At 35.1% G+C, this 126,106-nt stretch overlaps 3 protein-coding genes across 7 annotated transcripts; 2 read left to right on the top strand and 1 right to left on the bottom strand.

Moving 5' to 3' along the window:
* Window positions 1-11,209: 11,209 nt before the first annotated feature.
* On the bottom strand, window positions 11,210-36,548 carry LOC149782716 (transmembrane protein 143-like). Its single transcript, XM_089934221.1, has 6 exons — window positions 36,476-36,548; window positions 34,474-34,658; window positions 30,878-31,037; window positions 25,663-25,857; window positions 21,121-21,745; window positions 11,210-11,919 (listed from the first exon to the last, which is right to left on the bottom strand). The coding sequence occupies exons 1-6, from the start codon at window positions 36,539-36,541 to the stop codon at window positions 11,603-11,605; spliced, it is 1,548 nt and encodes a 515-aa protein (XP_089790347.1). The 5' UTR covers window positions 36,542-36,548; the 3' UTR covers window positions 11,210-11,602.
* Window positions 36,549-45,543: 8,995 nt separating this feature from the next.
* On the top strand, window positions 45,544-60,675 carry LOC149782715 (DNA replication complex GINS protein PSF2-like). 4 transcript variants are annotated; one of them, XM_089934218.1, is made up of 5 exons: window positions 45,544-45,656; window positions 48,369-48,483; window positions 50,428-50,527; window positions 55,474-55,600; window positions 57,997-60,675. In XM_089934218.1, exons 1-5 carry the CDS (start codon window positions 45,567-45,569, stop codon window positions 58,114-58,116), a joined length of 552 nt encoding a protein of 183 aa, XP_089790344.1. In that variant the 5' UTR covers window positions 45,544-45,566; the 3' UTR covers window positions 58,117-60,675. The 4 variants fall into 4 exon arrangements, with proteins under 4 accessions (XP_089790344.1, XP_089790343.1, XP_089790346.1 ...); XM_089934217.1 differs by having other exon boundaries at window positions 45,544-45,755; XM_089934220.1 differs by having other exon boundaries at window positions 45,547-45,614.
* Window positions 60,676-66,711: 6,036 nt separating this feature from the next.
* On the top strand, window positions 66,712-125,866 carry LOC149782714 (ankyrin repeat and SAM domain-containing protein 6-like). 2 transcript variants are annotated; one of them, XM_089934215.1, is made up of 17 exons: window positions 66,712-68,390; window positions 77,312-77,356; window positions 79,991-80,198; window positions 84,733-84,830; window positions 85,613-85,748; window positions 86,289-86,319; window positions 89,032-89,184; window positions 90,314-90,427; window positions 90,824-90,985; window positions 93,540-93,669; window positions 94,212-94,350; window positions 99,754-99,934; window positions 103,578-103,638; window positions 105,208-105,275; window positions 105,837-105,953; window positions 107,633-107,711; window positions 108,617-108,667. In XM_089934215.1, the coding sequence occupies exons 1-17, from the start codon at window positions 67,694-67,696 to the stop codon at window positions 108,655-108,657; spliced, it is 2,460 nt and encodes an 819-aa protein (XP_089790341.1). In that variant the 5' UTR covers window positions 66,712-67,693; the 3' UTR covers window positions 108,658-108,667. The 2 variants fall into 2 exon arrangements, with proteins under 2 accessions (XP_089790341.1, XP_089790340.1); XM_089934214.1 differs by lacking the exon at window positions 108,617-108,667 and adding an exon at window positions 110,665-125,866 and having other exon boundaries at window positions 66,716-68,390.
* Window positions 125,867-126,106: the final 240 nt, after the last annotated feature.

Raw genomic sequence — 126,106 nt, 5'->3', positions numbered from 1 at the left:
GGAATATTAATTGGGCGATTGTCAGTTTACAATCGTGTAATGGTGGTGGGGATCAAAGCGGCGAGAGGGGCCGAATTTTTTTACTCATGAATGAGGCGTCGGCTGAAAATTTGTGATTCGTAGATTTTCAGTTCAGAGCTCATGGCTTGAAAGTTGAGTTCGAAACCTGTGATCGGAAGGTTGTGACTTTGGATTTCTAGATCGGAACTTCGAGTCGGTTTGGTTCTTGTGAATGGGTGGTTGCGAACTTTGGAGGTCGTTATTTAAATGTCGTGTTCGGAGCTCATGCCGTGGAGATCGTGTGTGCAAAACTCGTAATCGGAACGTTGCGAGTTTAAGAGCTCTTGATTGATACAGATTCAAGCTTGTGGCTGGGCGGTTACGAGTCTGGTTTTCAATGGAGTGCCGTTAGTACAGCACAAATTGATGGAGGCTTAATTTGTATTTTTTTTTAAAGAAGGTTTTCCTGTAACAACCATGTGTTAAGTTCATAAGTTGTCTTGCTTTTAGGCATGAAGACCTCGACCAACTCTAACTTTTATAGTAACTAGGCATTAACATGTGCTAAAAACGCCTTGGCAAACATAATATTTGATTGTAAATACTTTGTCAAATTTGGTAAAACTTCTTTTTGGCGGTTTTTGAGAAGTCGGTTAAAGGTTTCTCTGTTTTCAGTAACGGATCCCATATTTGACGGCGGATCGGCATCATTTGTATAAAATTCAATGAACTTTATGCCAGGATACTTTCTTTCAAATTTAGTCAAATTCTGTATGGATTTTTTAAAGAGGAAAATATAAGAAAAGTTGTTTCAGGGTTTATATGTTTTTAGGAAAGGCGACCATATTTGTGGATTGGCATCGTTTGTGCAGTCTTTATACGACGGCTATATATGACAGTCGATTAGCAGTATTTGTACAGATTCAAAAGCCTTCATACATGCGTATTTTGTCAAACGCAGCTACGTTTCATTTAACAATTTTGGGGAAGTGGTTCAAAAGGTATTTGCTCATTTATAAATTCATCATCCTTCCGTCCACAATTTCATGTTACCACACCAGAAGCCACGTTTTTGACCTAATATAGACCAAACTTGTAATGTAATCTGATGTCATATGGGACAATATCCACGCTTATTAATGAGGTGGTCATGCATTTGATTGGCTGAGCACATTACTAACCTGTAGGCTATACTTCTGATCTGATAATCATCCAAAATAAATAAATAAATAAATAAATAAATAAATAAATAATCATCAAGTTCTCAGACAAATTCGAATGTGATCAATGTCCGTTCATATTAGCGAGATGACCTTGTATTTGGTTTGATGAGTGTGTTAACACTTAGGAGGCCATATCTTTGGTTCAATTTTACAAAACTGGAATGTAGGCTGATATCATTAAGATCTCGGACGAGTTTCATAATGAGCGAGATCCATGCATATTAATGAGTGAACTTGCGTCTAATGTACGACCTTGCTACCATTCGGGAGGTCATACATTGTATCAAGTTCTGATCAAACATTGAATATAAGCTTATCAAGATTGGCTCTGAGTTCAAGATCCATGCATGTCAATAAGGTGGCTAAACTTACTACCACCGTGGAAACTATATGGTAAAACATTTGATCAAACTTGTAAGGAAAATATCTCTCATCAATATCTGGTTGATCCACGATTTAAACTGGTGATCATGCACTTAATTGGTTGAGCTTGTTATCACCTAAGACTGTAGTTTTGAAAAAAATTTGATCAAACTTGGTAAATGGGCTTCCATCAGGAAGATCTGAGATTACTGAATTTGATCCATGAATATTATTAAGGCAATCTTGCATCCGATTAACTGAATTGTTTCATTATCTGAATGAAATTGATTATTCTTATGTTAGTTGTTTAGGCTCAAAAATACAGTAACAAAAGAAAGAGTGAAAACAAAAAGCTTTGAAAAATTTAACAAATAATTTATTTCCCTGGAAAATGTCTGTAAAAATGAAGAAAAAAAGAGCTTACGGTTTTAAGAATCAAATCCAAAAATAATCCAAGAATAATCCACGAATTAAATATTAGAAGTCCTAATAATGAAATGTTCTAATTAATTCAAGATCGAGTCCCGACGAAAAATCCAAGATGAAAGGCGATGACGTACACTGTATCCTTTGTGGTGTTGTAAAGTCTACAGTTGTGTTATTCAAAAACAATAATCCGGTGTTTAGTTTAATGAAATGTCTTTGTCCAAGAATTCTGTATGAGCACTCATATACTTCCAGGAAAAAAGAATTATCCTTTAGAATCCAAATATTTTGCATAAAAATTAAATTATAACTCCAACTGACGCAACAGACACTTTCCAGTGTAAAGTAAAGCCCCGACTTAGAAAAATCTCTATAAACATTGATTATACAGTAACTCAAAACGCAAAACAAATTCCCCGATGAGGGTCAACTTTCCAGAACCTTTGAGAAGTATTTACGTATAAAAGCACGTAGTTCCAGTATGACCTTGACAAAAACCAATCATTTTACTCTAAGAATAGGATAAAAATAAAAAGTTGTTTACTTCTGTCGCTGATTTCTGAATTAAGGTCGGGAACTGGGTCAGCTTTAGATGTTTACAACTAAAGAGTCATGGTCAAACTATTTTCTGGAAAATATCAAATTCCTAGTACACAAAATTACATTATTTTGACATATAATGAAATTAAAAATAAAGAGATTTGAAACCTTACAAACAATAAAATTAAATAAAATATAAATTAAATCAAATATACATAACATTATGACACAGTGATCCCATTCAAGAGTGCTCTCAAAACTCACTTATTTCGACTGCAAGAACAAACTTAAAGACATAATAATGTTTCCTACCTTAAATATTCTCGGCATGTTTTTTATGTTTTCTAATTTCATGGTGTTTGTTTTTGTAATCATATCATTATATGTTTTTTATCTTATAGGTGTTGTCTGATGTTGTAAAGCACTTAGAGCTTCTAAAGACTAGGCGCTATACAAAGTCCTCATTATTATTATTATTATTATAAGCAAGACATCTAGGCACATCTATGAGGTATTTTTTGATGTGATGGGCTGAGAAAGGCTGCCATTCTCGAGACCGAATTTCAGTTGGACTCAAACCTGGCAAATAAGTTTATATCATCATTGTCTAGTTTCTATAATAATGAACAAGGTAATGAAGAATATAATTGGTATTGTTTGTTACTTGTCCATCGACTATATTTCTATTTCGACACTATTTGGTAAACAGGTCAGGTCAAATTCATCAATATCTAAGACTAGTTTAATAAGGAGTGATCTACACATTAATTATTCGTTAAGCTTTGAAAAGAACGTCTATCAAACTATACACAAATAGGTGAAATTTGCAAGAAAAAAGTTGGGGCCCTGAGTGGCCGAGTGGTCCAAAGCGCTCTTAGTTACGGATCACTGCCATCTCACCTCTGTGGGTTCGAGTCTAGGATTCGGCCAATGTCGGTATGTGAGAAAGCTTGCCAGTAGCTTCTCGTGGGCCGGTGGTTCTTCCCGGGGTTCTTCCTCCACCATTAGTACTGGCCGCCATGCATAGCATATCATGTGCTGAAAAATGGCGTTAAACCCCACAACAGCAACAACAAGAAAAAAGTTTGCCAGATCACACATGGTTGTGTTTTACAGTACTTCATAAGCTTGCACAGTGATATGGTAAACATCAAATTGTATTATTACCAGTAGTATACAAGATTAAGCCTGTTAAGCAAAATGGTTAACTATCAGGTAATGCCAAAAAAGGTGAGCAATATAATGCCCACTTGGGCCTCCTGTTGTATTTTAAGTGTATTTAGCCATATCTGATGCAGAGCAGCATCATTTCAAGGATCTTCATTCAAGAATGCTTTGTCAAATTTGTTAGATTCTGTTTGGCAGATTTTTAAGAAGAAATGGTTGATAGGTTTTTCTGGTTTTAGTAATGGTAGACACATTTGATTATAATAGTATCATCTGTACATTTCAGTGAACTATAAATTCGTGATACTTTGTCAAATTTACTCAGACTTAGCGAAGCCGTTTTTAAAAAGTAATGTGGTGTTTCCAATTTTAGTAAAAGCAGTAATGGCAGATCGGCATCATATATAGGTATGACATGTACAAGGCTTTCATGCCAGATATTTTCAGTCGTATTCTGCTTGTTTTTTTCAAACATGTGGTTTAAGGGTTTCTCTTTTTAATATGAACAGTGGCTATATTCAATGACAGATGGGCATCGTTGGTACAATATTTAAAGGTCTTGTGTCTGGATGCCATTGTCCCCAAATTTGGTCATATTTTATTAAGTGCTTTTGAAAAGAAGTCTTAAACTGTTTCCTATTTATAACAACAGTGTCAGTACATGATGGTGTATCAGCATTATTTGTACAATTTGAAAGACCTTTATTTTAAGATGCTTTCTTTCAAATATAATCAAATTCTATTCGACAGTTTTTGATTTTATTTTTCTCTAGTTTTAGTAAATGGTGACCAATTTTGATGGTACATCAGATTCATCTGTGTTATCTTGAATACTTTCATTCCAGAATGTGCATGCATGGGGAGCATATACCATTGCATTCATATTTAACTGTGTCGCATGTACTACATAACTCTAGTCATTATATTTTAGCTGATTTTGCATGGGGAGTCATAGAACTCTGTGGGGTAACCCATATGCAGCTGTTGATGGTGATGTTCACTCAGAGGTTGTTATTAGCGAGGGACCAAATCTTCTGGACAAATGGGTCTGCAGGAAATAGGGTGTCTCTTGAAGAATCCTTTGGCTGACTGGGAGAGGTGGGTCATGTGTGGTGGCTACATTTGACGAGTGCTGTGGAACTGGAAATGCTTTGTAATTGTCAACTGGATGCTACAAATTATATATGTTCCATTGTTAGAAAAATATTTGATACCACTATACAAGTGAAATCAATAATCTAGTATTACTATACGAGTGAAAATTAGTAATATGCAAATATACTACTGAAACATTATTCATATTTTTGATTCTATAATCTGATCATCCTTGGTGAATTGTACCCGATTCATAGTTATGTAAATCCTATAATTTGATACCCTTGCTGAAAAATTGTTCAATTTTGTATTTAAATTCCAAATACTGACCATCCGTGCTGATAGATCCATATATATCAATCATTTGTTTACAAGTTCCATAAATTGATTCCTGTCTGATTTCTCATTTAGGTTACATGTTCTGTTCTGATTAGTTCCAGTTAACAACATCAATTCCTTACATCAGTTGTTTAACTTGGTCTGCATCATTTGTTAAATCAATTGCTGGATTTAATGAGCATGAGTATGGTTACCTTTTCAATCATCATTCAAACAGATTATAAATAAACATCACATTAATGAAATTGCTTTCAGTGTCTTCACTAATTCCAATCCTCACCCGGCTTCATCCAGTCACAGAGTTGTTCCTTTCCCCAAAGATACACCAGGACAGCTGATCCAGACTGGCCTGGGGAAGTATTGAACCCCAAACCCCCAAAGATACACCAAGACAGCTGATCCAGACTGGCCTGGGGGAGTACTGAACCCCAAACCCTTGGACTACAAGTCCAAATGCTCCACCAACTGAGCTACCATGGCTCACTGGCTTAAAGATGCCTGGTCAGAAGTAAATATGCTGAAAATCAGGTCAACTAGTATATTAGATGAGAGAGGAAGAGTTTTCAATAATTTCATGAAAAAGATGCCATTGGTTGTCCTTACAGTTTGTTTCCTACATAGTTTGCAGTAACTTGTGGACAATTATATAGCAAAAGTATAAAATTATCAATGTTTGAATTTTTGTTTTCTTCTGAAAATGTTACCATTGTATCTCATGGCAGTAGTAAATGTAATCATATACAATGTTGTTGGATAGGGAAACCCCATCACAGGGTCTGAACCAGAAGACACGAATGAGGCTGAGCCAAGTTCTTGCCACAAATTATGATCCCAGGGCAGGAATTTCCCCATCTGATGCCGATGCACATAATGGATTAATATTTTTTTCATTTCTCACAAGGAAAGTTTTTTTAAAAAGACAGAAAGCTGTTAAAATCATATAGGTTAACTTCAGACATATAATAGTTTAATTTGTTTGCATCCATGGGTCCTGCTTTTTTTCAATTAATTTATTATTAATATGATGTCTTAGAAATAATAAAAAAAATATATGTCTGCTTTGTGGAGTCATGAAATCTCAATCTTATGTAATAATAATCCAACCTATGAAGTAAGATGGCCAAACAGCAGTCCCTAATATGTTGCACCAAGCAGTAAGAAGAGCACAGTGTAATAAGAATCACAAAAGTACCCACAATTTACAAAATGAGCTACTCACAAACATAAAATCCCTTTTCTTTTCGAACTGTGCTTCTAAACAATAATCCAGTCACCATGTATTGCACAACATATTCAGGTCATGATGAGGAGGAAGAAAACAAGAGACTGACTTGTAGATACATTGACTGCATGGTGTTGCAAATACTTTCAAGTAAATGTGAAGAATTTAATGGTTCCAAATGGGTTTTTATTCCACACAGGTGGAATGTAGCTTTGAAACAAAATCACTTGTGTTGACTGAAATACCACTTGCCCCAAGGGCCTTACTTTTTATTATTACTTTGAAATGATGTAATTAATTTCTATAATTTAAGAAATATTTTTTTTACAAATTCTTATTGACTGATAATCTCTTAGATTATTGGTCTTTCAGAATTGTTTATATACGTACAGTTTATTTCAACAAAAATTATATGACTATATTTACTGTAAGATTTGATTACATTTCATGGAAAGCAATCTTTCTCTAGTTCTAATATCAATCGTTACTCAGTCCCAAAATAGGTCAATGACTTACAGTGTGTTTCAGTAACAGTTGCGTGTGACTTTGTCCACTTTAGTTGCCATCCATTTTAAAGCAATGTATTTAAAAAATTTAATATTTTTAAATCAATCTGTATTATTTTGTTTATCAAACAGAATAAACAATACCTTCATAAAGCCTTACAAACATGTAATTGGCCCAATTTTTAATATTACTGCAGTTAGTTCTAATACCTCCTTTAGAGATAGATGGGTTGACAAGAAAACTGAGCAACATTTGTTTGTTTTGTGTTATGCATTCAATATGCTTTTGAATCAAAACTATGAAATGATGATGTAATAGTAACTGATTACTTCAAGGGAGAGCACCCAAACTTCAAAACTGAAAAAGATAATTGACCCAATGACAAAGGTAATTTGCCATGCCATAATTCGGTTAATGTCACAGTACACAATGGATGCACCATAAATCAGTAGAAACAGCATTCAGCTATGCAGAAACAGATTCAAATAATGACTTCTATTCATTCATGGTAAAGAATATTATCATGGGTGTTTTGATACTTAATTCACTAATTCCCAGCCTTAGTTTAGTTGTCAACAACTGTTTGGGTACTTGTCAATATATTTAACTGATGCAATACATTGATGCAATACACTAAGCATTTGCAAGGCCATAAAACAGCAGCTTATTTTCACTGATGAAGGACAAATGTATGCTAATGATACATAGCCAATGAAATAGAAAAAGTATTGTTCCCGACTGAGATGTCACATGCTTCACTCTGGTCACAAAATGTATAGTTTAATGAATAAATTTAGAGACAATCTCCTTTAAGCTGAAGGACATACAAACAGAGCTGAATATTTATCAGTGTTCTTCACACAGTTCATAATAAACATGTCATATTTGGTTGTTCAAGGTTTTATTGGTAAAATAGTTGAATATGGAAGTGTGATAATTTGCTGGTCTGTTGGACAACTCATTTAAAATATTGTAAACCAGATCTTGAATTTAAGGGACCTGGGTATTCAGCCATCTAGCTTCTGTAGCACTGAATTTACTGATAAAGTCTTGCAAAACTTAAAACTGTAACATACAACAATTTCATCTGAATTGTTAAGCATCAACATTCCAAAGTCCTCCAATCTATACTGACTCATTCTTCAGTTATGACAACATCAGTGTCATGCTGTGTATGGCACCCAATTTACATACATAAAGCAATTTTACATATTTTTGTTGAAACTAATCAAAGCTTAATTAAAATGAAATAAGCAGATTAAGAGGTTTAACATTTCAAACCTTGTGGCATATTTTATTGGTATATCTAACAATTCAACAAGTCCAAATGGAAGCATGATTATAGCGACTTTCGTGTAAAATTGCTGGATATGCTGAAAAGATTAGCTTCAGTTTCAATAAGATATTGATACAGATGTGTGCCATGTTTTGTGTTAATTTTGATTTAGCATTTTTTTCAACAGTAATAATTTGTTACATATTATGTGAAAGGGTAACCAAATACAATTTATCTTGTAAATTCATGTGGTTATACACTTTAAACAAGAGTTCCAAGTAGGTCTGAGACTGCTCATCTAAAGAAATTGGCCTTGTTGCCAAATGCAAGAGTAGTTAGCCAATAAATGTCAGCAGAAAGCTTTCTGTTAAAATTTCTTCCAATGCTGTTGAATTCATGTTATGAAAACAACTGTTGTAACATTCCTCTAGTTTTTTGGTTTTTGTTGTAGTCTTCATCCATATCTGAAGGTATAGAGGCATCATTTGTAGAATACTGAAAAGTCCCTATGCCAGGACAAGTTTCATCAACTTTTCATCCATACCTTTTTCCACTTTTAGTAACGGCAGTCAATATTTGATGATGGAACATTGTCACTTGAATAACTCGGATTGGACTAGTGTTTTTTTTCAAGCTAGAATACTTTGACCAAATTTGACCAGTCTTTTAACTGATTTTGGGTTTTTTAAATAAAAAGCTAATAATACTTTTCTGTTTTTAGTAACTGGTAGCATATCTGATGGCAGATTGGTAACAACTTTTGTCCAATTCTGTTCAGTGTTTGTGAGAAGTCTAAGTTTTTTTATTCTATTTTTAGTAACAGTGGCCATATTTTATGGCAGATCAGCTTCATTCGTATAAATGTGAGAGGTCTTCATGTTATGATGCTTTCTGTTTGATTCAATTTTAGAGGAGTTTTTATGCGCAATCAATTACCGAAACAGCTGCATAATACTGAGACAGGAATTATAAATCTTGATGATAATTCAGGGCCTGGTACTCATTGGGTTGCATACGCATTTGATCCACATGGTTCTATTTAGTTTGATTCAATTTCATCTAACAGTTTTGGAGACTAGATTGCTTAAAGGTTTTTACATTTTTAGTATTGGCAGAGATATCTGATATTGGACCATCACCTGTTGTAGAAATGTGAATCCCCATCCAGGATACTTTCTATCAAATTGAGTCAAATTCTACTCTACGGTTTATAACAAAAAGTAATTTGAAGTCTTTACGTATTTACAGCAAGAGCATACCTGATGATGGATCAGCATCACCTGTATAGATCTGAAAAGCCTTCATGGCAGGATGCTTGATAAAATTATATTTAGTGGTTGGAGAAGAAATCATTGAAAGGTTTTTCTCTTTTCAGTAAACAGTGGCCATAAATTTGAAATGTCTCTCTATCAGGCTGCTATCTGTTAAGTTTGGTCAAATTCTGTTCAGTGGTTTTGAAAAAGTCATTCAAAGGTTTTTGTTTTTAGTCATTGTGGCCAAATTGGATGGCAAATCAGCATTTGTAGAAAACTGAAAAGTCTTTGAGCCTCAGTTCTTTCTGTCAGCATAATCAAATTCTGCTCAGCAGTTCTGAAGATGTAATTTCAAGCTTTACTAATGGTGGCCACATCTGATGGTGGATCAGCATGATTTATAAAACTTAAAAGGCCTTTCTCATGTAAAACAACAATATCAATGAAACTGCTATATTTATATCCTTGACAGTTGGGGTGGATCATAACCAACTGTTGTCCAATTCTTTTCAGTGGTTGTGAGAAGTCTTTCAAAGATTTTTCTTTCATTTTTAGTAACAGTATTAGCATTAGCCTAATTAAACACTCATCTTAATTACTTTTGTTGTGGATTACTCCTAAATGGCAAAATTCGACTTTTTTGAAATTGCATGTCAAAGGTACATATTCATGGTGTGTGTGCGTGATTTGGATTTTTAACGTAGCTTTAACAAATTTTCAATCATACCGCTATGCTGTCTGCAGCGTATCAGTTTATAGTGATGTTTAGCACTGGGGCATCATGCTGTAGACATGTAGCATGATGTCCCACCCCGTCACATTATCCTGACACCAGGCCAACCAGTCCTAACACTAACCTCTGCTGAGCACCTAATGAGGCAGCTGGTAGTAACATTTTTATAAGTCTTTTGTATGACTCGGCTGGGGTTTGAACCTGCAACCTCCCACATCTGAGGTGGATGCTCTAACCACTATGCCACTGGAGCATACATATTCATGGCTAAAGTCAGGAATTTTTAGTCAAAGGGTTATAGATGAACAAAGAAACAGCAACAGTTCATAAATAATGCAATAACAATTACTAAGTAACAACAATAATACCAGGCATGTACCAAATATTCACTTTGTAGTTGCTTTGGTCCTGAATAGTTTATTAAATAAGGTATTCATATTTGGCCAAGTAGTATGATGCAGCCAAGTATAAATAGTACAATTAGGTCACATTCGTGAACAGCAGACTCATTATGATGAGAAAAGTACCTCAATTTGTATGGACAACCAATTTTACTGAATGAGCCCAACATTATCTAGCACTGCCTCCAAAAAGCATCCCAAGTGATCGTCTCTTCAGTGCTACCAGCAACATCTTGTCAAACAAAAGATGTTGTCTACTGAGAGACAGTGTTGTGAGACTCATTTTTCTTTTTAAAAAGCTAATGTGTTCTTCGTGCAGCAGTAATTGCTGGACTGCTTTTGAAACTTTTAATGTTGTAGTTCATTAGTTAATGTATAAAGTATTATCAAGACATTAACCATAGCACTTGAACCTTTACGAGTTCGTTGTTAGTTACTTTATAATTAATTAAAACGTCATTAGACCTGCTGAAAAAATTATTTTATTTTGGAGCACTTTGTCACTGTTTGTATTCATACTGGCTCAGTTGTTATGGGTCTCTATTCGTATTTGGCCAAATACTTAAAATCATTACTTGGTACAGCCCTAAATAATATGGAATACTTGAGATTTCATTTTTCAGTGAAATCTGTCTACAATGACCTTTAGAAAACAAGGTATAAATAGGCAAATTCATACTGATTTATTGATAATAGGGCATACATGTATTAAGCTTCAAAATTATACCAAAACTGAATTTATATGAAGGTTATCATTATATGAAGGTCATCTTTAATGTATGCTTGACTTTATAATGTCCTCTTCACCATCTTAAACTACAACTCTTTTAACGTAAAGTCTTGACATAGATGCCACAGCGGCAAGATTGTCTCATTTAATTAGCTTACAATGATCTTGCCTAAAATGTTCCCTGAAAAAAATGCAGCAAAACTTAATGCTGCCTGAATTAATTTTTTTGCACTAAGCATCACAGAATGCAGAAAAATAATATAATAAATATAATTTTATATCATGCTGACAACACCAAAAATTGGTACTCTAACAATATTATCTCCATTAAAACCATCCATATCTCTTTGCTTTCTCATCCTCTTTCTTATATTGCTCTTCTGTTTCCAAGAAGGAGTCCCTGTCATAACCTTCAGCAAGGTCAGCATCAGTTGCCCGTGCAATCAGGGACTGCGGCTGTGGAGGAAGATTTCTTATGGCTGCCTCAAGTGATATCACTAGGTACCGATTTTCATCTTTGCGTAATATTCCAAAGTCCTGGAGAAGTTTGACAGCCTCTGATGTGTCCACCTTCACTTTTGTTCCTGTTTTTTGAACAATCCATTCTTCCATCATTTTATGCAATCTAGCCTCTGTCAACCCACCTAAAAAAAATAAGCAACTTTAAACTTATTGTGAAATTTGATTCTCTTGCCAACAACACACAAACACTTTGAATATATTACTCTCTCTCTCTGTCTCTGTTTACCACAGACTATTGAGTGAGGGGAACTTTTCATACTTTTAAACATTTTGGGGTTTCACTATAAGAAAATATGTGCTTTGGTCTTTTAAATTTAAGTGTTTTCTTTTATTACACCAAAAATATATACAGACATTATGAAGGAACTACAGATGACATAATTATGATTTTGGAAAATAAACAAGAGTATGCTGAATGGCACATTACATGCCCGACATATGTTTAATAGCTTTCAAATTTCTGTGTAAAAATCATTTTTCTTTTTTTTTTATTCAGAGTGACATTGATCACCAAACTCAAAATCAACAGACTTCTTCCTTCCTTCATGTGAAAGTCATCCACAAATTCTGGGCAAGGTCTGTGAGGTAACTAATGTTACTGTGCAGAAACCATTTTTCTGGTTTCAGTCAGTGACCTGGATCTCTGACTTTTTTTTATAAATAGCCTTATTCCTTACCCCAAGTTCACACCATCCACAATGTTTGGTTGAGGTGTGTCATGTAGGACTAATATTGTGTGTAAACCACTTTTCTTCTTCTGTGACATTGACCTATGACCCTATTATTGAAATTAATAGGATTCTTCCTTACACCATGTGCAAGCCATCTATAAAGTTTGCTGACACATTTATCAAGAAATTTGTTATTGTGCACCAATCATTTGTCTTCTTTCAATGACCTTGACATCTGACCCCGAAATTGATAGTTATTTACCTCAAATGCAAGCTACTGGTCCTGGGTGGACGAGTGGACAAAATCACACTGTGACTCAACCAGAAATATATGTACATGCACCTCATAGCTTGTTGTTCTACTTGGCCATGTTTATGTTAAAACGGCAATGTAATACACTAAAACAAATATGATTATCATAACCCATACATGTTCAACATTCAATAACTATTGATCTGAACAAAATGTTTTCATTTGTCAATATCTTTATTCATTACTGAATTGAAAAATATAACATTTAGAATTCAAGCAGTTATAATGTTCTCATTGTAGCTATGGTTTGTTTGTTATTGTAACACTGACACATATCATAAAACAAAATAATAAGTTAATATGCAGAATTAGCAAATACTTTTTTCCTTTGGAAAACAAATTTGTTTTTATAAGTTTCATTTCTCATCATAAATCATATTATTTGATACTTCTTTGTGAATATATGGCGATCAATGGTTTCTTGACTGTGGTCTTTATTCGAGGTGTGTGTGTGTGTGATTTGGATTTTTAATGTCGTTTAAAAAAAAAAATCAGTTATATTGCTACAATGTCTGCAGTGTGGCAGTTTATAGTGATGTCCAGCAGACATTTAGCATCATGTCCCACCCAGTCATATTATCCTGACACCAGGCTGACCAGTTCTAACATGAACCTATGAATGCTGACCACCTATTGAGGCTTCTGTTAGTACCATTTTTATGTCTTTGGTATGACTCAGCTTTAGCCACTAGGCCATCAGAACGGGCTCTTTTCAAGGTAATCAGGAACAACATTGGTATGCACTGAATATGAATACATTCTTGGCCTGGGTAAATTTGCAATTTATTAAAATTGTTCACAAAAATAAAACTTGGTTTTTTGTTTATTCTTCATTTTCAACCACATCTGAAACTTATATATTACTATACTGTGAATAATGTTTAATTGACTCAGTGTGGTGTTTTCAAAAGTAATCAGTGCTGGCAACAGCTCGAGATGTCAAACATAAATTATAGCTTGGACACTGAGATATATTTCAGAGTTGTCTTCATGGTACAATTAAGCATATATACTTGATTTTAAATTTCACACATGCATTCACTTTCAGGCAGTACTTACTGCAAAACAAGAAAACAGGCTACAATGGCCAACAACATCAGCATAACCATAAATAGATATGAAATAAAAATCATTTTACAATATTCTACTGCTGATGATGGAAATCTTTCTCATTTTAACTATTTTCCAGAGGAATTTGCTTCCAATGCAATGGTGTCCCTAAAAAATGATGGTGGCTACTGTACATGGGCCAGTGATGTTGGAAACAAGATTGAGACTGTATTTTTTTTGGTTTTGATCTTCTAGAACTTTGCATATCATGGGAGGATGAATTTTTTTTTAAAGAATGAAGGTACATTCTGTTCCAGAAGGAAAAGCTACACTATATCAACAGGTAATGTATTACTGACATTAATATGGCCCCTGTAATTAACAACCAAAATATCCGCAAAAGTATTAACAATATTGCCACTTTCTTCTCTTTCTTTCTTTCTTTCTTTTATAATACCTTGATCAACGTTGGTTGTAGTGGGCTTAATGCCATTATTCAGCACATTGTGGCCAGTATATCTGGTAAAGGAAGAAGCTGGGAAAACCCAGGTAAGAATCAATGACCTATGGGTGGCTACTGGCAAGATTTCTCAGACACCCACAATGGCCAAGACTAATACTTGACCAATGCAGAAAGAGATGAGATTTCAGTGATCTGTAAAGGCAAGTGCCTTAGACCACTCTGCTGCCCAGGGTCCCAATATCTTGAACAAATTGTTTGTCATGATTTAGTGTTATGTATGGAGAGAAACGACCAGACAAACACTGGTTCACTGTAACCCAATCAAATGTCATGCAACAAATGATGATCAATAGACACTCCAAAATTTTAACCCAATCAAATGTCATGTAACAAATGATGATCAGTACACAATCCGAAATTGTAACCCAATCAAATGTCATGTAACAAATGATGATCAGTACACAATCCGAAATTGTAACCCAATCAAATGTCATGTAACAAATGATGATCAGTACACAATCCAAAATTGTAACCCAATCAAAAGTCATGTAACAAATGATGAAAGTACACAATCCAAAACTGTAACCCAATCAAATGTCATGTAACAAATGATGAATGTACACAATCTGAAATGACAGAAACAAAACCAGAGTAACATGATCAAGATACTTTTATGTATTACATCACATCCATGTTACATAGCAGAACTAAGTTTTAACAAAGATCATTCTGGGCTGAAAATTGAGGGGCAGCAGGTATTGTACACACTTGTATATGGACATGTTACAGCAGAGACATTACCACCAAATACTGAACACTGCACATCAAAAACTGCACAGGCTTGCCATCTGCAGTTGGTAAAACATTTGCAATAACTAGATAATCAATGAAAGTGTATCACCGCTCAGTTGCAAAAAGTCACCTAGTAAATGCTTGATTAGCTTGATTATAATAGTTGATCTAGAAGGATGAGTACATGATCAGACTGAGCTTTATATATATTAATGAATGTTACAGGTTTCATTATGTTTATAACAAAATCTGATGTGCAAGATTTTTACATGCTTGCTCATTTATTCTGGAAAGGGGATTCATGTAATCATGTATCCTGGAGAAAAGACTGCAATATACTGCTTATGTAAGGACTCCTATTCTATGGTCTATCACTGTAAATTTTATATTACTTATGGACCATCGCTTTCACTTTATACACTGCTTATGTAAGGACTCTTATCCTAAGGTCTTTTCCTGTAAATTTTATATTATTATGGACCATCACTTTCAGTTTATACACTGCTTATGTAAAGACTCCTATCCTATGGTCTATCACTGTAAATTTTATATTACTTATGGACAATCGCTTTCATTTTATACACTGTTTATGTAAGGACTCTTATCCTAAGGTCTTTTCCTGTAAATTTTATATTATTATGGACCATCGCTCTCAGTTTATACACTGCTTATGTAAGGACTCTTATCCTAAGGTCTTTTCCTGTAAATTTTATATTATTATGGACCATCGCTCTCAGTTTATACACTGCTTATGTAAAGACTCCTATCCTATGGTCTATCACTATAAATTTGATTACTACTTATGGACCATCGCTCTCAGTTTATACACTGGTTATGTAAAGACTCCTATCCTATGGTCTATCACTGTAAATTTTATATTATTATGGACCATCGCTCTCAGTTTATACACTGCTTATGTAAAGCCTCCTATCCTATGGTCTATCACTGTAAATTTGATTACTCCTTATGGACCATTGCTCTCAGTTTATACACAGGTTATGTAAAGACTCCTATCCTATGGTCTATCACTGTAAATTTGATTACTACTTATGGACCATCGCTCTCAGGTTATACACTGCTTACGTAAAGACTCCTATCCTATGGTCTATCACTGTAAATTTAATTACTACTTATGGACCATCACTCTCAGTTTATACACTACTTATGCTAGACTTTGTACCATCGAAACATACAAAATATTCCATGTGAAAAATTCTAAGAATCAAAAGACTCCTCTGTGTAATCTGCTTGATGCCGGTATATGTTCCAAACTTGCTTGAAACACCTTGGAGGGTTTTCAATTTGTTACACAAATGAAAATGTTTACAGAAAGAAAGTGATAGGAACATGCTCCTATACTGCATACTGGAGGTGGATGGTGGGTAACAAAGCACTCTTATTACTACTTACTGATGACTCATCAGATGAGTGATGACAATGACAACATCTACGATGACAGCAAACCCATAACAAAAGCTGAGTGTCACAAACTGTTTAGCAATTAAGATAACGAGCCCGATTTTAGGATTCTATGTAAAAGAATTTTTATAATTAAGAATTTTAGTATGAGGATTTTATTATTTAAATTAAGACTTAACATTTATGACTAAAATTGTTAGTATTGTTTTGTATGCATTTAGAACTTACCGCATGCATACTGTGATGTGGTCTCAGACTTATGGGTAAGCTTATCTGTGGGTCACGCAGATTTTAATGTTTTGTACCCATTCAGTTTGGAGGTCAGCTTATACATTAAGCTTAAACATGAGTATATACAGTCATAACAGCAGACATAACTGACAGCAGACTGGCATCCTTTGTATAAACTTGCCAAGATGCTTTTTGCCAAATTTGGTCAAATTCTGTTCAGCAATTTTTCAGAAGCTGCTTAACGTCAGTTTAATTTTAGTAATGATGCTCAGATTAGGTGGCAGATCAGAATCAACCATATAAACTTGAAAGGCTTCATGCCAGAAAGGTCTCTGCCAAATCTGGTTGAAATTTGTACAGCTGATGCATGCTTGGAGCTTTCTCTAGGCCTTTGACACTCAGAATCACAGAACCTCAGTCTTAAGACAGTGAGAGTCCTGGTAGAAGATGTGAACATCCAGGTGAGAGAAAAAACCCAGAATCTATCAATGTCAGACTGGCACCATTTACATTTAGGATGAACTAATAAGATCATATGAAGTCTTTCAGTGAAAACCTCTTGTCAATACAATCACCTAGGAGAAGTTGTGAAAATAAGATTTTCAAGATGGTCATCTTGGCAGCTATTTTGGACACTAGACTGGCACCATTTTCTTTCAGGACCAAGTGGACACATGGCATTTAGTGAAAGCATCATGTCAATATGACCATCTGTTGAGAAGTAGCGATAACAAGATTTTTGATACAGTGGTCAAAATGTACAACAGAGGAGCATCATGACTGTCATAATATAGAACCCACTAAACATCATAAAAGTCCTTCAGTGAAAATTCCAATTCAATAAGACTCTCCATTCAGGAGGAGTCTTACAGAAAGCTCTGAATCTGGGTGCAGGACAATTGGATAAGCTCACCTGGCCATATAGCCTGTTATACACCTTGCCTTATAGCCAGATACACATACATGCCAACCCCTGACGAGGAAAAAGTGTAATCCAAGTGGACAAAAAGAGGAATCCAAGCAGAAAAAGAGGAATCCACATATAACATGCTAAAAATTCAATAAACAATGATTTATTTGCCCCTCTCGTCTTTTAACATCCTTTACTGCTTAAAGTTTTCATATGTAGCACTTTTAGCTTTCGAAAGCAACAGATTTTCATGTTGTATTTTAAAACACTTTGTACCAGTTGAGACCATGAACGTTTTGCACACCATCTTCAATTGGGAATTTCTGGAGCATGTAATCACAGGCTGTAGCATAATAATCTCTAACATTATTATAAAACACCTTCACAGGTACAGTAGAATTGTGTTCTATGAATTCTCTTGCTTCTGTACCAATAGCAAAATCTTCATTATCTTTCTGTTAAGAACTCGGTAAATAACACCTCTGCATTTATAACATTCATGTCCGCACTTTAGTTCTGCTGTAGATAAGAAGTTACCTTAGTATTGGAGTTCGTAAGAGGAGCTAATTCGATGTGTTTCTTTGTTTTCAAGTGTTTCTCCACATAAAATTTACCACCATGCCCAATATTAAAATCATTTCCACACAGACTGCAATGAGCATGATGCTGCCATAGAATACAGGGACTCGTATCGTTGCTTAAAACTGACATCACCTGTCATACATGTACTATATAGTACATGTATGACAGGTCAATTTTAAGCAATGATACGAGGCCCTGTGCCCGAGAATGGAATGCTGTATTATGCCATTTATGTATTCATCTTTGAAAGATTCATTTTTTTGTCTTTTTCTGATCCAACTGTGAAATTCTTTGAAAAAATATAAGTGCTCTAACACAGACATCGACTAGAATACATCTGAAGACTTTTAGCACCAAATAGTAAAATTATTTCCATACGGCCTGCAATAGACATTTCATGATGCTGCCCTTGTGTCCTCATCTTTGGAGGATTATGTTATTTTATGTTTCGTTTATTTTTGGCCTTTTTCTAATCCATCTGTGAAATTATTTGAAAGGAGATATTTTTGTTCTCATACACACATCAAATAAAATAAATTATACTTTTTAGCGCCAAATACGTATAGACTGGTTCTGTACAAAATATAAATTAGGAAAAAGAATCTGCGAGTAAAGATTAAAAATTAGAAAACCAGTCTGTTCTCTCCTCACTAAGCCATACAGCTGCTGTAAATAGAATACAAGGTCGAAAGTTTGAAAGAAGAACCAGCATGTTTCTGGGTAACAGAATAGTTGCTATAAATAGAACATAATACCATTAGGAAAGGGCACGGACAAGCGTACTCTTATACTGCAGTTACGTAGAAGCCGTCTTTTCTAAAATACGGTCTGTGGGGTTAATGAGATGTTAATAAAAATGAGAAAACAAACAATTGATTTTTTTTGGAAGGTGGATATACCGAAAAAGCGTAGTCCATATACGTTTATGCGTATGGCATAAATTTAGTGAAAAAAAGCGTAATGGTTGGCATGTATGGATACACCCAATATTTATTATCTGCTGTACAGAAGGTTATATTGAAATAAGTGAGAAAGATGTTCTGGATTTATTTTTTGCACATATGGTGCATAAACTTATCAAGCTATAACGAATCGAATAAATTAACTTCACATATTTTAACATATCTAAAACATGAACCAAGTCATACAACTTGTCTCTTTGGTGTTAATGTGCAGGTTAATTAGTTGGATTCTAGCCAATCAGAAAATCTGATAAAAACGTGATCCTTTTTACAAGCATAAACAGTGTGGTTGTAACAAGCTTGTTTCACATCTCTGTAGTCCTGAAAATGATACCCAATCCAGTAACATGCCAAGATAAATCCAGAGATGCTGCCAGGATTTTATTTAAATGGGGCATCTCCCCTCTTGTCTTCAAAATAAGGGGGCAAGTAGAAAAATAACGAGCAGGAGTAAACAGACATAGTTCAAAAGTCACCTTAAACTATCCACCTTTCTTTCCTTCTTTTCCATTCTGTCAGGGTTCTAATGAGATCAAATTCTCAAACAATGTTGTTTCTGAGCTTAAACTTTCCCTTATCTGTGTGTGAATATTGTTCTGTGCTGAGAAACCTCTTTCATGGTCAGCTGTCTGAAGGGGCATATGCATTTCTAGCCCAGCCAGCTTGCTCCTTATTGTTTTTATGTACAATTTTCCACAGCTGATAGGTCTTGTCTCATAGATATCTCTTAAAGATGATTTTTTTCCAAACATCAACTCCACCCAAGCTTCACTTTCCTGAATCATTGGTTTGCTGACTATTATCTCTATTTATTATCTGATCCTTATCTGATCCATAATGCTGTATTAGTGTTTAAGTCCGTCAATGACATAGTCTGTATGGTCATACAGAAATATTTTGATAAATAAAATACAAGTATCCTCACTTTTTAATTTCTTTTTGGTACCTTATGTATTCAATTTATCTTCAAGTGTTATACAGTTTTCTAGCTGAATTGTTTGAGAAAAGAAATGCATTGCACTCAACATATAAACTGTCTGTATTTTAATTATGTTTGGTATTCTCCACATCTACATTTAATTTCAAAATACCACTGAATATGGGGTTGACCTACATGTCATCTGTTTTTGTCCATCCAACTTGTAATCCAAATCATTTTTGGGCTGAAAATCTGACTGGCATTTGCCATAAAACTTTCTTGGCTAAAATAATTTAAGAAGATTCAAAACTTTCAAAATCATTTTCATCACTATCATTGGCCAGTATTTGCTAAATGAAATAATCACCTGAAGATGAATTATGTTGGGAGTTAGCCATAATGTGTTTTATGTGTAGCCTGTAATTAAAACAAGCATTTGCAAAACATTCTTGATGAATGCAACATTCAAACTGTGACTGAATGCCTTTTCCTGGGCCCAATGTATGAATCAAATTGCCAGTAGCTTCTCGTGGGTCGGTGGTTCTTCCCGGGGTTTTCCCGGGTTCTTCCTCCATCGTTAATACTGGCCGCCATGCATAGCCTATCGTGTGCTGAAAAATGGCGTTAAACCCCACAACAACAACAACAAATGTATGCCTGATTCATTTTAAAGACAATCTCAACCAATGATCATAGCTATTAGAATAAACATCAATTCCATACGCCATCAGACCCTGCATTACAAACTAAATCTTAATACTTGAAACATTAAAAAAATAAAAAAAGACTTAAAATATTTTACCAAAATATTAAAGCAGATATTTTCAGTAAACATTTTGTTATGAAAATGATATAACGTTTAAAATACAGAACCAAATAGGCCATTAGAGCAAATTAAGAAAAGTACAAATTATTAGAAACACAAACTATTCTTAGTAACAAAATCATACACAAACATGCCTTAAGTTTATGAGGATGGAAATCCCTTGAAGCTAAACACTGGTAACTCACCTGTTCCTGGAGTAATGTCTTTCTTGCTGTCTGTGCTGGGTAATGGAGGTGGTCTGTATGTCAGAAGGAATGCATAAACCAGCAGTGCCTCTTTGAAACTCTCATCTTCAGCCCGGTCCACAAGTAATGCTAGCAAACCTTGGTTGTTGGCAATATTCTTGTAGTACAATAATCTATTCAAATCTGCTAAGTATCTATTTCTCTTATTTTTATATTGTGTCCAGGACTGCACAGCAGTCAGACATGTAGCACCTGTTAATATGACAACCCAGTTTGTGTTCATTTCTGCTAAAATTGTGACAATTTTGGTCACAATACTAATGAAGCCTATACCAAGTGAAATCCCTAATAAACTTTTGTCCAGTGAATTAATTTTAATCCTTCCATCTGGCAAAAGTTTCTCCAAGGCATTTACTGGGATCTCCTTGAAACATTTCAGGACCAGCTTGTCATCTTTCTTTAATCGAAGAGCTACTACAACTCTCTTGAAATAATCTGGAGATCTGGGAACTGCTTTTAATGTCTTCCAAAACAGAGTCTGGTACCAAGGTAACTTTTCCTTTGGAGTCTCTTTTCCCAATGCCCAGAAACGCAGGATGTCATATTTATCAGCATCAATGCTGACCTAGAAAAGAAAATAGCACATGTAACATAGTTAGTTAATTTGTTTTTCTTACCTGTTAGACCTTTCTGGTAGAAAGTTATTTTGAATTAACTTCCCCTTTGCCAAAAGATGTCAATACACACACTATTAAAGTACTGATTGCAGACACTGATGTATCATATGCTTGAAATGAGAAAGACCGATTAAAAGATATGACACCAAAACAACTTTTGTATTCCTTTTTTGAATGATCTTTTATTTCTGCAGAAAATTGTGTGAATGTTACAAAGGAATATTAGCAAACAAAATTATGTCAGACACATATATTTACTAAGTTTCATTGTCCATATTTTTAAAAGATATTGTGCACAAAAATTTAGCAATAATCTAAATTCATTTATTTAAATAAAACATGGAAGAAGCTTACAAAACTAACTTGGGGCTCTTGAACATATTGAAACATAATGAAAATTCAGTCATGACAAAAGTGGGCAAATTTATTTATTGCCTAGTGCAATAAAATTATTCTTGCAGTATTGAAAATATAGTAAATGAACTAAAACTTTTGACAAGCAAAATAGTTTGTATCTTTTAAGATTCCAGTTCATTTAAACATTCAATATTCATGTGTGTACTGAAAAAGTACTTAAATTAATTATTAATTATTTGTCTAATTCATTACCTATTTGATTTATCTTGGTGTTGACTTATATATTTACTTACATGAAAACATGTATAATTTCACTAAAGAAAAATATGTGAATCAACGTGACGGTATGAAAATTAAGACTCTCCCTAGCTCATATATAGCAAAAATATTTAATGCTAAAATTTCTTTTCTACATACTCTGATAAAATTAGTTAAATAATTCAAAATACAAGACAATGATTTAAACAAACAAGAAAGAAAAAAAAATCATCATGATTTCCTGTCTCGGGTAATCTTATGAAAGTAAATAGGCAAACGACCCTCACCTCTACCTCTGTATAGCAATGAAACTTTATGGTACCCAGTTTCACACATTTACAATAAATTGCATGTAAAGAATCTGTTGTACTGAGTGATATCAATAACATAATGGTGGAGTGTCATGTGAGATGAAAATAGGCTATGTCCTTTAAAACCATTTCATATTTTTAGAACTGTATTCTAGACCCTAGTGAAAATGAAATACCCTTTTTTACAATTTTTTAAAAGACCTTTCCCCAAAAGTGGCTAAATGAAAAAAGTAAAATCTTATTTGCACAGGTTGGACTCTACAGTTACTTCTGAAAGAGGGATCGGTATAAGGTAAAGTTGTGTGCATTGGCAACAAACACAATGGATAGAATGATGGCATACATTTATCTTATCTTCAAATACCATGAGTGAAATTTCTTAAGATGTTGTTATGGGTCTAAGTCATAAAGTAACAGAAAAGAAGAAAACCAACAAGTTTTGTAAAATTCAAAAAAATAATGTATTCTAAGAGATTACAAAGTGAAAATGTAAAAAAAATATTAACTTATGGTATTCCGATTTAAATTGAAAATAATTCTAGAACTTCTAACAAAAGTCCCAATGATCACAGCTTTGAATAAACTTTAGTGGTATCCAAAATAAATCCAGTGCTGAAGTGTTGATGTGCCTGTGATGGCCTGTGTTGTGGCAGTCTTTTGTTGGATAACAATACAATCCAAGAATATATTCTTATTTTAATTTCACTATAAATCCAAGTCTCTATGTCCAAGAATATTAGTTTCAAGCATTTTGAATTTCCAGAGAAAAATAATTTGAACTGAATAATTTCATCCAAATCAATATACTACATAACAGTAATACAACTTGATTCTGCTCAGATGTTATTGCATATTCAGTAAACAAGACTTATATATAAAAAAACTGACATAAAAAGAAAATCCAAATGACGGTCAAAAGTTCCGTTCTAGAAGAATCAAGTTTTAATAAGATCTGTTATCAAAACCATAACAAAATAGGTGACAATCATCACATAAACCAGGTCTAGGTATGTGAAAATATACCAATGTGCTTGATTCAACTTATGATAATAATCCTAATATTTATCCTTTAGTCAGAAAAATGTTGCTTACAAAAAATGGTCACTGGTTTTTGGAGAAGGTCAGCTACTAGATACTATTTTACACAGCATAAAATAAATTTAAAAAAACAACAAAGAACCATTGATTCAAATTAAATATACATAACAACGTAGTATCAAAGAAACAATGTTAGCCCTAAACAATGTAGCTGACTGAAAAGACTGATCCCATGTGCCCAAGAAATGAGTTTGAAATAGTTCAAAATATGCTAACATTAACAGTTTTTAGACTAGGCAAAATGAGTTTTGTTTGAGAAGAAAATACTAACTTCTGAAAGTGCAACAAATGAATATATACACAATATAAAAAACTGAAATCATTAACGACTAGTTTATTTTCCAATTTACCACTAAAGATTGCTCTTTTCAATACCAAATGGTCTCTAAAAGTAATTTTTTGAGCAAGGCTTTACTGCAAAACTCTGTAGGTGTAAGGACATGAGTGGGAAAAGCTTACTGATTTTAAAAAAGATAACTATTCCTACTAGAATCTGGAAAAAATGAGTAACATCTTGATCTTGAGTATGCCAAATACACAGGATAAACACTAATCCATGCTTGAAGACACTGCTCTTAAATGACAAGTGGTCTTCTAAAACAGTGGTTTTTTAAAGCAAGTTTTCATTACAAATTTCTGGATATTAAACCATATTCTGCAATTGTCATTTTTATCAGAATTCCAATTAAGTACTCTGGATTCACTATTTTTCATGAAGTACCAATTTTTGGCAATTTTGTGGTTCCTACAAATAAAAACTGTTATACTATGTAAGCTTACCACATCTTAGGTAAATTTTTGAAACATAAACATGTCAGGTCTTTATATTATGAGAAATAGTTACCTTGATGTCTAATTTATTTGATACCATTGTCTCTCTTTGACGATTTTATAATGAAAATGCTTGATTCTTTTAAATTCTCCTTCATTACATGCAATGTCATTTCAGTACCACACTCTCCTGTGTGAAGGTATTGTAACTATGTCACAAGCAATAATAGTATATCTATAATTTACCCAGTCTTGGAACATATTCCAGATTACCATCAATCCCCATCTATGGAAGCAATATAACTTCATAACTTCGATAAAAGTTAATTCCAATCTTGAGTAGAAGTCTCAAATCAGCTATATACAACTCTTATGTGTAGGAAAATAAAGTAAGGAAAATTACTAATTCTACAATCTGCCAAAAACCTATGTTTTGAGATGTATATTTTGTGGTGTAAGGTACAGTCATTATGAACCTAGAATACCCTTCTTCAGTATCAGACAGATAAAAAATATACATGTATGGCATGAAGTCATGGATGTTTGTGATTACAACGTTTGTGTAAATAAATCTATCTTAATTTTCTTTTGGTCAAGTGGTACACTGGTATTTACCTTTTTATAAAAATTTGGTTGACCATAAGTGGATAAATTAGAACATAAACAAAAATGAAATTTTTTGCAAAAGTACAAGATCTGATACAGACAAAAAAAGAATTTGCAGTATTTAATGCTTCACTTCAATTTTCAGCTTTTATTTCTTTTGCAATCATGTAAAAAATATGTGAGAAAAACTTTAAAAACATATCACCAATTCTAGTGCCACCACCAACACATCAACACTGCTGTTGTGATCTTTATTATAACTAACAACCCTGGAATCATCAATGTTACCATGGTCATCAACATCATCATTATCATAAATATTCATAGAACAAGAAATCTATTTGTGGAACACAATGCCCCACCTAATTGCAAAGCGTAACCAGAAGTATGAATGGAAGAATATACAAAGTAATATTTCGTAATTAGGCATGAAAACTGAAAACTACTACCAAGAAAATACATACCCTAACCCCTTCATTCACTTCATGTTCTTCAATAGCTTTCTGCACAATATTTTTTGGCAGCTCATGAAAATTTGCTCGTTCTAGAACATCCTCCAATTTCTGCATAAGCCAGAACTCATTGTCCAGTCGCTCTCTCCTGTCCCATTTACGTGTCTGCATTGTATCTTTATCTGGGTTTATTGGATCAAATAGTGTCTAAAAGTAAATTAAGGTTTTACATTACATATACATACCATGTATACTTACTTATAAATCAGATCTGATTGCAAAAAACACAGATCCTGATCTGTCATTTAAGTTTGTTGGCAGATCAGGGTCTATGTTTTTGTTTTGTTTTACTGATTAGTCCTGCACCAGTGTCTTTTCCCAAGTGTTGAAACTCCACCCACATTTTCCTGTTGGATGGCAGTTTCCTATATATATATATATATATATATATATCAATCATATTTGAAATGGAAACACAAATTGTTATTGCAACTGACAGTAATAACAGGGTCAATCAAACTTCCCAAGGGAACTTAGCCCCTGCGTCATAGCTCGAAAACTATTAAGATACCGTATGGCAACATTCTTACTGTGACTAAAGACAAATGCAGTTATTCAAATGACATTTTCCTCTGGGGTAGTCCTTACCCTCAGTGATGTACCCAGAAGCTTCAAACTTTGGGATGGAGATCTTAAGCACAGAAATAAGGTCTTTACAAAAACAGAATCCAACTTTACTGAGTATTTCATTCATATCTGTTTTATTAAAAAAAGAAACTTTTGTAAAAGCATGATGAAAATGCTGAAGATTTGAATCTGTTGATGACAAGAATTAGCAACTGGTGCATCACTGAAAATATCACTCTCAATAATTTGCCTGACAAGGTTTTAAACTGAGGATATTGTGCTGAAATCCAAAGTTGACAGAATAGGCATTCAGGGGCAATAACTCCTACAAACGAGAAATGCCAGAAATCAACTTATTCAAAGTCCCACTAATATAAAGGTGTATGACAAAATTCCTGTGAATGTTGCAGTGTAATTCTGGAAGTAAAACTCATTCAGGGTCTTATCAATATAAAGTTGCATGCTGAATCTGACTGAAACGTAACAAACCATGGCAACGTTATGCTGTACAAACCAAGACAGTTGGACAAATCGGGAATCATGAATCATGTACATGACATAATGAAATACTAGAATTTAAATTATATTATGTATATTTAATTTGTATTGTTTGTTGGCTATCTCTCAATGATTATAGTCTAAAATCAAGTAAATGGTATACCTGACCAGTCACAATTTGTAAACAATATAATAAATGGCTAATATTTCTGAGATTACAGACTACATATTCAGATCATTATTAATGGATTAAACATGTTTATTTGAATCGGAGTCTAGGATATAAGTTTTCCACTTGGAAATTCATAAACTCGTTGCCAACTTTTAATGTTTTAGAGATGAGAATGACCTGAATCCTGGTTCTATTAATGTGTCATAGCTTTTCATATCACTATTGTTTACTTTAGAAATGACTCATTTTTGCATTAACATTCAAAGCAGATTCAGTCTTATTGTTGTGTTAAGTTTTTAACTGGGGTGAATTAATTTGTTCAAATTATTATTCACTGGAATTACAAAGTGCTCAATATTATTCTTAGACTAAACATTAATTTTGAGTTATAGTGAATTCAAACAAGGACATTGTGGATTATATTACTGTGACACAAAGACTGTCAACACATCACCACATTCCAGGTCACTGGCACATTAGCACATTCAAGACTACAGACACATCAATACATTCAATATTGGAATTTATCTAGAACACCACTGGAATTCAATTGAAATGTCATACATCTGGACATGTAACAACCTTTATGACTAATGTAGCATCATTTATTTTTGTTTGGCTCAATATTCGTGGTTTTTGTATATAAAAAAAGGCATTTTCGTGGGTACTTAAATTCATGGCTTTGCCTGTCAAAATTTTCATATTAGTAGGTATTTTATGTCGTGATTTAACCTCTACAAATAACAAAAATAAAGAATACAAAAGAATAAAACTATTACCGATGCAAATGGCAATTGCTTTAATGTTTAAAACAACCACCTGTATGAGCACAAACCAAAGACCTGGCAGCAAAAAGTGTGAATGAACAGACGGATGGAACGACAAGCAAGGTGACTGATAAGGCTCACTCACTCGATCAGGGGCTAGAATTCAACCATGAAAGGTAAATATATATCAGACTATTTTTCAAATTTAATGAAGTCTCCAGAAACTTTCATCCTAAAAAGGTATGAATTTAAACAAGTCTATTAATGGGATTGATGCCCTATTATCTGAATGAATTTCCAGGAATTCAAGATGAGACCATTTCTTGTGTCAAACTAAAGAGTGATGAAACCATCTCTGATATTCATGAACTAACAGATCTTCAAACTTGCTGCTCTGACAGCCAGATCTGATGTAGGATCAAAGTCATTTTATTTAAGAAGGAGCTATAAACCATTAGATTAATGCTGAAAACCCAATGCCAATATGACCATCCTTTCATTAGAATTACTAGCAAGATATTAAATATGTTCATTGTGGCTGCCTTATTGGATACCTGTTGGGCATTATTTTTGTAAAGACCAACTAGATATCATGTCTTTGACAAATATCCTATGATGCTATGACCATCAATTCTGAACAAGTAGCCATAGCAAGAGTTTCAATATGCCTACCACAGTAGCCATACTGGAAATTAAAATGTTTTAGAAGGGGATGCCAAATCTGCTGAACACCGAGAACACCTAGAGGTCAGTGGGGGTAATGGCAGAATACTCATTTTTATAATCCTATTGGGAATAAGTGTCAATACAAAGTTTTCTCTAAGGAAGTTGTTTGCTTTTTTGTATAAATTATCTTTATTTTCAAGATACCCAACCTGTGAAAGATCATTAACAACAAAACTCCATGTAGTTTCAATGACTGTTAATGTATACATGAAAACACAGTGTATTATCACATCACTGCTTTTTGTTGGTGGTGATTGCCAACAAAACAAGATTCCTTTTTTTTCTTCAAAAACTAGGGATATGTATTTCTTGAAACAACCATCAATGTTATTTTATATTTGCTTGCTCTATTAGTAACATATTGATGTGTGATTTTATTGGAAGTAATAGTGAAACTTCTTGTCATCCTTGAGGAAATCCCTAAATGCAAATTCAGGAATGTGAAGTTCACTCCAAACTCTTGGAACCTACATCTCCACAATGATCCATATCTGTGAAACAAAACTTTTTTGTCAGCAAGTACTCATTTTGCTTGGTTGCCTTGCTATCTTTGATCGCATCTGTAAATGAGTAGGCTAATCTAAATAGCTTCAATATATAACTTATATAATATTTACAACAGTGTTCAATTACTAATAGAAATGAGTGAACCTGACATATGACTATGACTGCTAGCTCTTACAATGGTAGCATCTACATGCCTTTAAACTTTTCTTTTATTCCACCCCCATTATCTGATTTGATACAAATGACATAATTAATGTGACAATACAAAGCTGATCTGCTATTAACTGAGTGTAACAATACAACAAATACTTCTGCAAGTCAGAGATCAGAACATGGTTGGCATTTAATTAGGTTCCCTTCGAAATGCTTGCAGACATAGCTGTGATGGTAGATTGACATTTTTCAACTTTGCATGCAAGAGGGCATATTGCATTTATGATGATTACATCAAAATTGATTTAAAAGATAAAACTAAAAACACAAATTTCACTTGACAAAACTTATTTAATTGGTATTTATTTATTTATTACAGTGTTGCCACCAGTAGACATTGGTGTCATTTTAATTGATAGAATTTTTTTTATACTATTGTTATCTACAGTGTACTGAGAAAATTGTTTGGAATGAAAATTTGACAACATATATGTCTTCTTAAAAGGTGAGAATTTCATGATGTTGATTCATATTTCTGGTACCAACCAGTTTTTGATGATAAAACAAGCAATATATCAAGGTTTCATTTACCAATTTTGATTGTGTTCAACAAATACTGCCAGTTTTGGGAGATATTTTCTAGTTTATAAAATGAGATCCATGCCTGAACCCACATTATAAAGCAGGTTCATGGTTATCTGGCACAAACTTTCAAGGAAAAGGTGTAACAAGATTTCCAAGATGGCTGCCATGGTGGCTGTACTGGACACCTGATCAGCATCATTTTCATTTAGTAGTGTAGTCTTTTAGTGAAAACCTCATTATTATGTGATCATTTATTCAGATGGAGTATCAACAAGATTTTCAAGTTGTCCACTGTGGCAGCACAATTTCCAATAAGGACCAACAAGAGCAAGTGGCGAATGTATGTTTCAAATTTCATTAAAATCATCCATGTAATTGAGGAGAAGTAGCAATAGCACTTTTGCTAATGGATGGACAATGGGCAACAAGCCATCCAATAAGCACTTCTGGTCTATGACCAGTAGAGCTAGAAATAATACATGAAGCTTAGACAATGTCGCATAGGAAAGGAAGGCAAAGACTGACATTCACTGTATAAAACTTGGTATAATTGACTGGTTATCAACATGAATATTTACAATAAGAATTAACTAGAGCAATTTCCTCACATAAATAAACCACCACCCTTCTTGCACCTCACCCCACCCCATGATGGATTGTTGTTGTTGTTGTTTTGGGGTTTAACGCCATTTTTCAGCACACCATAGGCTATACATGGCGGCCAGTGTTAATGGTGGAGGAAGAACCCAGGAAAACCCAGGAAAGAACCACCGACCCATGAGAAGCTACTGGCAAGCTTTCTCACATACCCACATTGGCTGAATCCGAGACTTGAACCGGCGCAGACAGAGGTGAGATGGCAGTGATTTGTAACGGAGAGCGCTTTAGACCACTCGGCCACTCAGGGCCCCCCACCCCATGATGGAGATGACTCTTTAATACTATCAGACTGTAATTAATGATTAGAAAGCTCTTAATGATGCTGATTCTATTGCCATTCTAGCCACAGAAAGTAATACCAATTCAGTGCTATCTGCTGGCAAAGGCAAAGACAAAAATATGACTGATGCTGTAAATGTACCAATTACAAAAGTATAAACTTCAATTATGACTCTTACTGACCATATTTTGTATAAAAAGTGGGGAACTAAACTTCTAATTCCTTGTTCTTGCAGGCCCCATAATCCAATACCTTAACTTCCTGTAACACTCCATGATAGCGGTTTACAATTGCTGAATCCAGGGCCACAGCAAAGTCAGTAAAAATTTTCTTTTCATCTTGTGTTAGAAAGTCCTTCTCAGCAATAAGGTGTCTAACTATGGATCTTCTTGTTATAGGAATGTACCTTTCCCTAAAATTATCAAAAGAATGAAATTACTATATTGGGTAATTCAAATATTTATTCCACACTCTCATTTAAATAGGCTGATAAGCATAAAAAAGAGACCAAAATATTTACCAATCATCAAAGTCATTACATTCAAAGATTTGAATCTGAACAAAGGAAGCAACAAAAACAAATTCTTTGGATTTAGAAAATAATCCATTCTGATAATGACTATCATTTTGCATGTGATTTCCAGTAATTATATGGCATCACTTTATCCCACTCTTTGTGTTGATCTCACATTCTCCATGAGGTTCAAGTAAGTATGTAGCATCAGTTTTCATTTTCCTTTCTGCTGATCTCTCACACTTTGTATGAGGTTCAGGTAATAATGTGGCATCATTTTTCCCTTCCCCTTGTGGTACATTCTGCATGAGGTTCAGGTAATATGTGGCACCATTTTCCCCCTCCCTTTGTGCTACAATTTGCATGAGGTTATGGTAATCATTTTTCCTCACTCCCTGTGGTGACTTAAAGTAAATTATCCTCTCAACAAAAAAGACCCAGCTCAAAATGAATAAATATTAGTCAAATTTGAAATCTGCCTCGTCTATCCAGTCTTATAAGGCTATTTCTATCACACTTAAGAGGTGTCTGTTTAAGACAGGTTTTCCTGTAAAATGAAAGAATTACAGCCATGGTATCTACAGCAAGCTGGTCTCTTCATCCGACCTTCAGTGTTCCACCTGTAACTATATAACTAAAAAAGGGTCATTTAGAGATGGCATGTCACTGATATACCTTGCTTATGTTGTTGTTGTTGTAGGGTTTAACGCCATTTTTCAGCGCAAGATAGGCTATACATGGCACCCAGTATTAATGGTGAAGGAAGAACCCGGAAAGAACCACCGACCCACGAGAAGCTACTAGCATAGCTTTCTCACATAACCACATCAGCCGAATCTGAGAATCAAACCGACGCAGACAGAGGTGAGATGGCAGTGATCCGTAACGGTGAGTGCTTTAGACCACTCGGCCACTTGGGGCCCCTCCTTCCTTACGTAAATACTCCATTAGAGCATTTCCTCTGGCCCAGTACTCTCAATCTGTATACTACTTTTACTGGTACTATATAATGCCATACTTTTTATTTATATACTGTTATGACTCTATGGTCTTAAGCTAACTTACAAAAATAAACAAAAACCAACATGTTTTATAAAACTGAACAAATAACTTATTTCCCTAAAACAGAAAGTGAAAAATTAAAAAGAACTTACAGTATGGTGAATGAAATTCTTAATAGTAACAAATTTCTATCAAAAGTCCAAAATTATTCAGTATTCCAAATGAATTCCAGTGGTGTTCCAAATAAAGTGCTGATGTGCCCAAGTCTTGATATATCACAATGATATAATTCAAAATGTCTTAAAATAAATTCACAATTCCAAAACTGCCTCTAAATCCTAATGTCTGAGCACCTAAAATTCTAATAGATAAAATAAATTTAAAAAATCCTTTCAAACAAATCGAACACAACTATTTGTCTCCTCTAAGACTGAGGTTTATGAAAGGAATAACTAGTTTTCAGTACTCAACATGTTTACTTCCATCCTAAAACTATGCAATGTGTTTACTAAAAACGACTGCATCTTAAATTACAAAACCACAACTACAAAGAAAATTAGTATTAAGCATATTATATACTAAATGATGCATACAATCTATAATCATGAAAATTAACACACAAAATATAGATATACATAACAATAATACCAGTACTTAAGTAACACTTTGTTTATATGGCAAAAAAGGATACATCTATGCAACTGGTTGAAAATTCACCTTAACAGTTTGAGAGTTATGCTCCTGAAATGAAAATATCTGAGGACTGACAGGCAAACTAGAAAATAGTCACTGAGATAATTATATTCCAAGGAACAAAAATTCATTAGCCCAAATTAGCCAGGACTAGTAAAACTCCCTCCTGAGCTAGTGAAATTTAGTGTAAGCAGCCCAATTTTTACAAAATAAAAAGAATAAAATTCGAATTTTTAAACTATTTTCATGTAATGTTTCATACAGAGTATACTGGATCAATTCTGAATGGTGGATAACGAACCAGCGATTTAAAATCCAATGCTCTACTATGTAAGCCACTGCAGCTTCCTGAAATGTTACTGGAACTACACTTTATTACTAATTTTCTTTCTTTGATTTGGTTTAGGGCTGTTCCATTAAAACATACATGGGACCCAGGGAAGGCAATTTGAAAGTGGCATAATCACCCATTTTAATATGAACTCTGTGAAATCAAAATACCCTGGCACATATTTTTTAAAAACTGCCTTCCCTGGGTATCATGTATATTTAAATGGAACAGCTTTTGTTAACAGTCTTTATGTTTTAAGTGGTCCTGGTTACAAAGGATTAAATAAAAGTCAGTGGTGTTTTTGTGAGGAAGTCATTCAATAGAGTTTAGAAATGAATATTTTGCCAGGAAATTATGGTTGCTGGTTGTGTTCTGTAGGTGGTCACTTTGGACAGTGCATTTATATAATAAAATCAACCATGATTGTGGACCTAAATGACAGGTGGTCACTCACAGCAGAGTTTGATCAAGACAGGTTTCACTGTACTTGGAATGGTTTTAGGGTTATACTTCAGAACCAAAAGAGTGAATACCAATAATGGATGGATAGATAGAAATATAGACAAAAACCACAAATACTATGAAGAGCTGTGAATAGCACAAGGCACATATGAACCAGAAGACCAATATGTGTACCAAGTGACAGATACATTTAATGGCTAAATATTTTTTGACAGGCAGAAAAGCTTAGCTTTGTCTCACCCTCCCCAATATTTTTATGGGGATATAGGAGGAAATAAAAATCATCTGAACGAGCAAAACACCCACATCATATCTGCAAGTCCCACTTGTGTTTGCTTCATAAAATTTCACCTGACTTAACCCATTTTACCTTTTTAATTGAAGAGAATTTCCTCTCTAAATTTTCAATACCTGAACAGACCTGGGTAATGTCCAAATGTAGTGGTTTAAGAACAGTTTATCAACAATATGTGTGTGATTTGGATTTTTAACGTAGCTTTAACAATGTTTCAGTCATATCGCTACAATGTCTGCAGTGTGACAGTTTATAGTGATGTCTAGAACTGGGGCATCATGCCGCAGACATGCAGCATGATGTCCCACCCAGTCACATTATCCTGACACCAGGCCGACCGGTCTTAACACTAACCTCTTAATGCTGAGCACCAAGCAAGGCAGCTGTTAGTACTATTGTTGTAAGTCTTTGGTATAACTCGGCTGGGATATTGAACCCATGACCTACCGCATCCGAGGCAGATTCTCTAACCACTAGGCCATCAGAGCTGTATCAATCAATGATGTATTGTTATAGATAAATGTTTATTAAATATAATTATCAAGTGTTACCTATATACATCTTCTGTAAGAAGGTCTGATACTGTCTGTTCTACCTTCTTCTCTGGCTTGGATGTGATTGGAGTTACCTTCCCTGATGAACTTTTATCAGTTGCTGTTGCTGCTGTTGCAAATGTTCTCCATATTGTTCTACCATTCAGCACTATTCGGACATCATAAAGTTGGACTGATGTAACCTTTGAAAACAAATATATTGGGTATGCATAACTATACATCTTGTCATCCTTCAAATTTTCAAACCCATTTTACTGTACTAAGGCAAATTTCAATACACAGCAAAGTCACTTGAACTTGAAAAGTAGGTCACAGTGACCTCTGATGAGCAGTATCCTCCAACATGAATTCAAAAATCAAGTTTCATGACTGAGCATATAGTAGTCATAGAAACTCAACTACAAAAACATACCACTAATGCTTATGCAATCATGAATGAAAATGACATTGTTAAGGCTATCCATATCTAAGCTATGCTTCAAAAGTGATATGATATTAACTAATACACCTTAGTAAAACTTCCTGATTGCAACTTTCAGGGTATGGATAAGCAAATCCAAAACCTTTCAAGCTGAATAAATTAGTTAAAGAAAAGTTCCAGTGATTAAGGCAGAGCTGGAACTAACATGCAGAGATATGAAACTTCAAACCTTCCCTACCAAATATTACTGCTTACAGCAGCTACATGAAATTCTGATTAAGTGGGGTATGTCTAAACTTTCAAGGCTGTTCTTAAATTTTATGTCTTTTCATTCTTTTGAGGACAAACTGAAAGTTGTGCATGTAATACCTGAAGAGAGGAAGTTACTACCATTCTAGGAATAATTTATTATTTCTGTATATCAATTATTAGTCTTAAATTTTTATTTTCTGTTTGAAATCTACTTGCACTTTCTTCTCGAGCTTTCAAGGAATGGGACCCTTAGGGGCTCCCCAAGGTCAAATTTATGGGCCCTTCTCACTTTCTGGACATCTGTCTATTATTTCATCTTTTATTAGCAATATTACATTACAGGACCAAAATTATTACGAAAAGAGTACAGGCTACAACATTCTGAAATTATACAATCTGTACTTTTAATCCATGTATGAAAGGCACATCCTCAGAAATAGATGTTCATCAGAAAAATTGTATTGGGCTATATTTTAATCAAGGTTGTAGAAGCATTTCCCACATGCTGAACACCAGTAGTTTGAAAATACAATTTCTAAACTTATTTTTCTCTAGTTAATAAAGATATATTCCAAACATATTGATAAAAAATATATACACATGTTGTACAATAATGCCTCTCTCACTGGTGGACCGAAAATGATGTGCTCCACCTAACGACAAATTCAATCATAATCCAGCACTAAGAGGGCAGTATTCGATTCAGCTTGTTGTACTTGCATATGAAGTGGGAATCATCATGGCCATGTTGTGTAGTAGATTGGGAAAATGATCTGGCATTCCTTAAAGGTGTGACAGCGTTTCTAACTTTGTGTTGAAACTCCCTTCATAAACATTAGTGCGAAAGTTATTATGCAAGGTGAAATGTATCATGTGATATCAGTGTAGTATTCTTAAATATGTGCCAGAAGAAATGGGAAAAGTCTCCTACCTTGTATTACATACAGCACATATACAATTTGAAAGGTCAATTGCGAGTAACGATACGTGCCCTTACGAAACAAATTGTCAGCAATCTTAGGAAAATAATACTCCTTGAATTGAACAACAGCTAATAAATGTTTGAGCCTTATAATATTCGAGCATTTAGACAGGCTCACCAAACTGTTTGAAAATCAAGTGTAGCACTAACTATTCGGATGCTTCCGATTATCGCGAATTTAGGCATAACTCGAAATAAGAAATAGGGAGTATACTACAGTCCTTCCGTTTACCAAAGTGGCATTCAAATTACTGCAGGCGATTCACACAAAAATGTTAAAATAAAATGACGCACAAGCATCATGGCCAATTATTTTCTTTCAAATTTGTTTTCTCGTGATGTACCTTGGCCGCTGAGCAACGAATAACTCTTTGCCCAAGGACACCGGCCCGTCCAAGAAGGGACGCCATATTAGACTGGTCCAAATAAATAAATAAAATGTACTGTTCTTCAAAGCCATAAGAAAATATTTATGCGCCAGACGAAAGCGGAAAGTGATAATATATCCAATTGCCATTCTTTCTTCTCATATGGAAACCTAAGACAAACAGCAATGTTGGGATAATAAACTGCATAGAGATTGTCTTTTATTTCCTTTGAGTTAAATTTATCGAACTTACTAAGTCATGGGGGGGGGGGGGGTCGATACTTACGTAAACATTAAATTCACTTCTAATTATTGCTTTAACAAAATGTTTTGTTTGTCTGATTACATGTTATACGCGTGCTATGTCTCTGTATTATGTTGTGTTTGTATGACTAGACAATCATATTTTATTTAATGTCCTTATCGTTGTTTATGTCATGTCTGTCAAAAGCTTATTAGAGATTATATTGAATTGTTGCTTTAAATCATGCCTTAAATATATAAATCTTATATTTTGAAACTTTAATAGTAATAATTATCACACTAATGAAACTATTGCATAGCATACTGAGAAATGACTCTAACACAGCTGGTGACTTGTAAGCTGGTGGATCGTCGTCGTGCTACTCAAGTCATCCTATTGCAATAAATGATGATAACAAATTGCTACAATTGTAATGAAAAATGTCCAAACGAGATAGCTCATTTAAGAAGGAGCTTCATCCGATATGATTGAGAGCGTATTCGACACACACACACACACACACACACAGACACAGACACACACATTGTATTCAGCGTGTGGAAGTAGTTGATGCTTAGACATTTTTATGTTTAAGTGGCTGGATCATTACATCTAGGTATTTCCAGAGGATCTTAAACACACACACACACACACACACACACACGAAACTGTGCTGGAAAATGCAGATGCATTAAAAAACATGACAGAAAAGATACTATAGAAATATAGAGAAATACTACACCGATGTCAACCAACCGAAGTAAACAAAGGAACCATATACAGAGGGCAAATATAATCGATACTCTGAATGATCAGTACAGATACGTATCGATAATCTGAATGATCAGTACAGTTACGTATCGATAATCTGAATGATTCAGTACAGATACGTATCGATAATCTGGATGATTCAATACAGATACGTCTCGATAATCTGAGTGATTAGTACAGATACGTCTAATATCTTAATTGTTAATCTACTGAGAGCGCAGAAATAAATGAAATTGTCTAAATAGCATAAATAATGGCATAAAAGCTATACTGTGATAAGAGTTTTCAGATAGGTGTTAAAATGATTTCATGAATATAGCAAACAAAGCAACAATCTCCGTATCAATTGATAACGTGTATTTGATTACATGTCTGGACTGTCAATTTCCAGTATGATGAAAGTGCAGTTTGCGCGAACGGAGTTGTTCACTGGTTCTCTCTCTCTCTCTCTCTCACCGGCATTCTATTTTATTACAAAATCCTTTTTTCCCCTTCATTTATTTCTCCTCGCAATTTATGTCTTTTCATGTATGAAATCAGTTTTGACAAATTTAATTTGGATGGTACATATTTTTCTTTGGATGAGAGCTAGATCTAATGATTCTAATAGAAAATAGAATTAATTTAAAAGCACTGGTGTCAGGTAGAAATGGTTACTAGAAAAGTGCTCGGATGCTCATCAGATTCAGGACGTGATCATGGTTCCACCTTTCCGTTGCCATTTTTATTTAGCCGTAGCCATTGGTAATCCATTAAATGCGGGTACGTTTTGACCAACGAGGAAGCGGGGAATATGTTTACTTAACTACGGTCAAACCAAATTAAAACATGACCCAAACTTGCTTTAAATAATGACATAATTTTAGCAAATTGTGTTTCATGTGACAGCCTGATGATCAATGGAAACTGACAAACGCATCGGAACTATCTTGTCTTATGACCAGGCTCCATGAAGTATTGTTTGAATATATTTATGTTGCGTTTTCTTGTGGAGAAAATTCTAAAAAACTGATTTGAACCATGCTTGATGACTGCTTCATACCTTTTAGCCAGAATTCAAATGCAAACGTTTCATACAATTATTAGCGTCAGTATTTTAAGTTAATTCTATTTTCTGTTTGCAATACAAACAGATATGTATACATCTGATGACTAAAATCTTCTTTTGATTGTTTAAAATTTAAAAAAAAAAAATATTAAGAAAAATAATTTCCATTGCGTCATTATTTCCGTTGCGATTCTTTTTTCCATTGCCTAATTTAGTTACACCAGCTTGTATCATCATTAATAATTGTCTTCTGCGTCTCTTTTTGTGTGGTAAATACTGTTGATTTTAAGGAATAATAGAACATATTTAGCTGCATTAAAATCCAAATATTCCTACAAACTTTTAGATTAATGAGATAAGCTGAACTTGAAAAATTAAACACTTGCAATTCACCAAAATCTAAAGTAACTTTCGGAAAAGATGCTAATTATCATAAAACAGCCCACTGGCCTAAACTTTTCTTGCATTGTGTGCTCTTGAACCTCTTTGCATACGTAACTATCTAGACGAGACAGGTGTCGGAAAAAATAACTAAACCATACTGCTGAACTATGAGACACAGACGCTGCAAGGCTGTCACAAGGCGTTACGTGAAATAAACAGGCCTGCAGCAGAGCCTCAGAAAAATAAGCATGTAGAACATGGACAGACAACACATGTACACGACGAATAGGATATAAAACTAACAAATGACAAGGGATCCAATCTAACCGCAGGGAAACTAGCCCATTTTTTTTATAAAAGATTTTTAAATTTTATCTTTTCTCACTTTAGGCCCTTTTGGAACAATTTTTGTTGTTGCTGCTACCCAAAATGGCAAACGAAGGCTGAGTCCGCAAGGTAAGGGATACATTATGAATAAATTGGGCCCCTTAAATAGGGCATGGCCTTGCCAATCCCAATTTATTCTGAGAGGAAATGAGTAGACACACCATATAACAAACGCATAAAACACTAGGCTTTCGTTCTGCTTTTTTGACTTTTTTAAGGCACCGATTCTCGTTTCAACTTTGGTATATACAATCAAAACTGAGAAATTCAGGACATTTTGGAAAGTCCCAACAACATAACCCCCTTTTTTAAATTTTTTTTTAATTTATTAAAAAGGAAAATGAAAACGTTTGTACACCTGATGGGAATCTGAAATTTGATATAGCTGCTGTCCTAACACACACATATCTATAGCTTACACACAATATAGCGGATGTACATATCGCATAGACAGGACGTAGGGGACCCTTGGCAAACGTCACTATAAAACAAAAGGGAAGGGAATTCGACTAGGAAATTGAAGCCTAGATCGGATGAACAGCCCTTAGAATACACTTGGGAAAAATACCCCAATACAAAATTTGACTCTAAGTAAAGTTTTGAACCAAATTCTGTTTTAAAGGAAACAAACAATCCTTCGGGGTAAACAATAACGCATAAAAACACTTTTATTTTTTTGGGTAAATAGGAGGCATCAGTCTGGTGCCCCCGCCCCCACCCCCCACCCCCCGGAAATGCCAGAGAAGGAAAATTGTGTATGCGCGACATACGAACAATTTGATAAATCTACGAGCTTTATTGGAGATTTTCTAAGTTTAAGTACGTAAATGAAATGTAAATTAAAATATTGCAAAGTTACGACATATCTATCTATCTATCCAACTTGGCTTCTTTATTTTCATCCCTTACAGACTGATAGGACTCCGACTCCGGATTTTCTGTTGGGGTTTACTCCCTTAGCCTTTCCCCTGAGAGGGTATAGTCGCAAGGCAGCGAAGGTTTGAAATAGGAGTTTACCTTCTCCTAGATGGGTGACCACCCAAGGTTAACGAGCCCCATCTGCCCGGATCATCTGGTTTTGAGGCGCCAGAAGCTCGCCTGTCATCCCTTCTCCAGTCAGTTTAAACAGGTTCCGCCACTCGTGAAGGCCTGGAGCTGGATTTAGTTGTCAGAGGCTCTATCAGACGCAAGCCATTGGGAGATTTCCAAGGGAAGTGGGTGCTTATCTCACACAACCGCCGCCGGCGATGGCAATCCTTGAAACCCAAATCCGGAGTCGGAGTCCGTAAGGCGACTTGGCATTGATTTCAGTGTCATCTCGGTAACTCCTGCGACGCAGCTGGTACCATGACGTATCGGCTTGTCCTTTCCCTTGGATCCATCAGCTGCGTGGAGAGGGGGGATCAGCTGCATGGGCAACAGTTGATTCTCCATATCACCCTGCCCAGGCTTGCGCCCTGGATAGGACACTCCAGCTTCGCTCCATAGCGTCGATACAACACGGGAATCAGCAGTTTACCGGTTATAAGTCACCGCTCGATTGGCGTAGAGCCAGACGCCAGGGGTTGCTTCTGACGGTGGGAGAGACCAACATGTTTCACTGGACAGCTACCGCCCACCTCAAAATGGGCAGCCCCCAGCCAATAAGGTGCTGTCCCGCCACAGTTCGCCTGCCTTGCTGGGTGCGTAAGGCTTAAGGTACGCGAGTACCTGACAAGCGGACTGCAACTACTGCACCAAGAAATAACAAAATAAAAATAAAAAAGAAGACTTCAATCCTCAAGCTAGGTACCTGGAATGTCAGGACCATGCTGATTGGGCTTTCAGATGATCTCCAGACAATCAGTGATGTTCGTAAGACTTCAGTCATCAACGACGAACTTGCAAGGCTCCAGGTCGACATCGCCTCACTACAGGAGACAAGACTACCAGATTGTGGGTCCCTCAGAGAAAAGAACTACACATTCTTCTGGCAAATAAAGAGCGCAGATGAAGCCAGAGAGTTTGGTATTGGATTTGCTGTCAGGAACACTCTGCTGGGAATGATAGAATCCTGCCAACAAGGAAATGAAAGACTGCTATCCCTCCGCCTCCACACCACAAACGGGCCTGTCAACCTGATCAGTGTATACGCTTCCACACTAACATCCGCCACAGATACCAAGGATGAGTTTTATGATGAGTTAAACTTGCTCATCGACAAAATTCCCAAGGAAGAGAACTTGATTTTGCTGGGCGACTTCAATGCTAGGGTGGGTGCCGATCATGACTCTTGGCCCTCCTGTCTTGGCAAGTTTGGTGTTGGGAAGGTGAATGAGAATGGGCAGCGCCTTCTAGAGATGTGCTCGTACCACGAACTCAGCATCACCAATTCATTCTTTCAGACAAAGCCACAGCACAAAGTGTCTTGGAGGCATCCCCGGTCTAAACACTGGCACCAGCTGGACTTGATCATTACAAGACGGTCAGCCATGGAGGGTGTGCTTCTTACCCGTACCTTCCACAGTGCTGACTGCGACACCGACCACTCGCTAGTGGGCTGCAAAATGAAGCTTCAGCCAAAGAAGATCCACCGCTCTAGGCAAGAGGGTCAACCACGCATTGATGTGAGCAAGACATCATATCCAGACAAGGCTGAGGAATTCACATATGCTCTTTCCAAGACGTTTGACTCAGAACCCCCCAACGGCAGTGCCAAAGAAACATGGGATTACATCAGAGAGATTGTATACAGCACAGCCACACGGATCTTTGGTAAGAAGCAATCAAAGAACAATGACTGGTTTGAGGCTAACTCTGCCACACTCATGCCAGCCATAGAAGAGCGTCGCAGTGCTCACCTGCAATACAAGCGATCCCCCCTGTCAGAAGACACTACAGGCATACAGGTCTACCAGAAGCAAAGTGCAGAGATTAGCACGGCAATGTGCCAATTAACACTGGCTTCAGCTCTGTCAGAGTATCCAGTGAGCAGCAGATATTGGAAACATCAGAGGCATGTACGATGGCATAAAGAAAGCAATGGGTCCCATGAAGAAACTGACAGCACTACTGAAGTCTGCCACAGGCGATACCATCCACAACAAGGGCAAGCAGATGGAGCGTTGGGTGGAATACTACTCCGAACTGTACTCCAAAGAGAACCACGTGAACAATGATGTCCTCAACGCCATTGAAAACCTCCCTCCAATGGCCGAACTGGACGAGAAACCTACTGTAGACGAAGTAAAGAAGGCCTTAGAGAAACTGTCCCTAGGTAAAGCTCCAGGGAAGGATGGCATCACAGCAGAACTCATCAAGTGTGGATGTAGCGTGCGTCTCACACACCTGCACGACCTCCTCTGCCAGTGCTGGGACTAGGGGGCAGTGCCTCAGGACATGAGAGATGCTAACATCATAACCCTGTACAAGAACAAGGGCGACAGAAGTGACTGCAACAACTACAGGGGCATATCACTTCTCAGCATCGTGGGTAAAGTTTTCGCACGCGTCATCCTGAACAGACTGCAGACGCTTGCTGACAGAGTTTACCCAGAGTCGCAGTGCGGGTTCCGCGCAGAGAGGTCCACAATCGACATGATCTTCTCTGTCAGGCAACTGCAGGAAAAATGCAGAGAACAACACAGACCCCTCTTCCTGGCCTTTATAGACCTCACCAAGGCATTCGATCTGGTCAGCAGAGACGGACTCTTCACAATCCTGGCGAAAATTGGTTGCCCTCCAAAGCTGCTAAGCATGATCCAGTCCTTCCACGATGACATGAAAGGCACAGTGCAGTATGATGGCTCAACATCCGACCCCTTTGACATCCGCAGTGGAGTTAAACAGGGCTGTGTCCTTGCACCCACGCTCTTCGGCATCTTCTTCGCAGTCCTGCTCAAGCACGCCTTTGGGACGTGCACAGAAGGGATTTACCTGCACCCACGATCAGACGGCAGACTGTTCAACCTGGCACGGCTGAAGGCAAAGAGCAAAGTGCGTGAAGTAACCATCAGGGACATGCTCTTCGCAGACGATGCTGCTCTAGTCACCCACACAGAAGCTGAGCTTCAGCGCCTGATGGCCCGCTTTGCTAAAGCATGTGATGAGTTTGGGTTAACCATAAGCCTAAAGAAAACAAACGTGATGGTTCAGGACGCGGACCCCCCCAAAGCATCATCATCAACAACTACGAACTTGAGGTGGTGAGTCAGTTCATGTATCTCGGCTCTACCATCACCAACAACCTCTTGCTCGATGCTGAGCTCAACAAGCGGATCGGAAAGGCATCAACAACTCTCTCCAGGTTGTCGCAGAGAGTGTGGAACAACAGCATGCTGACCATGAACACTAAGATCACCGTGTACCGTGGATGCGTGCTAAGCACTCTCATGTATGCCAGTGAAACCTGGACTCTGTACGCCTCACAAGAGAAAAGACTGAGCGCCTTTCACATGCGATGCCTCCGACGCATACTCTGGATCACCTGGAGCGATCTAGTAACTAACAACGAGGTGCTCGAGCGTGCCAAGATTCCCAGCATGATCACACTCCTCCGCCAACGCCGCATCAGATGGCTGGGCCATGTACGTCGGATGGATGACGGACGGATCCCCAAAGACATTCTTTATTCGGAACTCGCCTCTGGCAAAAGGTCGATCGGACGGCCACATCTCCGCTTCAAGGATGTCTGTAAGCACGACATGAAAGCCCTTGATATTGATGTCAACACCTGGGATGAGCTCGCTCTAGACAGATCAAGCTGGTGACATGCTCTGATCACTGGTCTGAAAGCCGGAGAGGACAAGCAACGCTTGCCAGCTGATGAAAGACGATCGCAGAGGAAGAAGAAGCAGCTTCAACCAACACCTGACACAACCTTCAAGTGCAGCAAGTGCAGCAGGGACTGCCACTCGCGCATTGGGCTACTTAGCCACAGCAGACGCTGCACAACCACCAACTGGGACATCTCTCATGGGCGCAGTTCCATCGTCTCTCGAGACTAACGGATGCGAACACACACACACACACACACACACACACACACACGGATATGATTTGCAAATTACAGCTCTTATGATGAACGTCATACAGGTCATGTATGCGCATTTACTCATATTAAATTAAATAAAACATGTTATTTTTAAATTATTACTAATTTTGTTTCTATTAAATCCTGATTATTGAATGATCTGCACCTTGACTGTAATCAAGAAGCTTGCAGACGAAACTTATTGATCACTATGGATTTTTACAATGGTTTAATCAAACTATAAGACAAATTACTGAAATAATCGGCGTGGAACGCACAAATTACCTGTATAGCTTTTACTATAGAACACTGTGCTGGATTATTTTGTCATAAATTATTTAAAGGGCTCTCAGTATCAAAGGAAATTTCAAAGGCTGGGATATTGTTACATTATTCAATGTATCTTTACTACAGTGTTCAAACAAAAGCAATCAAAAACATTTATGCCTATTCACAATTTACTGAGAAGAACTTCCAACATATAAAGTTAACACAGGAATGTCAGAACCTGAACGTGCTGGGTCTTATTTTAATTGGGGGTATATATTTATTTTATTTGGGTTTGTTTTGACTTGGGTACGTTTAGATTCGAGTGCGTTTTCACTTGGGTACGTTATGACTTAGGTACATTATGGATTGGGTACTTTTTGACCTGTTCTCGATATGCTGTCCGGCATTAACAATGTTAAACAAATGGGACTGTTTAAAAAACATACGTGTGTAACTGGTATAATTTAACAATACATGGTTTAATGACTGAATGTATTGCTTTTTGTTTTGCTAAAGAAGTACCACCATATAAGACAGAGCAAATATTCATCTATACCAAAGGATTGTTGTTACAGTATAAAGTTCCTGTTATTTTCAAAAATGTTAGTTTGAATTTGGCCATTTGCTGCTCGTAGACTGTGCACTCTAACGAATTTACGCGAATTTTCACCACCAATTTTTGTTGTTGTTGTTGTTTCTTATTTTAGTATGAACCGTAATCATTATTTTATGAAAAGATTTTCAAAAACGTTGAGTATTTACCTATTTGTGACAAAATGAATGTAAAATAATAATACCATCAACGTTTTAGAACATGTTGATTCAAAAAGATAGATAGAAAGAAAGAAAACATGCTAGTAAGTCCGTTTCTGTCTTGTCTAAATATCCATTTGATAGCCGAGTCTTTCAAAATTTTAAACCAGTCTGGATTTTTCCCGCGAACATTTGACAACATGGATCCAGCTGAAGTTGAATTTCTTGCTGAAAAAGAGCCGATTACCGTGGTCCCTAAGTTCTCGTTTGATAGAATATACTTAATTGGGGTAGTTTACAGTTTAAACGTCTTTGTATGGAAGCATTATACCTCATTGTTTCACATGAGCCTAGAACACAGCATGTCATGGGTTGGTTTGTTTTTGTGGGTTAGTCCTCCTTTTAAGTTGTTCTGCAAAAGGTATTTTGAAATATGAGTTTTTAAGGAGAATTATTAACATTTTGGATTTACCGGGGTCTCATTATTACGTATATGTATCCCCCCAATAAAATAAAGCATACAGGCCCAGTCCTTGGGGAAGGCGAACGAGGCAATCGCCTTGGGCCCCGCGCTAACTCGTAACTTGTTTTGCTTGGGGCATCGCGCTCATCGCTTGCAGCTTTGGGCCCCGCATGCTGTCTTGGGCCTGCACATCCTAGGGCCTGGCCTGAACACGGGGGCTCGTATCGTTGCTTACATTTTACTTGTCATGTACTATATAATAACTGCAAGGAAGGACACTTATTTCTCGCGCGACCTATTTATGAATAAACGCCGATATTTCAAGCTACATTTCGCGTACCGTAATAAATTTGGTACCGATGCTTAGTTCAGACATTCAACTTTGTATGTGTATCCAAAGTTTGGCTTAAAGATATGATAGTAAGCCAGTCTGGATATGCATACAAAGTCGAAATTCTTAGCTAAACATTGGTACGCTATTTATTACGCTACGCAAAATGTAGCACGAAATATCTGTTTATTCTTAAATAGGTTGTGCGAGAAAGGAGAGAAGTGTCCTCCCTTGTAGTTATTATATAGTACATGTATGACAGTTAAATTGTAAAGAATGATACAAGCCCCTGTGGGCCTGAAAATATAAGAGATGTCAGGAACTGATTAAGCATGGAAATCTTAAAATAGCATATGTCGAGTTCCCGGAATTTGGAGATGAACAGTTTTCTGGTCAACAAAAGGGAATTTCAGATATGTCAAACTTGAAGCATCATTTATCGTACCTTAAACAAAATGTGATATCCCTGTAATTTTTCAAAGTGAATTAAAAAGACTGAAAATGTGTATCCCCATGTATTTCCTCTCTAGAATAAATTAGCAGTAGATCCTCCCTGATTGTATATTAGTAGTGACCTTGCAATGATTTTCTCCTAATTAAAAACTTAATTAAGGTGAATCAAAGAGCATAAGTAGCTATGCTTAAGGTTTTTTGAAAAATGCATTTTCAAGGTGTATTATTAACTTTTTGGGATTTACCATGGTCTCATTACATGTTTACATCCCCCCCATACCCTAACATATTACATCAGGAGCTTTCCAAAATTTGTAATAAAAAAATAACCAATTGTCAAAATTTCTGACTTTGGAGATCAATAGCTTCCTCTTCAACAAAGGGGAATATGCTAAAATGTAAAAAATAGTAACATTTTTTATAATACCTATAAATAAATGTTTAAGTATTAATAAATTTGCACAGGTAAAAAAGAAAATTTCATTTAAAATGGATTCAGATTTTTTCTATGTATGATAATTTAGGCTAAATTTTCACCGATTGTACATTAGAATTTACAACAATTTGACTTCAAAATAAAAGTACAACCTGTATGAAGCAAAAAGCAAAATGCATGTTACTGTCCTATGTTTACATTTTATTTGTTCCTAAACACTGAGTAGTAAATTAAAAATTGAGACTATGCTTAGTAGGGGTGAAACAATTCATCGATATATCGATGCATTGATATTTTTGCTTTAACGCTAACACATTGTACAAGAAATGGTGAATCGATACAGAACAATGTTTAATGTTGGCAGGTTATTTTAGTCCTCAACAGTCATCAATAATTAAAATTAAATTTAAAATTCATCTGAAACAGCACTTGCTGTCACAGGCACTCATTTTTATTAGTAAAAACGAAAAAGATTTGAGAATACTAATGTGCTGTCTACAGATTAAGACAAAGTGACATGGTTCATGATTCCCCCCTACAGATTAAGACAAAGTGACATGGTTCATGATTTCCCCCTTCCCATTAATTGCTAACCCAGCAGTATGTCCAGCAGATAGGATACATTCCAGACGTGTTCCATGTATATAGCGAAGTACATGTATGTTACTTATCATTCAATAACTACTTTTATGCAAACTTTCTACGTTGAATTGTATCTTGTCTACTTTGGTTGATTGAAATCAACACTATTGGAGTGTCACATGTTGAAATATGAATGTGATGATGACAATAATTTCTAAAGTTATGAAGTAAATCAGATGATTGGAGCTAATGGAGATACAAGTGAGTGTTTTTGAAAGTGGTAAATACAAATCAGATGTTCATGTTGAATGGACAAAAAAGATGGCATGCATTATTTCGAAATTAAATGTAGAAAGGGCAGAGTACTAAGCCAAATTAAAATACAGGCAGTTAAAAAGTAGAATGAATTTTTTAAAATTATCAATCAATTTAGCCCTGCGGATCATGCTTCAAAAACATACTTGGGTTAAGATCATTGAATAAATATGAATGAAAAAAAAATGAAATAAAGAATTAAAGATACTTATTTGAATACCTCTGTCAGCACAAGCAGACAATGACATTGATGGCCAAAAAATCCTAATACAGCATTATGGAACACTTCAACAGATCAGAAATCTGGCATTATGGTCAGTAAACTACTGATTTTAACATTTTTAGCAGAAGGGTTTGGGCATTTGTGTCTGACATATACCCAGTGTTGTTTCATTGATTGATATATTTATGTTTATTTGCAGGGTGATATTGGCCCATTTAGTGCAGGTCTTCCTATCGAGGTCCCTTTATGGCTGGCAGTCAATCTGAAGCAGAGGCAGAAATGCAGAATTCGACCACCAGATTGGATGGACAGAGGTACTTGTAATGTTTTCTAATTGTGTAGTAGTAGTTAAGCTCATAGTTTCATGCACTCTAATGATTATTATATAAGCTAAAAAATGTGCTTCTGGTTGGCTGACCATCCCTATGTTTTGGTTGCCTCTTTAGCACTTACTCCTTCCCCATGGAAAAAAATGTCCTGAAATTGATTTATGCATCTAATTAAGCTGCTTAGTACATTATGTATACTAATATACTAATCATTATGATGTATATAATGTGAAAATAAAAAACCTACCTAATTTAAAACCAGTGCATTAGGAAACATTTTCTTTTGCAGTCTTTGATGTTTTAAAAAAGGGACCCTAATATGTTGAAGTTACTCTCTGCAAGAATTGAATTGTGAATTCAGTTAAAATTATTTCTTTTGTCACAGTTTCATTTTTGTCATTCTTGTTCTTGTATACACACAACAAATGTTCCATGAGTCATTTGGAATATATTGTCCATAGCTGCCAACCCTCATGAATTTGGCGTGAATTTCACGACTTTTTCAGCGATTCACAGATTCACGCAGCAAGCCAAAAATTCACAAATTTTCCAGTTCTCAATTATTTTAAATCTTTAATAAAATAACCGATTTCCCATTAAGCGATAGTTGTGATTTTGGTAGTTGCCGAAACGGTCCTGTACTGCTGGTCGCGATATTAGTAGAACTACAGCCAGTTAGTGCAGGTGGCCTGGTAGCAAGCATTTTAGCCTATTTTAGTCTATATGTATAAGACTAGTTTTACAAATGTTTTTGAGAGAAACTGGGGCCTAATGGGAATTATGCTCCGCGTATGCGTCACCAACACTGATTTGCATTATCGTTCACCATCTCATGTAAGATCTTGAAAATGTCTTCACCACCAAAAAAAAAGAAATGTATTGCCCAAAAAGTGAAGTTTAATTTGGAATATATCAAAAATTGGCTGTGCATTCTGCCATTAAACATTGTTATACGTCATGCTTTTTGCATACAGTGTGCCACAAATTGTAGTATTGGGCATGGTGGCAGAGACGAAGTGAGGAAGCATATTGGTTGCAATAAACATGTAGAAGTTGGGGAAAATTAAGAATTGGCAGATTTCATCTCTGGAATATTTTAAACCATCGGCAGAAGACCTGCAAGCTACCAATGCTGAAGCATTATTTGTGAGTTTTCTTGTGGGACACAATCAACCTTTATCAGCTAGAGACCATGCTAAATATTTGTTCTGACAAATGTTCCCGGACTTGAAAATTGCGTCCAAATTTTCCTGTGGAAGAACCAAAAGTGTTGCAGCTCCTGTGCATTCCTTACAGCAACAGTGACAGTGAAAGAGTATTTTCTCTAGTGAGGAAAAATAAGACAGATTTTAGGGCCTCTAGCTGCAGAAAATTTGTCAGCAATTTTAGTCACCAAGATCAAACAGCAGGCAAGAAGTCTGAACTGTTTAGACAACAAATTTACATATAAGCAGTTGTGCAAGTTCAAGTCTGCCGCAGTATCATGTCTTGATAAATAACCACAAGAACAAGGGAAGTTTATGAATACCATAATAAATAGAAATGCAGATATATTTCTGCATTTATTTAGTGTTTTAGTTTTATATTGCGATCTTGATATAGTGTAGTATTGATGGTCAGAGGGGATGGAGTTAGTGTCACTATATTTTTCACTAATTCGTGTCCAAATTCACTGATTTTTATCCCTATTTTCACTAAATGCGAGCCTGGAAGGTTGGCAGCTGTGTATTGTCAGTAGCCTTGACTGATAAATTTCATTTTTCAAAATAATTTTTTTAATTTGGAACTAGTTTTTGTCAATCTCAGCTCTTGAATTGCAGATCTTAGTCTAATCTTATTGTAATGGTGATTTGAGAGCAGAGAACTATCTGATAGATAGTTGGGAAAATTGGTGTTTATATTTAAAAATACTACTACTTTATCTTTCAGAAAAACTGCAGGAGAAAAAGCAGGAAGAGATGGATTCCAAATTTTTTATAGAAATGCCAAACCGGCACTATATGGAGATCACACAGCTTTTGTTAAAATAGTGAGTTCATGTTGTTAAGTCCACATAAGTCGACCCCCCCCTCAAAAAAGGAGGGGAGAAATACATATCTTAACAATGTTGAAGATTTCCAGTTTTAAGCTGTCTTATTAAAAACATTTTTGTTTACCCTTGGGTATGCATATCAGCTCTGTAATCAGTCAAGTTAATGTTTTAATCTATCAAGTATATCATGCAGACATGACCTTAATGGATACAAATCATTTATATACAGCTTGTGCATGACAGTTAGATGAGGTCTCACTCCCACAATATTTTGAGAACATTACAGGCGGCTGAAGGCTAACAGGGTAAAGTTCATTGTCATATGGGTGGGATGGTGTAGTTTTTTTAATCAAAGTTTAGTTGGATGGTAAGTGATAAAAATATTTGGATCTAGTGTCATGTACTGTTTGGATAAATTTAATATGTTTGCAATATATATATATATATCTCTTTATATATATATATATATATATATATCTTTATATATATATATATATATATATATATACATAAAAAATATCTCTCTAGAATTGGAGATGAATGATTAAAGATCTTCATCATGGTCTCGGTGATTAGATGCTTAAATTTTGTATGTCCAACCACATGGGTTGTAAAACTGTCAGAAGTTTAAAAAACTTCTACTGGGTACCTGTTGATCCTAATGATCAGTTATCCGGGTACCCAATCAATGGAAATTATTTTAAATGTGAACCTGAACTGTTTTGTTGTATGTTCGTACATTCCAATCCCAAAGAGAGGTGCATAATTATTACAACTGGTAAAAAGCACCATCTGAGAGCAATCAATGCAATAATTACTGAAAACTGTATATAAAAAACGTACATATTTTTTGGCTATTTTCAGCTCTCCCCCATTATAACGTGGTACATGGTGACCCCGCTATAACATTGTAGTTGGGAGCCATAGAACCTAAGTGTGTTATAGACCGATCTGTGTTATAAGCAACCAGGTCAGATAGCTGAAGAAAATGATGCATGTACCAAAAAAAATTGTGCGGGGTGGGGTGGGGTAGGTAATAAAAGTGCAGGCGGTAAAATACGTGCTTCATTGGCACAGTTACCATCTTAAATTGATACATATTAAATGGGAAATACACCTGTAGTGAAAACAGAAGGCATATGTAATATTTTACTTTATTTAGAGAGCCACTGATTGATCCATATATGTGTATACTGTTTATATATATATGTCTAATGTATAGCATGAACATAGTATCAACACCGTGTACTCACCCACGAATCTCATCACATATATTGAATCCACAATACAAGTAATTCCATAAAAATTATGCACACAAACACATTTAAAATATTCAATACTTTTGTCACAGGTCATATAGGTCTGAATTCAGTGGATAAACATAGCACAGTCACTTAACGAATGATGAAGCACATTTACTTTTCAGTACGTCTCAAGTTGGTAAAAGTTAGTTTGTGTTTTAAGCCGCCATTGGTAGTGTTCATAAGCATAAACATTTTCCCTGCAAAGAAAGGAACTTTCATGACACAGAAAACGTGTTCCTGTCACATTGGAAAATGAAAATATCCTTTAGATTCCATTGCTTTTGTTTAAGTTTGTTACTGACTTACTTTGATGAAAGGTACGTGTGTTATTGAAGTCACTGTTAAAGGACAGCTTTGGAGAACCAAACAGATGCCTGTATCTTATTGTGGCAGCAACATCAAGTAATTGTGTTGCATGATTGAGACTGATTTTTTTTTCCATTTGCTTAGTAGGTTTTCATAACAGTCGGTGCTTCAGAGGTAATCTGTTTTCTTTGAAAGTTCAGCAAACTATTTTATCTGGGTACATTTTTTAAAAAAGGAATTGGCCGATCGTAGAATAAACTTTTTACATGTCATTTTTCGTATTTTTAAGAAGAAAAAAAACTAATTTTTTGTGCATGAGAAAAATACATATATAATTTCAGGAGCCACACCAAGATCCTCTTGTATTATTTATGCGCAATCTCTTCCCCAAAGTGATAATAAACTTTTTACGTTTTTTTTTTTAATTTTAAGAAATTTTTTTTTTCTGTGTATGAGAAAAAAACATGTAATTAAAATTTCAGGAGTCATGTCACGACCATGTTATATCCAAATTTGTGTTATAACGGAGCGTGCTATAGCGAGGTCACACTGTAGTTGGGTTCCATAACTGCTGACCCCATTTTGTACTGAACAGCAGTATTAGCAAAAATAAACAAAAATGTTTAGTGTAATTGGGTAAGTGTGTGTGTGTGTGTGAGTAAACGAAATGCCATTCAAATGTATAGTAATACTGTTAGTTTATGTAAATTGTTTTTTTTTCACTGCATGGTATTTATGAATTTAATTATGTCTGATAATAATATTTTACAAAGTAAATAAAAATATACTAAGCTTTACGTTGCTTTCTTACAACCCACCTTGTTACATATATAGAAAATAATGATATAAACACCTCATTTTAATAACTAGACTTGCCAGCTGTACATTGCTGCTGCATAAAGTTTAAAATGTTGTAATCACTTGCAAATTATTGAATTTAGGTTGCTCTTCAGGCCATTGCAACCTGACATTAACAGCGTCATTCCATTTTAATTAGATCAACCACATATTTACCCATGTTATTAAATAAATGAACATCTATCTGAAACAGGTGCTTTGAGTAATCTTAAGTCTTTTTATTTAATCCATAAAGTGTATAGTTTTCAGCTCAAAACATTGATAATTGCGACTGTTTGACATCATATTATATGCAGCAAGTTTTTAGCAATTCCAGAACACAGAATAACAGAAAAAAATACAAACTTACATACATCTATGTAATCCATTTATAATTCAGTGTTGTCCCACACAAACACGTTCACAAAAAGTACTAAACCAAATAAAAAAAACGCTATTCATTCTTGTAACATGCATTTCCTGCGGGAAGTATGTAGATATTTCTTTTTTTTTAGACCTGATCGTTCTTGTAGTTCTTTTAAATTACAAAGACATGATATTTCTCAAGAGCTCATTGTCCTGGCTTTCTAGTTAACCCTTTACCTCATAGAGCATAGTGACAAAGTGCAGCACACTATAAATAGAACACCTGTTACCTAGCCGACTGTATACGCATAGGCCTGCCTGTGAACTGTTAAGCAATGTAGTATATGTTACGTTTAACAGCAGTTTTAACCATTTTACGTTTTAGGTACACATCTATTATAAGTGGAAAAATTTAAGAGTAAAGTCCGATTGTTATAGCTGTGCAATTATTTTTCATGGAAGAATAATTTATTTGCTTTAAAATCGAGAGAGAACTTGTTCACCGTCATGTCAGTGAGGCCGCGTGACCGACCATATCTGCCATTTCCCATACTCTAAATTTACACGTTTTTCGTCTGCGTCTACATCATTAAGTCATCTGAATTTGATAATCAATAAAAGCTAATTGCTGATTACATAAATATCAGTGCCTTTACCTAAGTTATTGAATCTTTCGTGGTTGTGATTCTAATCGTGAAAACTTTGTAAGTACTGAATGAAATCCTGCCTGTGAACTGTTAAGCAATGTAGTGTGTGTTACGTTTAACAGCAATTTTAACCATTTTACATTTTTGGTACACATATATTATATGTGGAAAAATTTAAGAGTAAAGTCCAATTGTTATAGCTGTGTAATTATTTTTCATAGAAGAATTTTTTTGTGTGCTTCAAAATCGAGAGAGAACTCGTTCACCGTCATGTCAGTGAGGCCGCGTGACCAACCGTAGCTGCCATTTCCGATACTCGGAATTTACAAGGTTTTCTTGTTCGTCTACATCACTAAGTCATCTGAATTTGATAATTTATAAAAACTAATTGCTGCCTACATCAATATCAGAGACTTTACCTAATTTATTGAATCTTTCGTGGTTGTTATTCTAATCGTGAAAACTTCGTACGTACTGAATGAAATCCGTGGCTGCCATTTTGGAGAGTGGAGATTATGACCCAGTTACTTTAAATAGCAGATATCAACCAGTGCATGAATAGCGACCACGTGATCTGACGTAATTGTCATTCACAGAAATGAATGTAGTATCTAATAGGGGGGTTTCCCCAAAGGTGGCGCTACAAAAACTAGTTCAAAATGGCTGATGTTTACAGCAGGCATCAAAAGGCGCTTCCATGCAAATCTTGTAGAGGCGTCAAAAGGCGCTTCCATGCGAATGGAGTAGAGGTGTCCAAAGACGCTTGTATGAGGTAAAGGGTTAAATCAGTCCTTTCTCAGTTGCAAATATGGCTTCAGAAGCAGCATTTGGTATTTCTGGTGTGTCTTCATCACTGTCATTAGTAGATTCTACTTACTATTCATTGGGATCTAAAGTTTCTTCTTTTATGCCTGAGTGATTAAATCTGATTATGTGTCTATACAAAAATCTGAAAATTTTAAAATTAAAGGAATTTCTTCAATTAAATATAACAAATCGTATGTTACTGTTATAATGACTATTATATATTTGACCTTTTGTCTGGTTCTGTACTAATTTACATGACTTTTTTAAAGGTCTGTTTCAATTCATATCTGTTTATTGTAATCTTGTATAAAATGAATGAGATCAACATGTTTCACTTAAAAGTCAAAATTCAAGGTTAGAGGTAAGACAAACTTGTAGAATTAAAAAAAATATATATTTTAGTTGTCATCCAAGGTTCCCACAGAATCAGGAAATCAGGAAAAAGTAGGTAGAAACAACATATTTTTCAGAACAGAAATGAGTTAAAGCTTTCCCATATAAAGAATGTCTATTGTCAGACATCTTGTCTCTCAACATTTTATAGTGAATCTCAATGTGCCAAAAATGTAACTAATATTGAATATCAGGTGTTTAGTTTGTAAAGAAAAGATGTTCGGTTTCAAGATATTTCAGCAGTTTTGTTAAAATAATACATTTATTTTGCTACATTTCTTAGTGCCCCAGATGATATCCCCCATGCAGATGAGACACGCACTTTGATTAAAGACTTATGGGACCTTAGGATGGCCAAGCTACGTAGCAGTATAGATACTTTTGTTCGCAGTGATGCTACTCATGCCAAGGTATGGCTTTTTAAAGGAAAATATCGATAAAAAAACCTTGAGACATATTGTGTGTAGATGTTTGGTTTTGTCTAGTCAGCAAATTAGGAGACTTGGGCATCACTTTTATGATGCCAATTCTAGCATCGTCAGCAGTGTTACAAATCTTTTATATTATTTATTTAACTGCTCTGATGGCCTAATGGTTAGAACATCTGTCTCGGATGCAGGAGGTCATGGGTTCGAATCCTGGCATAGTCGTACCAAAGACTTAATAAACATGGTACTAGCTGCGGCCTTGCTAGGTGCTCAGCATTAAGAAGTTAGTGTTAGGACTGGTCTGCCTGGTGTCAGGATAATGTGACTAGGTGGGATATCATAATACATGTTGCCCCAGTGCTAGACATCACCATAAACTGCCACACTGCAAACATTGTAGCAATACATTAAAAATCCAAATCACATACACACATACATTATTTATTTTAATTGAATGAAGCTTAATGTTGCAGTGTCGCAAGTAGTGAGTAAAAACAAAAAAATTGTCACCTTTGTGCCTAATAATTTGTGCATGTGAATGAATTCCAGTTGCTTTGTTTTTGTAAACCTTAAAAATCATAATGTGGCAAGTAGAAAGTGACATCAAAACTTTATAATCAAAAACATATACCAAGATTTATGCCAAAGACAGCACGTGCAATGGAATTCACAGCATATTCTTTTTTTTAAAAATGGTGAGATGGTTGGTAGCCCTCCTTACACATGATGTGTCTGCCTTGGTCTATAAATTGGTGTTTTATATATATGTATTAATTAGTGACCAATCATAACCTGTACAGTTAACCTTGATTAATGGCACATGTGTGAACAAATGCAGTTATGGAATGATAGGAATAAATGCTTAAAAGTTGCAGTGTAGTACTATTTGTGTCAATTGAACTGAAAAAAAAATGATAATAGGGCTGAGACTTGAGTGAAATAAACAATCAGAAGAAATTGAAGATAAATTCCATTTATCAGTGAATTTGAGGCCACAGATTATATAGAGAGATGATATAAAAAGCCACCCCCTTTCTTATGGCTGGCCAGCAGTGATTACTCCAGGACACACATTTGTGTGAATCCACTATATGTAATGAATCTCTGAATAAACTCATTAAGGCCTGGCGTCACCAAATTTGAATATTCCTTGTGTATTTAATCACTTGTGTATCGACATTGCACATAAATTACAAATTTAGCCATTCCATGACAATTTGTAAAAAAGATCCAAAATCCTTGTTAACTCATTAACCCCTGGCGCCGCTTTTACGTGGCAGGAAGTAGTAGCCTACTACCGATCTCTGTAGCGTCAGGGTCATGTATGATGCCTTAAAGTCTCTGGTATTATAAAAAGGTAGATAGATGTATCTCTACAATGATACCAGATAATCTGGAAGGTTTAGTTGCACTACAAAATACAGAGGGAAAAACCTAATATTTTGGACCAGATTTATTTCCTCCCAAAATTCGCCCGTGGTCGGAATCCGATTTTGTGTCTGGATTTTAGACTTTTTGTTTTTAGATCTAAGGCAGACTGGTCTGAACTGCACACAGACAGATGAACCTATGCAAAAAGTAATATCAGATGGACATTTGGAATAAAGAGTGGTCTCGGTATGAAAATGATGAGTCTGTTAAGTATATAAAAAAAATAGAACTCCAACTTTTACCCTTCTGCTCATGCGCGAGCGAAATAACCAATGAAAAACAATGTTTCTAACACAGCTATGCATTAGGTTAATGGGAAATCACTTGGAAGTTGATGTATTAGGATTTATTCAGAAATAGCCCACAAAATGTGTTTTCTACTCACATTTCAGGCGAATACAACAGAAACCTCCAGGGGTTAATGAGTTAAATGTTAGTGAGCATGCGACAACAGAGCAGTTGTTTTACCACGTTACTGTAACATTTATAATAACAAAGGTCAATCTGGTTACATAAACAAGGTCAAAGACAGTGCAAGGGAAATTTCAGATCAGCGTTTGTATCCATATATGAGCATCACTTTTGAACAAGTGAAGAATGAAACTTTAGACTTTAATATATAAGGTCAAGGTCACAACAAAGAATGATGCAAGTGATAGTGGGTCTACTATCCTAAAAGGTCATAGGTTTGAGATGAAGCTTGAATTGATTTAATATTAAATAGGTAATGGGGCCGTTATCCTAAAAGGCTTTAGTTGATTTATTATTGAATCGATTAGAGAGCCCACTATCCTGGAAGGTCTTACGGTTGAATTGATTTAATATTTGGGTAGATGGCCCATTATCCTGAAAGGTCATATGGTTGAGTTGATTTAATTGTTTAACAGCAGGATCTTAGAAGATCAAGGGCATTTTTATTTATATGTATTCACCGTTTCTTTTGACAGCTGAATCACCTTACATTGATGGAACTAAACACAGTGCGGCCCTTCCTTACTAATTCACTTGACCAACTGTATGTCCTGCGATCAAACCTGTCAGGGAAAATCCAGGCCACCCAGGAGTGAGAAGGGATAAAAATTTACCTCATAGCAAAAATACGGAATCTGGAAGATGAAATGATGGAGATAATATAGCTGCCTTTCAAAAGACAAATACCTATACATAGTTTACTTGTTGAAGCTGTAAACCTATAGACATAGGAGTCTGGGTTGACAAACATGGGTAGTTCATTATTCAGTGATGAATCTTTTGTCTTCCACCTTCATAAACTGAACTTTTTCAGTCCTACAACAGGATTTAATAACTGTTCAGACTTTTCATACAAGCAGCAATGTGTTGGTATGAAAATTATTTATTATAGAATAAATGTACCAAGTGTGTACCTTATAATATACCTCTACATATAACTGTAAATAAAATGTGAGTGTGTGTGTGTCCTTGTGTGCGTGTGCAACTTTACCCATATATACTTAATGCTTTTTACCATGCCCAGGGTAATGGCAATAGAAAATGTAAATTTGGTGACTTGATTTCTTATCTAGGTTGCAGCGTTTTAAACCACTGTGGAAAATGTAGACTTGGTGATGATTATTTTTCCAGGCAGAAAACCTTTGAACCACTGGGGAAATGTAAAACTCTTGTGACATTATTTCTTGTCAAGGCTGCAATTTTTGAACCATTGGGAAACTGTAAACTGACTTGTTTCCTTGTCCAAGCTGGAATGTTTGAACCATTCTGAAAATGTAAGCTTTGACTTGATTCCTTGTCCAAGCTGGAACTTTTTGAACCATTGGGAAAATGTAAATTCTGTGACTTGATTTCTTGTCCATGTTGCAAACTTTTGAACTGCAGAAGATACTTTCATGACACTGCTTCCAGATGCTAGTTATACCCACTATCTCCAAGGTAAAGGTTATAACAAGAAACATGTAACCCATTGACCTATTTCAGTGTGACTTTTTTTTTCTTTGTTTGGTTTCTAATATTTAAATGCAGGAGATAAAACAGTTACACATTGTGAATGAGAGTGTTATGCATATGATTATCAGGTTCCAAGGTAAAATCATGACAATAAAGACAGGGATGGCATATTGTATACCTGCCAACTCTTACGATTTTGCCGTAAGTCTTACAAAAATTACCCTTAAAATATGGACTTGCAGCATACTAGCAAAAACTACAGAAAAATGATCGTTGCCAAAAAATCTGGATAATTGGTTAATTCATGTTTTATTTGGATCCGGGTTTCATCTTAGAATTAGTGAAATTAGTCAGGGAACCAAACTAACTTTACAGCAGCACTCCAGACACTTTAAGCTGCACTGTTTGTTCATGTGAAGCATCTGCATGATCAAACTGTTGATTATAGAATTTTTATTTAAACCTTTCTCCTAATTTGCTAGTTGTTAACAGCAGTTAACATGATTACTTTGTGGCGGTCCTCTGTCGGTGTTATAAATGCACCATTAAGGTCGTGCATGTTTACTTGAGCATGACTGCTAATGCTGACATTGTTTTGATGTTTGTTAAATGCACGCTTAACTGCTTTAATATCTGAACATTTGAACTGGAGTAGAAAGTGTCAACTTAGCGGCTGAGTAAACATTTTAAATCGTCTGTTGATCAGCTTATACAGTCATGGCTTAATACAGTTTGTGCCACTTAATGAGTATCGTCAGGAAGGTGATTTCTCCACAAGCGCAAAAAGTAACTCAAAAATGACATTTGGACTTGGAACTGTCTCCCAAATATTGAGGAAGAAGGATTTTCAAATTAAATGGTTGGAATACTTTAATCAGCTGAAAAGTGATAATGACTTAAGATGGTTTATTTGGTTTTGTGAGGTTTAGCACAATAGGCTATATGTGGTGACTGTTATATTTGGTGGAGGAAGAACCTCAGAAGACCTGAAAGAATCACACCCATGGGAATCTACTGGCGAGTTTTTCGCATATCCACATTGGTTGAATGAAGATTCAAACTTGAACTCTGGCAGAGGTGAGATGTGTGCATGATTTGTAAAGGCAATCACCTTAGATCATTCCCCCGCACCAACAACGATGTTAACATGATGATTTCACAAGTTTTCTGTGCCTCTTTATCTTCATATGCCCAGGCTAAAGATGGTACCAGTTTTTCACTTAAAAATCTTTTATATCAGGGCAAGAAGAATATCCTAAACAATGTATTTGCTGTTTATATTTTAAAATTTGAATATTTTGTGGTTTACGTGTTAGCTGATGCATATGTAAGGTTTTTCTTTTAGGTTAATGACAGAAGATAATGTGGAAAAAAACATCAGATTATAAAAAAACAGCATTACACATGATAGTCTGATGGTTCCAGACTCCACATTAAAATCGTGGCAGTGGAAAAACAAGGGTGGTCACGATCATGTCATGATTGTGTTATTTTCATTGATTGTGTTATTACCAGCCATGTAGTAAATATTTTGTGCTTCTGAAAGAAGGATGCCTGCATGATGATTACTTTTTAGTTATTAGACACTTTAATCTGACATCAAAAGTGGTTATATACAATGATTTGCATGCAAACTGAAGAAGTGTATCATATAAACTTTTGTAGGAAAGATTGTGTATTTCGAGTAAATACTGTACTGCATATCATTTTGTTGTTGTTTTGTATAGCTAACTAAATCTGATACAGATATCTCCCCCACCCATCATCACACACACACTGACTCTGGCATGAATAGTACATCCATCAGCTAGTGCTGTCATTATTTTGAGTTTTTGTTAAAAACACAGATTTTGATTCATCTTCTCCACATACGTCATGAATATCTGGTACAAATTCAGATATTAACAACATCCGCACATGTTAGGTGATCTGAATCAGATTGGTCAGGTTATTACCCCTGTAGAGTGTAATTTCAAACGAATTTTAACCAGACTTGGAAAATGGGCTGTATTTTCAAACAGATTTTGGTCCGAATTGCAATATACATTGTATTTTAAAACAGATTTTATCAGTAATTACTAGCAGCATAATTATCTGACCTCGTTACCATAAAGGAGGTTTATTGGAGATCGGATTATGATCTATCTTGTGGTTTGCTTCTGTCATTAAGACTTCAGTCAAGTTTTCAGATGGTTTATAATGCTGATGTCGTACCACCCATTTGTTGTCTATTTTGTTCCTGCATCATAACTAGAATTCTTTACCATCTACACTTACTAACTCTATGGGTGGCTTGCTAAAGGGATAAGAAAAAAAACATTGATTTTGGGTCATAGCAGTGCTAAAATAATTGATAGTCTGACGCCTGGTGCCCCTCTGATTTTAGATTGGGCATGTCCTGTAATCTAACTGCAGTGCCTCTTGGGCTTGTAGAAAAACTCTAATTTGCCTGAGGAAACTTTGATCATGCTGATGAAATGAGTAAAACTAATTTCAAGATGTTGACATACTTGCCAGTCTAAATGGGATCACCACTGTCTTATGTGAAAATCCTATTTTAATCAAATTAAAGCATGGCGTGTCATGCTAAAAATATGAATTTGTCTTCCAAACCCCTTGACAGGGTTGTTTTTCAAGAAGACACAGTAATCTTCTAAAATAGAAAAAAAAGCTCACCACTTTCAGTGCATGCCCGTTACATGTAGCATGTACAAACAGTAAAGTCATGATTGGAGCTGATGTAGGACTATCCCTTGGGCAGTTTAAATAGCGGCAATTAAAAGCAAAGACATCAGGTATAAACCACCATTTCCCAAATTACTTAATTGGCTGACAGTTGCTAGTGAGATGTGTTTGAAGCCTGCAGTGGGTGAGCCCAATGTGCTAAATTGCATAGGTAGGATCAGGAAGTGGAACAAACCATTATAGGTAAATCAAAGAGCTGCTAGATGTGTGTACTAGAACAAAAGTTATTACATATCACTGCCTTTAATGAGAATGTTTAAGCTGGATGTATTACATTTTTGATGAGTATTTCTTTGAAGTCTGATTTTACTGCATATATAGAATGCAGAGTATGATCATTTCAGTTGTCAGAATAGTGTTAAGTGTAATTCATTTTTGAAGCTGATTTAGGAGGCAATTAACTCTCAGCAAAGTCCAACAAAAATAAATTTCAGAACTTTTAATTAATGGATTTTTACTTTAGAGAACACACACCAGCAAAAAATTAAAGATCAGGAGGGGGTATTAATTCATTGCACATACTGCAAACAACATATTGACGTATGACTCAAAGAATTGAGATGAGAAGTTTAAACACTAGGACCATCCAGCCCCTAGTGAGTGTAGCGATGAACACTAATGGCACTTGCATTTCCTTCAAACTCCTTTGAACCCTATTGAATTTATATTCAAATTGTAACTATTGCAAAGTTGTGGACCACTGGTTAGAGCATTTGCCTTGGAAGCGGGAGGTTGTGGGTTTGAAATCCGGCTGAGTCATACCAAAGACTTACAAAAATGATACTAACACCTGCCTCGCTTCGTGCTTAGCGTAAAGAAATTGGTACAAAGGGATAGAATTGTTAAAGGATTAGTGTTGTGATAAATTTAAAGGCTGAATTGTCCTAGTCTGATAAATCAGCCACAAACCATCAATCAGTATCAGTACAGGTTTGGGGATGATCTATGAGACTAGGATTGTCGATGTAAGATGCAAGTTAAAGTGAATATGATAGTGAGATGATCTTGTAACTATTTTGCTCAGCTTCGTACCTGTATTTCTGAGCAGATTTTGATCATATGTTTGATCCATTCTAAGAGATGGATCATGATTAACATGGCACACAGTGGCTGTACGTAGGTAAATAGATGATGTAATTTATTTACAAAATATTTTAGGTTTTCAGTTCTCTAACACCAGAGTCTCCAGAGTAACAGCAATCTGAGCCAAATTAGATAACCTTATACATACCCTATTGATTCAATGGCTTTACATCTTTTTTTACTCTACTGGTCATAGGTCAGATGAGACGATCTTTTGTTTTTCTACTCCAAATCTACATGGAGAATTGTAATGAAACTTTACAAACACATTCTTCAAATGGTTTAGATGGCGTTCTACAGTTTCGTATTTTGCGTAGGATTTTAAAGAAGAAGAATTTCCATGGCTTTCCTCACTGGTTATACTGGCTATTTAAAACAGGCCTTGTATATCTTAGGTATAATTCAAAGAACCTTTAATTCCCTCAGCTTGGCCTTACTCCAGATGTGCACCTTTCAAAAAAGTGCTAGCTCTACTTGGTCATTTTCACTTCCTGAACTTCAGAGGTAAATTGTATAAAAAAGGGCTGATAACTTTTTTTACATTTTATATATTTGGTGATTCATTCATTGCACTTTCAGAAGCTGGTATTGTCTAGTCTGGCAAAATTCATTTTCTCTATTTTAATAGCTGCTATGTATAGTGTACTTTAGACTAATTCAGGCTGATTTTTTAGCACAAGGGAGCATTCATTTTAGTTGGCAGTGTGTTTAAATTGTGTACAATTTCCAAAAGTACAATATCCAGAGAAATACCATCCACATTACATTAATTCAGCATAGAGGTATGCCACCATTCTCTCTTATATGTATGTTTTAAATGCAAACAGCTTCACCTTACATACGTCACTCTCTCAAAGTACATAACTGGTGAGCGCCCCTTAGTTGCTATGGAGTAACTCAGACATCCAATATGGTTTCCACAGTGGCCATCTTGAAACACAAAAACCCTTATTAATATGCAAGGAAGATGCTCATAATTGAATTTGTTTGAGATTTTGAATACCTAATGCCATTCCAGTGCTTCAAAAGGCCCTTTTCCTGAAATGTTTGATTCTTTTTTTGTTGACTATGGGAACATTACTTGAATAGGAATTTGATACAGAATTTGAATTAACACAAAAAATACCCCTGTATCATACATCAGGAAAGCATATACACTAGATAGATGCATCAATAGTTAGATGCACCATTCAGTGTGAACTTTACTATACAACTGTGTTACATTCCATCATTCAGCATAAAACTGAACGTACCCAACTGTGTTGCATTCCATCATTCAGTGTAAATTTCAACATACCCAACTGTGTTACATTCCATCTTGCAGTATAAATTTCAACATACCCAACTGTGTTACATTCCATCATGTGGTATAAACTTGAACATACCCAGCTGTGTTGCATTCCATCATTCAGTGTAAATTTCAACATACCCAACTGTTACATTCCATCATGCAGTATAAATTTCAACATACCCAAATGTGTTACATTCCAATATACGTTATAAACTTGAACATACCCAACTGTGTTGCATTCCATCATTTAGCGTAAAACTGAACATACTCAACTGTGTTACATTTCATCATTCAGTGTAGATTTCAGCTTACTCAGCTGTGTTACATTCCATCATGCAGTGTAAATTTGAACATACCAAACTGTGTTACATTCCATCATTCAATGTAAAATTGAACATGTGAAATTGTTACATCCCATCATGCATTACAAACTTGAACATATCAAACTGTTACATTCCGTCATTCAATATAAACTTTAACATACCAAACATAAGCAAATGTAATATTTTTGAATTTCAATGTTGTTTCATGTGTAAAGATACAGACTGGATTAACATGAGAGTTTATAGAACCTCAATATTTGCTGAAATCAAATCAATGAGACCAGTTGTAGAAATGTTGACATAGAACTTTTGTATAAAACACAACAAATGAGACCAATTGCAGAAATGTAGACAGTTTAAAACAAAGACAACGCAAATGAGACCAATTGTAGAAATGTAGACACAGCTTTTGTATCAAACACAGACGTGAGACCAGCTGTAGAGATTTAGACAAAGGTTTTGTATAAAACAGACAAGGCAAATAAGACCAATTGTAAAAATATAGACACAGAACCTTTGTATAAAACATACACTGTACATGAGACCAGTTGTAGAAATATAGACATAGAACATGTATAAAACAGATGGAGCAAATGAGACCAATTGTAGAACTGTAGATTCAGCATTTGTATAAAACAGACAAGGCAAATAAGACAATTATAAAAATGTAGATACAGAGCTTTTGTATAAGGGCAATTCCATTTAAACATACTCGGTGGGGGGGGAGGCACATTAAAAAATGGGTGACCACCCATAGAAGTGATTTTTTTTCTACCACCACCAGTCATAGCAGTGAATTTTGGACACCCATGCCCATGCATCTTTTGATATGACATGGCACAGAAGTGATTATTGTTTATTGATTATGCATGGAAGTTTTTTTATTTTGCTGTCTGTGGGGTAGTGGTATGTTTAAATGGAATAGCCCTAAAACAGACTAGTCAGATGTGATCAATTGCAGATACCAGTTGGTATTTTAAAAAAGGCTAAGTGAGACCGGTTGTAGAAATGTGTAGACAAAGCTTTTGTATAAAACAGACTAGTCAAATGTGACCAATTGCAGATACCAGTTGGTATAAAAAAAAGAGACTAAGTGAGACCAGTTGTAGAAATGTGTAGACAAAGCTTTTGTACAAAACAGATGAGGCAGTTGAGACCAACTGAAGAAATGTAGACAGAACTTCATATAGAACAGATGAGGCAAATTGTAGAAAGCAGACGTGGCTTTTGTGTAAAACACGTACACAAAAACTTAACTTGATCATTCAATGTTTTAAAAGAAAAAGACCATGTTGTAAGCATATATTCTTGCCAAGGTAATAATGTTTTAATCACAAAGGAATTGTAATATTGCTAACCTGTCTTGGATAGAGGGAGATAGTGCTACTTGTTGTGCACATCTCTGGTTAAATTACAAATAGGTCAACAGGTACATTCACTGCAAAGTGAACCAATCAGAATAACACTACCACTTGGCCATTTTCACTTCACCTGAAAATAACCTCCAGCACATCTGTGATATTAAAAAATATTTTTGGTAAAGATATGGTAGCAAAGAGCGCCAAATCCATTTATGAAAGGCATCTTTACTTTTTTAAAATTTTACACCAGTTTCACGTATATTCTCTGCTGAAGACTGAGCGATTTGATGGAAAGTGACCAGTCCTGTTATGATCAAAATGCCAAATTTGAGTCACTGGTCTTAATTAGGGGAAGTTGTCTTTGGAGTAATTTTTGTATACACGATACTCTCCTTGGCAATCTGATTAAATTTGACTTCTCTGATATAATGGAGATCTAACAGACATAGTGATGTGAGGCCATGTTCTGTTAGTCTTTTGATTCACAATCAAAGAACAGTTTCCACATTTATGAAAGTGAAGATGTTATTGGATCATAATGTTTCTAACAATAACTTTTCCTAATATGAATGCAGTTTTGTATCTTGTAGGTAAGTGGACCAGAATTCTAAAGTTCACCTTTATTGGTGCCCGACAGATCTGCTAATAACTAGATTTTGATTTTAGTCAGATGATTGCATTGGAAACTTCAAAATTTATAAGAGGTGCCAAATGTTGAGGATAATCACACACATTGCAGAACTATAATGTAGACAGAAATGACATACACATTATCTCTGTAATTAAAGCGTGAAAATTAGGTCAAACTTATCTACCACTATACATAAATTCTAGCATCAGAAGCAACTAGTGATGTGTCATCAATCTTAAGACTTTGTACTGAAGATTTTTTTCTTAATAGAATTCAGAGCAATAAAAGAAATGTGCAAAGATTTGTAGAACCACCCCCTCCCTAACAAAAAAAAACAACAAAAGCAACCTAAAAACTTAATTATATTCATTATAGTTTTGGAAAAAGAAATAAAACAGTATGTCTGAAGAGAAAAAATAATATTGTTTGAAAGAAAATTCCAGAAAATTGAATGGTGTATCTCTAGCATTAGGTCTACTCAGTTCGCAAGAAAAGTACATCAGCAGCTTGGGTACAGTCTAGTAAATTTGCACTTTCATGCACTTGATAATTTTGCTTGTCATCTGAATCCTACCGGTAGTCTGGGTGGAAGGGTTACATATTCTGAGTATGGAACAAATTCTTTCATGAATGAATATAATATGCTATAACATTCTTATTTGTTAAGTTGCATGACAAAAATGTGCAAATTAGTCAGTTTTTGAATTTTTAAGCATACTTCATCACTGTCTTTCACAGTTCAGTTTTCACATCTTTTGCCGGCCATGCAGTAACGTATTTACGTCATATGTATGGGTCTATCCAGCATGCCCTCAGCTACGTTGTTTCAGGGACTTGAGGTTAATAATTTGAAGATTTGTCTCTTTTTTATACACATTTATATAGAAATGTCATGACCTTCCTTTTTACCTTTGATAATTGTTACGTTTAGAAAATAGATTTGTAATTGCAGGATTTTCGAATTTACTGTCCCTTATTTTAACTTCCGTAATTTATCAAATATTTAAATCGCAAATTTTCCGGTCCTGATTTCGTTTTGGAAACGAACTTCCAACGGAAGTGGCACGTGCACTTGTTTACATCGAAGGATATTGGGAAATCTGACGTCAAATAGTTTTGTCAAAATGGAGAATAAAGAAGACCATTCATGAAGTTTTCTTTGTGTATTGTTCTTTTCATCACCCCAGGTTATGTAATTTACTATTGGCTGAAGTTGTTTCGCTTGAAGGATGTTGTCAGGCTTGTTGAGGGCAGCCTAATGTCACGGTGAGATATGGGATTGAATGTATGGAGCAGGTTCGTCAACTGCTAAGCGCGTGTGAGCATGGTGACGCGCAAACGGTTCAAGAACTGTTGGATCAGGGGGTTGACGTTGATAGCCCAGATGAATACGAGACAACGGCGTTGCAAGTGGCGGCGGCTAACGGGCATGATCAGCTTGTTAGGCTCCTTCTGATGAGAGGAGCCGCCGCAGATAAACCAAACTTCTTCGGCTGGACACCCCTTATGCAAGCCAGTCGTCATGGACATGTAAATATTGTGGCCCTGTTGCTTCAACATCAAGTTGATCTTAACGCAAGGACCAGATATGGGAATTCTACACTTACTTTAGCAGCTCGTGGCGGGCATCATCAAGTGGTGCGTTTGCTTGTTGAATCTGGGATAGATCTTGATTCATCGGGTAGTGTTTGTGAGATTACGCCATTGTTGGTGGCAGCACAGCATGGTAATGATGCAGTACTACGTCTGTTGCTGGACAGAGGCTGTGACGTAAATTACAGGACACAATCAACAAAGATTACGCCATTAATGGTGGCTGCATTGAATGGGCATATGACTACTGCGCAGATTTTGATAGAAAGAGGTGGAGATCCCAATATTACAGACGTTTGTGGTAAAACTGCTCTGGAAATTGCATCCATTAGAGGAAAGCGTGAAGTAACAGGGTACTTAGACAGAAAAACAACGAACAAGCCCATTATAGGTAATTCATATACCTTGGGATCTTTTAAAAAGTCTGCATAATTTTGTTGTCTCCGGAATAGACCAACAAGTAGATCTCTGGCTTTTGTTGTTGTTGATGTTACTGTTAGCAGAGACCAGCATTGCTTGGTACTGTTTTTGCATGGTGTTTTCTGAACAGATTCTATAAGAAAATTAGTAGCTTGCTGGTAGTTAATAGATTTATTTTGACTGACCTTTTTATCCAGATTTTAAGCAACATCCCTCTTTTTTTGATTCATGGCATTATCTCCTTTTGAACATTCACGTTTCCATTATGAATCCCTGTCAGAGCAGAACACCTGTGTATCCATCAGTTATTGGCCTGAAACATTTTCAGTTGCTGGTGCATGTGTGGAAGCAAATTGGCTTGATAGTCATTTCGAGCCAAAGGCAGAAAACTCTAGTACAAATGGTGCAATGTATCACTGATCTCCGCCACCACAAATGTCAGAAAAAAGGTGGAGATTTACGTGTTGGTCTATCTCAGGATCTACATTACAATAAATAGTATTCATAATATAATATATTCTTCTATATTCTTTATAGTGAAACAGAAGTGTTTGTAATAATAGCAACTTGCTTATTCAAATAATTGGCAGCATAGTGACAGATTGTGTTGCTTGCTTCTGTTAGTTTAACCCTACTCTACCAATAACCTTAGGCGCGATCCATTTAGACTAAATTTTAGTATGTACGCATGGAGTGGGGTTAACCCATATGCATATGCTTGCGTATGGGAGGGGTCTACTGATAATGTACGTACGCGTAGGAAACGGGGTGGGTGGGTGAAACATCAATAATAATTTGTATAATATGTAACCTGTTTGACTGGGTTCCATTGGCATTTGAATTTATTTTAGCAGACAATAGACAAGCTTTTTAAAGTTATGCAGCTTATTTCTTTGATGCAGCCAGACATTCAACGTCGGTCGACTATCTGTTTTATTAAACACGTTAATGTTATTATTTCTTTGTTGTTTCTGCATGGATTAAATATAGGCCGTTCTGTAGAATTCGGTGTGGGTGGGGTGGGGGTGCATCAAGCGTACATATGCAGGTGGGTGGATGTAAAAAAAGTATCCATGTGTACAGTGAAGGGGGTCAAGCTTTGTCATTTTTGTGTACATGCTAAATGGATGTCCCCTTATAACCTATTGTACGCCTTGAGAATAGATAAACATTAAAAACTTAAAACCCACAACTGATACTATTAATATAATTATTGTCTCAAGTCTCATAACATCATACAGTATAGTGGATGTGTATTACATAAAACATCTTGTATGCCATAAAAAGAGCTTTGCTACATAAAAGACTCACACCCTTCCAACACACTTAAGAAGAAAAGTTGAGCAGAATCTGTTCTAGAACTGAAAATTGAAGGGGTCTATTCCCCCTACCCCCCACCCATTTGAAAGGGAAAATTTTGTAACAGGGTCCATGTGAGTTGGAAATTAATTAACTGAACAAAAGTAGCATATTTAGGACTTTCAGTTACATGTAAAATATATGATTTTCACATATTCAGTTTTATGTTTGTTTTAAAAAATTGGCATCAATTCTGCTGTCTTACCTCCTAGTTTGTTTGTAAGGAGTTTTGCAGAAATAATGTAGATCCTAGGTATGTCACTTACAGGTTTATGACTACAATAATTTGGGACTGAGTTCTTGCATTTGTTGCACTTAAATATTTGCTGTGTGTGAATTTGAAACTTACACCTCACTGAGTACACATAGTTCTACCTTGAATGACTCCTGACCTAACCCCAAGGGACATCACTCACATATTACTTTTGACAAATGTCAGGTAGTCAGTTGCATACTAAAACAATGCAAATATTCATTCAAATAAAGATTATATAATAAAAAGTATCAACTTTAAAAATATGTGGCTCAAATCTTGATGGACACCGTCAGGTTAATCCTAAGTTTGGATCCCCATATTTGTGCTATCTTACTGTTAGACTTGAGCTTTTTATGATAAACGTTTATGTTTTTGACCATACAAAGAAGAGGAAAAGCAGAAGTGGTGAAAGGATGTCAGTGAGTGTGTGATTATGTTTGTTATTGTTGTAGGGTTTAATGCCATTTTTCAGCACATGATAGGCTGGCTATACATGGCAGCCAGCATTAATGGCGGAGGAAGAACCTGGGAAAAAAACCCTGAAAGAACCACTGACCCACAAGAATGATTATGCTTGCCACGATTAACTCAAGTTCTTGGGATGTGTTCAGTTTATCTGGATAAACAATTGATAGCATTTCCAAATTATTGAATAAGGAAAATTGAAGAGGACATTTTTCAGATTTTATGTTGTAGATAGTTCTTTTAAAACATGGGTCTCCAGTGTTTCAAGTTACTGTATAACCTTTGTTTATAAAGATATTTCTTAGTTGGGGCTTTTTCTTTACACAGGAAAGTGTGTGTTTGTGACCAGTTTGGGAATTACATTTTAATTTTTATTTGAATTATTTGGATTCTGGCTTTGACTTCAGATAAATCATCGGTCTGATATGTCATCACATGATAGCTTTAGTAATTGAACTTTTGCCCCATGGCCTGTACTACAGATATAACATTGATCCCATGGCCTGCACTACAGATATAATTTTGTTCCCATGGGTTTGACTTCAGGTAAAACATCTGTCTGATATGTCATCACATGATAGCTATAGTAATTGAACCTTTGCCCCATGGCCTGTACTACAGATAGAACATTGGTCCCATGGCCTGTACTTCAGATATAACATTGGTCCCACGGCCTGCATTACAGATATAACATCGGTCCCATGGCCTGCACTACAGATATAACATTGGTCCTGTGGCCTGCACTACAGATATAACATCAGCCTCATGGCCTGCACTGCAGCTATAACATCGATCCCATGGCCTGTACTACAGATATAACATCGGTCCCAAGTGTCATCGCATGATGATAGCTTAAAACATTATATGTGAAGCTTAAGCCTGATAAAGATACTTGGGATGACAAATGACTTTTATTATCATCTACCAAGACTTAATGGGGTGGGGAGTGATAAAAAATGTAACCACTCATCTTTACCAGAAACGTGCATTAATTATGGATTTTCAATATAGCTCATTGCTTACTAATGAATAATTTTTTAAACAAGAGTGGAATAAGATACTGTTGCTTGGTGAAATTCTACAGTATAGTTATCTGAAAGTAAAACAATTTTGTATGAATAACTAGTTTGACAGGAAACGTGTTACTCCATGATAGATAATACTAATACTAAAGCAGCAGCAAATCAGGTACCATTAAATTTCACAAATATATATATATATTATGGCCACCATGTTAATTTTCAGAGAAAAGTGTCTGGCAACAGCCATTAGAATTTCAGGATCTCTTATACAGGGTTTGTAGGCAGCCTTAAAAACCTAACAAGGCTTAAGAGTTTATTTTAACCTAAAAACCTGTAAGTTTTACAGGTACAAATACCATTCTGGCAGTGATCATGTTTTTGTCATGAGAAATGTTACATATCTTCTTTTCCAGCTGAAATAAAATTCTGACATAATATTACTTCTTGCTACATTTTTACTTTAGCTGGTGTCTTGAAATGGAAAGAGTTTTTATATGGTTTTCTGATACAGGAAACTGCTGGAATATTCTTGTGAAGATGGTTAAGGTGCTCTGCCATTGTATTGGTGAACCACGTCATCTTCACTATAGTTTCTCAATTTAACAAACCTTTGGTTTAGTATTACTGTATGTCTAAAGATGTACCCACATGCTCTGCTAAGGTATTTGTAAGTCATGCTATATTAAATATAGTTACTCAAATTAAAAAAACTCCATGGGATAATGTTACTGTACCTGTATATCTAAGTCATATACATGGAGTTTTTTCTTGCTTCTATAAAAGAGAAATCTGCAACCATCATAATGCTGTTTTATGGAACTTTTGTTTTAGTGTTACTCATGCCTATTTTCCAGATAGAAAATTTGGAAAGTGTTATATCATTGACAATGAAAGTGACAGATACATATATTTGGTTCATCTGTAATACCTCTGTGTAGTTGTGCATTTAGGCCATTTTTCTAGGTTTTAAAGAAAATTTTAGCTCTAGAAAGATAAAAATGATAAAGCTGTTATCATAACGAAGATAATTTTATTTTTCCTGGACGTGTTTATGTATTTGTTGCATTCTTTGTGTTGCTAATTTTTTGTCCAAGTCTGTACAGTGGTTTAATGTCAGACTTCTACAATGCTGTTTCAGGGTTCCTTTTCGGTTATACTCTTGCATCAGTGACTCATTTTTCATCCTTTTTCTGCAAGACTCGAATGTACAAAATAATTTTTAGAGGAGAATGGTTACTTGAGCAGAAGAAATTGGAATCCTGGTATGGAAGGCTTATGACTGAGGCAGTAATTGATCATAGTTGCCTAAATCCTGGATTTACTAATTGTTCCAGTAGATATTCATTTCTGAAGCATACTTTGAATCTGTCATTGTTGAGTCATAATGTTGAATGGTTTGCTACACGTAACCATGTTCTGAACAGTGGACAGAATTACAGAAAACCATACTGATTCTACAGTGACTGATTCAAAGCATATATCGCTAGGAAAGGGAATATTTTTATTGTAGAAAATATTTAATCCAAAGTGCATGTGCCTGTGATAATGATATTTCTTAGAATTTCTTGAAGAAAGAAAAAAGATTGTAAGCAAGGATATGTGTAACCCTCATTCTTTTCTCAGTTACCTATTTTGATTTTGGGGCTTATTTGTTCTATTTCTGGAATGAACACTGCTGTCCAGGATTTTCACAGGTTTTCTTATTTGTTTGCTAGGTCATGCAAAGAATATGGTTAATTGTTCAGTGAAGTTGGCATGTGTTCCAGATAGAAAATTTGGAAAGTGTTATATCATTGACAATGAAAGTGACAGCTACATATATTTGGGTCACTGATTTGTACCTCAAATAACATAAAGGTAAGCAAGGTAAAGGATCAGCTATTTTGTCACTGATCAGTTGAAACTAATTAAGAAGATAGAGTTTCACAAAGTGACCTACAGTGTATTTGTGCTTTACTTGCAGTTGACAAGACACTGGAGAAGGGGAATTTTATTGTCATACATTCTGATGAGATTTAGATAAAGATACTATACATTATATGAGTATGTAAGAACTGTTATGCACTGTTACAGTATCCATTATAATACTGAATTTTAGATGGAAGCACTTACAAATATCATTATTATTTTATATATACATTTTAACTTTTAACACCCCCTCCTCCTGTGTCAGTATAAAATAACCTTCATTGCCATCTACTAATTCTTGAGAAACATTTATACCAAATCTGACGTATCTCTAAGGCTGCAATGTTTACTAAAATTTTGAAATGTGTACTCGGTACACAATTACCAAAATGAGCTTGTTTAATTGAAATGGTTAGAAACTTGAAATTCCTGCCAGTCTATTCATTAGTAAAGCTGTCAGAATTTAGTAACTTCTACAGGGTACCCATCGATCCTAATGATCAGTTACCTGGGTACCTGATCAAAGGGAAATTGTATTAAGTGTGTACATACCCGAAGTTAAGTTCACATTTTTTTTTAAAAATTCAGTCACCTATAAATATCACTACCTAATGTCATCTAGCACAAAATAAAAGAATTCATTTTCATTGATAAAATTCTGAAATCCTCCATCTTCATCTGGTAAATTGACATGGTCTAGTCATCATAAATATCGTCTTACTCACTTTCCTTGGCCTCACTGTCATATGCAGATGCTTAATTAGAGACAGCTTGAGCTTTGCAATTAACGCTTTGATCATACAGTTTGTGAAATCTATTAAAGGTTGCAGCTCAACACATGACATTTGTGCGGCAAGATCAAATAACCAACCACCTGCTGTTACTTGCCACTGAATCACATTCACGACTCAATCAAAGGGTTGTCACATGGAAAACAGGCTATGGGTTTAAGGTCAAATATTTACTGGAAGAGTCAAAACTCTGCTTGGCACTGAAAAAGTAGATGTATTCGTGGCTCAATCTAAAGGATTATCAGCTTGAAAACAAAGTGTGTGCTCCTTAACAAGCACTGGCATAAAACTTGTATATGTTAAAGGGGTACCCTATGGCTCATTTTATCGCCCAGGTTATTATCAACAGGCAGGTACACGAGTGCCCTTTGTTGTAAGTTATGGGCATACTGTACTGGCACCTTGCTCAACTTGAAGTTGTTTCTTTTGCTGTACTATATGTCTTGTTCCATATATTATGACTTGATTTATATGTAGTTCACATGGCCAGTTATTGTTGAATACGACAATTTCAGTAATGTTACTTTTCAAAGGTTTTGTTAGCAGTCATGTTTCTCAAAAGTAAATTATGTTTGTAGTTTATGAAATTTTTTATCAACATTGCTAGTAAATCAGCCTGATGTAATGTTGTATGATGTCCATTACTACCATTTCCCATCAACTTATGGTTTTTCCCAGTGGTGTCACATTTAAAGTGAAAATCATTCATACTTATTGAAAAGAATTTACAGAAAAATACAATAACAATTCTGTTAAGCAGATATTTGGAACTATATAATATAATTGGTACTGTTAGTTCTTGTGTCCCTGATAGTCACAACCATGTTTGTTTTCATTTTTATTAGTTTTGATAACATTTCATGCAGTAAATTGACCATTAAGTTTGCAAACATTTTGTCCTAAAATATCACAAAGTGTCTGATCACCTCAGTCTATAAAGTGCTGAAGTTACATCTCTTCCCCACCCCACTTATTGCTTTGCAGGTTCTTAGACTCTGGTTAATTTTAACATTTGGGCTACAGTCTTGTTTCTGTAGGTGAGACCCCCAAAATAATATGTATTTTTGAGGTTTCACGAGAAAAAAAATTGGTTGGGCAGAATATGATGTCATGTACTTTATGGGCACCTCCATTTAAAAGGCTGTGAACCACAGTTGTGTGATGTAATTTTATTCTTTTAGAAAGACACCAGTATTTTTCAACAATTTGATGTTATATGGTAGATATGCACAGTTGATATAATTACTTAAATAATTTTTTGTGTTTGATACAACAGGCTGTGCTGAACCTGCTGCCAGCAGGTCACATGTTGCCTAGTCCTTCACATTGTGTGACCATGGCCATGTATTCAGTCCATTCAAATATATGCATTTTAATTAATATGCATAATTAGTGATAAGGAATTGTTCTCTCTCATGCAGTCTGCAACCTCAAGCATTTTAGACATTTTGACTTCAACCCCAAAGGTTGGATACCCTTGATGTACAGCATGCCGAGGTAGCAGTTGAATAATGCTTTCCTGTTTCATTGTATAGGCACTAAAAATAGGGTGGAGAAATAATGTCCTTAATGAGTGTGATATCAAATACTGTTACTTAAGAACAAAATGAAATGTGGATCGTTCACAACATTCAGAAAGTACAGAATCATTTTGTTGTTGTCCTTGATCCCATTTTTATGGTTAGAACAGTCCCTGTTGATGGCAATCAAACAATTGTGTTGGATGGGAAACTGAAAATAAGGTGTTTATCTTTGTGTCTTGACAACATTCAGTTTATTTGGGTCTTTTTGCGCATCCTCTTTAAAATCAAGTATTACAATCATAAAATTTCGAAAATTTCATCTTGCAAATATGTTAAGCATAAATGTTAATGCATTTCTGGTGAAATTGCCTTGTACAAGATGAATACTAGATAAGAAAGATGTTATCTATTACAGTTATTTAAGTTATGGGTGTAAAGAGATTAGCACAAAGGTATCACCTCATCAAATCTGCAGGTGAATCCAATTTTAATGCCATTCATGATGTAATGTTAAAGTTATGGATTACATATATGTGTATATATATATATATATATATATATATACACAGTGGAGCCTCGTTAATCCGGACACATTCGTTCCCAGCGAATGTGTCCGGATTAACGAGTTTTCCGGATAATTGAATCATGCACATTTTTTATTTTACAATATCATCACACCATATATATGTACATGTATATGCTAGCTTTAAATGTAATGTACTGTATATTCAATAATGGTTGAAATAAATTAATGAATACATCTATTAATTTGTGTTTATTTCACATTATTATAACATGTGCTTTTACGTATATACACAGTAAATAGAAGTTTAGACAATTAACACATTGAACACATCACACTATGTTCATCTACATGTATTACTGTACATACATTTATTATGTCAATTTCCTGAAGAAGTCTGTAACCTTTGTTTGCCAGGATTCTTTGGTGGATCTATCTGATCCCAGTGTGTTTATTTAATTATTAACACCCCTGTCGGCAACTAGCTAAAACAGACATTGTTTATACAATCGCTGGTTACAATATGGTCAAGCTACTTAGTTATTGATAGTGGCCATATATTCTCAAGGGCCTCACTACTGTGTTTTATGTATTATTCTTCTGATTGTATATTCACATACGATTTTTCGAATTTTCTTATTTTTGGACAGATTATTTCCGGATTATCGAGACAAGTTTTAATGTAATTTTACACTCTGGTCCCCGATTTTGATTTCCGGATCTGGAACGTGGATTTCTTGATTAACGGAGCAAATTAACATTTAGGAATTCTGTTCCCGTTGAATTATGTCCGGATAGCGAGGTTTCCAGATACACGGAGTCCGGATTAACGAGGCTGCACTGTATATATATGTGTGTGTGTGTATATATATATATATATATATATATATATATATATATATATATATATATATATTCACACTTTTAATGCCTATTTGTAGCATTAGACTTTTTCTTTTTCCTTAACTGTAACACAATATCCATGTTGTTAGGACCAACACAGTTCAGGTTGTGTCAGTGTTCAACTCGATTTGTGTTTTTACAGCACCAGAAGAAGTGAAGCCAGATATTATTGAAGCTGCTAAACATGGTGAGTTTGCTAATTTATGTGTATTGCTGATCACTTTAGTATTGTTTTAACTGCTTGTTTTATTATAATGCACAATAATGTAACAATAATGATGTAATAATAATCTTTGATGGAGATTTAAAAGTTCTTTTCATATTTACAGAAAAATAACCCCTTTCAAAAATATTTTCGTGTTTTCCATGAATTAAATATCTGTCGTGTCAAATGCTTAGATTAGCAACCAGTGTTCTCTATAGGTCTCCCATTTAGGTGTGATGAGTAGGGATGACCTTTGGCAGGGGTGGGGCGTAGACTGATAAAAGTGTGCTACTGTTATAAGATACTTTCTTTTCATTAGTGTGTTTCTTTACTTGAGGAGTGAAATGTCATTAATTCATTAATTGGCACATAAAATGGGCCTGAGTCAAAGGACTTTTTTTTAACAACCAAGACAGTATGTTACTGAACTTGAAATACAAAATCATTGCATTATGGTCCTGCCTGGGACATAGGAAGGATTAGACATAGCAATTATCAATCCATCTGTACAGAGTGTACATTTGCTTACTTTGTTTTTCAAGGGAAATAACCTGTTTTTATTACATTAAGGGAGACTTTTCCTAGAAATTGAGATTAAAGGCCACGAGTTCAAAGGCCACAGTAAGCTCTTTATATTTTAGTGTGTGTATGTGGAGGGGACCTACTGGTTCCAGGTTTTGGATCTAACAATACTAGATTATTATCTCTTATTGCTATGGATAAGTTCACATCAAAGGACATGTTTTCCCTAGGATTTAAATATCAATACTGGTATGGAAGTCAGAGATCAGTGTCAAGATCATAGTGTTGGGATGTGTGTGTGTGTGTGTGCGTGCATTAGACTTTTAACCGAGTTAACCAGTATGTACTTAGTGCACCCATGGGTCCAGGTATTAAAGGTCAAGATCACAGGTTGAGATGTTTATAAGTTGTGTGAAAGTGCTGTATTGTGTGTTCCCATACATGTATTGTCATTAGACTTCTAACCTATTAGCAGATGAATAGGATGGTTAAAAGGTGAAGGTCAGGGGTTTAGTCATGTGTTAATAGGACTGCAGTGACATCATTGCAGATGAAATGATTAATTTATATTATCTTTTAGATTTTTTAGCTCAAAATGCTCTAAGTGCGGTGTATATATATATGAGAATTTTTTTTGTCTGCACCTTATCTTTAGTTCTTTTTGCCTAATCCGATCAAGCTTTGTGTATGTGTTGCATATGATAAATGGAAGACCAAGTGGTTTTGTGTCAATAGAACAGAGGCCAATATTACAGTAACTTGAAGAAGAAAAATGGGTTCTGCACAATATCAGGAATTCTTTCTCACCTTGAGACAAGAATGATAATGTTGATTTTAGGGTTAAAATGTCACCAATGCTGATGTCATTGTGGGTTTGATGCCATTTTTCAGCACTTGATAGGCTATACGTGATGGCCTGTATAATTCACTGGAGGAAGAACTCAGGAAAACCTGCATAAGAACCCCTGACCAATGGGAAGTTACTGGTAACCTTTCTCACATTGGTCAAGTCTGATACTCGAATCCATGCTTACAGAGTTGAGATGGCAGTGATTGGCAAATGCTGGCACTGTAGACCACTCCTCCCACTGAGATTGAAAGAAGAAATATGGTTTCCACCAAATATCTTCACATTGTGGGCATTTAATGTTAAATTTATATGAAATGTTGATGATATAAAAGTTTTGATAAATTTTTGACAATTTAAATAATAGATTCAGAATGTAGTGTTTAGCTTTGCATAACAGTATCTAACCAGGGACTTTCTAGGTCAGGATCTACCATTACACAGGCATTGGTGTGTTTCTTTTTTTTTATAAACAGACCTAAATCTAATTTTCCTTGATCTGGTCATTTATTCTATATCTCTGATCATGCTTTTAAATAACAGTCTGTACTGATCCATTCAAAAATAATGTTACTTATAAAGATGATTGTTGCATTGGTATTCTTTCCACATTTTTAAAACTGATAATCATTGGAAAATGAGTAAGAAGTTTGTACATGCAGAGTGTATCTTTGTGTTGCAAAAGCTTTTGTAAATAGAGTAAGAGAGTCATGCTTTCTAGACAAAGTCACAATTGTTGATATGCGACTTTGGCAAAGAAGTTTGTTTAAATGTTATTGGAGAACACGGCTAAATTCTTCATGTACGTTTTTTAAATTTGGATATGTTTCTTGTATTAAGTATCTATTATTTTTTCAAAATATCTTTTTGTGAATGAAGTACAAACTTTGCACTAGACAGTAATAAAGGTGACACCAATGGATTTTCTTGTTCATTTTACAGCTTTAAAATCCATTTTTGGTTGGTAGCATTTAGCCACCAGGATCAAAGACACTCCCTTTTTAAAGCCAGACTCCAAACACCTTCTGATTCTCAAATTGTCTTTATGCAAGCAAAAGAATGAAGTTTGTATAGTATATTGGAAGATTAGGGTCGATAGTGTTTGTTTGAAGTCCAAAAATGAAAAAATGCACAGAATCAGGTCTGAAAGAGTATGATGTGATTGCATATCTGTCACACAATTCACAGTTAGATTAATATTATAGATTAGCAAATAAAGTACAGGAATGTTTCATTCTGTGATGCAGGTGATATTTACCGGATTAGTGAAATCCTTGAGTTAGATGTCAGTCAGAGGGATGCATGCAATCCACAGGATGGTGCTACTCCATTGATGTTTGCTGCCATGACTGGGAGGTTGAACATAGCTCAGCTCCTGGTTGAAAAAGGCTGTGATATCAACAAACAGGACACAATTAGCGGCTGGACAGCACTCATGCAGGCCACGTATCATGGGTATAAATGAATTCAGTGTCTCCATAATTTTATTGGATCATATGGTTGTGTGCTGCCTGAGACATATCTATTTTTATCCTCCAGCTTTGAATTTGGAAGGGTTTATTGTTTTGTCTTTGTCATTCCATCCATCCATCCATCATCCATCCATTATTCCATAATCAAGTTTTCGACATTGATCACTCTTTGAATCACTGTTGCATAAATGGTCATTTTTTTGGAGTGGATTTCTGTATTGGTATATATAGCATGCTGCCACCGGATTTGAGGGAATTATTTGTGGGCTGCAAGAAAAAATGAACATTGATTCATCAGAGAACAGATAAAGACCACTTTTGGCTCAAAACCACAATGATTGATAGCCACAAAAATATGAATTTGCTGAAATTCTAACATTAAAAAAATTTGACTGAAAGATTTTTAAGCAAAGGCTTTAGATTTATTTTGATTCTTTTTTTTTATGCCATAAACATTAGGAACAGGCAGTTTATAATAAGTTGGGTATGGTAGTATTGGTAACACTGGTCAACAGTGAAATCATTACTGACTTGAAAAGGCCCTAATCTGTAGTATTTTGGTGTGCCGAACACGAATATAACCGTGAAAAATTTGTATTGGCTCTCGTTTTGAAGATATTCATATACCTCATTTTCTATGTTTCACTGTGTAAATTTCTCCAGTAGGACTGCAGCAACATCCGGAATAATGATGTAACATTGCATAATACCATCATGCTCACATCATCCACAGTTGATTGCATCATTTTCTGATGCAATGCAATACTAATGCCATGCGGCTGCTGAAGTAAGTTGACGTCAGCAGTGTACTATACATGTGTAGGCCTATTATACTAATGCCAGGCGGCTGCTGAAGCTGACGTAAGCAGTGTACTATATAAAGCCCAATCAGATAGGTTCAGCATTTAAAATATTTTAGACGTTGTGCGAGACAGTTCAAGCTACTGTTACATAAAACTTATTATTTTATCCATTTACGTACAATAAAGAACAGTAATGCCTCGAAAGTGTGTTAATACCGCGGACAATTTTTGCTATATTTGTGGGGAAGTGACATTTGCCAACCAGAAGAAAAGTATCAATTCTCAAGTGAAGAAGGCATATCATCTTTACTTCGGATGCAAGGTTGGTGACCAAGACAAGCCTTGGGCTCCGCATATATGCTGTGCTACATGTACAACACAGCTTTCACAGTGGTTGAATTGCAAAAGGTCATCAATGCCGTTTGCAGTCCCAATGGTGTGGAGAGAGCCAAGCAACCACCTAAATGACTGTTACTTCTGCTTGGTTCCTCCTCTTTCCGGTGGAATAACGAAGCGAAAGAAGTCGAGAATAGTCTACCCAAACATTCCGTCTGCATTGAGACCAGTTCCACATGGTGAGGGACTTCCTATTCCAGAACCTCCAGCAGAATATTCTCTTGATTCATCTGACGAAGACAAAGGTGAGTCGACCTGTTCTTCTCCTGGTCCATCAGCATGCAGTGATCCAGATTTTCACTGTGGTGCATCATCAACCCCACACAGAATAACACAGGAAGAACTAAATGACCTGATTCGTGATTTGGACTTATCAAAGAACAAGGCAGAATTGCTAGGATCAAGACTCCAACAATGGAATCTTCTAGAAGAAGATGTCACAATTACTGCATATCGAAAGCGCCACCAGCAATTGAAGCCTTTCTTCAGAAAGGAAAGTAATCTGATATTCTGTTCCGATATTGAGGGCCTCATGAATGCTTTAAAAATCACTCATGACCCACAAGAATGGAGACTATTTGTGGACTCTTCGAAACTGAGTCTCAAGGCTGTGCTTTTGCACAATGGAAACATTCTTCCATCTATTCCAGTAGCGTATGCTGTCCACATGAAAGAGACATACGATAACTTAAGGCAGCTACTGAATTCCATTGAGTATAACAAGTACAGCTGGCACCTCTGTGGTGATTTGAAGGTAGTTGCCCTTTTAATGGGACTGCAGCAAGGATATACAAAATACATGTGTTTCTTATGCGAGTGGGATAGTCGAGCAAGGGAAATGCACTACATGAGGAAGGAATGGACTCACAGGCAGAATGTAGCCATTGGAGAGAAGAATATCCAACACCCAGCTCTGGTTGAGGCTCAGAAAATCTTGCTACCACCCCTTCACATCAAACTAGGTTTGATGAAGAACTTCGTGAAAGCCATTGACCGGACTTTGCCAGCATTCCGATACTTGCATGAAAAATTCCCTCGACTCAGTGAAGCAAAGATTAAAGAGGGAATTTTTGTGGGTCCTCAGATTCGAGAGCTTTTCAAAGATGACCGGTTCAACAACTTGCTGGAAGGTGACGCGAAACAAGCATGGAATGCTTTTCGCCTAGTTTCTACAAACTTCCTCGGAAATGTTAGGGCAGAAAACTATAAGGAACTAGTAGAAGACATGTTGATGAAGTATAAGAAACTTGGCTGCAATATGTCTCTAAAGATTCACTTCCTTCATTCCCATTTGGATTTCTTTCCTAGCAACTGTGGTATTGTTAGTGATGAACACGGCGAACGTTTTCATCAAGATATCACAACAATGGAACAAAGATACCAGGGAAAATGGTCCACTACAATGCTGGCTGACTACTGCTGGACACTCCTCAGAGATGCTCCCGAACAGCTGTACAAGAGACAGGCGAAGAAATCTAAGATGTAGTCAATGACTTGATTTTTTATAGGTAGGCTATTACAGTTGACCTTTTACTATTGGAATGCATTTCGTTATGTAAACATTAATTTCTTGCAGATTACAAAAAAACTAGAGCCAATTTTGCAATTTGACTGTCATATTCGTGTTCAGCACATAAAAATTGATAAGAATTGACTAATTTTATTTCAGTAACATGACTTTTGTAAAAATTTGTTGTCCAGTGTAATCTTTATTATTCCTGAAATAATTAGCTCAATGGTCATAGACCAGAATATCTTGTGGTATGGACTGTTGTCTGTCGGTCTTTTAGCAGTTTGTTATCGCTACCCCGAAACTACTTAGAGGATTTCATTAAAAGAATTTGTTGATGTCTGTTAGGTTCTAAATAAAATAGGGGCCAATCTGATGTCCAATATGGCCATCACATCAGCCATCTTGTAAGTCATGTGATTGCTGTTCTTGAAAGTCATATTGAAATGAGATTTTCACCAGAAGACTTCTGATGATGTTTGACTAGTCCTAAATGAAAATCTTGCTGTTTCTAATTCTCCTGGATGAAAAGTCATATTGTTGTTGGGTTTTCACCGGAAGACTTGTTATGATGCTAATTGGTCCTAAATGAAAATGGCATGACTTGCACATCCATTATAGCCACCACATTGGTACTGCTTGGACATCCAATATCTTATTATTGCTATTCCTTCTGAATTTATGGTCTTAACAACATGAGGTTCTTCATGAGTTGGTCCTAAATGAAAATGGTGTGACTTGTACATCCAACATAGCCACCACATTGGTACTGCTTGGACATCCAATATCTTATTATTGCTATTCCTTCTGAATTTATGGTCTTAACAACATGAGGTTCTTCATGAGTTGGTCCTAAATGAAAATGGTGTGACTTGCACATCCAACATAGCCACCCCATTGGTACTGCTTGGACATCCAATATCTTATTATTGCTATTCCTTCTGAATTTATGGTCTTAACGACATGAGGTTCTTCATGAGTTGGTCATAAATGAAAATGGTGCGAAGTTGACTTCTAATATGGCCGCCACAATGGCCATATTGAAAGTTTTGTTATTGTGCTTTCACCCAAAGACTGCTCATGATACCTAAATGGAAATGGTACTAATCTGTTGTCCAAGATGGCCACCATGGCTGGTTTGTTACTTTTCCAAAACAAAAGTCATCACTGTGGGATTTCTCAGTAGCTAATTTGAAAATCTTGTTATTGTTGAAGAATATTAGAGATTGTTTTAACACTCAGCAGTTAAAAGAATACAATTTTCAAGGAATTATTGTTATTATTTCTTTGGTACAGTTAACTTAGTCAAATCAGAATATTTCCTTTATTGTTTGTAAAAAGTGTCTATACCCATGTAAATTTATAGAAGTTTAGTCGCTTCCATGGAAAGGCGTTCTTCCATGGATAATCTAAGCATTAGTAGCTTCCATGGAAATGCATTCTTCCATGGATATTCTATGTATTACCTCTTTTTAAAATGATGTTAATTTGGTTTGAGCTTCTTAGTTAAACATTGTAGCCAATATGTAAATGCTGACATGCATAAATTGGTGTGCCAATTCACCTTTTGTTTAATTTTGTGAAGAGAAATGAACTTTTGGAGTTAAAAACATAGTAATTTGTAACTATAAAAAATGCATGTCAGATAGCATACCAGTAAGTTAGTCTGTGATTAATACTTGCTAAAAAAAACTTGATTTATTATACAGTCTGAGTTTTCTCTATACTGCTTGTAAGAGCAAGAAGGTTTAGATTAGGAATTTACAAATAAGAATTTGCAGATTGACATTATATTAATTTTTTTGCAGGAAAAAGGCTGTAGCAGTGTTTTTGATAAATGTTGGAGCAGATGTTACTATTCAGGCAAGGAATGGGTGCACAGCTTTTGATATGGCTTCACTTATTGGTAAGTTCTGCTGAGTCTGCAACAATTAAATCTCAAAGTTCAAATCATGTCGTTGTGAGATATAACATTTTATCCATATTGAATATTTGTATACTGTAGATCATTAAAAAACCTGTATATATCTTTTTAAGTTCTCTTGAGCAAACATGTCAGCATCATATATATATATATATATATATATATATATATATATATATATATATATATATATATATATATATATATATATATATATATACTCTGTTACTATGATAACATTGAGTTCTAATACAGATCATAGAAAAATTCTATATTGCATTATTTTTTTTCTTTTGCTGGTGTTGATGCCAATTTTAACACTTTATTGGCTATGTTATACTGAGGAAATGGAAGCTAAATATCTTTTTCAAAGACATGGATAGCTGACCCAGGTTGGTCTGGAGGGAACCTGCAGCATTTGGATTACAAGACTTGTGCACATCCATCTAAGTTACCATCGCTCCCATTGCTTCATTGGGTGACGATCTGAATTTGAAAATGCATTTGTTTCATGCTGTGTATGTTTTATTGGAACATTTCTACTACAATCATGTTTGCTGTTTACTTTTTTTCACTCATATCTATGATAATTTGAACAGGGAAAGTTTCTGAAGTTTATCTCAAGGCTGCCCACTTTTAATTATTATAAAACTATGGATCCATTGCAGTTACTGATATTAAAATACTTGCATCATTAAAGAATTTATTTTTTTATCTTATTTGGAATAGCTAATTCTGGGGCTAAAACTATTCATTTATTTCAGATGATGTTGACACCGACCTGTTGAGATTGCTAGCAGATCGTACTCTTAAAATCAGCAAAGGGGAGAAAAGTGGAAAGTCAAAACACTGGTCAAAACAAAATGGATCAGCTGTTATGACTATTAATGCCGATCCCATGTATGTTCTACTTATAAAATAGCTTTTGTCATTCACAACCTTTTTAATTTTGATTAAAAAAAGTTGAGATTTGTATTGCATCAGGTACATTCAGTTTCCTGTAGATCATCACTAATATTGAAACAAGGCTGAAATGAGCAATTCCTATGGTGTTAGCTAAATTAAGCATAGACACAACATTCCCTTTCTTTCATTGAATTTTATTATTTAATTAAGAGTTGTTTTAATGATTTTAGAAGCCCGTGGAACTGTAAGTTGTTTTTTGTTGGGGGGGGGTCAGGCTTTTATATTACAGTAGGAATGCATATAGGTTGATTATGAGACATGTTTTAAAAGAAAATGATTCTTATTGCAGTCAGAATTTGACTATACATTTGTACAAAATAGTTTAAAATGTATTTATTTTTTTTAAAAAGTGCTGTATCATTTTGTTGGCACAAATGTAATCACAACTGTAGCATTCAAGTATTGTGACCAACTTTAATTCAGCTTCAATTTTGAAAATATTTGTTTACCACTGCAGTTTTTTTTTATTTTTAGGTTAGATGAGCAGCCAAAAAGTGGTTTAAAGGTGAGTTGATATTAGTTTAACTGAAACAGAGTAGGAAAAAATATCACTTATAGAAGATTAGCAAACATGGAAATTGTTCAGTTTATATGTAATTGGGATTAGGGTTAAATATGTCATTCAGAAGACACCATTTAGTCAAGTGAGTAAAGATTTTTATTTTGTTAGGCTTAACTTAAATTCGATCTCCTTTTAAAACATCTGTTATTGCTCTAATTAAATGGTTCATCATATTATAGTTCATCATATTATAAAGACTCGTTCAGAAATACAGTTCATGGATGTGAGTATGACAAAAAGTACATTCATTATATTTTGACTCTTGTTTATTTGTTCGGTTTTGTCTTGCTTGTGATGGGTGTCACAAAAGGCATATCATAGGGATTGATCACACTTTCTGTTGTCTATTTCCTTCCATCAGTCCAAGATAAACTCCTTGGTTAATTTTTTAAAAATTCAGTATCTGTTTTTATTAATGGCACTTCATTTGACTTGGCCTGTAAATTCATGAAAAAAGTAAAAGAAGCATCCCTAAAAATGTAAAGTCAAGGAGGTAAAAGGTCAAGGTAATGGAGCTAATGTTTATTTTTTTGTTGGATAGTGAATGCATATTTTTGTGTGAATCAGACAGTATTATCAACTTCTGCCATGGATAAATTATCATCAGATCAAATAAACAAGAGTCTACCATGGGATATAAAATATTGCTTCTACTGTGGAGGTCAAAACAGTGATGGTCAGAAATAAAGTTAAAATACAATGTGTCACAGGTAGTTGTCAGACTGAACCAGATTTACTGTTGCTTTTTGAACTTCCTTGGGGATGATAGATTCATTGGTCCATTGGGGTTAAGGTCATAGCTTGAATTGTTGTACATCTTTTTTAAAATAATTTTTTGTAAGCTATATCTTATGTTCCATAGATAGAGATTGTTATAAGATCTGAGACATGAAGTGAATTAAAAAACCCAGAACTTGTGGAGTGCCAATTTTCATATATTTCGTAGGTGCTACAAACTGCAGATGAAAGCTTTTTATGCTTTTGTTGGTAACATAACTAAGCACCAAAGCAGGTGATCTGGGCTGGCCTCGATTGGTAAAAAGCCTGTGATTGTTGGATTATGAACCTTGCACTCTAGAAACAGAGCTCCTTTGGCTCCCACAAATTTTAAAGACCTAACAAAAATTATCTTTCTGTGGTAACTAGTACTCTTGCTCCAATCCATGAATTTAAGGACCTACAAAAGTATACTTTTTCAGAAATCTGAAAATTTTGAAACCCTAAAAAATAAATGTATTCATAATAAGTTTAATAAAGGAGATAATCAGGTTTATTTTTGTGGGTGTTTTAAATGGGCAGAGGTCAAGGTTACACACAAGAGAATAAATTTATTTTTGTTGCTATTCTATGAAGTGTTTGGTAGAATTGGCAGTAAAACTCTTAAATAAAAGAACTAATGTCAAGCGAAGTATATTTTAGGCATAATAGTTTGTATTTAACAAAATCATTAACTTAAATTACCTATTTACTTTAATCTAAATTTTATATTAATAATTTGCTAATATCGATATTTAATATAAAAGGCTCTTCATATTTGATTTTGTTTGCTAAGTGCTATAATATTTTGCTAGACGCACCCATATATCTTTTTTAAGATATGTAAGGGTATAGAATATGTGCCACAAGTCACCAATACCTACTTTTGCCCTGCATCTTAGTTGCAGCTTGTACATGTAGGGAAACTATCAGTACTTTCCACAGTCATGAAATCTCTTGTTACTGGCAGTTTATTTATAAATTTCTCATAGAATCACTTAGTTTGCATATGGTTGGGTGACACAAATTCAGATAGTTTATTCTTGGGTCAGGTTAGAACCATACTCAGATCTGACCATTGAATGGACTGAATTTAGCCTTGAGGCCACAGTTGAGGACATTTATAGGATATTGTTGGTTTCAGAATGCCCTCCACCCCACTGCTACTCAAGACTGTTTGTTAAGGTATTGGTAGATTCAGATGAAGAGAGAGATGCACTATTCTTCCGACTCCTTCCCCAATAGGCTGAAATTAAAGAGATCTATGACCAGTATGAAATGAAGCTAAAGATAGTCGCTACAATTTACAGCCATGAATAAAATTACAAAAATTACTGATAAAATCTTGTACCAGGAGTTTCAAACAAATATAGATATGTATAACAGACCGTTCTTGAAATTTGGTTGCAAGATATTAAAATTGGTGGCAACCTGCTGTGTTATTATCTTTAGGTCAGGCAATAGAAAACCCCAGATACATATGGTTATTTCTCCTTAGACTTTAATTATTAATTGTGATTAATTCATTGTACTTTAGAAGATATTCATATATAGATCCAGGTATTTTAATTGCTGTACTGGACACAGATTAACTCATTTAAATTTGGTCTATATTGTCCACTGCATGGGTCATAAAGTATTAGCCCTACCTGCAGGGTTGTCCAAGCCCATATCTGCTGACTACTGCTACAACCAATACATTATTTTATCTTTAAGAAATGGAGAATGACTAGTGCATCCTGTACCCTGGAGTGACCTTATCACCAAGTTATATGATAATTCTTACTTGTCAGCATCATTAGAAAGTCACTTTCTTGAGTTAAATTACAAATAATGATTAGTATCTTGCATCAGTTTATGGTTGAAATTTGAAATGTGTTACTCTTTTTTCCCATTCAGGGCTGGTTGAATCGACTATCAAACAGATTTAGGAACCTGAAAATTGGTAGAACCTTCAACAGTAATCGTCTCACCCCTCTCTCACTTGATACAGCCAGTTCAGACTCTCTGATAGATCTCACAGCAAAGCCAAGTACTCAGAGTCCTAAGTTGGTAAGTAGTTCTTCCCTAATTAAATCAAAAGGGAATACAGTAAACCATGCCTATATGACACCTCATTGTAAAGGACACCAAACGTGAGGGATACTTTGCTCTAATTCACAGTTAGAATCTATGTATGATTGTCTTATATTATGAACACTTGTAGATGTGGACAGAATTATTATATTGTGTCCAAGGTGTACATTCTTATTGACAGAAACATTTGACTGTATTTAAAGGAATAATAATGGGAGCATGTAGAATTTTTATTTTGCACACCTTGTATACTGTAAACATATATGGAGTCCTGGCCTAAATAACTAAACGAAATACTATTCTGTACCACTAGATAAGAATAAGAAAACTGGACAATAGGTTTTACATCTAAAGATATTTAGAATAATCAGCTGGGGTTTTAATTAGAGGAGGACAAGAATATCATATCTACCAGTTGGTGACACGTTTATTCAGGGTCTATTCTTCCATAAGACCCTCTTAAGAAGAGAGCATAACAATTTACATTGTACAAAAATTATTAGTAATTACATTTTAGTTTACTATGTCTTTAGTGTAAATTCTGTTATAATTGGTTAGTAACACCCACATGCTCATGATATTGTTTCCTAAATACTACAATATTTTCTGCAGATTTTACAAACATAGAGGATAAAAGGTTAAAGTACTGAAATTTTACATCAATGCTTTTAGTGTGGACTTTCTTATTGATTTAGAGAAAACACCGTTATACATTTATAATGCATAGTCAACAGTCGCTGTTGTGGAATTGGAAATGCAGTAGAGCAAACACTTGAAGAGAGTGTCACAGACTGTTATAATACTTTAAAAAGTGCTTGAATACAATATTTGTTGTTAGATTAACTATTATCCGATCTGTTTGGAAAGGACAACTTTTGATTTATAAATTAATAGTTACAATGGGGTGTTCATTATTATAAAATATTTTATCCACATCATGATTACCTGAGTAAATATGTACAGTTTGGAATAATTTGGACAATGACACAAGCATGACAGTAGATTATAAGTTTCTTTTTCGTTTTGAAAATAGACAATGTGGATTATAACTTATAGCAATGGAGGAATAAAAGGTGAAATCTCAACCTTGTTTACTTTGTTTCAGGCTCCCAAGAAAACCAATAATTTTATGATAGACTCTGCAATGGCATCATCTTCCATTACCAGCTATGACACCATGTTGAAGGAGACCCAGAAAAGTGCTTCTCAATACACATTGGTAATACCTAAGCTAATTCTGTTAAGTTCACTCTTAAATCAGCTATTATTTTAGATTAACGGTAACCTTAATTTATTTTTATTTTTTAAAAAGCTTGCCTGGCCCTTAAGGCCAGCTGAGCTTACAGTATGGCCATCTTTAATATATATATATATATATATATATATATATATGAACTTTATATAGAACATTAAATGAATGTATATTTTAACGTAATAAGCCAATGCTATTCTTCATTGCAATGCATTTGTTCTTTTTAATTAGGATTTAATAGCATACACAGTAAGTCAATATGACATCTTCTTTGAGAATTACTGTCAGAAAATCATACGGTTATTTAATTTTAAAATGTTACAATGCTAAAATATTCTGAAATACATGTTTTATTTGTTACAGAACATAAATCCACCTCACTCTCCCATGTCTAAGGAGACCCTTAAACCAGTAATCCCACCTCTACTGCCCCAGCCATCTTTTGCACTTGATGGAGATGAGCGTTCACGCAGGACAATGAGCACACGGAAAGGACCACCTTCTATAGGCAGCGATAGTACTGTTGTGAGTTAGTGTGATTGGGAGAAAAATATTACGAAAGTGGTTAAAATAGTCCTGTGATTCACTTTTATGTGCGAGCCCAAGGGCTTCAGTCATAGGCTTTATTATTGATGTAAATAGGTTTAAATTGCTAGAGGGTACATCAGAGCATGAAGAAATTTTAATGTTTTGGCTTATTATTTTCAGTGGATTTCATTTTTTTTCAAGCTTTGTTTTCTGTTGCCTGATAAAAAAAATAACTGGTACGATAATTTTTGGTTACTTGTTTTGTACTTATTGTGTCAGAAAAACTTTTAAGTACGAAACTCAACTCAATGTCAGATTGGCAAATTTAGATACAATACTGGAGTATAATCACACATTTGAAATTAGGTATGTTAGTTTAAAAAAGCCAGAGTAAAGAATAATCTTACCGTTCTATGACTAACTTTATTTTAACCAAATTACAAATTGCCTAAAATGTCAGACTTTGATAATATGTATACAGTATGAAAGTTAAGACCATCAGAACAAGTATCCTTAGCAACGATGAATGAAAATTTTACAAGTTAATTTTCCAGGAACACATGTACAAGGTTCGTTTTAATCTTTTGTGTATGTTTCCCAAGCGTGTTGATACTGAACTGTGAGTTTGTTGCAGTAGCTTATCGTCCACAGCAGTGTCTTTGAAAGTCATGATCTTCTTTAATCTAGGATTTTTGCATTTTTAGGTCCCTTGTATAAAGTATAGGTGAACTTTTTTACTCTGGTGTTAGCATCAGCGGATGTAGACACAGTGGTTTTAGTGTGATTGGATGTGGACAATAGGTTTAAATTTGCTATGACTGGTTTTAGTGTGATTGGATTTGGATAGTAGGTTCAAATTTGCTATGAGTGGTTTTAGTGTCATTGGATGTAGATGGTAGGTTTAAATTTGCTTTGACATTGGTGTTAGTATCAGTTGCGGTGTGCTGCATGCAGACTGCACATTATGGTTTGTGTTCATGTTCTGTTTGTGGTGTAAAGGAAGAACTATGTATATAAATTTTCCTTTTGTGTGTTAAATAGCATATGCCATGATTTGTTCAGTATATATTTGTACTGATTTGTTCTCTCCAATTTGTGGGGAAAGGTTTTGAGTTAACATTTGCATTGAAGGTTTGTGTTTACAGTTTTTAATTACTTTCAGGAAGGAACTTAACATTTCAGTTTCACTTCAGTTGTTTATTTAGAATGTGCTTGCCATTATTTAATACTTTTTAACCCAGTTGTTTGGGGTGTTGTAAATTAAAGGAAAATGTTTCAGGTCCAAGACTTGCTAAATGCAGACAGCCGATTGAGTTTGAACTTCCGCTGATATGCCACAACTGGAATTGTGCATTTCACTTTCACTTCTGTATATTTTTAAAAAATTTCTAACTCATTCTTTGTTAGATTTAAATAAACATTTTTATCTATACTTATCATAGACTAAAAGAGACTGGGATACCTGTTGTTGATTGTGAGACATCTCTGCATCTGTTCGCACAAGTTTGTTATTACTGCTTTTCCAAAACTTGGAGGATTGTCTTGAAAGTTTATACATCCATTGATCCCAATGTGTAGTTGATTCTAAATGGAAATGATGCTACTCAGACATCCAATCTTAAAAATCTTGTTATTGCCACTGCTATATGTATCATCATATTGGCATTGGGTTTTCACTAAAAGACTCATTATAGTGTTGGTCCTAAATTCAAACGGTGCTGATATGACTTTCAGTATGACTGCCATGGTAGCTGTCTTGAGAATCTTATTATTGCTACTGACAGGGGTGTTGTATTGACATGTGGCTTTCACCAAAAGGCTTATATCTAGCTGGTCCTAAAAAAAAGGCACTGATCTGACATCTGCTATTGCCACCATTTCAGCTATCTTGAAAATCCTGGAATTTTGCAACTCCTCGACAGAAAACAAATTGTGTGGATCTGACCTTCGATATAGTGCACATTTTGAAAGTTTTGTTATTGCTACTACACTTAAATGATGGTCATATCGACATGAGCTTTTACCTAAAAGACTTCCTGGCATATTTACTTGGTCCTAAGTGAAACTGGTGCTGATCTGATATCCAGTATAGTTACCATGGCATGCATTTGATTATATAACTGCTCCTGAATTGATGATCATATTAACATTAGATTTCACCAAAAAATGTTTTATGGTGTTTAATTTGTCCTAAATAAAATTAGTATGGATTTTAAATTAAATATGGCTGCCACTGCTGCTAATTTAAAACTCTTCTTGATTTTTAAATACATCGATGCTAGTTTCAACACTCTGGAATATATAATGCTAAACCTTTAATGTGAGCAATATTCAAAAGTAACCAATAGCAAGTTCGGCTATGATTTCCTTGGAAACTGGAACATTTTTTAAAAAATCAGATATTACTGGTTGGCATTGGTTCACATGTAAACTATGCTGTACTCGGACAGGTTTTGTTCTGTGATACATGACCACTAACCCACTAGAGCTATATGCTGTGTTAATTTCCAATTACATGTACATATACAGATACTTTTAAATATATTTATAGAGTTCTCAAGGTCGACCACTTTTGAGGCCAATGAAATTTCTGCAGTCCGCCACCAACCTGAGTTCAAGTCAGATCAGCCCAACAAGCTCTGGACGATACACAAACAGTCACCCCAGTCCAAACTCTTCAGGTATGCATCAGAATACAAATGCCGGTTTGGAGTCATTAGATTTCTTTTCCCAATTGTGTATTTTATGTTAAGGTGGTACCAGAAAAGTTATACTCTGTATGCAAAGTAGTGACTTATGCATTGACTTGGCTGATTATATTCCATTGCCCTATGTACCGGACAGTTAAGCTTTGAAGTTATACAAAGTTTGGTTTGCCTTGTTATGTCCTTCGGACAGGCATTTAGCTCCTTAGTGTAATATAGCCATTATTGTGTTAAACGTACCTTTAAAACCTTTTAAAAAAAAAAATATTGACTTCAAACACATCTCTAAAAGAGTTGAGTAAAAACGTGACTATATTGATTTGGAACTGGTCTGGGTTCATGTGAATTTTGAATAATCTGTGTTAATGCACTGATGATGATTGGAGTTCTTAAATTTATCAATTGAATTGATCTTTCAAAAAGAATATGTACCATTGAAATTTTGAAAGTACCAACCATCTGTACCATATTTATGTCATTAGAAATAAAAACTGTACCTAATGTTTGTGTTATTTTAGGGGATTATCAGCAGTCTGACCTATTTGTGCCACTAGTATCACCATCATATCCCATTAGTGCTGGATCTTTGCCATATCCCTCGGCAAGGTCACCCATCTTTTTTCCAACTTCCACACCATCCAGACTGGTGATGCCAAGGTAAGGATGAGATTTTTATTCAGTCAGATGCTCTAAACAAACAAGGACAAGGATAATGAATAAAAAATATAATTATGACAAGCCTAATGAAAACAAAACAAAAATTATGTGACTGTGACAGTCTTAATGAAAATGATAAAAATATGTATATGACAATCGTAATGAAAATGATAAAGAAAATGTTTGGCTCAGATTTGTTTGCAATAAAACGGAGAAAAACATAACCTGGAAATTTGTGTGCACACTCTAGTAAAGAACTGGAATATCTCATATATCGTTGAAGGGTTATGCAGAGTTTTTCGGATTTTAACTGCCAAGAAAAGAGTCACAATAGTTGTTCATTTTTGGTGACGTCATGCACCGTAGACATGGGTGAAAAGGTGATTTCCTGTACAAAAGTGGATGTTACAAACACGTCTGTTTTCTACTGGTAATATTTGTGAAGTGGCAGTCCGCTGTTGGTGTCCATAATGAGCTTCACAGTCAATAAATGACATATACCAACACATAGATGAATTCGGTTGTCTCAGTAACGTATACGCAGAGGAATACAGAATTCCTGGGTAAAAAATACATGGATGAATATGGCAGTTTTTGAGTAACTAGTACATAGATGAATATGGCACTTCTGATATGTACTGCCCCTCCTGCTGATGACATATAGACAAACAAGGATAATTGACATCCTTGCTGAATTAAGGAAGCAATGCTTGTAGGCCTACTGTCCCAGAGTTGATGATGTCCTCTACATATGTGCTAGGAATTTCAGCCATGCTTGGTGAAAAGTTTACTCTTATGCATTGGATCTCCTCATGAAGTTTGATGACCCACACTCAGACCTTTGCAGGCTTGTGAAGCAAGACATTCTCCCCTTTGTGACAGACTATACCATCCTCCAGTCCCCAAACTTTTACATCTACTGCCCACTAGATCAGTTTTCCCACTGCCAGGTAAACTTGTAAGCTATACCGTGGCACATGTGCTTTTCTTACTATCCATGCTTGTTACTCGCTCTTGTGGAGATTTCCATATACATATCACTAAGGCTGTGAATGGACAAAAATATTTTTTTTTAAAAGAACTGTGGTCCCTGTCCCCTGTGACAGCCAATAAGAAACAAAGTTGGTTGTTACAGAGAAAAAGGAGACTGAAACACAATGCTGATGGCCAAGCACAAGTTATTTTTTTATTATCCACTATGGCTGCTTGAAGGTCAATCCACAATTTCAGTTTACATGTGCAGTTAGCAAATATAGTTACTTCATTATTTGGTTAGAAATGATCATTTGTTAGCAGTTTTGCGGGTTTTATAAGAGATAGGAAATTGTAATTTAATTCCTGTTCCAAAACTCTTGCAATCACAACTTTAGTTTCCAGAGACATTTGGTAGTGCGCAGCTGCTTTAAGCATCTCATGGATGAGGTGAAGTTTAGTAGTCCTTCACTTTACGTTTTGCATTCCTTGTCCTTAGTGACTGTAGGCATCCTAACTTTATGTATGCCACACCTATGATGGTGTGTAGTCTTGTAGTCCATTGCTTTCCCTTAATATTCACACTTAAATTTTAAATTTAAGTGAAAATGCAAGTATTGAAAGGTTCTCTACTTGAACGGCATAAAAAAATATAAATAAAATGCAAAACTGATTTAATTTTCTGATCTTATTCATGTACATTATTTTTGCACATTCACTTACATACAAGAACATAGTTAAACAAAGGCAATTTCATGCTGTTTTGTGTAAAATTTACTTCAAAAGACAAACGCAACCACTATTAAGCTGGTTCCAATATAAAAAAATTCCAAGTTCAGAATCCAGGCATTAAAAAAGAAAGATGTTCAAACCCGGATAATTAAAACTTCATTGAGATATGTATAGATTCAGCCAATGTGGGTATGTGAGAAAGCTTGCCAGTAGCTTCTCGTGGGTCGGTGGTTCTTTCCAGGGGTTTTCCCGGGTTCTTCTTCCATCATTAGTACTGGCCGCCATGTATCGCCTATCGTGTGCTGAAAAATGGCGTTAAAGCCTACAACAACAACAACATCTTTGAGATATGTAGAAATGATTCACAAAAAATTTAGGTTTTGTTGGTGTATTGCTCTATGCCTTTTGTTATGAAGAAATGTTACACAGCAACACTCTTTCGTTTGACTGGGTGAGTTGCTCTGTGACTTCTTTTTGTTTTCCACTAAGAATAAAATGTCTTGCCTACTCGACCTAGCCTCATATGAGTACTCCTGTATAAGAGTCCAGAACACTTAACCACACATCAACCAAGTCTCTTGACCACTCCGGTGGCCTGGTGGCCAGAGCATCCACCTCAGATGTGGAGGTCGCAGGTTCAAACCCCAGAGGAATCATACCAAACACTTATAAAAAATGATACTAACAGCCTGGTGTCAGGATAATATGACTGGGTGGGACATAATTCTACGTGTTTGTGGCATGATGGCCCATTGCTAGACATCACTAAAAACTGCCACACTGTAGACATCATAGCGATATGACTTATTTTTTTATAAAGCTACATTAAAAATCCAAATCACACACACACAGTCTCTTGAAGAATAGGATTATTGGTGTGCTTCTTATTCAGATGCACAGTCAACACCTGGCTTTATTATATATTTTTTTTTCAACATCTGGCTTTATTATATATATTTTTCAACACCTGGCTTTATTATATATATTTTTTTCAACGCCTGGCTTTATTGTATATATTTTTTCAACACCTGGCTTTATTATATATATTTTTTTAAACACCTGGCTTTATTATATATATAAGTTGTTACTGAATCCCTAATACACAAATCACCTTGTATACCTTACTTGTGGACAACCCTTAGTCCTTCCCAGCACATATAACTGGTTGGATCTTAAGGAGTGCCCCCTCATATTTTCTAAATTCAAACATGTTTATGTGTATTGTCCTTGTCCACCCTTTTGTGTTTGGGTAGTGTCACAAGAAAACAAAAAAGAATATGGAATTGAGGTATTTCTCTGCTTTATATTATTCTTAAACTTTTCTAGTTATTTGGCTAGTCCAAAATTGGGATTCTAAGTTCAAAATCCTTTTCCTTTGTGCATGAGCTTGTTGGGCAGTTATTTTTGCCTTTTCCCATCTTAAATTTCAAGGTTTTAATCAAGTAGTGATCTAAGGCCTTACGGTTTATTAGTCATGTTTCTATCGTCTCATGGTATGATGCTTTTAATGTTGACTATGTGGTGTTCTATTTCACTCATATATTGTTCTTTGGGACAGATTTGTACAAGTCAGATTCTTTTTAAGTCTGTAGTTGGTGCTTATTTGTGCTTTCCAGGAGAGAAAAGAGAGGAATTGCTATAAAAAAATATAAATAGAATCCCCGAAAGTATAAACTGTATGAGGTATGTTGTTAAAGATTGCATGTGTGGTTTTTAGTTTTGGTTTGGTAGTATTTGTTTATGTTTAGTATTTATTTTGGTTTATTAGTTTTTATTTATTTTCTTTTTATATTTCTTTGATTATTATCATTTCATGTGTTGCTTTAGTACAAGGAAAGCAAGGAAATGATATAATTTTTAGGTTTGGATTTGATGTCATCTGGGATTTTGTTCATCTAGTACCTTAAAGCTGACAGAAATAATTTTTTGCGAGGATGTGATGGAAAACCTGCTTAAAATGGTTAAGTTTTAATTGACTATGAATTTATTTATCTTGTATATGGCCATGGACTTGGATATTAAGGATGTTCATATTTGTAATGGGAAGCATTTGATACAACTTTATATTTGGAGACAGTTTTTATGCAAATTGGTGTCTTCTTTTTATTAGGAAAGTTTTTTGTGTATTAAGAAGTATATTTGATTATGACCTAACATCTTATTATTTCAAGGTTTACAGTTTTATGTAACAGACATTATAAGAAAGATAATAGTGTAATTATAATAATTCTGTGATGTTGTTTTGAAGAATAATTTTACAGTTGTTTCAATTCATCTCTGCAAAATTGGTGAAAATTCCACTTATTTTGCAAGGAAAGTTAACCTACCAAAAATGGTGTACTGCCTGCAAAAGTAAGTAAAGTGGCTGCTGTTACACATCAATTGATCTATGTTCTACAATCCCGATAAAGACCTTGGAATTTCCAGGGAAATCTGGAATGATTACTTGTATGCAGTTAACTCAAAAGCACATGCTTCTTTGTCAGGAATGATGAACAGCTATTAACAAAATGTCCACTCGTTTGTTTAAATTTTGTGATAGCATGTTTTACCTTTGCTCAGTGTATTGGTATTAACAATCACATCATTTGCTTTTGTCAAGAAAGCAAGTAATGTAGAAATTAAAATTTGATTCTTCAAGACTTAGAATTATTATAAGCACAAGATTTTCAGTGATTAGCTATATTATACGGCTCAGTTTTGCAGAAATTTTATTAACATTATTGGCAATAAGGCTGTACAGTATGCACATGAATATGAACAAATAGAACATGTTTTTATGAAATAATTCCCCAGATTTCAAGACTGATGGTGCTTGACAGTATTTAAGCATAAACTGCAGAGGTCTCGGAAACGCATAATCACGCATATTTGGATGCCTTTTTTATATTGGGGACGCAGAAAATCAATTATGCATTGAGTCCTCCCTACACATGTAATAGGTGGGTGGCAAAATTCAAAGGTGTGCCATTCATGCCGGAGCCACATGCTCTGTAGAAAAAGTGTTGATCAGTTAGCTGTGCTGATATTTACAATGACAGAATTTAGTGGCTGAAAGTCCACCCTCCCCATTATAAGAGTACATCAAAAGCTTTGATTGGCAGCTGGGTGGGAAAATGTACTGATATTTATAGTGCTTGAATTCAGAGGCATAAAGACCCAGAGATGTACATGTGGTCATTGATAACAGTACATCAAATAAACAACTTTAGCTTTCATTATTGTGTTCATTTCTGAGGGTAGTGGAATAAGCAGTGCACGTGACGTTGGAATGGAGACATGTTGAGACTTAGACTTCAGTACCTATTTTGGGGTTCAACAGCAAACTGACGATTGTAACAAGATTCAGGAGAGTGCTAAGTTGCTAGAACTGATAGTTTGGATGGGACCGTAGCCAAGTGTAAGAAGTGTGTGATGCCTAGCTTAGGTCTTTGAATAAGACCTTCCTTGGATTGACAAAATTCAGACTTACTCTGATGGACAAACAAGAGCTATGTCAGTGTTCTAAAGAATGCAGAAATTACACTCAATAGCAGCCAATAGTTCTTATAATTTGCATACTTTTCTAGGAAGGGACTGCAATTTTTGCTGGTTGGACTCCTATTGTAACAAAAATGGGAGTCCTGGACTCCTAGTTTTAAAATCCTAGCGAGACCTCTGAACAGTTTTTAGACATAAATTGTGATCTTTTATCTTCAGAAAATCTGCTTCCTCCATTCCCTCAGCATTTAGGACGGCATCTAACACAACCTCACCTAACAGTTCTACCAGTGGCAGTTCATCTATCACGCCCCAGAGGTCATCCCGAAGTAAGGGCACCTCCTCCAAGGGGAGCACTACCTCAACCCTCACACCTTCACCTTCACCTACACCAGGCAAGGTAGGACACTTTAGTCTTGATAGCTTTCCTGTCTTCTAGCCTTTTTATACAGCAACAGTAGTGTTCACTCACTATCAGCTACAGTGAGATTGTGTGATTACATATAGTAAAAGTCTTTTAGTGGTGTTCACAGGCAAAAAACATTGCTGTTTTATTAACTAAAAAAATTGGTTATTTACTGTGAAGTCTCTGTTTTTGTGGATGGCTTCTAAAAACAATAAAATTTAAAGACCCATTGAAAAAGGAAAGTTGTTATATTGGAACATTTAGGCCACTTTCCGCATCCACAAATTTTAAGAACTAATGAAAATATTGTTTGCAGTAGCAAAGAAAATTGATAACCCGTGAAAACTGGAAGTTGAAAACCCCTGAAAACTGCATGTTGACAGCACTGAATACGCTTTTAATATGTAGAAAATATTTTGTTTTGAAAAATCAAATAATGCATTAGAAGAAAAATTTCAGACTTCCCATAATCCTGGAAAATTGTGGGTTCACTTTTATTGGGCAGAGTATCTTAACATTGTGTTAAATCAATCTGTTTTTTTTGGGCAGATCATCTTAACATTGTGTTAAATCAATCTGTTTTTTTTGGGCAGATCATCTTAACATTGTGTTAAATAGATCCATTTTTATTGGACAGATCATCTTAACATTGTGTTTAGTAGATGTTTTTATTATGCAAGGTATCTTAACATCACATTAAATAGATCAGTTCTTATTGGGCAGAGGATCTTAACATCATGTTAAATAGATCTGTTTGTTCCATGATACAAAATTATATGGAACAGTTTACTAATGTGTGCTTTGTTTGTCACATCCAGTCTGCAACAGGTATAACACCCTTCACTCCAGTCACATTTATTCATTGTAGTAACACTGTTCTCATAAGTTGAATCCATCTTGAAATTACTTTTTTGGTATCATAACCTGATAAGATTTTTTTGTTGTGATGCTGTACCTTACAAATAACAAATGCATTAAAATTAGTAAAAATGAATGTATTGTTAAAAAAAATTTATGTTAAGACTTATTTTGAGTTTTTCCTATCAAATACATTTCTTGATCACACTATTATCTTAAATAGCTGTTCTCCTACATCTGAATCCAGCTCTGCTGAGATGAAAAACTTCTTTCTGTCTATATATTATAGAGAGGGAAGCAACTCTTATGGGCTGACTCCATTATTAGTCCAATGAGTGATTATTAGCCCGCTGAGTGTGAACATTTGCTTAATACTGTAAAGTTGGACCTTGTCCAATCCACGATTTTGTCCTCCATCTAGGTATATAACTCTTGGCATGTGTCGACTTTTGCATCTTCCTCCCGAATGCATGGAAAGTGCCATTTATGTATTGGAGAAGACATGAACCAAGACAATGAAGTTGGACCTTCAATAAAACATTAGATGACACTGTATTATGTTTCAGGACATCCTACACAGAAAATCAGATTTTCTGGACAACATGTTTCAAAACCATTTAGTAAGTATGGTTTTGGTTCACAACATGAACAACCTTTCTTCTCTCATTTGCAGTTCAGGGTGGATAATCAATGTAGATAAGTCAGACCTTATTCCTTCTCAACATTTTATGCATGTACTTATGGAACCTTTAACATGTGTTAACTTTGCATCTTTCTCTCAAACACCTCAAAAGTTTAGCTCAGGCATCAGGCAAATCATGGAACAAGACATTGTTTAAGTTTCTCGGCCTATTCAGCATGGGGGCGAGACCTGTTACAACAAGAGTTTGTCTGTTTGGGAAGCATACTTACTACTTGACTTGCGATGGTCAGTGGCATGTGGATGCTTTTAGAGAAGATCTTCATATTAACCTCTTGGAAATGAAAGCTGTTCTCAACGTCTTCCACCCATGGGTGGAATGAATCCAGAGAAATACAGGTCTGACAATGTCAGATAATTTGGTTGTGGTGGCAAGTTATAGTTACCTCTCTCTGCTTGAGCAGTTGAGATCGCCACTATTTCATCCATGTTACGAGAAACTCTGCCTTCACACAGGGCTCATTCAGGGATGTCCTGATCAAAAAGGAGATTTTGAGCTTTAGTTGTGGAGAGCTGAAGATCCTCCATTTTGAGGTCATATAAGGGCAAATCATGATGTCACACCACACTCAGCACCCATTCCCCATCAATGAACTTCTTTCTCATTCTTTTTGAATTAAGAAACACTGTAACATGATCTCAGACACATTTGGACTTATTGGAAGAGACGGTATTGGCTGCAACAAGGAAATCTCTGATTTGCTGTCCAATTTTGTCTAGTCAGGACCACACTCGCTCACATTATGCCCATATGGAATCTCTGCCGGGTTTTCACATGGCCAAATTCATTTAAGACTGAGTCATTGTCTTCCCCCTTTACTGAAGCAGTGATCATATATAACTTGTAATTTATCATAATGCCAACTTAATTATGCAGAGTGAGTGAGGTACAATGATATTTGTTGATAAATAATAAAAAAACATATTTTCATTCTGATGGTTAATTTGTTCTAATGACTCAGCCATGTTTTCTTTCTGAGAGCAGGTTACCATCATTCGTTAAAAAAACAAGTAACTGTTCGCTCCCTCTTGATTAATTTATTGAGAAAGCTAAGCTGCTGGACTCTATATTTAACCTAAGATATTACCCAAGATGCATGGACAGTATCCACATGAACTGTTAAAGACTGTTCCTTCTGTTCAAGGCAGGAATGCAAGACATGTCCCCACAAGCACATGCCATGCAGCTGAAGGAAGTAATTGAATTTGCATACACTGAACTCTCTCTGGAGCAGGTACATTAATTAAGATTTCAGCTCCAGAAGTACAAGCAACTTGTATAGTTATGGTCTTGACAGTGATTTCTCAATTCAGGACATTAAAGCAATGTGGCTGGCATGCCAGGTCTACCTTCTCAAGCTTCCATATCTGTGCTATGCCCTCACTAAGGAGAGAACCGGATCTTGGTGGGTTAGTGGTAGCTGCACAGACAGTGACCACTCCCCATTCATGATAGCACAGCCTTTGATCCAGGCATGAATTTGCCACTTTTGCTGGACTCATCTTGGAAGACAGCAAGGCATTATCAAATGTGGAATCCCATGCATGTGTATAAACAAAGATTCTTTTGTTGCATGAAACAAACTTTAGAAGTTCATCCATCTAGTAGAGCAACTGGGTGACATAGAGGTTTTCAGCATTTCCTCCTCCTCATATCTGTTCTCTTAATGTAGTCAATTCAGGTAATGTATTTGATAGAGAAAGCAAATTCTTTAATAATTTTGTTACTCAGATAATACTTAACAAATCACATTACAAATAACCCCTCCCACACTTTCCTGCAATGTGAGCATCCTTTAAGGTTTTGCACCAGAATAAGCTGGTCACGTCTGGGTGGGTAGAAGGGGAAGTTAACCTATTGTGTATATAATATACAAACAGAAAGAAATTTTTCATGTTTCCGGGAGGGCTGGATTTGGATGTGGCAGAGAAAGATTTCAATATGTAATGTGATCTAAAAAGTAGTATCAGAGAACCATAATTTACTATAACATTTGCTTGTAATTTTATGTTTGATTGGTTTGAGTGTGGTAACATATAAGCATGTGTTTCTATTTACAATGATCTTTTATATTTCAGTTTGCAGATGAGAATGGACCAATGTTGGGGTCAGTTAATGAACATGAAGGGGGTTTAAATGGTGAGATTATAATAGTTACCTATACAATACTTAAATTTGTTATAGGGGAGAAATATGCATCACTTGGTTTAACAGAAATGGGACCATATGTGATAAAACAGGGACACTATGTCAAATAAACTCAGAATGTTGGATTGATAGCTTAGATGATTATTTGTCCACTTGGCATTGAGGAGGTTCTAATTTTATTTGCTGTTTCTTATTTAGATATGTTACCCAATCATAATTCCTTAGGAGAACTACTACCTTGCAAATCCAGCCATCCTGGATAAAACATTTAGCTGAAAAGAGCTAAAAGTTAGCTGCCCACATACGTGGCGTTTAGGCTTAGTGATCACCCATTGTGGCATCTGGACATTAAATGTATTAGCAGCGAAAACTCACCTTTATGTAGCCAGTCATTGTGGAATTATATATATATTAAGAGTTTTCTATAGGGACCGTTCCGGTGGCCTAGTGGTTAGAGCGTCCGCCTTGGATGCAGGAGGTCGCAGGTTCGATCCCCAGCCAAGTCATATGAAAGACAAAAATGATACTTACAGCTGCCTCGCTTGGCGCTCAGAATTAAGAGGCTAGTGTTAGGACTGGTCGGCCTGGTGTCAGGATAATGTGACTGGGTGGGACATCATGCTACATGTCTGTGGCATGATGGGCCATTGCTCGACATCACTATAAACTGCCACACTGCAGACATCGTAGCGATATGACTGAAAAATTGTTAAAGCTACATTAAAAATCCAAATCACACACAAACACACAAGTTTTATATAGGTCTCATTGACTTTCATGCACATTAATTCAAAGTACATGTACAGACCGAATTTATTGTGAAGTTCATAGGCTACCCATGCAAGTACATAAGTACAGTAAAATGTGTAACGACGACAAAATGTGGTAACATTGTAAAGGCAGAACTTTGTTGACATAGAAAGAAAGAAAAGTTGGAAATATAGATGGAGTATACTTTACTTGTGAAGTGTGAACTCGTCCAATTTGTATCTGAGTTGACTCTGGCGTTTGCAAGGTCTCTCTTGTTGAGAGCATGCACAATCAGAAGTAGTAACTGAGATATTCATGGGTTTTGCCACCAATGCCTATATCAAGGGGAGATCACTCTGCCTGACTGTTACCTGGGTGTCAAGATAACTTTCAGATCTTTTTAGGTAAAAGTTTTATTTGTGAGAGCTGGATTTGTGATGGTAGTATTTCTCCTAAGGTATTATGAGTTGGTAAGTATTCATGAAGAAATATTTTACTAGACAAAATTAGTGTATCTCCAGATTCTCTCCTGTCGCTTGGTGTATGGCTCATTTCATTCTTGTTTTACATATTTACTTTATTATGTATTTACAGTGTTTGAAATGTTTGATGATTCTAACAGATTCATGTTTACCATCAGTATTTCCTTTGTTAATGTCATAGTGGGCCCTTTGTGGCCGAATGGTCAGGCCAGTGTCATATGAAACAAAATTTGGGACAACAGCTATACTATTTGTTGCATAAGAACAGATGAAAATAAAGTGGTCATCTTAATATTGATATAATAGTTGACCCATGTTTACTTTGCAGATGAACTTTCAGGAATTCTAAAGAAACTTTCTTTGGAGAAATATAATCCAATATTTGAAGAACAGGAGGTAATTATCCCTAATATGCAATCATAGTGGCAAAGACAGTCAATATATTTTAGAAAATCATTGTGGATAATAAACATGACTTATTGCAAACTTTTTTGCCATTGTGAATATAACTTTAAAGTAAAAAGGATAAATGCGGTAATAACAATCAAGGTAAAACTGCTTACTTAGGTATAGTTCTACTAAAACTGTATATATTTTCCATCATTTTCTGAAGGTAGTAATGGCCGTGCCACCATTGCTATCATCTACGATGTCATAGTTTTTTGCTGAAGATTTTCAAGTCATATTCAAGTGGGATATATCAACACAGATGCAAACAAGATGCTTAGCTCTGCTGAACAATTGTTGTTAAAACTTTGAACATGAAAATTAATGAAAGTGTATGTTTGATTTAAAAAGTGGCATTAATATGCACACATTTTGAACATTTGTCACGTTCATTTGTAGCATTAGGAGATGGTACATGCTTATAATGTGATTTAGTAGTATGAAACTATTTGGATCTTTTTAGGTGAATATGGAAACATTTTTAAACCATTGTTTTTGTGGGTTTTTTAGGTGGATATGGAGGCCTTTTTAACTCTTACTGATGATGATCTGCGTGAGCTCGGAATATCCAGTATAGACTCTCGCAGGCAGATTCTGACAGCTATCACAGAACTCAATACTGGCAAGGTAATTATACCATTCACCTGCCATCTTGTTTCATGAAGTTTTAGAACCAATTATAATTCTTCCGACTTGTCTCAAGCAGTAAAAATAATAATCTTGTGAGGTAGTTGCATATCAGACCTTAGATTCCTAAAAGTTCTAAACATATTCACACTGTACAAAGGCCATTGTCTTAATGTAAGTTTCAATATCTTAATGTAAGTTTGAAATTAACCAGGTCATTTCCAGTCTTTCTTGGAAAGTCTCGATAGTTTGAATGGTAGAATGATTTTGACCATATTTGAAAGGTTTGCATGCACACCTGCGTCAAGACTGCTTAATCATGGTTGCAGTAAATATGACAAACTTACTCAAGAATATAGCTTTTAATGATACTTTGACCATAAAGGCCACCTTATTGGGTCTTTTTTTATATGCTCACTGTGAGGCAGAGTGTATTATGGTATTGTCCATTCACATTATTTTATCCCAACCATTAGAATATTTCATCTTTCATATGCATAGAAGTAAAAATAATTAAAAAGAACTCACTCCATTTCTGTGTCATATTTGATTGTTGTTACAGTGCCATACAAGACAAAGTGCTTCTTTATTGACGTTAGTATCATGAGAGTGCTTTTTTGTGCTTGCCTCATATTATCTTAAAGGAAAATGTGCTTCTTCTTGTTTGCCTTGTGTTGTATTCAAAACCAAGGAGCCTAATAGTGTCTATAGTGTACAAAAATATAAGGTGCTTATAGTGTCATAAAAGACAAGGTGCTCATAGAATATTAAAAGGCTAGGTGTCTATAGTGTATTGAAAGACAAGGTGTCTATAGTGTATTGAAAGACAAGGTGTCTATAGTGTATTAAAAGACAAGGTGTCTGTAGTGTATTGAAAGACAAGGTGTCTATAGTGTATTGAAAGTCAAGTTGTGTATAGTGTTGTTGTTATTGTAGGGTTTAATGCCATTTTTCAGCACATGATAGGCTATACATGTAGGCCAGTATTAATGGTGGAGGAAGAACCCAGGAAACCCTGGAAAGAACCACCGACCCACGAGAAGCTACTGGCAAACTTTCTTACATACCCACATTGGCTGAATATGAGACTCGAACCCACGCAGACAGGTGAGATGGCAGTGATCCATAACAGAGAGTGCTTTAGACCACTTGGCCACTGTATAGTGTATTGAAAGACAAGGTGTCTATAGTGTATTGAAAGACAAGGTGCCTCATATTGTCTTAAAAGACAAGGTGCCTAATAGTGTCTTAGAAGACAATGTGTCACATAGTGTCTTAAAAGATGAGGTACCTCAATGTTTTAAAAGATGAGGTGCATCATAGTGTCTTAGAAGACAAAGTGTCTCATCGTGTCTTAAAAGACAAGGTGCCTCATAGTGTCTTAAAAGATGAAGAGCAAGGTGCCATGGTATCTTAGAAGACAAGGTGAGTGTCTTAAAAGACAAGGTGCTTTGTAGTGTCCTAAAGGAAAAAGTGCTGATTTATTGCTAGTGCCATTTGTTTCTATTCAGACAGCTGGTATACACATAAACAGCTGTACAATTTTTCAGTCTGTCAGATTGAAATGATTGTCATAACTACATGAAATTTTATCTTCTGTTCTTAGGGTCAGGACTACATGAAATTTTTCTTCTTTTCTTAGGGTTGTGACTACATGAAGTTTTATCTTTTGTTTTTAGGGTCGGGAAAGACAGCAGTTTCATGACACTATGACCACTTTTCAGACCACACTCAAAGCTCGAATTCCCTCTGAGGCAGGTTGGTATATAGGCATGGTTCTGATTATTGGCTTTCTGATAAAACAAATGACAGTTTGCAATAAATTTGCATTAGTTTGTAATAAAAGTGGATATAGGTACAGCTGCTTTTGTCTAAATTAAAATTTTAATTTTTTTGTGTTCAAATGATAGTTTACAAACACATTGATTTTTACACTATAATGTATCAAATATCAACATTAACATCTTTTAATTGCAGAAAATAAAATAGTTTACGATACATTTGTGCATGGTTGCGATCAAATTTATCAAAATGTCAAGTTATTTATACATTTTGTAGGACTCCTTTGGTAAGTTCTCTAAGCATTTACTAAATACTCAGAACAGCAGATATTGTAGTGAAAGGTAGCATTTGGAATGGGGGAAACCTTGAGAAAAACACCAACCATTCATGGAAATCCAATTGTCCTTGCAAATGTCAGAGCATGGGAACAAACTTGAGACTGCAAATTTCAAAGTGAATACTTTGACCCCATTCTATCCAGGCACCCTTCATACTTTAAGATGCCAATTATTCTGGATTTTACAGAATGATTACTATTTTTAATTTAAAATTCTTTAGTCTGTATTAATGAAATGACAGAAAATAAAAATTATATGTGGTAACATTTTGAACATGAGTTTTCCATGTAGATATAGGCAGAGAGAAGCTTTTGTAATGGTTTCTCATTTTTAGAAAATAATGTAAATATCAAGACACCAGTCATTTAGACTGTAAATAGGTAAAAAATGGAAGTAGAGATGGAAGGAAAAGAAAGAGGATAATTCAGGAGAAAAACTAATATTTTTGGTTGTTTTATCCAAATGTTTAAGACATTTATTTGTGAAAAAAACTGAACATTTTGAGGTGCAGGTTTCACATTTTCTTGTCTCGTTTTTATTTAGTGGACAGATTTTCTCATGTTAACAGACCTGCCAACTCTTAGGATTTTGCCGTAAGTCTTATGAAAATTATCCATAAATTACATACAGCATAAAACTACAGAAAAATGATTGTTGCAGAAAAATCCGGATTATTGGTTCATCCATGTTTTATTTGGATCAGGGTTTCATCTTAGAATTAGTGAAATTAGTCAGGGAATCAGACTAACTTTACAGCAGCACCCCAGATGCTTTAAACTGCACCTGTTTATTCATGCAAGCATTTGCATTTTCAAACTGTTGATTATAGAATTTTTTTAATTGGTGTCCAGAAAGCGATGCTTAAGATGAAAGAGAAAATAAGCTCAAAGAAAAGTGTTAATAATCAACACAGAAGAATAAAAAGGAGTATTCAGATTCTTTCGATGGGAGATATGATTGCAGTTGTCATGTGAACTGGAAAAGAATTTCCAAGAATTATCTCAAGTTGAGAGATAGCAACAAGCCATTGAGCTGCATAGGGTTTGGAACTAGAGTTTGTGCAACTGTACTAGTGGTAAATAAAGTGTGTGCGTACTTTACAAGATTTTCAGTTGAACATAATATTTATCATAGATGTGTCGAACTATTAATTACGTTTTCCAGCTTTACAATAGCAGTTATTGATATTTTGTTACACCTTACTGAAAACTGGTCAGTCTTACGGAAAAAAATCAACTGCCTTACTGAGATGGACTCGTCAGAGTTGGCAGGTCTGTGTTAACCTTATATTGGACATGTTCAGTCAGTCATGACATTTATAATAATGGTATTCTTTAATTAAATTCCCGATTCAGCCTAAGTTATTTGGTTCATTACATATTGAAGTCAATCATTGCCTTATTTGGAGTTGTAGTCTTGAGATCATTTCTGGTATTTTTGGAGGCAAATTTGCATTACCTTGCAGATTTTTAGCAATAAGATACGATGAATAGATGTATATAATTTCAGTGATATATTTTTTTGAAAAAATCTAGATAAGAGAACTCTCAGTCAGTAGTTTGCATATGTTTTAAAAAAATTTGAGTTATACTGGGGTTTGATTTGATCAGTTGAGTTTGCTAATACATGTAATAGCAACTGCCATGGGTTGTGAGCTTGCCCATAGTGTACAAAAACTAAAATTTATCATTTAGCTTTGGTCACTGTCAATATTTGGATTCTACTCACATCTGTCAACATGATGAACAGATTGACATAGTGTAAAAGCACAGAATAAGCCCATAGTCTGGAAGCATGTAAACACAATTTATTATTTATTAAGGAAACCACTGAAACATTACCATGAAAATGTTGCCAAGTAAGGAGAACTTGCAACCAAGTTTACCTAGACCACATCTGATCATCATTTAATTACTGTGTTGCTACATGTCTGCGGCATGATGCCCCAGTGCTAGACATCACTATAAACTGCCACATTGCAGACATCTTAGCGATATGACTGAAAGATTGTTAAAGCTTTGTTAAAAATCCAAATCACACATCACACACATTAATTACTGTGTGTTTCAGTACACAATCCAGACAATAATGTATTAATTTTCCAGATATTTGGAGAAAAATGATAATTTTCATTACGTGAACTATCCATGCAGAATTTTAATTTTAATTTCAAGGATGATACCTAATATCAGCACTCAAGGACTTGATGGCTGTTTATCTTTACATTTTAGACCACTGTTCATGTAAAAGAAAGTAATTTTTATGATCAGCATAATTTGTGCAATGTGTAACTGATACACAAACAAAATATAACAAAATGAATGATTTGCTTAAGTGTTTGTAGAATCTCATTTTCTTGGCTACAAACATATATGTATGATTACTGTTAACTAGCTATTACATTATCAGCTTTGAGCAAAATGGTTTGAATTTTATATAGTGCTGATGTTTGCCTGGATGAGAGATTTAGGAAGCAGTGTATGTGAGCTGGCTCTTTTCTTGTTTCAGTTGATCGTAAATATTCACTTAAATGTAGTGGCTTATCTCTATAAGAGATGGAGATATTGATTGTGTTGTTCATATTTCTCCAGGATCTGAGGGGACCACTTTGGCCAGGCTAGCAGCAGAAAGTCATGATGCCCCTTTGGTCAACAGTGACAAGTCCCGATCATCTTGATGAGACAGAAAACTTGAACACGTCAAAGGCATTCAGGGACAAGTCAAAAACATGGACATGCATGATATGTCAATAATGATAGTGGCTTGGACACTGTAATTATATTGTCCTCCTTAAAGGATCAGTTACAGTTCAGTGTTGAAATTACAGTTGTCACTAAGACAGGTCAACAACAGTAGGTTGTGGTAATTGATAGTCATTGTCAGTTTTCATTGACATGACTTGTACATGTAATCTGTGACATATCATTTTCATTTGCAAAGAGAGTGACATATCCTGACAGCTATATATGGTATTGTCAGCAGTGACTGAACCCCTGTTTTTGTTGGTGTACATTAACAATCATTGAAACTAATAGCCATGAGGTCAGGGCTGTACAAAATTGGATAGTGTGATGCCCAGAACTAGTTCATTTTTATGTGGGATATGGGCCTGCAGGCACGAGTTTAGTCCCGGGCAAGTGCAATTTTAGAAAGAAAATGAAAAGTCCTTTGTTCATTCTCTTGTACCATCATTATCTGGATCCCCATTGTCATGTAGATGTCATAGATCCAATTGTTGCACAATTTAAACAGCTCGATATTTTGAAGTAAACTAAAATTGGTTTGATTATATATAATGAAGCCAATTTTAATTTACACACACACTCACACACACACACTTAAATTGATAATCCTTTATAGCAACGTATCTACATATGTATTAGTACTGTTTATTTATGCAAAATATAAATGTCCAAGAAGTTCAGGTGCAATCAGCTATTGTGAGTGGGGGAGTTGCTGTCGCTAAAGATAGGAGAATTTTATTTACATTTGATAATTTGGAAAGAATAAAAATATTCTGTTATTCTGACAGAAAGTCAAAAAGTAAAATGAATAGTGTAAAAAAGTAAGGAATAAACAGAAATTTCCGAGTAAGGAAAAAATTGAAATTTCTTGAGTAATCTTGATACGAGTTTATTAAAAGCATGTTTTCATTTTTATTAATATAATTGCAAAAATATTTTTATTTTACGAAACAGTTTTATTTGTCACAATAATTTTGAATATTACAAATATAGTTATGTGCAAACCTATCACATGTTTGAGGTGTCATGCATGCCAGTATGGTGGTCAAGTAGTATGTTTCAAAAGTCATTTGGATCAAATCCAAATTTTAAAAATATGTTTTATTAAAAAAACAATTATAAGTGTATGTGAATGTGTCAAATACATTGTATTTCTTTTTTGTGACCAAGAATCATCCCTAGGTTTTCAGGAGGGCACATTTTTTTGTGCTTGAATTTTAAGTAGGTTCTCTAGTTCACAAAATATTTTCTCGTTTGTCACGTCAATGTGTTTTTTGTTTACAAGCCCTCTCTGATAAATATATTCCTTTGGTGTTAGCATCCCACTTGAAGTTTCACTGCCTATTATATCAATAGTTTAGCTAGTAAATTACATTCTTCAGAATCAACACATCCTTTTTTTATCAACAAGCTCTCCATATTCAGCAGTGTCTTTTACAGGGTGCCATTTATGGTGTAAGTTCAGTCATCCGACTTCATTTACAGTGTTTAGATGGCAGCTTATACACAGTTAAAATGCACATAGAAAATTCATGTACTATAATATTAGGTATTCCGAGCACTTTTAAGATATCAGTAAATACAATTAAATGCACTAACTTTTTAATGTTTTTTTTTAGGGACTTGGGAACTTTGCAATCTCCACTGAAAATGCAATTACTATCAACTTTGGATGGGTTAAAAAAAACAATTAGAAGCTATACAACAGTGGTATTTACATTAGAGCTAGACAGGTTCCTTGTCATTCAAGAAATGCAAGCATTACAATCTTACTCTATAAAATCCTTTTTATTAGGTTCACTCTAAAACGGTCAAGCTGCAGAGGACAGCTTTACTGGAAAAGCCAGAAATTGAGCTTTTCCATGACTTTGCAACCTTGCTATAATAAGACTATGACATTTTAATGCAGATTAATGTATGTTCCTGTGAGTAAACCTTCTGAAAACAAAGCCCAATTTTTTGTGGGCCAATGGGTATGAAATTTTTGTCGTATCGGGACATAGAAATTAGGAAAATGAGCCAAAATTTGAATGTCCCAAAAAATACAAAAGTGACAGTTTTCAAAAGGTAAACAACTTTTTATTTATTTATTAACAGAACAAAGACTGTCAACATTAGTGTGAAAGTAGGTTTTGAAATGGAAGCTATATCTGAAAATAGACAGAAAAAAGCAAAAAATTTCAAAAGTTTAAACCTTCTTCAGTAACTGATTTTGATACATTTTGCACCAAAATGGAGCATATTACAGCCACAATGCATACATCCTAATAAAGCGAATATAATTATGATAAAGCAAAGATGTTACAGTGCAAGAACCATTGACAAAATATCAAAATCTGTCACTACGACCATTGTTTTTAAGAGATTTTCATAGTGTACACTGCAATCAGTTGATTAAATTGTCAGTGTCGTAAAGGACTGCTTTGTTAAAAATAATCAGAAAAGTAACAGCTTTTACTAAGTTTTAGCTTGAGATTTTTATTCTGTTATATGATGATCAATGTGTCCTATGTTTTAAACTTTCCAAGTTCAGCCATCACTTGTGACTGGTTGAACATTAAAGTTCCAATCAAACACAAAACGTGATTTAACCTTGGCAATGTCATCACTGACAGGCCATTTGAAAAGATCACTTTTGGTTTTCATCTGGCATAAAAACTGTACAAGTGCCATAAAACTGTACAAGTGCCAGATCAGGTTGGTGTACACATGTCCAGTGTAATACTAGTCATCATAATACACAGCTGCCCATACTCCTTGGTGTTTGAATTTAAAAGTTTCATGTTTCACCTGAATGCCACTGTTGGCTTCAGTAAAATCACAAGGAATGACAAGGAAAACTTTCTCTTCTGATCACATGCGTTGTACTTTATTATGAGCCTATGCTCTTAAAATAAGTACCAGAAAAGAGTGAAAGACAACAAGCTTTGTAAAATTTAACAAATAATTTTTTCCCCTAGAATACAAAGTAAAAAAAGAGAACATATGCTATTGCGAATTAAATCCCAAAATAATCCAGGAATTATAGACACAAGTCCTAGTAATTTAAAGTCCTGAATAAAATTCAGTAGAATTCCTTAATAAATCCAAAAACTGAATGTCATTATCCAAGAATTTTATTAGAGCACTTTTGTATTTCCAGAGAAAATAATCCTTAATTCAGTAATTTGAAGAAATAAATTTCAGCCCAACTGGACACAACATAATATACAATTTCAAGGTTATATATCTTAAAGAAACTGATAAAATCCTTCAGTTACAGTACATGTAGTTCTTTACTTGACCTCAGGTCACAATTAGCAGTTTCTAACACAAAAAACCTTTATCTAATGGAAAATAAACTTCTAGAATGATCCTGATGTTTACAACCCAAATAAACATATTTACTTCTATAAATAATAATACTGATTTTAAACCCATACATGTAGAGAATAATTTAGCTATGTATTGTTTACAATGAATAAAATAAAAAATGTCAATTAGGGTCAAGCAGAAATGAACTTAATTTTTGACAAGGTCAAGTCGAACATACCGTGTTACATTACAATAGCATGTAATGAAATAAAACTAACAAACAAAGCAAATTAAATTTACATAACTCGACATCAGAAGACTAGAGATGGATGGTTGCTCAGCCTTTTGATTAGCTGGGGAATGCTTCCACTAATCCTGATTGTCCTGATGCCCATTATTGTTTTCTGCAGCCATAACTCATTCTGATGAGCTTCTTTAAACTTTGATCATGTCGATATGCTGTTTATAAGTTTCTTCACATAATTGGCACAATGGCAAAGGCTTTCATGGGCCCTGACTGCTTGAAGCAGAGTAGCTTTTCTTTCTGTTTCCAACAGCTGTTTTTAATATCTTTTATTTTCCAATACTTTTTCCTTGATTTTTAACATTACCAAATATTCTTGATTCTTGTGTGCTGCTCGCAATCGTCTGTAGTGTCCTTATGCTTTTTTCATAAAGTCATCACTTTCTTGAATTTGTTTACTTGACAGCCAGATGCATATCCTGTTTCTTTTAAGCATGTTAATGGTTGTGTGGTGGTGAAGGGAAGAGCTTCTCCTCTTAAAATAATCAAAGTCAAAATCATCAGAACATCTTTCTCCCAACAAATTGGTTAGAGGACAATGGGTTATTGAAGTGTATGCAGATTGATCAGGCTGTGTGTATCTTCCATTCTCCAGAAAATCACCTAGTTGTCTTTCTGTGACTTCAAAATAGTTTTTGAACAGTTCCCGCAGTGCTGATTTCAAAGTAACAATGCGCGCATCATTTAAACTTTGCAAATAATTGTATGCAGAGTCTGTTATAGGGCTGTCCTGAAGAAACTTGACATTAAAAATACCTGGAAAGATTTTGTCTAAACTTTCTGAAGGATCTTTTGAGCTGTCGTAAAACAGTGGCCATTTTTCGTCTATATACATGGAGGTCAGCATATTTTATGCTATTTTGCAACATCTCCCAGTAAGGACCAGTGACATGCATTGTCAGAGCAACAGCTAGTACAATGGTTATGCATCAGCAGCCACACTTTCCAGTTTTAAATTTGAATGACCTAGATTGCCATTTTTCAGAAATTACACAATATCAGATTTAGGGTGAATCAGTTGAGCTGCCTCTTCAAAATAATTATTAAATCTGTTGTTGCAGTAGCTTATCACCCTACTTTTGATGCCATGCTGAGAACAATGCAATCCATTCAGCTCAGACACTGTTTGTCTCATCACCACGTGATTCCACCACATCACAAGCTGTTCTGACAAACCTGGAAGTTGCATTTTCTGCCCCCCTTGTGGAATCTTGAAAATTACTATCTCTGTCACAGCCAAGACTATCAGTTTCTTTCTCTGTGTCTTGAAGGGTTTACTCAGCTGCCCTGCTTAATCCAAGAAGATAGTGGGCATTACAATATAAGAGGGGCCCTGAGTGGTCTAAAGCGTTCACCATTATGGATCACTGCCATCTCACTTCTGTCTGCATGAGTTAAAGTGTCGGGTTCGGCCAAGGTTGGTATGTGAAAAAACTTGCCAGTAGCTTCTCATGGGTTGGTAGTTCTTTCAGGGGTTTTCCCGGGTTCTTCTTACACCATTTATACTGGCCACCATGTATGGCCTATAGTGTGCAGAAAAAATGGCGTTAAGCCATACAACAACAACAATATAAGAAGTGTAAATATTCATCGCTGTTCAATGCAACTTGACGATATTGATTTCATTATCATTTAATTTTTTCATCACATTAGCATGATCTGATGTAGTACTTGTCAATTTCTTAAAAATTTCCTGAATCACAATGTCTTAGTTATCATTTGTTTCTGATAATGCATTCCAAATATTCATAGTAATCTCTAGGAGAATAGCAGCATCTTCAGCACCAACTGAAGTAAATCCTAGAGTGAGAGTTACTATCATCAAGGATTATTTGATCAGTCAGCTTTTGATCAATTTTTTTTGTGCATCAGTATGGAGTGTAAAGTGTTCAGATTTAAGAATCTGTTCTGTTGTGTGGAATTTGCTCAAAAAACAACCTTCATCACTTATGTTTAAACAATTCTGAACATATGGCAACACATTTTTCTCAGTATTTGTATGAAATACATGATTTGAGACCATCTTTATGACATCTGAGCAGTCAGAAGCTGCCAGTCCAAAACCTTGAAGGGCAATTACAGTTTTTTGGATGTCATTAGTAGAGTGACCATGTTCTGTACAAGTCTGAAGCTTCAACATTTTTTCAGGTTTGGCAGTAAGTTCGTTATATTTTGCACTAACCTTATCTTTTTAACTATTTCATTTCTCAGCTTGTTTTTTTGCAGAAATAATTTTCTCCCTCAACATTTCTCCAAAATGGTACACTTTGTCTTTTAGCTGAACAAACTCATAGTTTCTGAAAATTTCTGTTTGGACTTTGCTATGCTTTTGACACTTTCTACTAATTCAACATCTGGTTGATTACTTGTTCTATTTAATTTTTCAAGGACAGACAGATGTGGATATTTGGTGCTAAGGAAAAATGTGTAATCCTTTGGATTGTGATCTTTCTGTTTTTGCAAGAGCTTTTGAGAATCTTCAACACTTTCACATTTAGTTTTGATTTAAATTTTCTAACTCAGCAATGCCAGCATTTGTCATTACACCAACAGATGGCTGGAATAGACCTTTGTCCAGAAGGGTTTTCCTGTTTAGTCCAAATTGAGACAAAGTCTCCGTAACAAAGTCCAAATCTACAGTTTGCTAAGAAGTCATTCGAGTTAGATTGTGGTATCTCCATGATTTTCAAAACAAAATGTTGGGCCTGTGAAGCAATTTGAAGATAGGATGTCTCTTAATTGAGTTTCTTAATCCAATCAAAAACCTGAAATGTGAAAAAGTTGTCAGATGCACTGTCAGAACAGATGAACAAAGCAAAAGAAAAATATTAACAAGAATAATTTAAATAAATTTGTGTAGATTTTTTTCGTTTAGCCCTTGATAGTATTTCATTTTTAAAAATGGTCCTTTTTTGTGGTTAAGCACTGCTTGTTCTTGGATTCCGTATGTTCAAAATTATCGGACAAAAATGTGGATTTAAAAAGCAAAACTGCCTGTGGCTGTCACATCAGTACTCATCTTCTACTTAATCGTAAAATCATGATAACACTACAGTATATTCATCCACACAAATATAAAATCATAAATCTTACCTTATCCCAGTTGCATTTTCCTGTTTCACATAAACAATATAACTATACAAAGAGCTTGTTGGTACAAGGCACCCCTGGTAGACTGATTCTTTTTCTATCCTTGGGCCAAAAATGCTTTTCTAAAGTCAGGTACACATCATCACCTACAGATTTGATTAAAAAAATAAAACACAATGTATACAATTTCCAAAATAATAATTAGAACTAGTTTGTTCCACATCGCATCACAAAGTTTTCCTACCTGTAAATTTTCAAGTCAGAATCATTAAATGTGGCTAAAGTAAGTAATTCTTTAAACATGAAGTATTTTAAATGAATTTGGTACTTTTAGCTACAGTTAATGATGCTGACCTGAAAACTTACTGAGTTGTTACAGATTGGAAAAATTTGCGATACCATGTAGATATATAACAATTTTAAATTAGGGTTAGGTCTCTTAGTTTGAACGTAAAATGCCAGTCTGTAGCTGGCTAGATTTACAATGCCCTTTCATCGTTAATAAAAACTTGTCCCAAAAATTTAGGATCTTGGATAAAATTAAAAACCAAAAGAAACAAAGTCAAAGGAAATAGAGAAGGGTAACAGAGTCCATTTTCCTTTTGATAAATCGTGTTTGCAAGCAAAAATGCCAGAGGTCATAATTTTGTCATCTCCAGTTCAATGTGTTAATTGTTACCTGCTTAGTCACATTCACTGAACAAAAAATTATGTCACCAAATTTACTTTAAATAAGTCAATATCATGCCAAACTTCATCTGAGGTGACTTTTTCATGCATATTTATAGTGTAAAAATGATTTAGCTGAGGGATTCAGACTTGAAAACTTTTCCTTGAACTGTAGAATAGAACCCCCAGTTAATGACTACAGGTAAACAAAGAACAATGATAAAGACAAAAATAAATATCAAATATTAAAAATGAATCATTTTACTTACACAATATGGATAGATAATCCATGGATGGAATATTAGAGGCCACAATATTTCATGGATTTACATTGGGTGAGGTGGAATAAGTGTTAGGTCAGCCATTGCAGAAGGCTTATTCCCAGCATACTTATAAACAGCGTGGTGATCTTGCATGGTGGCATGGAAAATTCAGCAGTTTATACAGAAAACATGATAATGAACAAACTTTACAATTATTTTTTTTTTTTTAAAATTGTGTTTGAAAATTGAGATGTACCTGAAAAGTCATTTTGAAGTATTCATTTTGTACAGTTTGAAGTAACTCCCCCCCACCCGATTTACGTAGTAAAGATAACAAAATCTAGGTCCTCCTCTTTGCTTTATGATGGTGCCAAATATAGTAACCTGGGAATTACCATGCATAATCCCAAGCCTTACAATAAACACATGCAACATTTCAATGTTTGGACAAACCGCCACTGGACAAATTGTGCCCTTGACATACCTCAAACATTTTTTTAAAATGAAAATCTTTAAGATTTATGCATAAAATGATAGAATTAAATAAGTTCTTGTGATAAATGCATATTTTAATTGATTTTATTAATAGTGATGGCATACAATTTATTGTTCAAATTTTTTACTTTTGCTGTGATGGTAGCCCATTTCCCTAGTCTGCTATGGCAGCTTGGAACACCTAAATTTAATAAACTGACCATTCAGTTTTCTGGGTGGGTGGGATAATGCAATTATCTCTCAAGCAGAGATAATTTCTTTTTCTTTTATCTCAATTATTTTCATTGTTCAAATAATATAATGGATATAATATGGTGGTATTTTGACATAAACCAGAAGATATTTGTTCCAGCTATTTGAGAGCTGTAAATTTACCCCCCAAAATTTGAGTCACCTGCCTCAGAATATTAAATTGTTGGTCACTAATACAATTGCAGTATACGATGGTATAATTTGCAGTATGTTAAGAAATACAGTACAGAACAGATTTTTTTTTACCCAACTCTAGTAATATAGTATCTAATAATAGAGTACAATACCCACACAATCACATATGCTGCCCATAACATTAAAGACGTTGAAAAATAAAGAAAATTATGAATATGAAGAATGGGTGAAGTAAAAACGTGGTCATGAGCAATCATTTTTTTCAAAGTCTCACAACTCGGACAAGTGGCTGGGAAGATTTGTACAGCCCTGGAGGTGTTTACGTCTTGCATAACATGTAAAAACCGTTTTAACTTTTGGAGTTGCAGTTATCACATTATACATGCATAAAATGTTACATTTACATAATTTTCAGCTCACATTTCATTATTGACAGTTCACTTTTCTCATGCCTTTGAAGCAAGACAGGAGATCACTTTTCAGGTTGTTGTAGGTATGAATGTTAAGGTTTTACATCTCTGTTCCTCTTTCGCTGTTGTATGTACACTAATCAAACATGGCTGCATTTATCTGGCAGGGTATTCACAACAGTTATGTGGTTTTAACTGATTTATTGGTATAATGTCTGTGCAACAAAGCACATTGTCAATGAACTGGCTTTTGTATTACTTTTATGAATTTTATAAAAAAGTTTCCAATGAATCCTTCATTTGTTTTGAATGAATTCTTTTTTTTTGGTTTTGTTGAAATGTCTTTTGTTATAAAACCCCAAAAGGTGGATCTGCTGATATAAATGGTTGAACTGCATGTTATATTCCATCTATTGCATAGCAAGAACACAAAATGCGGGAAGTAGGGTCTAAAGTCTTGCATAGTCTGGTACCAGTTTTTAAAAAAATCATTACTTCTGGCAGCATTTTGACTAAAATTCCTCAAGAAATATGGAAACTCAATAGATAAACTGCTATATTTAGGGGATAAGTTTGTGGGTGAGACAGTTGACTTGAAAGCCAGTTTATCTTACATCATACTTTTTGGATCCCTGAGTTGCTGGTACCCCATCTATATCCAACTAAATGAAAGCACAGTTTTGCTAAAGTTTGCAAGAAAATGATGGCATTTTTTAAACATTTTCAACCATCCTTTTGCATGTCAATGCAGACACCATCATATCCATGTGTTAATTATGCAATGTCTTAATCTGATCATTTGAGTGTTTGTTGATTACAGTTGACCATCACATACTCTGTGAATGAATTAGTTTGTGCTTGAAGGACTGAGCTGTTTCATACTACAGTGTGACCCTGCTATAACATGGTAGTTGGAAACCATAGAACCCAACCATGTTATAGACCGAACCGTGTTATAAGCAATCAGGTCAGTTAGCTGAAGAAAATGATGCATGTACCCAAAAACAATTGCAGGTGTGTGTGTGTGTTTAGGTAGGTAATAAATGCGGGTGGTAAAATACATGCTTCATTAGCACAGTTACCATCTTAAATCAATGCATATTAAATGGGAAATACACCTGTAGTGAAAACAGAAGGCATATATAATAGTTTACTTTATGTAGAGAACCACAAATTGATACATGTATATGAATAATGTGTATATATACGTCTAATGTATAGCATGAATAGAGTATCAACACTGTACTCACCCATGAATCATCAAATACACTGAATCCACAATACAAGTGATACCGTCGAAAATATGCATACACACACATTTAAAATCTTCAATAATTTTGTCACAGGTCATGTTGGTCTGAATTCAGTTGAAAAACAGCACAATCGCGTAACGAATGTCCCAAGTTGGTAAAAGTTAGTTTTCATTTTAAGTCGCCATTGGTAGCATTCATAAGCATAAGCTTTTTCCCTGCCAAAAGGAAACTTTCATGGCACTAACTTTTTCCAGTCATGTTGAAAAATGAAAAATCCATCAGATTCCATTACTTTTATTTAAGTTTGGAACTGACTTCCTTTGAAGAAAAGTTCTTTGTTTTTACTGAAGATTGTAGTCGGCCTTCTTTGATGAAGGGTGCATGCATTATTGAAGTCACTGCTGAAGGATAGCTTTGGAGAACCAAATAAATGCCCATTTCTTATTGTGGCGGCAACATCAAATAATTGTATTTCACGTTTGAGACTTTTTTCCCCCATTTGCCGAGTATGTTTTCATATAACTATCGGTGCTTCAAAGGTAATTTGTTTCCTTTGAAATTTAAGCAAACTATTTTATCTGGGTACATTTTTAGAAAGGAATTGGCTGTCGTTTGGTCTATTCTAGTTACTGTTCCTCCCTGCCTATTGAATAAACCAATAAGTAAGATGTGGGATTTTTTTATATACCTTTATGGTAGCGGCATGATGCTGCCTTCCATGCATGCGTCAGAAATTTAACAAATGGTCAATGGACGATAGAGAAGTGATGACAGGGATTATTACAGAAAATGTTAGTGTTCTAAAGGATTCAATTCTGAGTGAAAAGAAGAGGGATTGTACTTACCATCCACATACAAGTGTGTGGGGCTCCAAGTGGTTGAGTGGTCTAAAGCACTCTTCATTACGGATCACTGCCATCTCACCTCTGTCTGTGTGGGTTCAAGTCTTGGATTCGGCCAATGTTGGTATGTGAGAAAGCTTGCCAGTTACTTCTCATGGGTCGGTGGTTCTTTCCGGGGTTTTCCCAGGTACTTCCTCCACTATTAATACTAGCCTATCATGTGCTGAAAAATGGCATTAAACCCCACAACAACAACAACATACAAATGTCAGTCTATGTAAATATATTAATTAGTAGCGAGTGGATGAAAATCTGACGAAAGATAGATTACAATATAATGCCTTGTCCGGTTGATTTATGTACCAGAAATGTCAACAACAAAAAAGCGGACATCTCACAACATACAGTACTCGTGCTAGATGTCAATATAAGCAGATTATGATATTCCAATGCACTGTTTAGATGGTTTGTCAATATGGACAAAGTATTTATGTAACAATAGATAAATTTCAGTGCATTTTATATCCAGTTTGCGGCTCTTTTCCTGGGCCTCTGAATTTCTCCATTCCAAACAATGGTTGTATACACAAGCTTAAACAGCCAACAAGGTCGGCAATAAAAAAAAAATTGCCAGATGGTATATTTTGCTGCGAATAAGGAAAAAAAATTAAAGTTTGCAACATTGGCGAAGCCCTACGTGATCCCAGAATAAACTTTTTAACCATTTTTTATCGTACTTTTAAGAGAAAAATACATACAAAATTTCAGGAGCCATGTGACGATCGTGTTGTATTATTCATATGTGATCTCTTCCCCGAAATGATAAAAAGAACTTTTTGGGTTTTTTTTGGTACTTTTAAGAAAGATTTTTTATTGTGTATGAGAAAAATACATGTATATGAAATTTCAGAAGCCACACCACGACCCTGTTATATCTAAATTTATGTTATAACGGAGCATGCTATAGCGGGGTCACACTGTGTATGGTTTAGTTACTTAACCAAACTACTGATTACCAAAATGGTTGTTCCTATGGTAATCACCCTTCTCAGAAATAGTCTTGTTGACAATAACACCATGTATTTAGAGGAATATAGTAAACATTACCAAGAGGTATTTTGGGTTCCAAATTCATGGCACAGTATTTGTACAGAATCTACCATAAAATATTTATATGAAGTATAGTGTGAAGATCCTCAGTTGTTACAGCATGGTAAAACATGGTGAGCGTAAAGAATTGTTTGCTCTTGCTACAATGTTATGTCATTGTTTTTAATTTATTGCACATTTATACTTCTGTTGCATTGATAGATCTTTGTATTGTATGATTCATATTGGGGACAGTGAAGGAAATGATCTAGATTACAACTAATAAGTATCATAGCATATGAATACCATTTCAAAATCTTGCTCTTTTACTGTATTTCATAGTGTCTTGTATAGTTTTCTTCCTGTCCATTTGATGAAATATTTTATTCCGTCCCAAGTTCCTCCTTTTTTTGGAGGAACGTTTTATGAGTTGACTGCTTAATTTTCATATATAATATGAAATTATTGAATGAAAGTTTAAATCTATGCAATCTGTTGAATGAATCTTTATCTGTAGAATTTTCTGGTTATAAACTGAGATCATATGGGATAGGCTGTTGTCCGTTGTCAGACATCTGTTATCCATCTGACCACAAGTTATTGCTACACCTGAACTACTCTGAGGATTGCCAAGAAACTTTGCATACACATTAATCTCAAAGTCTGGTTGGAAAATGGTGCTACTCGTACATTATTGTGACTGCGACAGCAGCCAGCTTCAAAATCTTGTTATTGCCACTCGTCCTCAATGGATGGTCACATCAGTATGGGGTTTTCACAAAAAGTTTAATATGAAGTCATATTTGGTACTGATATGACCTTAAGAATGACTGCCACAATGGCTAACTTGAAAATCTTATTATCTCTACTTCTAAATTGCTGGTCATCTTAAAATTGTTCTTTCATGGAAAGACTTTTTATGCTGTCTAGTTTGTACTAAGAAAAAATGGTGCCAAAATCTGATTTTGAATATGGTCATTATGCATCTATCTTGAAAATTTTGTAGTCATAACTCCTCCAAAAGGGCATGGAGTTTTCACCAGAAGATGTCTTGATGGACCTAAATTAAACTGTTGACAATGTGATGTCCGATATGTCCGCCAAAGTGGCCATCTTGAAAATCCTGTTATAGGTAAGATCATTTTGACATGAGTGTTTTCATCAAGAGTTGTTGCAGTGACTAGTTGGTCATAAATGAGGGATGCAAAATGACTCTCAGTATGACTATGGTGGTCATTAGGAAAATATCTTTTTCTACTCCCGAATGGATTGCAACATCAACATGGGTTTTCACTGGTAGACTTCTTACAATACCTAGTTGGTTTTAAATGTAAAGGGTTCGATAATGAATGAGCTACATGCATATTCTAAGCATACAGGCTGTTTTTCTTTCAAGTTTGCGTAAGCTTTTTATACTGGTTTATTTTGTGAAGATCATGGAGGATTGATTATGACCAAGACACTGCATATTAATTATGCCTTTAGAAATGAATTTCTGTCAGGATAGGTAAAAATCACCACAAAATAAAGTATGGGAGGCAGTTTACATAGGTTGTGTTCTTACAATACTTTGCAAGTTGGCTTAGTGAAATGATTAAGTGTTGTGCAAGTCCAGTGAGTGTTGTCCCTTTAATTTTCCGATTTTTTTAAACTACCTTTTGTATGTAATTTTTGACTGGAAATAAATGAACTAAAATAAAAGCATCATGGAAATATTTTAGCTAATTTCATTAAGGAAATTTCAGAAGATGTTACTTTCATAAACGAATGTATAAATGTCTTTATTAGATGTTTATGTTTAGGTTTAAACTTCTTTCCTCACAAAATGGCATTACTTGGTTATATATTTGACAGGGGACATAAATCTACTGATTATCTAGAATATTATTGAGACTTGGCGCTATAGCCTTGATAGACTGGGCCAGGTAAAGTAGATGTAGCTGCCTTTGTGCTTAATTTTCTTGGACTTGCTGATTCGAATGCAGGGCATTAGCATAGAGGTCAATGAAGATGCAAAGTCTTTCAGATTTCCAGTTTGTTCATGGCTTTCAGATTAATCAGTAATACCTATCAATAAAAAACAGTATTTCTTCCCATATCTCAGTATGGAAATGTCACGACTCCACAATCATTTGAACTTTTGCAGCTAAATAAACTGGCAAATCAAGCTATTCTTACTCTGCCTGGGAAATTGTGTTTCAAGCATAATACAAGGTAAAAAAAAACATTTGCTTTGCATCCTTATTCAGTATACAATTAAATGATTGGATAACACAATCTGGTATGTGGTATGTGTTACCATACCAACTCAGTCCTATCAGAAGCTGCCAGGGCAGTGGCTAGTGTGCTGGATTCACGATGGAAAGGGTGTGGGTTAAATTCCTATCATTGAATCAGCCTTGGTCAATTACCATGCAGTGCCTATGGGTAAGGCAGTTTACTCCACTTGCCTTGACAGTAAATAACTAATATGTTGTGACCCCCCCCCCCCCTTTCAAACTTAAGTTCCAGATCTGATCTGGGAATGCTTTAAGATTATATGCTATGGACTTTAGCAATAACTCTAATACTAGAAGTCATAGATCAAGGTTAAATACCACGAGGTCCTCAGCTACAGGTCAAGTAGGAGAGGATATGAAAAATTACTTGTTACATGCCAAAAATGATTTGTGCATTCATCAGCTTGGTATTGGTGTAGACAATGCCGACAAATAAAACCATAAAGTAAATGTTTGCAAGCTAAATGTACCAGTATTTTGCATTTCTTCATTTACAATAGTTTGCTGCTATCTGATGAAACAGATTGGTTCTAAGACATAAAATGAACATGTATGTATGAATTACAATGTGTTATTGCTGCCAATGTTTTGATTTGGTGGCATTATTTAATATTGTGTATAACTAAATATATTGAACATAGTTGTGAATTTTTAAATAAAAATCTTCATCAAAATGTTGTTTTGATTTTATCTCTTTGTTACAAGAGAAACATTTGTTTCAGACATTGAAACCAAACATAAATTGTTTTAGTACATTATTTTCTCAGAAAATATTTATGCAATCACATCATTAGAAAATAATGTCTGCTACCTCAGAATCCAAGCTTCCCTGATAGGTGAAGAAGAAAAAAACAACAATTTCCATTTATATACTATATAAAGGGAAGTAACTCTTACATGCTATAGCTTCCCTT

Source organism: Sinohyriopsis cumingii, chromosome 15 (genome assembly GCF_028554795.1).
Source record: "Sinohyriopsis cumingii isolate HCF-2022 chromosome 15, ASM2855479v2, whole genome shotgun sequence".
Lineage (NCBI taxonomy): Eukaryota > Metazoa > Mollusca > Bivalvia > Unionida > Unionidae > Sinohyriopsis > Sinohyriopsis cumingii.
Note: the sequence above shows the minus strand (reverse complement) of the source record. Positions and strands in the feature narration are given on the sequence as shown.

Bases quoted from the DNA above. Each gene is read 5' to 3' on its own strand.
- LOC149782714 (XM_089934214.1), top strand. From the start codon at position 67,694: ATGGAGCAGGTTCGTCAACTGCTAAGCGCGTGTGAGCATGGTGACGCG. The intron at 89,185-90,313 runs GTAAGTAGTTCT...ACTTTGTTTCAG, and splicing joins GTACTCAGAGTCCTAAGTTG to GCTCCCAAGAAAACCAATAA. The intron at 90,986-93,539 runs GTGAGTTAGTGT...ATATATTTATAG, and splicing joins TAGGCAGCGATAGTACTGTT to AGTTCTCAAGGTCGACCACT.
- LOC149782715 (XM_089934217.1), top strand. From the start codon at position 45,567: ATGGATCCAGCTGAAGTTGAATTTCTTGCTGAAAAAGAGCCGATTACC. The intron at 45,756-48,368 runs GTTAGTCCTCCT...GTTTATTTGCAG, and splicing joins GGGTTGGTTTGTTTTTGTGG to GGTGATATTGGCCCATTTAG. The intron at 55,601-57,996 runs GTATGGCTTTTT...TTCTTTTGACAG, and splicing joins GTGATGCTACTCATGCCAAG to CTGAATCACCTTACATTGAT.
- LOC149782716 (XM_089934221.1), bottom strand. From the start codon at position 36,541: ATGGCGTCCCTTCTTGGACGGGCCGGTGTCCTTGGGCAAAGAGTTATT. The intron at 31,038-34,473 runs GTAACACTTGAT...TGATAATTTTAG, and splicing joins CTTACAGAAGATGTATATAG to GGAAAGGTACATTCCTATAA. The intron at 21,746-25,662 runs GTATGTATTTTC...TTTCTTTTCTAG, and splicing joins AAGTGAATGAAGGGGTTAGG to GTCAGCATTGATGCTGATAA.